The sequence below is a fragment of the Canis lupus genome, chromosome 17 (genome assembly GCF_003254725.2).
Source record: "Canis lupus dingo isolate Sandy chromosome 17, ASM325472v2, whole genome shotgun sequence".
Taxonomy (NCBI): Eukaryota; Metazoa; Chordata; class Mammalia; order Carnivora; family Canidae; genus Canis; species Canis lupus.
In genome coordinates, this window is record NC_064259.1 from 7,011,900 (window position 1) to 7,151,250 (window position 139,351).

Genomic DNA, 139,351 nt, shown 5'->3' on the forward strand with positions numbered 1-139,351 from the left:
AGGTGTGCAGGCCACCTCCCCAGCTCCCCATCCCTAGGTGGTGTCTCGGGGTGACCCTGTTCCCCACGTGGGCACTGTGGGTGGCCCGTGTGACCAGACCTGAGGCTCAGCCATGCAGGGAGGGTGTTGCACATGGACACAGCCCTCCTTGGCCTCCTGGGACCTGAGGCCAGCCAGCTCTCCTGGCTACAGTTCCTCAACTCCCAACAAGTTGGGTGCTCCCATGTCCATGTCCTGCTGGGCCAGACCGGGGAGTGGACATTTTGTCCCCTGGCTGCAGAGGGAGCCCGTGGTGAGTCTGGCGGCCCACACCGATGGCCCAGTTACCAGGTGCCAACACGGAGCACTTCATCTCTGTTTGCATGCTGGCGGTGATAAGAATAAGCAAACATCCTGCAGACCATGCGGGCTGGAGGGCTGTGGCTCCAGAGGGCAAAGGTGCCCCAGCGACCCCTCCTGTTAGGAAGCCAGGGGAGAAGTGTGGGTCGGAGGCAGGAGGGGATGCACGGCTGCCACGAGGCCTCCCTCCACGGTCTCTCACACTGTGCCTGCCGGCCTGGGAGGCCAGACGCTGGCCGGGCCTGTGTGAGGCTTGTGCAGCCTTCCCCGGTGGCTGGCAGCCAGGGGCTGGCCTGTGGGCGTCTGGCCCAGCTGGACGGCGGCTGCCTTTCTCCTGCTGCCCCTGGCGCATAGCCCACGCCTGGCGCGACGCTGAGACCTTTCCCCCACTTCCAGCTAGGGCCTCCAGATGATTCCAGGCCCCTAAAGTTTGCAGGAGTCACATGTCGCTGGCACAGGGCCTCCCAGGCCATTCCCTGCCTCCCCTCTACTTGCTTGGGCCGGAGGATCACGAGCAAGGAGGGGAGAGAACTCTGGCCCCCGAGGAGGCCCATCGCAGGCCTGTGAGGCTGGGGCCCGGGCGGGGGCAGGATGATGGGCCACCCTCTGTGCTCCAGGACCCCCAGCACCGGCTCCAGATCAGCATGGTGCCTGCCCTGTCCATCATCAGGCACCTGTCCAAGCCCCAAATGTCCCTGGTGGGCACTGGTCCTGACCCGCTGTCTCAGCTGCCAACAGCATGGGCCAGTCATCATGGGACCCTCCCTGTGTCCCCAGACTCTGTTGGCTGCTTCTAATTCCCCCGGCCTTGGGCACCACAGACCCAGCTGCTGGTGCTCCTGGCCGTGTCACTGCCCCACGAGGCTCCTGATCCCTCACTCCCCAGACACCATCCTCAAGACAGACAGTGACAACACAGGCTGGGGTGGGGGCTTTTCCAAAGAGCCACGGTGGGGGCAGCAGGGCCCAGGTAGGACTGTGGGTCTTCCCACTCCAGGAGTGAGACTGAGGATGGAGAAACTAAGGCACAGAGGTAAACGGGGGCCAAACTGAGCCCTGGAGACCCCCAGCCCCAACCCCAAGCCCTGCCTGGACCCTGGAACAAACATCTGGGTGGGGGATGCTGGGCTGCATGGAGTCAGGGGCTCCCAGCCTCTTCCCAGAGGGCACAGGGCCAGGCCCCGATCCTGCCTCTATCATCTTGGTTGGAGCTACCCTCCCTGGGTCACGCCTCTCGCCCCAGCTTCCCAGGGAACCCCATTAGATGGAAGCCTGCAGACATCAGAGGCGCCCCCCACCCCCACTCCCTGAAGGAGCCCCCAGCCTGCTGTCTTGTCAGGCCTGGCAACAGAAGCGTCCCCAGCCTCTTGGGGGTTGCAGGTCAAGCCAGTGCTCTGAGTAGTGGGCCTTAGCAAGCAAACCAGGAGGTGGGGTCCCCTTGCCACCCACGGAGGTCCCCTGGGTCTGCGCCCTCCCCAGGCCAGTCTCCGCCAGCTCCCAGCCCTGCAAGCGCCGGTCCCCCTGCACCCGTCCAGCTCCCGGGGGGCTGCTCCCTGCCTTCCTGTCCCCCAGGGGCCCGCTCCCGGGAGCTCACAGGCTGCGGGGTGTGGGTGGCTGCAGCCCTTCTCTAGAGCCTGAGAGGATGTCGTTCCCAGTGAGGAGGGCGCAGAGCTCGGGAGCCTGGGACAGGGAGACGGGAACCCAGTTGTATTTCTAGATGTGTCGCGGGCACCCAGAAACATCCCGGGGGGCCGGCGCCTGGCTGCCGCGGGGCGGGATGCTCGCGGGCCTTCCCCGAGCTTCCGGGCTTGCAGTTTGAGAACCGAGCCGTGATAAAGCCAGCTCGTCGCCTCGTGTGAGGACCGAGACGGTGCGTGTCAGGGGCTGAGCCCCGTGTGGCTGCCGCGTGTGAGCCGGGACGGCAGGGGTACCAGAGCTCGTGGCACACAGGCTCCACCCTCCACTTTCTCTCAAGAAATAGCAGCTCAAAAAGCAAAACAAAAACAGAAAAACCAGGGGAGCCTGGGGGGCTCGGTCAGTTAAGCATCTAAGTCTTGATCTCAGCTCAGGGTTGTGAGTTCGAGCCCCACACTGGGCTCTGAGCTAGGCACGGCGCCTACTTCAAACAAACAACAAAGAACAAAACAGCAACTCTTCCCCTCCCCTGCCAGCATCCCCTTCACTTCCTTCCCTAACCCTAAGCCTAACTGGGTTCAAGTCCTTAGGGGGGTGCAAGGGAGGTGTCTGTCTGGTTGGGGGACACTGTGGTGAGAGCGGGTGTGGGCACACAGCGGGGTAAGGGGGGCACCTCCAGCCTGACAGGTCCGTGGGAGGGAGGGGAGACGGCCTGGTCCGGGGTCGGAGACTGAGCAGTGAGGTGGGACGGCGTGGTGCCAGGTCCCAGCAGAGGAGGAGGTGCTGCCCAGGGTGGGTGCAGCTCCCGAGCAGGGTGAGGGCAGCATCAGGGTGGAGGGTGCGCAGTGGGTCCCCATGGTGGGGGGCTGATGAGAGCTGTCAGAGCCCCGATCGGGCGAGGGGCCCTGGCCCGGGGGCAGCACTGTGGGCCGTGCCAGCTGAGAGGAGGGCACATGGGTGGGCGGATCCGGGGAGGGCCGGCCGGTGAGGGGGATACATAATGGAAGGAAGCCGGCTTTCCCCCTTGGGAGCAGGGTTACAAGCATGGGAGCAGAGGAAATTGGAGCGGACCTACCTTGTTGGTTGGAACTGGAGAAGCTCCCTGTGGGAACTCCAAGTTCTCAGTATTTACAGATAGAGGAATAAATGTTGATAGGCGTGTGTGTGTGTGTGTGTGTGTGTGTGTGTGTGTATGAGGTCAGGCATGCATGTATATGAGTGCAGGCAAACCATGCGTGGATGCCTGCATGCGAGTGCAGGCATATGTGGGTATGTGTGCATGTGTGTGAGTACAGGCTGACATGCATGTGTATGTGTGCATATGTGTATGCATGCATGCATGAGTGCAGGCATATGTGTATGTATGCGTGCATGTGTGTGAGTATAGGCGTATGTAGGTATGTGTGCATGCATGTGAGTACAGGCATGTGTGTATATGTGTGCATGCATGTGCATGCATGTGCGTGCAGGCAGGCTTACATGCATATATGTATGTATGTATGTACATGCATATATGTGTGCATGCATTGTATATGTGTGTGAGTATAGGCATATATGCATGTGTGTATGTGTGCATGCAGGCTTACATGCGTGTATGTGCATGTGTGTGCATTGTTTATGTGTGTGAGTATAGGCATATATATGTGTATGTACGTGTGCATGCAGGCTTACATGTGTGTATGTGTGTATGTGTGTGCGTGCACTGTATATGTGTGTATGTGACTATAGGCATATATGCATGTGTGTGTGTGGAGGCTTACAGGAGTGTGTATGTGTGCATGCATATGTGTGAGTGTGTGTGCGTGCTGCTCTTCTCCGAGGCTCGGTGAGAGGGCCTGGGAGCTGTGCGCCCTGATAACAGCGTGTACACTTGGGGCCCGAACCTGGGCTTCTCAGAGTCGTTCCCACCAAAAGGAGCCAGGGCCCCCGGGGGAAGCGGCCAATCCCAGGGATGAGGCGGGGGGAGCGCATGAGATGAGCCCAGAGCACTTTGTTGGGCAGAAAAAGCAAGAACATGCTCAAAGGAGCCTGGGGACATGGCAAAGGGGCCCAAGTGCCACCTGGAAGGGGTTCCACTGGGCGAATCTAGAACGACTGGAGCTTCAGAATAAGTGACCGTCACAGAACAAAACAATATCACGACCCCACACGACTATAGACTAACACAGGAACACATCAGAATTTTATTAAGAATCAGGTATTTAGGGCAGCCTGGGGGCCTCAGCGGTTGAGCATCCGCCTTTGGCTCAGGGTGTGACCCCGGGGTCCCAGGATCAAGTCCCACATTGGGCTCCCCATAGGGAGCCTGCTTCTCCCTCTCCTGTATCTCTGTGTCTCTCATGAATAAATAAATAAAATATAAAAAGAAAAAAAAAAGAATCAGCTATTTACACACCCTCAAGTACCACCCCTCAGAATATTTCTTAATCACAGACTCAAAGTGTCTGTACAGCGGAGAACCGGGCAGACGTGACCTTAGCCAAGCGATCGGAGCCAACATGATCGTGATGGGAGGAGCCACTCTCGGCTCTGAGCTGCTCGCACGCAGAACGACACGCACCCAGCCCGAGATGTTCCTGCCCCAGACGTCACCCCCGATTCTAGCTTCGAGGAGCCCCCTGGGGGCGCAGGCCGGGCTTCCTCCCTCTCAGGAAGGTTCCGGAGACTTCTCTGGCCTGATAGCTTCGTCAAATATGGTCTGACATCCACTCGGGGATCTCTCCGGTTGGGGTACTCACCAGTGGTAGTACCTCACCAGTGGTAGTAGAGGCCTGCCAGTGTAGACGAAGCCAGGGCTCTGGAGGGGGATTCGCGGGGAGCACCTCCCACAGACGCTGGCCTGAGAGCTGCGGGCGGGCCTGGGCAGAGCTGTGGGGGCTGCGGTGGGGGCCTCATAGGAACAGGGGGCGGGGGGCGCAGTGTTTGACCCCGAGGGGCAGAGGGGATGGGGCAGCGGGGAGGGAAGCGGGTTTGGCTCCAGCATGGTTAGAGAACCCAGCTGAAGGTGATCCTGAAACGGGGTGCTCAGCAAAGGAGCCCCCTTCGACGGCGGTGCTGCGAGAGGCACGGCTCGGGGTCCGTGGGACCTCACGTGGCAGCCAAGGCCTCCCGCAGAGGAGGAGCGGTGGCGACAGGTGCATGAGCATCGTGTGCATCCGTGCATGTATGCGTGTGCATGTGTGCGCGAATGCGTGTGCGTGTGCGTGTGTGTGTGTGTGTGTGGTGGTGGCTGGGTCAGCTGGGCAGATTTGCCAGGGCCCTGGCCACAGCTTTCAGGAAGAGTGGGGCACGGGGACTGCCTGAGGCCACCCCGGAATCCCTGGGAAGTCATACAGGGTCGGCCTGCTTCCTGGGACGCTGTCGCCTGTTCTACTTCTGCCCCAGGGAAGTCTGCCATCAGGAGGGGCCGTGGGCCTGGAGACGGGGTGCGGCCTTCTGAGGGAGGAGAGGAAGGGATGAGGCTACCTTTTCCTGGGCTCGAAGCTGGGCCTTGCCGGGTTTGGGGGGTTCTCCTGGCTTTGCATGGCTCCTGCTTTCAGACGAAAGAAAACTCTTGAAGGCGGAAAGCTGAGGAACCAGAGTGAGAAAATGGGCAGGAGCCATGGCAGGAGCCATGGCCAAGGCCGTGTCCCAGAAGCAGGCCCATGGCTGCCCAGGACATGTCCTCCCCCCACCCTGTCACAGGTGGATGCAGGGCTCCCACCCGGCCCCCTGGGCCCCCCTCCAGGTGTGGAGGCTCGGCTGCAGTCACCGGTGGGGTGGGGAGGATTGGCCCCGTGCTTCTGCAGAAAGAGACAAGCCTGCCCCCGTAAGACTTCCTGACCAGGGTTCCCCCAGAGATAAGAAGGGCAGGGGGCACGTGTGCACATGTCCCCAGTGTCTCAGAAATCCTGGAGAGCTGGGCAGCGTCTAGAGCTTTAGGGGCTACACAGGGAGGGCTGGGGGCCCAGCCACAATCTGGGAAGCCTTCATGGAGGAGGTGACAGTGCTGCTGCTCAGGAAGGCTGGCAGGAGCCTCCTGGGAAGGGTGGGCCCAGATATGATGCGGGGACCAAGTGCGGGCACTCGGGGCTCCTTCAAGGGGCTCCAGGGATCTCCTTCCCCAGAAGGGTGGGCACAAGCTGAGCCCCTCAGTGCCAGGCTGCCCTCCCACTGCCTCTGCCGGCTGACCCGGGCACCCTCCCCAGGCCCTCCCTGGACACCTGCATGCCTCAGCCAGGAAGCAGCTGTGGGTGCAGAGCTGGGTCTGGGCCCCGAATAGTTCCCTCCCAGGGAGGAGGGGGCCGCCGCTGAGGGGCCTTGAGCAAGAAGATTCTAGACCTGAGGACTCTGGCTTCACTGGACGAGGCAGGCAGGAGATGGGGTAGGAGAAGACTGGGAAGGCCACGGTAGAGACCCAGTCCCGGATGGGGTGGGGGGGCAGGAGGGGCAGGAGGGGGCAGCAGGGGGAGCCCTGCGAGCAGAGGTGCAGTGGGGCCCGGACCCAGGCTGGAGGCCGTTTAGCCGCGGAGGGAGAGGCCGCTCAGCCCTGGCCGACCGGCCCCTCTGGAGGAGGGGAGGCAGGGGGCTTGGGCCCACCTCGCGCCGCCCCGCGCCCCGGGATCGCCCGCCGCAGGGCGCCCCCTTCCCCAGAGCGAGGCCAGGTGGCTTCTGGGAGGGCGGCCCCCTTTTCCTGGAAGAGCCACACAGCAGCCCCGCGGCCTTTCCCTTACCTCCGACTGCCCGGGGCCCCGGGGCCTGGCTCTGGGAGGGAAGGCCGGGGACAGGGCCCACCTCCCCCCCGCCGCTGAGCAGAGGGAAGGGGCCAGGGCCCAGGAGCTGGGGTGCCAGCGCCCTCACCCCGGGATTCCTAGCCGCCCCCCACCCCGGGCACTGCACATCCCTGAGACCCGGAGCAGACTGGGCCCGTCCACAGGCTGCGAGAATCGCCTGTGTGTTTGTGCACACGAGTGTGCTGCTCAGCTCCCTTGCTCAACAGCTGTTCATGCAAACGTCCCAGGCCCGGGGCCATGGGAACAGGGTGCAGCAGGGACCACACTGGTGGGACCTGCCCTCCTAGGCCTCTCGGCCGGGGGGGGCGGGGGGACGGTCAGCATCCCGGCCAGAGGGGCCAAGCCTGGGCCGTCCTGGGGACGGCTGAGGGTGTTTGCAGGCGCACCGGTGAGGAGTCACACGGGAGCCACCCTCTGAGCTTGAGGGGACCACTGGGCTCCAGCTCCAGCCGCGGAGCAACGGGTACCAGGCTTAACTGCTTGGTGACCAACTGAAGGACGGGCAGGTTGTGCGCGGGGGCAGCCCAGGGACTTTCTAAACTGCGGGACAGGGAGCTGTTTGCAGCGGCCGCCGATGTCTGCCAACATTCCCATCGGGGCTGATTTCAGGCTGGGATCACTGAACCTGGAATTGAGGAAATGCGGGCAGTGGCAGGTGCGAGCTGCTCCAGCAGGTGACCACCTGCAGAGCCGGGATCAGCAGCTCGGAGGGGGTAGCGGAGCTCCAGGCAGGCGACCTGTATGAGGTAGAAACACTTTTCTCCTCAGGACGCAGAGTTCCGGGCTGGGCCTTATCTTGGGGGTCAGGGTGCAAAGCACTCTGGGGTCTCCTCTTCCTTTCGAGCTGCAGAGGCAGGGCCCGGGGCTTGGGGATGGGAGCTTCTTCCCCACCTCTGGGCCTGTGGGCAATGGCTGCTCAGCGGAGAGAGGGCCTGAGAAGCGATGCTGAGCTCAGCCCCGGGCCAACGGGAAGCTCTTCACCCGAGCCCTGAGCTGTGGGGGAACCTGCGCACATCTCCATGAAGCCCTGGGGACGGGGCAGCCTGCTCTGTGACCCCGGACCTCCCCTACACCCACGCACAGCAGCCCTGGGAAGCTGGAGGATGAAGGCCAGAGCAGGAGGGCAGAACCAGGCCATGGCCTGGGTGAGGCTGGCGGCCCCCGAAAGTCATGGTCCCCAAGGCTGAGGCTCTGGTGCTTGTCTTTCCCGACCTGTCTTCCAGCAGCTCTCTGCCCCGGGGAGTGTGGCCACTTTCACGTGCCAACATGGCCAGACTCTAGCACGTGCATGCACACACACACACATGCACACACATCCCGTTATTCAAGCAGCAGGAAGCTAGAGACTGCTGGGAAGGGACGTCGTCCAGGTGGTCACTGCCAGCTGAGGGAGTGTAAGCAGGCCTCACCCACCCTGCGAAGGCCTGGGTGGCACAAACAAAGTTTCGAAGAAGAAGAAAGAAGAAGAAAGAAGAAAGAAGAAAGAAGAAAGAAGAAAGAAGAAAGAAGAAAGAAGAAGAAACTCCCCCTGTGGACTGTGGCAACAGTCCCGCCCAAGAGGGTCCAGCCTGCTGCTGACCTCGTGGACTCCTCCCAGCAGTGCCCATCAGTTCCTTGTGCTCTCTCTCTCGCTCTCTCTCTCTCACTCTCTCTCTCCATATTAATACTGTATTGAATATGTAAATCTCATCTATAGACTTACCTAAAACAATGTATTGCAAGGAATTGGCTTCTGCATTACACACCCACATATGAGGGTATCTACGTGTATCTACATACACACGAACACGCTGCTTCTGTTTCTCCGGTGGAAACCCTGATACGCTGGGGCTGCCCAGAACCCTTGTGTCGTGAGTGTGGATCTCGGTAGCAAAGAGCCCTAGTTCCAGGCCCTCGGCCGAGGCAGGGGCTTCTTTTCCTGCTCTAGGGTTGAGGTAGGTGGGTACGTCCAGGACTGTGCGGCAGATGCTGCTGTGGAAAAGCCTTATCTCCATGAACACGGGGTGCCCTGAATCCTTTTTATTCCCTCTAGGGTGAGCTTAGGCTTTTGGAACCCGGAGCTGGGAAGAGGGGTGAATGGTGACGGGGAGGCAGAAGGAAGAGAGGGAGAGAGAGGGAGCTGGGAGCCAGATACAAGGACAGGCTGCCCCCCACTCACTTGTGGGAGAGGACTAGAGAGAGGACCTGCGGCCAGGAGCTGCGGACGGCCTTGAGGACCTAGGGCGGCCACCGGCAGGAAGCCTGGCCCTCAGCCACGCGGCCACAAGTGGAAGAGTTGTGCCCACAGCCTGAGGGGGCACAGAAGCAGAGTCTCCCCCAGGCGAGCCTCCAGATGGAGATTCGGCCCAAATGCCACCTTGAGTGTAGATTACTGAAGCCCTAGGCTGAAGACCCAGCTAAGCCACATCCAGATTGCTCTTTTAGTAACTCATGGAAACTGAGACAATAAATGCATATTGCTTTTGTGGGTTTTTTAAAGATTTTATTTATTTATTCATGAGAGACAGAGAGAGAGAGGCAGAGACACAGGCAGAGGGAGAAGCAGGCTCCATGCAGGGAGCCTGACATGAGACTCGATCCTAGGACTCCAGGATCGGGCCCTAGACTGAAGGCAGATGCTCAACCACCCAGGCATCCCATAAATGCATATAGTTTTAAGCACCTACGTTTGTGGTAATTTGTCACACAGCGTAGAGAGCTAAAACACCCCTGTCTTGTCCCTGCGGCAGAGAATTCCTGCAGCTGCCTGCAGAGCGGTTGGCCCCAGTCTCCAGCCCAACCCACTCTCCACGCTGTGGTCAGAAGCATGGTTCCAAAGTGCAAACATGATCACCTTTTCCCCTGGTGGAGATCCATCATGACTGTTTTTGGTCGTCAGAATAAAATGCAAATCCTCTATAGGGCCTGTAAGGCCCCCGATAACCTAATCTTATAAATGGGCCTTTTCACCAACTCCCACCTATCCGTGGTGGGGGGGAGACCAATCCCCCAACTTCTCATGTTCAGATGTTTGTGATCTCCTCACTTTCCTCTGGCTCTCTGTGCCCCGCACCCCAACACACACACGCACACACACACACACACACACCCCTTTCCTCTTCCTCTTTCCCCTTCCTCTTCGAAGCTCGGCTCAGACATGGCCAGGAGGCAGCCTTCTGACCCTGGGATGAGCACCGTCTGCCGCCGGCTCCCATGCCTCACACAATTCCTCTGGCCCCACCCCCAACCCCTGGTCACCTGCATGTCCCCCCACGCTCCCCCAGACTGTGTGTGTACCCTGGGAAGACAGCAGAAGCTTGCTACCTCAGAGGTCTGCTGAAGTGAATAGCATGGATATTCACGGGGGAGCATATTAATGGATAGCATGCCCATCCCTGGGGGCGGGGGTCATTTAACCCGTCCACGCCCTCTAGATGAGGGGTGGGAGGCGTGCACGAATGGGGCGATCTTGGGAGCAAAGTCGATACGGATGCCAGGGCATATGGAGCCCAGACATTTGCTGGAATCCTGAGAGGCTGGAAGCTTCCGTGGACTATTTAAGCTGAGTTTCTGCTGGCCCTTTGCCACCATACTGACAGTGTCCTCTCACAGCTGGAAGGGGAAACTGAGTCAGGGACAGAGACTGGCCAGCCTCCCTGGGACCACTCCCCGCTGGCTGCTGAGGCACTCAGCCTGGGTGTACCCCTCTGCAGAGGAAGTGGTGGCTGGGCACCCCCCCCATGTGTGGGGAGGAGTTTCCCCAGGGTGGGGAGTTTCCTGCTCCCTGACTACTAGACAAAGCCCTCCGTGGGACACTGTGGGACAGGGAGCTTCCAGCACCCCTTCCGACCTGCCTCCACCCAGAAGAATGCCCTGGGCCTGTGACACCCTCGTCCCCTTCCTCCCTTCCCCACCCAGAGCTTTGTGAACTGGAGCCAGGGAGCCGGAGGGTTGGGAACTTGAAAGATCTCCAAGCCCTGGGCTGCAGCACCCGAGCAGCACAGAGTGAGACTGTGTCCAAAGATGCACCAAGGCCCGGCTGCAGGACAGCGTGCTCCCTGAGAGCACCCGGGGACCACCCAGCCGGGGCCGGCCTGCCAGCCTGGGCGTGCAAACTCAGGGAGCTCGTTTTCTGCCCTCGAGCTCCAGAGGTGCCCCCCCTGCCTGTGGGATTGCTCTGCCCCCACCAGGGTTTCTTGGGGTCCCACACTCAGGACAGTCGATGCAGCCCCCCAGAGTGAGATTGCTAGCTGTCGCCTTCTGCCCTCTGCAGAAAATAAAGAGCTCCCTCCACCCAACATCATGCACAAGCCAGTCCTGACATGAGGGGAAGGCTGGGCCCAAGGAAACCAAAAAGATAACCTGCTCCGGGTGGGCACAACTGGATTGCTATAGGTGCCTTGTTTTGTGGAACAAAACCTCTAGTTCTTAAAACAACTCAGCTAGGGAAGTATTCATTTTTTTTACATTTTTTAAAATTTAAAAGCAATTAATTAACATTTACTGGATTATCAGTTTCAGAGGTAGAGTTCGGTGATGCGTCGTCAACTGCGTGGAACACTCGTTGTTCATCACCTCACGTGGGGTCCTTCATGCCCATCACCCAGTGGCCCCATCCCCCTCCAGCACTCTATTCATTTCCTAGGGTTCAGAGTCTCTTGCGGTTTGCCTCCCTCTCTGATTTTGTCTCATTTATTTTTCCCTCCCTTCCCCTATGCTCCTCTGTTTGACCAGGTTTCTTATATTCCACATGCATGAAATCATAAGACAATTGTCTTCCTCTGATTGAACCATTTGCAATGGTGTGGTTGGAGCTAGAGGGTATTATGCGGAGGGAAGTATGATGACTCCCATCTTCAAGTTGGAGGGACAGGATTTGGGCTGTCAAGTGGGCCCCTAAGGGTCCAGAAAACAAAAGGGCGAGGGCGGTCAGTGTTGGCCTGGACAGAAGATGCTCAGGAGGGAAAGAGAACCGCGGTGTGACACCTACCACCCTGGAGACGTGTGTGACTGCAGAAAGCCAAACCCAACCCAATGAAAACGTGGGGGTAGGGGGTGCACGCGGGCTTGTGCATACGTGTGTGTGCATGCACGTGTGCACATGTGTGTGTTTACATATAGAAAAAAGCCTGGCACTGATTAGGGTCCCAGGGAGGTTGCTGGAAAGCGGGGAAGACTTGTGCTGTTTGTCCACAGCGTGAGCGCAGGGAGAGAGAAACTGAGGAAAGGCAGAGAGGGGGAGGGAGAAGAGAAATTGTATTTTTTTATGTGCATTTCTGTGTCTTTCTCTTTTGTATAATGAGGACGATTGCTTTTGCAATAATGATATTCGCATTTATTTGAATTATTACATAAATTACTAAAACAAATCTTCAATTGGACCAGCCACAACCAGACACCATTTAAGGGTCTAACCCAGGAATTCCCAGGCCACAGTGCATGATGGCTTGGTGGGCACGCTCAGTGTGGGCCTGGAGGAAACGGGGGGCCGGGGTGGGAGGCAAAAGGCAGGGCTTGCACCACCCCCAACCTGCTGCATGATTTTGGGGCAATTTCCCCAACTTCCTCGTCCTCTGTAAGATGGGGGTCATTTGCACCTATGAGGCAAAGTCAGCACGTGCCCTGTGGCACCTGTGGGGCTCAGTGGGTGAAGCGTCTGCCTTCGGCTCAGGTCATGATCCTGGAGTCCCAGGATCGAGCCCTGCCTCCGGCTGCCTGCACAACAAGGACCTGCTTCCCCCTCTCCCTCTGTTCCTCCCTGCTTGTGATCGCTCTCCCTCTCTCGTTCACTCTCTCTCTTAAATAATTTTTTTTAAGTGTGCCGACAGTGACAGGTGCACCTCGTGTGACAAATAGTGGGGAATATGATTAACTTTTTGTTTACTGTCTATTAGTATTCGTATCGTTCCTACTCCTCACAGTAGGAGTGACAACGTCGGAGTCTGAAGCTTTATCAGTGTCCACACGTGTTATGCTAAAGGTTCCGGAGGGACGTTTGTCTGCATTACCTTGAGGCCGCGTCCCACCTGGCACTGATGGAGAAGATCTGCTCGGTGTTTCAAGGAGCAAGTAGCTGGTGTTGCCTCTGAGGGTGCCCCGTCCTCGTGGCAGAGGGAACAGAGGTGGTCTGGATTCACATGTGGGAAGTACGCACGAGTCATAGCCGGTCACCTTTGCATCCGTGCAGGTGGCATCACTGGTCCATCTTGAGGAAGGACAGACACCCCCTGGCCACTCAGCAATCTTGCCCTACTAACCCTCTGGGGGACCCCCATGCACTCCCTGAGAGTCAGCCTGGCATCGGGGGACCAGCCCACATGCCTTGGAGGCTGTTTCTACCAGGTGGTGCTGGTGACACAGGAGCAGCCTGCCACTGTCTAGAGCCATCTGCCTCGGGCTCTAAATCCCCCGCCCGTGTCCTCTTCTGCACAGCCTGTGCCCAGCCCTGCTGGGTGCTCCTCCACGACTCATCCCCCGGCCACTGTTCTGAATGGCTGGCCAGGCGCATTGGTGGCCCACCCTGAGGGGCACGCCATCCTAGCCCCTGACCCTAAAGGCCTGGTGAAGACAAGTGTGCCCAGCTGCAAGGTTCTCCCAGCAACCCTACATGGAGAGCACCACGGAATTGGACACTTGGGACACACGAGAGCCCCTCCCAGGCTGAACCGCCTGGCCTCTCTCAGCCTCCTTCCTTCGCTCGCCGTGGAGATGTCCCCACCTGTGACCAGGAGGGGGTGATGAAGGAGAAGTGCTTTGTAAATCTGTGCGTGAGGGACACCATTACAGCCCGAGCGTGCACAGCCCCTAACTCCTGCCTGAGCCCTGGGGTCAGGCCTGGGGATCGGACAAAGCAGAGGTCAGGGGTTCCCACCTGGACAAAGTCAGGCTTCCCGCGGGGACCGCTCAGGTCAGGGACTCCGGCCTCTGGGAAGCTGTCCTCCCACGGGGGCGAGGAGGCTGTGTCACCCGGCTGCGTCACCCGGCACGTCGGGCCTCCTCCTGGGCCCAGGCACCAGGCTCTCCAGGCGCCAGCAGGGCCAGAGGCCTCAGGAAGCCCCGGTAAGGGAGGCCCGACGTGCTGCCGCTGCCCGGGAGCAGGAGAGGGGGAAGGGCCCGGGAGGCTGCCGGCAAGTTAGTGTTTCCTGCTGGGCCTTGAGGTGGCTTCCCAAGCCAGGGAGGCGGGGACCTATGCACGCTGACCGATCCGGCCAGGGGAGCCCCAGGGCCCTTAGCTACTGACAAGGGCCCTGGGCCTCCTCCCTGGACCTTGGCCAGCCCTCGGGGCTGCCATCTCGGCGGGCGCGGGGTGGGGGGCCCTGAGCGTCCGAATGACCGCTGGGCCCTGCTCGCTGGTTGGCGCAGACGCCGGGATGGAGGGACCCAGCTAGGACCCGGTGCGCGGCCGTGGCAGACGCAGAGGGAGCTCAGGCCAGAGGAAGGGACCCGTTGGGCGGGGGGCTGCCAGGGGCAGGGAGGCCGGCTGCTGGCGCTCCCCTGTTCTGGCAAGAACTGCCCAAGGCTCGGGGCCTCAGCGGCCAGCCCACCCCACGGGGCAGCCAGCCCACCCCATGGGGCAGCCAGCCCACCCCACGAGGCAGCCAGCCCACCCCACAAGGCAGCAATCTTCTCAGGCCTGGTGCGCGCCTGCCCGGCCTGGCTCAGGTAGGCCTCCTGCCGGGGAGCTCGCCCCTCGGGGGCCGTCTGGGGGGGAGGTCTGTCGTCCTCCTTCCCCATTCACGTGTAGCGGGAGGAAAGGCCGTCTGTCCGGGAGCTGGCCGCTGAACCATTCCTGGAGGAGAGACCTGCCTAGGTCTGTGGGTCACTGGTTGTAGAGAGGGCCCCGGGGCCTGAGCCCTGTGGGGTTGGAGAGGGTCGGGGTTTGGGAGGCGGGGAGGAGAGACATGGGGGCACTGCCTATGGAGAGCAGCTCCTGGAGGATGGAGGACTCAGGCTTTTCTTTCTTTGAGGGACACCTGGGGGGCTCAACAGTTGAGCGTCTGCCTTTTGCTCGGGTCATGATCCCGGGGTCCTGGGATCGAGTCCCACATCGGGCTCCCCGCAGGGAATCTGCTTCTCCCTATATCTGAGTCTCTGCCTCTCTCTGTGAATAAATAAATAAAATCATAAAAAACAAGAAAAAAAGATTATTTACTTGAAAGAGAGTGTGTGTACGCACAAGCTGGGGGAGGGGCAGAGGGAGACGGAGAGAGAATCTCAAGCAGCCTCTTCCCTGAGCAGGGACCTGATGCAGAGCTCGATCCCAGGACCCTGAGTTCAGCACCTGGGCCCAAATCAAAGTCAGACGCTTAACCGACTGAGCCACCCAGGTGCCCCAAGGACTCGGGCTTTTATGACAGGATCATTCTGCTTTGTGTTAAGCCTTCACTTGTACCCCCTCCTCTTTGTGACCTTTGTGACATGTGTCCATGTGCTTGGCTGTGAAGGATCAGGCTGGTCCAAGAGGACTCTAGGCCCAGGCGATGAGGAAAGAAGGAAGAATCTGCACGAGCAGGGAGGGATGTGGCCCTGGAGGTCCCTGATGGTGCTGAGAAGGATGTGGGTTTCCAACCAGGACAAGGGTTGTACTTGAGCACTTGAAGCTATTCCCTTACGTCTCAGGAGCAGGAGGGCTCAGTGGCCGAGGGACTTGATGGCTGCTGATGGAGCACCTCAAGCATCCGTTCAGTTCCCCCGAGAGCTGGGCTGTCAGCTCTGGCTGGCACAACACATCCCTTCCCTGGAAATCCAAACTCCTCACTGTGGCTTCCCGGAGCCTGCGCCCCTAGCTACCCTGCCTGCCTCCCAGGACCCCCTCGCACACAGACCCAGCCACGCTCATGGCTCCCCTGAGTCTCCATGGCCACTCTGCACACAAGTACCACTCCCCAACCTGCACATGCACACGTGTGCGCACACACACACCCTGCCTGGAAAACCTGCTCCAAGGCATTTTTCACAGTGCATTACTTAACCACATTTTTGGTGATGATTTTAGATTTACTGAAGAGTTGCCAAGATAGTACAGAGAGTCCTGGCACACCCTCCCCCCAACCTAGTGCTAGCATCTTACATGCCAGGGTCAGAACCCAGAAATCAACACTGGGACAACACTACAGACCACACCACAGACCTTATTCGGAGTTCTCACTAGTTCTCCCACCAGTGCCCTCTCACGATTTCCGGATCTTGTCAAGGGACCACAACACAGTCATCCTCATGCTCTCTAGTCTCCTCCCATCTAGGTTGGTTGCTCGGTCTGTCCTTGACCCCTTTGAAGAGTCAGGGCATTCTGTAGAGTGTCCTTTGATTTGGGTTTGTCCGACAATGCTCATGATTCGACCAGGGTTGTGGAATTCAGGAGGAATCACACAGGGTCGAAGTGTCCTCAGGGGTTTATAACATCAACACACCTGAGCCCCGGTGAGGGTAGCCCCTGCCCCCTGGGCTTGGTCATGTCTATCAGCTCTCGCCTCTAGGGAAGTTACCTGTCCCCCACCCCCTTTTTTTTAAAGATTTATTCATGAGAGACACAGAGAGGGAGGCAGAGCACAGGCAGAGGGAGAAGCAGGCTCCTCATGGAAGCCCGATGTGGGACTCAATCCCAGGACCCCAGGATCATGACCCAAGCCAAAGGCAGACTCTCAACCACTGAGAAACCCAGGTTTCCCTTTCTAAATTGTGTTAGAAGCACCAAGTCCAGCCCTCACTCTGGGGAGAAGACTGAAGCTCCACTCCCTGGAGGGGGTTCTCTCTACGTATTACTGGGATTCTTCTGTACCAGACAACTGTCCCTTCCCTCCTGTTTGCTTAATTGCGATGCATTTGAGTTATCTCCTCTTTGGAGAACCTTAGAGCTGAGTAGCTAAACAGCACTGCCCACCATACGTTCCTCTCCTGTTGCACCTATCAGACCACATCGTTACTATTACTTTCCTTGTGAGCCTCTGATCACAGGACAGTTTTGGGGTCATTACTTATTGAGTAATTGGGATGTGGTAGGCATCTCTGCCAAGAATTTATAGGAACATCACCTCATTTAATCCTCATGACATTCTTCTATTTTTTGCTTTTATTTTATTTTTAAAGATTTTATTTATTTATTCATGAGAGACACATAGAGAGAGAGGCAGAGACATAGGCAGAGAGAGAAGCAGGCTCCCTGCGGGGAGCCCAATGTGAAACTCGATCCCAGGACCTCGGGGTCACACCCTGAGCCAAAGGCAGACACTCAACCACTGAGCCACCCAGGCGTCCCATGACATTCCTCTAAGTAGATATTTTTACTATCCCTCTTTGACCGATAAGGAAAAAGGCTCAGAGAAGTTAAGCAACCTGCTCAAGATCACCCAGGTGGTGACTGAACTCCATGGGGGCAGGAACTGTGTCACACGCATCCCTCCCCAGTGGCTAGCAGAGCACCAGGCTTCCTCAGGAACATGCCTGCTCTGCAACACAGCAAACCCCCAGGCCATTGTCTTGATAACTGCCTCCATCAAGTCCCTCCTGCCTTCCTGCCCAGGGCTTCCCAGCGCCCTCCGTGGCCAGCAGTATCAGCAGAGGTGTCACTCCTGCCCCCGGAAGCCCCCCTGGCAGGAGGCAGAGGAAAAGGCAGTGAAGCGGCTCCCAAACCTAGAGCCCTGAGTGCTTGCTGCTCCCAGCTCTGCTGATGCCCTGATGCCAGAGCGGACCGGCCCAGAGAGGGACCCAGGCAAGGTGCCCAGGACAAATCAGGGCGTGAGGCATTTCCTAAGCTCATCTCGGCTAGGCGGGTCGCTAACTTCTTGGTGAAGAGTGAGCCCGGTCAACACCCTCCTGCTCTCCAGTCAGAGTGGCTGGAGCTTCCAGTTCAGGGTAGAGACAAGTAGAAGATGGTGATGATGGTAAATGTGAGTGAAGAGACGCCCCATGGGGACACCGAAGAGGGGGACGGATGGCAGCCTGGGTGGAGGGGGTAGCACAGCTAGCTGGGGCCCCCACCACCAGTCTCTTGGTGGCCGGGCAAGCAGCTGGCAGTGGGGCCAGCCAGCCGGCTCCTGCTTCTGCCACTCTCAGCCCTGGGCCGGGGCATCTTCCGCAAAGAGTTATAATCCAACCCTACGGCAGGTCAGGGCCAGGCCAGCAGGGCCACAGGAACAGGGCAGCCGGCCAGAGGCTCAGCCTGGTGCTCCCCGGAGGGCAGGAGCGGGAAGTGGGACAGACCCTCGCGCCCCGACTTGTCCCGGGCACCTTGCCTGGGCACCTTGCCTGGGTCCCTCTCTGGGCCTCCACTCCGTCATCAGGGCGTCAGCAGAGCTGGGAGCAGCAAGCGCTCAGGGCTCCAGGTTTGGGAGCCGCTTCACTGCCTTTCCCTCTGCCTCCTGCCAGGGGGGCCTCAGGGGGCCGAGTGCCACCTCTGCTGGTGCTGCTGGCCATGGAGAGCTCTGGGAGGCCCTGGGCAGGAAGGCGGGACGAGTTCCCCGGGAGATGCTCCTCACCCGCCGCCCCGCTGGCCCCGCTGCCTGTCCAGGCTGCGGCCAGGCCTGCCCTGGGTGATTGCAGAAGCCGTGCTGGCAGCCTACCCAGCTCCAGGCAGGTGGCCAGGCAGGCGGGCTGGGTGGCCACGGGGATACTTGGATCGTCGCCCTCCCAGGCCAGCGGGTAGTTTGTGCTGTTGTCCAGGGCCACATCGGCCGCCAAAGGCTTTCTGTTGGGCTTTCCCCAGGACAGCAGCCTTGGAGCATCCATCTAGGGGGCCTTACCACCTGGTGGAGGGCACCGAGCTGGTAAGTCAGTCTGGAGGTGTGGGTTCTAGTAGCTTCTCTGTGTACACTTTGGACAAGATGCCTCTGTTTTCTGGGTCTGTTTCTCTTCCCCAAATGAGGCGGTTGGACTGTATCAGTGGTTCTTACAGCAGGGGCCCTAGAAGAGTGGTGTCAACAACATCTGGGAACTTGTTAGAAACACAAATTCTCAGACCCCATCCGAGACCTCCTGAGCCCAGCAGTCTGTGTTCTAACAACACTCCCTCCAGGGAACTCTGGTGCTGCTTCGTGTGAGGACAGCTGGCGTGGATACTCTCAAAGGTCTCTTCCCAAGGCCTTTTCACTCTCTCGGGCACCCATTGTGTGTGCAATGTGGACACGGTGTGTCATCAACACTAAAACGTCCCCTCCGTTCCTCAGATGTCTACCACCCACTGGCTCCTTAGTTCCGATGACAGCTCCTGGGGGAAATCGTGCCGGACTACTCTCCCCAGCTCTGCAGGCGGAGGGAGCCAGGACTCCTCTGCTCCGCCTGCACTCATGCCTCCAGCAGGCGCCTGGTGGATAGTACATTCCCTTGTTTGTGGATCGGTTTCTCTCGCCAAGTGGAGCCTCAAGGGCAAGAGTTGGTCTTCCTCTGTGGTCCTGGAGCACCCAGCACACAGTAGGGGTCTCCTTCCCAAAACAAGAGACTATATCGCGCCTGGGCTCTCAAGGCCCCCCTGCAAAGAAGCCTCCAGGGGACCCATCCTGAGGCTTTCCTTTGGCAAAAGCTGCAGCCTGAGGCCCACATGGCTTTGCTTCTGGAGCCTGGGGACCTGACCCATAGGTACAAACTGGTTCTCCCTCTTGGAAGGTTTGAAGGCATAATATATAGGCTGTGCTCCAGCCTGGAGACACACAGTCACAGGAGGACATGACCAGGCACCACCTACTTCCTCACCCGCTCCCTTGGAGGGGCGAGATCCAGCCATCCCCTTGTGTTTGGTGGGAGCTGCAGCAGCGCCTCCTGTCACCTGGGCCCACTTACAGGGACTCCCCTGTCTTCTTACTGCCTGTTTGCCAGAGAGTCCATAAAAAGAAGCCCTGGACTCAAGTCCAGGAGATGGGCCGTGGCACAAATGGCACCAGCAGCACCAGACAGGCAGGTGGCTCCACCTCTGTAGCTCTTGGTTTCTTCACTGTAAAATGGGGCCAAACCAGAGGATTAAAAGGGAGGAAGAGCTGGCACCTTGCACAATTCTTGACTCATATTTGGTACCTAATTAACATCTGTTGAGCTGAACCTTTTTTATAACTCAAGTGCATCAGACATCATTATTATTTCTCTTCTGAGCAAAGTGGTTCCACATAGACTATACCTCGATTTCCCCATCTGTAAAATGGCCTCAATTTCCCCATCTGTAAAATGAAGGGGTTGCTTAGGATGATGTGTGCCTCAGCTGCCCCTACGAGCCCCTCTGCTGCCCCAGTGCCAGCACCCTGGCAGGGCTAGAGGGACAGGGGCCCTAAGGCATTAGGGGTGACAGACACCCACTGCCAGGTTGGTGGATCGATTACCCAACAGATGGGAGATTGTATGGGTTGGTGATTCATTAATCCATCTTCTCATCAGTCAGCAATGAGGTAAGTCGCTTAGTAAACCAGACCACAGTCAACCAGCTAGTCGGTCTGCAGCACATTCTGGTCCTTGTGTGGCTTCCAGCCAGTGAGCCCAACCCAGGAGGAAGAGAGGAGGATCGGACCCGGGCCCACGGGAGCCAGGTCTCCCCCTCACGTCAGCTCCACCTGCACCTCCACCCTGCCCCCTGCCTGCTTTGCTTTGCTGCTCTGAGTTGCACAGCTGGGCTCTGGCCAAAGCTGAAACCCTCAAAAGCTGGCAAGGCCTGGGACTGCCAGTCAGTGCCCCATGGGAGAGGTGCTGAGGGTCAGGAGGAGGAATGGGTCTGCTGGCCGTGGGTCTTTGCATCTCGGCTGCACCCAGGCAGGGGCCAGAGTGCAGTGGAGTCAGCTCCAACCACCTGTTTGTTCATTTCTTCCTTTCTTTTCAAGATTGTATCCACTTATTTGACAGAGAGAGCAGAGGCAGGGGGAGCTGCAGAGGGAGAGGGAGAGGCAGGCTCCCTACTGAGCAGGGAGCCGGATTCGGGGCTCAATCCCAGCACCCTGCTATCATGACCTGAGCTGAAGGCAAATGCTTAACCGACTGAGCCACCCAGGCGCCCCTCCAACCACCTGTTTCTGATCTCGCTTTGAAATCAGCTCCTCCTGGTTCAACATGGAAAGGAGTCCAGCCAGCTCTTGTAGAATCCTGGCTGTCAGAGATGGAATGGGCCTCTGGAAACATCTAGCCTACAGATTCCCACATTTGGGCATTTCACTGACCATAAAACTTCAGAAAAAATCTGGGGAGCTGCCAATGTTTTGCTTTCACAGGTTAAGGCATTCTGTACCATCTGCTTTCACTACCTCTTCCTAAGACTCAGGACATTCTAACAAGAAAAAAATTAAGAGGATATAATCTCTGTAATAAACGATAGTCCTTAAATTGTACTTTGCTAGGTGAGGAAAAAAATGCAACAAAACCATGGCAATGAACTGGATCATAGTTTGGGACTGATTAGAATCACAGAGCTGAGTCAGATAACTGAGCTCAAAGATGAGGAAGAGGCCCACCCCAGGTGACCCAGCACTTTAATCCCTGGAGCTAGGACAAGAGCCTAATTCTTGGTCCAGGGTCACTCCACCATTATGACTGGGACTTCAGGGTGGCGGGCAATCACTGTCACTGTCTGAGTCTGTTCCAAATCTTTCTCATCCCACCAGGGCCTGCTCCCCAGGGACAGCTCCCACATCACCAGGAAGGCGGGTCACACATAAACACCTTGGCTGGGCCTTCTATCTTCTCCATCCCAGAATCATCCTGGATCTCCAGCCATTTCCTCTCCTTTCCCATGTTCTCCCACAAGGCAAGCCCTTCATCCTGCTCAGGGCCAACTTTCCTGTCGCGTGTCCCCCTGGCCCTCCCCAACACACTTCCCTCACCCCCTCCCCCCGTCCTCCCAACCCCTGTCTGTCTTGCATCATTCACTTTTCTCCACTGGCCCCTTGTCTTCAGCATATAAACATGCTCAAGTTTCTGTACTGTCATTTAAAATTCCTTCCAAAGTCCACGGAAAAAGAAATCAAGATGGCTTCTAAACATATGAAAAACTCAGAAGGAAACTCCCATCAGAGAAATGCAATATGATAGTATGAGCTCTCATTTTTTCCACTTAGCTCAGTAAAGGTCAGAAAATTTGAGAAGGCCCAGGATTAGTGAAGAAATAAGGGACTGGCTTTGCAGTCCATTGTTGGTGGGATAAATTGGCACGAGTTCACGTTTACAGGAAAACATGACCATCTTTCTAAATTTAAAATGCACGTACTCATGTATCCAAAGGGTTACAGCAGCCGTATTCCCAGCAGCCCCAGGTTGGAAACAATCCTGAAGTCCACAGAAGAATGGGCCAATGCATCATGGCACATTCTGCAACAAGAATACAATAATTCCAACTACACACAACTACATACCAGACTCAAAAGAGAACCAAAGCATTCTCTCTGTACAAGTTTCAAAATATGCAAAAGTTTCTGGTGTTAGAAGCCATGATAGGGATTGTCTTAGCTGGGGTCAGGGTGGGGCTTCTAGGATATTCTGTTTCTTGATCCAGGTGCCAGTGACATCAAGTGTGTGCCTTGTGCAAATTCAGTGAGTTGTACCCTTTCATTTCCACATTTTCTTGGATCTGTACTGTATTTCACTGGAGTTTATCTAAAGGAAAAAGGGCAGAGAAGAAATGCTGGGACAATTGACCCAGCCATTCCAATTGTAGGAGGCGATCCTGTAGATGTCCTCGTACATGGGCCAGCTATGCTCGGACATCACGTCCTGGCAGCTGGAATTAACCTGAACACCCTGCTGATTTAACCAGGGGTGCTTAAGTAAGTTAGGATACATTCATATAATGGAACATTATTCAACCCTTACAAGTCATGAGATTTATTTCTTGGAAATGACCAAACAGGGTTCAGAAGAAGCACGAAGACTGTCGTGCAAGGGCATGTTTGCACATGCACAGATTCTGGAAGGTCACAATGGACTATGGTGGCAGTCTGGTCAGTGGCCATTGTGTGTGCCCACATCCAGTCTGTCCACACCCATCTGAGCCTGTAGGGGCTGGTGCCGATGATGGCCTCAGTGATGTCTCCCAGTGAATGAATGACTTGTAGCTGTCTTAGGTTTACAAACATGCCACTATCCCTCTGATGCCACGTGGGACCAGCATCCAGGGCTTGGTGTCACCACAGCCTCGCGTGCATGTATGTGTGTGAAGAAAGGCTTCGTGGAGAAGCAGTATCTGGGTAGAGGTGAGAGAGGAATAAGGAGGGACTGGCATGAGCAAAGACCTGTCTGTCTGTCTGTTGGTCACATGGGCTAGACAAGGGAAGGATAGAGCCTTCTGCTTGAAGAGCCCTGGGCCTGCCTGCTGCCCAAGTTTCCAGATATTCCTGCTGTCTGGGGAGCAAGCGCAGAGCCTGATGTAGAGAAGCTCATGTTCCAGGCTCACAGCGAGCAGCTGCCATCTCTTATTCTACGGAGACACTCCAGCCGCATGACTTGGCCACACTGGCACGGCTGGGGTTTGGATCCAGGTCTGACTTCCAGGCCCTGCACTTGGCATTCTGCTGAGTTGTCTTCCTGCTGTAGGGAAGTTAGGGAGGGCTTCACTGAGGAGTCACAGTCTCACAGTCAAAGGAGAGAAGGGTTGCCATGTGCTGTGCATAAGGCACACCATGTGCAAAGCAGAAGAGGGTGACTTGACCCAACGTGGGGCTGGGGACTGTAGGCACAGAGTTCTGTACTGGAGCAACGGAGGCATGAAAAGGGATTTGGGGAACTAGTCAGCATGATGCAGAAAGCTCTGGCCTGGGGCAGTTATGCAGAGTCATGGACTCTTGCCTAAGAAGTGAGGTTCAGTCTTGGAACTACTTCGCTTCCAGCTGTGAGTTTTCATACCATTCTGGTACCATCTCTACGTTGAGAAGATCATTCTAGCAGTGAGATGAAGGGTGGCGGATGGTCAGCAGTGAGGCCGGAGGCAGGGAGATGTGCTGGGAGGCAGTTGGCAACAACTCAAGTGAGAGAGGATGGTGGCCTGGGCTGGGGCATGAGTGGGTGATAGAAGGCGCTAGTAACGTGAAAGATATTTAGGAAGGAGAAGGACATGAAGGAATTGTCAAAGGGAAGCAAGTGCAGGAAAGGGAAGAGTCCAGGTGACTCTGATCTCTGGGTAAAGTTTCTGGGTATCTGGTGATGCCCTTTCCAGAGGGGAGAAGTCCAGATCTAGATAGACTGTGAGTTCAGTGTCAAGGACATGGAATTAGAGGTGTCTGCAGGATGTCCAAGTTGACTGGGTGGGGCGTGGGCGGGGGTTGGGAGGGAGCCGTGTTTGCCTTTATTCGCTCATTCAACCAATGGCAACTGTGTGCCTGCACTGGGCCAGGCACCAGGGCTTCAGAGTGGCTCAGATAAACTCCCTAGCCTAGGGAGAGTTCCTTCTGGCGGGGAGCTTATTAACAAATAACTAAAATTGAAAAGCGACAGATCATGAAAGGTGCCGGGAAGGGGCGGAAAGAGAAGCGGAGAGGAGTTATTTTACCCCCCACCCTACCCCACCAGAGCAGGCCTGCGGGGAGGGGCAGTGCATAGACCCCTGGGCCTCACCCACTGCTTTACTAGCAGAAAGGGGAAGCCCTGCATGCTCTTGTGGCCTGTCCCTTGGGCCCTGGGCTTCTAGAGCTCAGAGCACAGTCTCCACAGTGCAGGGATGGGATCCTCCGCTTTCCCAGTCATTTGCTTTTAGGGCTGAGGACTCCTCCCCGTGGCCTTTGCCCCTCCGCTGCACCAACCCCGTATCTCAGCTCAGCAACTGTGCGCCCTGTGGGTGGATGAAGTGTTGTCCCACGGGGGTGGGGGTGGGGCTGCAGGTTGTAGGGGTACAAGTAAACACAGCCTGCAAGAACTTAGAGCTGCAGAAGTGGGTAAGCCACACCCAGGCAAGGGCAACTCAAGTACAGGGAGGGAGAAAGATGCCAGTGGGTCTCTCTCTCATTCAAGTCAGAGGACTTCTTGGAGGGGGCGATGCTGACACGGTGTCTGGGAAGAATGGGAGGGTGTCGCCAGGCACCTTTCAGGTCTTGGTTCACCCTCTCCCTGCCTAAGAGAGTGGAAACGAGCCCAGAGCTGCCTGGGAAGGAGCGTCAAAGGCAGACTGGGCTCTGGGCGCCCGCAGAAAGGAGCCGGGGATGCGGGAACGTCACCTGGAGCCAAGCCCGCTTTCGAAACTCCTCCCCATCAGGGATACGCTCCTAGGAGCCAACCAGAGATAAAGGAACGCAAACCACCAAGCAAAACCTGGTGAGATCTCCGCGCGGGAGCGATCCACGTCCGGGGCCCGCACCAGGCCGGCCGCGGGCGGGACCCCCTTAAGCACGCCCCGCGCCCCGCCAGCCTGCCGGCCCCGGGACTTCCCCCGGCCCTGGGCGCCGCCCCGCCGTCCAGCCGGGCTCCCGCCAGCGCCGCCGCCGCCGCGGCGGCCGGGACCTTTCCCCTACTTTCCAGGGCCTCAGGCCCCGCCCCCGACTCCGACCAAAACACGTGCCGCATCCCGCCCTGCCAGATCACGCCGCGGCCAGGCTCCGATCACGCGGCGCCCCGCGGCGCCCATTGGCCGGCGGCGCAAAGGCCGCGCGCGGATTGGCTGGCGGGCGCCCGGCCCCGCCCCCGCGGGGCGCGGTGTATTTTGGTTCCCTTCGCGCCACGCCCCCGCGGCCGCTCCCTCCGCGGCCGCCCCGCCCCTCCCGCACCGCGAGGGCCGCGCCGGGGCAGAGCGGCGCGGGCGGGCGGAGGCTCGCGCCGGCCGCAGCAGCTCCGGGTGGCCGCCGCCCGTGGGGCACGTGCGGCTGCAGCCGCGCGCCGAGCTCCCGCCCCGAGGCTGCTTTGTTGCCTCCGGGCCGCCGGCACCATGCACACCGCGGGCTCCGGGGGCGCGGGCGACGCGCGTGCGGTGAGTGAGCGCCCATCTGGACGAGGGGCGAGGCGGGGACGTGCCGCCCGTGCGGGGCCTGGGCGCGGGAGGGGGCGGGGCGCGGGCCCGGCCGCATCCGCACCCGCGTCCGCACCGGTGGGGGCCCTTGCGGGCTCCGGAGCCGGGAAGGGCAGCGGCCGCGCGGGGACGCGCCGGCTGCCCGGGGGCGTGTGCCCCGCGCCGCCCTGCGCGTAGCTTTGTCTGGCGTTTCCGCAGCGGCCGCCGGCTCCCGGCGCGGGGCTATTTCCAGCCATGACGTCACCGGGCCGTGCGAGGAGGCGGCCGTTGGGCGGGGCGCGGCTGGCGGGAGAGCGACACGCGGGCGGCGGGGGTGCGGCGAGCGGGCGGGAAGGTGGCACGCGGGGGCCGGGGGCGGCGAGCGGGCGGTGGGAAGGGGTAGGGGGCGGGGCAGGGGCGGGGCGGGCGGGAAGGTGGGCAGGGAGAGGGGGCCGGGCAGGGGCGGGGCGGAGCTGAGATGGCCTGTGCAGGGGCCGAAGCTGGCGGGAAGGTGGCACGCGGGGGAGGGGCTGGGCAGGGGCGGGGCGGAGCGGGCGGGAAGGTGGCGCGTGGGGGGGCGGCTGGGCGGGGCGGAGCGGGCGGGAAGGTGGCGCGCGGCGGGTGGCCAGCGGGCGGTGGGAAGGGGTGGGGGCCGGGCCGGGGCGGAGCGGGCGGGAAGGTGGCGCGCCGGGGGGCAGGGGGCGGCGAGGGGGCCGGGCAGGGGCGGGGCGAAGCTGGCGGGAAGGTGGCACGCGGGGGGCGGGGCAGGGGCGGGGCTGAGATGGCCTGCGCAAGGGGAGGAGCCAAACTGGAAAGGTGTTGGGGCGGGCGAAGCTGGAATGCAGAGGGTATTCAGGGACCGGGACGGGGCGAGGCTAGCCAGGTTGGCGGGATGGCACCCTCAAGGAGGGGGCTGAGTGCGCTGAGGTGGGGCTCTCTTCTCACCCAGGCCGCCGGGTGTCGGGCCTGAGGGCTGCAGGGAGTTGGCGGCCTAGACCCAGGACCTTGGTCATGGAGACTCGAGCACCCTGAGGGCCTGAGAGAGGTGTGGGAGCCCTGTGCGCCTCCAGAACAGACCTCGCGCCCCTGGTGGTCCAGCGAGCAGGCAGACGGCAGCCCCATGTCTGTGACCTCAGGCTTCCGAGGCCTGGGGTGCAGACAGAAGCTGGGTCAGAGCTGCACTTGCAAAGGCTGCTACGTTCCGGGCGTGAAGTGGGGGAGACCTGGCGCTTGGGCGAGCCAAGTGGAAACGTGTATCCTCATAGATGTAAAGGGTCTTTGGGAAGAGATCCGTTGCTTCCAGTTGCTTTTCTTCCCCTTCATCCCTCCCCCTGCTAAAAGGACCTGTGTGACCCACAGGAAGGACATCTGTTTCCTGGGCTGTGCTGGTTTTTTAAAATTTTTTAAATTCTTATCTTCTCTATCTTATCTAGCCTTGTGGCAGTAAGGAGTTACTGAGTGTTCCTCACAGTCTGAGGAACAAGGCTCAACCAGCATGAGCTCCCCACTTCCTGGCACCCATGGAGTTGAGCCACTGGAAACTTCTGTGTATGGTGATGCCCTGACTTGAGAAGGCCGTGCTGAGTGCTTCAGAGAGTTGGCAAAAATGCATCTGTAGGGACACTCTTCTGGTGGCTTTGCCAATTCTAAAGAACCATGTGTCCTCTTAGCCAACTGAAGAGTTGGTGTCAGTTTCTCCTCTTGGCTGGACAGTGTCACACTGGCCACTTTGGCTTACACCTGGGGGATTCAAGTCTTACTGATCATTTACCAAAGGAAAACACACAAACTTACCTTTTCTTCAATATCAGGGTTTTCCATGCTTGCCATTCAAGTCCAGTCATCTTCACTTTTCAGAACATTGGTTTAAAAGTGAAATCGTCATCAATGTTCTGTTGGCATGTTTTCCTGGAATACAGATTGTGTTGTGCGTGGAGTATCGTGTGTGTGTTAAAGTGCATAGTGCAGGCGCCTGGTGTGTGTACCCGTTTTTCCCATTGGGGTTACCCTCTCTTTTCCCCTGAACTGAGAAGCCGTTGTGTTGTGTCGCCTTCAGGTGGACATCATGGACATCTGTGAGTCAATCCTGGAGAGGAAGAGGCATGATAGCGAAAGGTCTACATGCAGCATCTTGGAGCAGAATGACATTGAAGCAGTTGAGGCTCTTGTTTGCATGAGCTCCTGGGGTCAAAGATCCCAGAAAGGTGACCTATTAAAGATAAGACCCCTCACACCTGTTTCTGACCCTGGGGATGTCACCACCACTGTGCATGTGGACTCAGCCTCGCCTGAGCTACCAAAGGACTTCGACTCATTATCAACTCTGGTAAGAAGTGGGGAGGAGAACATTTTGTGTAGTGACTGAAGTATATTAAATAAATGTGCTGAAGAACTTATGGGTGGGTTCATCGGGCTGCTGGTAGGCAAGTGTATAACCTCCTCTAGGTGGGTCCTAAGGGCGAAAATTTCTCTTACTTACTGAAAATATGTTCTTTCCATTAATAGATCATAGCTTGCAGCCACAGGGTTAAAATGTTCACAAGACTCCTACAGATTGATGTGAGATGGTAAAATGTACTTGCTTCTCTGGGGAATTGCAAAGAGGGGGCTTAGCTTCCCCCCAGATGACCCATTCTGGGATCAGGATACGTGGGTGGCAGCTAGAAACAGCCTGTGCTTTGGCACCAGCCTTTATTAGCTGGGTTGAAATACTGGCCCCTGCTTCCCTGGAGCAACCCACTTCTACTTGTGTGAGCTGGGTCCAGTCAAGCATGGTTTTTGTTTTCCTAACTTGCTAGAGCTACACAAGGGCTGGTAGAGATGGCTTCTCAGCTTGGAGAAGTTGAGAATGGGCTAACAGAAGTGAAAATTAGAATCTGATTGTCTTAGGCTAGAGGCTTGCACTGGAAGGAGAATGTGGAAAGCAGATGTGGGAAGAGGGATGAGAAGGGACTTGTGGGCAGTGGAGAGAATTGTACAAGCACCTCGCGGAGGTATATGGCTTCAGCTCTTCTACAGGGAGGCTGACAATAAGTGGGAGTTGTTGGGTGCTGCAGGAGACGCTTGGTTCAGGCAGAGCCACTGGTGAGAGCATGACCTTTGGGGGATTATTCTGATAGGTTTGGTTTTTTTTTTTTTTTTTTTTTTTTTTTAAGATTTTATTTATTCATGAGAGAAAGAGACAGAGACATAGGCAGAGAGAGAAGCAGGCTCCCTGCAGGAATCCCAGGACCCTGGGCTCATGACCTGAGCCGAAGGCAGATGTTCAACCACTGAACCACCCAGGTGCCCCATTCTTACTAGTGTCTGGTAGGGATACTAGTAGGGACTGGATATGTGTGTGTTGAATGATTAGCACTGGGATTTAAAATTAAAAAAAAAATGAGAATCAAAAAATATTGTGAAAAGCTCTTATTTTGAATATAAATTTGCTTTCTCATTTGTGGTCCTAATACTTAATTGCTCAGTTTGGTAACTGTGCAAGCCCAGGGGTGGCACTGACATTCTTAAAACTAAGCAAGTGGATTGGTTTGGGAGAGATCAGGAAATGGGGAAAAGCCTGGAATGTAAAGTATCTCACATAGACTTGAAATCCATGGGGTGCTGTTGTGAGCAGGCTGAGAGGAGTCTTTTCTAGATAGTTTTTAAAGGCATTGGGGGCATTGTGATCAAAGTAAGTCCTTTTTAAAATTTAACCAAAACAACCTTTTCACACAGTTTTGTTTTTGTTTGTTTTTTTAAGTGCATGACTCCTCCTCAGAGCCCTGATCTTGTGGAGCCATTGACAGGGACACTTGTTCCTGCCCAAGTAACTGATTCCAAAGCATGCTTGGTCACGGCCGTCCCCCCAGCCTCCGCTGAGGCAGGCCAAGTGCCAAGCAGGAAAGTGGAGAGGGGCCTTCCTGGTTTGAAGCCAGGGCCACAGGAACCAGCCCCTGGCCCTTCCTGCAGGCCCATGGTGACGAGTGTCATCCGCCATACTGGAGGGAGTCCTGCTCTTGGCCACATTCCTGCTGCCCACATTCAAGAATGCCAACTTTCTGTCGACCCAGAAGGAGAAGCACAGTTGTTGGGACATACCACAGCTCTGCTGGACACACAACTCACAGACAATCTGCTGAACACTAACCCGGTGTCGTGTCAGCCTTGCTTGCACAAGTCTGGTGGCCTGCTGCTCGCTGACAGAGGCCAGCAGGCAGGATGGCCTGTCGCAATTCAAACCTGCTCACCAAAGAATTATGAAAGTGACTTGCCAAGGAAAGCCACCCCTCTGATTTCTGTCCCTGTCTCCGGTTCCCCTGTCTTCTGCCAAATGATCCCTGTGACTGGACAGAGTGGCATGTTACCGGCTTTTTTGAAGCCTCCTCCCCAGGTGTCTGCAGGGACCGTCAAACCCATCCTGCCCCATGCTGCTCCAGTGCCCTCGCCTGTGTTCGTGGGACCCCCTGTGCCTCAGGGAGCTGTGATGCTGGTTCTGCCCCAGGTGGCCCTCCCCCAGCCTGCCACCTCTTCATCCAGTGTAGTGGCTGTGGGGAGTCCCAGGTTCTTGCCCCTTGCCCCTGCTCCAGTGTTCATCGCCTCTGGTCAAAACTGTGCCCCTCAGGTAGACTTTTCCCGACGGAGAAATTACATTTGCAACTTCCCAGGCTGCCGGAAAACCTACTTCAAAAGTTCCCACCTCAAGGCCCATCTTCGCACCCACACAGGTGAGTACACGGCAGGTAGGGCATCGGGACACCAGATCCTGTGTTTAAGAAATGCACCCTGAGCCTTCCTTGAGTGGGAGGGAAACACAAGAACCACTGGAAAAGGTGGAGAGCTGGCTGTTTTTCTTTGGCTCTGAAAAGCCTTCATAGTCTTGTAGGGATTGGGGTTCACATTAGTACACCCATCACTTTTTTCTAGAATGTGCCGTGTGCTCATCCCAGTATGTTAAATGTAGTGTAGTTCTAAGCTCGTGGTCCTTTGATACATTTTTAGGATGATGCTCGTGTTATTTTCTCTTTACGTTGCAGTAGACTTCTCAGGCTTTTTGCATCTTAGAAAATGTGCACTTCACATTCTGTAAACATGAGTAACTGTAGGGAAAGGAGGGTGACAGTGGGTTGTAGAATACAGCGTAGGAAGGGCTGGACTGCAGGGAGTTCCTGTCGTCTTCCAAAATACATTTCAGGTTGGGACGCCTCGTGGCTCAGTGGTTGAGAGTCTGCCTTTGGCCCAGGGCATGATCCTAGAGTCCTGGGATGGAGTCCTGCATTGGGCTCCCTGCAGGGAGCCTGCTTCTCCTCTCTCTGCCTGTGCCTTTCTCTCTGTGTCTCGTGAATAAATAAATGAAATCTTTAAAAAAAAATACATTTCAGGTTGATGGTTTCTAGTTAGCACGTGATCGCTCTAATCGTGGCAGCTCCCACTCACCAGATGAAGCAGAGTCTAGTATTTAGGTGTGACAGTCACGGCTGCATCAGAGCAATGGGTGCCCATAAAGGGCTCTATTTTTGAGGGAAGGAATTATTCCTTTTACGAATCTTCCCCCTGCCCCAAACTTATAACAATGAGAGATTTATTTTTATTTAAAAATATGTTTTGAGGGGCACCTGGGTGGTGTAGTCGGTTGGGTGTCCAGCTCTTGGGTCACAATCTCAGGGTCATGGAATTGAACCCTGCATCAGGCTCCATGCCCAGCAGAGTCTGCTTGAGACTCTCTACCCCTCTCCCGTGCACATGCTTTCGCTGCCTTTCTCAAATGGGTCTTAAAAAAAAACAAAAAACTTTTGAAATGTGAGATTCGTTTGACAGGTTTGGGCCCTGACATGTATCTTAGGTGTGGCAAAAAGAAATGGAGAGGATTTCTTGACTTTTGAACACCTCAATACCAGGTTAACAGGACATTGCTTTCTTAGATTTTGAAGAACAGAATTTAGAGTCAAGACGTGCTACTGTTCCACTAGGAGGTCGGCCTGAAGAACGGAATTTAAAACTGACGTGGGTTAACCCCTCCAATAAGGTGCTGAGCATTTACGTTTTCTTTAGTGTCTGTTTTCTTCCCTTTTAGGAGAGAAGCCTTTTAATTGCAACTGGGATGGCTGTGATAAAAAATTTGCTCGTTCCGACGAACTCTCTCGCCACCGAAGAACTCACACTGGGGAGAAGAAGTTTGTGTGTCCGGTGTGTGATCGGCGTTTCATGCGCAGTGACCACTTGACAAAACATGCCCGGCGCCACATGACTACCAAGAAGATCCCGGGCTGGCAGGCAGAGGTTGGCAAGCTGAACAGAATTGCCTCAGCAGAGAAACCTGGGAGCCCCCCAGTAAGCACGCCAGCCTCTGTGTGAAAGGTCAGCCAGGGAATTGCCAATGGGAGTTTCAAAGCATTTTTTCAGGAATGGAACTGATGGTTTTCTCTCAAAAAAAAAAAAAAAAAAAAAATTAGGGGGTAGGAGAAAGTGGGGAGCTGGTTCTGATGAAAGTATGTTAGCTTTTCCTTTTTGGTTGGGACCCTGTTCAGTATCTTTTGTAGTTTCAGAAGTTTTTTTGAGGAAATGGAAGAAAATTTGATCATCTGAATCACCAGCATTCAAACCGACGTTTCGGCAATAAAGTTTACAAAATCTGGATTTTTACAGCCTTTCTATTCATGTTTTGTAAAACTGAGACAGGGTACAAATTTTTATACTGTTTTTTATTAAAGTATTTATATTGTTGGTATTCAAATCACCTAGATAGGTGATCTTATGGTCTTCTTTTCAGATGGTTTTCGTAATAACTCTACTTTTAGTAAATTTGACATGTTTTTCAGCCACCAAAAAAATAAAAAAAAAAAAACAACAACCCACAAGTCTGTAATCAGGCTGTTCAGATCTAAGAATTTTTTAGAACCAGAACTGGTTTGAATAGGGGCTACTTAAATGGGGGAGGGGGAGGGGAAGAATTTGCATTTAGCTTTTTCATAGCATTTTCAAGAAATTCCAAGCAACAATTCCTTTAAGGCTGTAGCCCGAGGAATTAAAATTTTGGTTAAGTAGAACTAGTCATTTACCTATGTCCATGGTGTGACTTGTGAAGAATGTGCCCCAGAGGGTCATTCAGAGTACCTGAGAAATACCTGGTGAACAGTGAGCCGTAGGATCTGAGTGTCTGTGTCTTTGGGGGCCATTGCTCTGCTGAGAGCAACCTACTCAGTTTCCTGTTTGTACCTCAAACACCAAAAAAAAAAAAAGATAATGTAAGCACTCAAATCCAGCCACTTTGTTAATTGTCTGTTGACTTCTTTTGCTGTGGCCTTAACAGTGTTTTGTGGGTAGAGTATCTTAGAGAAGAAAATGTCCTTATTGGTTGGAGGAACTTTCCACTAAAAATACAGTTTGTCTGAGGTGAAGTGTACATGCAGAGAGTCCAGCTCCAATATTCGGATGTCATTTATTTGTTAAGTGTTAAGGACTATAGGAAATGTAAGTAACGCTAAAGGCAGTAATACTACTCAGCTTTTCTTTCATTCATTTTATTTGAAGGAAATTGATTAAACAAAATTACTCGGAATGAGGTGTTTTGCAGTCTGCTTAGAAAATAGACCCATGGTACCACTTTGAATCGTGTGATCTCTGGTCTTAATTCTACAGAGACCGCAGCCCCAGGGTCCAGGAAGCCACTGAGATTGCTTGCGTTGGGCGGCTTTGGGAATCCAGGCAGCACAGCTCATGCAAGGAACGTAGGAATGTTGCACTGCTTTGTGAGCCTGGGAACGGGTTTTTATTGTATATGTATTTAGATTTTGTCTTTGTGTCTTAGTTGTTGACGTTTATTTTTATTAAAATAATGGTGAGGTTGAAATATGGAATAAATACAATTAGGTTTTATGGTAACCATCACCTGGTCAGTCACTGTGTCGCCTGATATCCAGTAAGTTGCACCAGCTCCTAATCGACATACGTGTCTGAGTGCTGGCTCTATGTTTAGATGGCTTTAATATTTTTGGACACTTCGTAGTTGAGTTTCCCCTGCAGGCCATGGGATGATACAGTTGCAAGAGAACAGTGATTAAATGTATATAGCTCACATTCTCCACCGCCCAGTCTTTTCTCCCACTTATACCTGAAATCAGTGTAAGCATTTCTGACTATGTATATGCTGTTGAATGGCATTAAATTTGGATATTTTTCTTAATTATGCAAAATATTGGAGGTCCGACTAATGTTCTGGTGGATAATACAAGGTCTTTGAATACTGGATTACTTGTCACATTAAACTTCATTCTCTGAGCGTGGTGTTTCTAAAGAATAGATGTGTTAAAAATGGTTTTGATTTACACTTCCATTTCCTGATTAGATATAGAAATACCTTCTGTAAACGACTCCCGTTTGTTGATTGAAAGACCGTAAATTGGGAGAGTTTCCATCTGAAAAATACTGTCCTGGGCACCAGAAGCCTGGTGTGATCTCAGCACGGAGGCCCTCCGCCGGCGGCTCTGGGGGTCAGGAGCAGGGCGCGTGCGGCAGCCTCCCCCGGTGCACTTTATTGCCTGATCTTTTTTGACTTTGAGCCTTTTTAGTTAGTTTCAGTAATAAAATTTAAGACGTTTTGGAATTACGTTTTATGTAACAGACTTTGACTTATTATTTAAATATGTGTGATGTAATTTTTTTCTTTGAATCCCATAAACCTTTTTTGATTTGCAAACCGGACTCGTGTCCTATGTTATTCAGCTGCACCGGAATGTACCCAGTCTCTTCTCAGAAAAGAGTTGGGCCCTCCTTAACCCTCCTCTCTGTTTCCTGGGGCTCCCTTTAGATTCCTTGGAGGGTTCTATATGAAAGATATGTGCAAGGAGGCTGCCTCTGTGTGACCCCTCTCACACCGGTCCAGTTGTCACAGGATGGGACTGAGTGTGCTGGGTAACCTGTGACAAGAGCTGGCGTGGGAGGGAGTCTCTCCTCCCACTCCCCACCCCCCATGCCCCACCCCCGGCCCAGGCTCTACAGGTGTCAGAGAACCGTGGTCTTCACTCCCTTTTGGAGGCATGTTCTCTCTTGAGCCTGCTCCAGCTGGGACTTTGCATCCACTGCTCACTCAAGAAGCGGAGACTTCCAGCTCAGGCCTTGTCCGCCAGCAGCTTTGGACAGAGCTGATCGCCCCCTACAGGCCACACTCTCTTGCTTTCCTCGTGCTGCACTGTCCGCTCCTTTGCTGGTCGCCCCCCTTCTCCCTGACTCTTTTCCTACTCACCTCACAACCATGGTGGTCTTTTCTAGTCTTGGGCCTTAGATAGAAAGACCCTCTCGACCGTGGAGACCCCTGTGTATCTGCCCTTTGCGCGTCTCCCGTGAGCACCGAGTACCATACCCAGCTGTCTACTTGATGAGTGTCCTCTCAGCATCGCAAACTTCACCAAGCTCATCTTCTCTCCCATGCTCACTTTCCTCACAGTCAATCCCACTGTCTTTAAAAAGAACAGTGAGTCCATCCAGTGTTTAGGTGTAAAACCTTGGCATCACCTGGACTCCTCCCTCACTTGACGCTCAGTCTGTCGCAGTCCTGTGGACTCCCTGCCTTCCAAAGCTGGCCACCCTGGGGTGTGATTCCCAAGGCCACACTGCTCCTGGTCGTGTGTGCATGTGGCAGGGACGGGGTGGCTTTGCATTCAGCAGTCCCCCTGGAAAAGTCTTTCCAACTCCAAACATCTTTGTTTCTGGGGAACAGCCACAAGTGTGGTACCTTCAAGCTTCATGAATTTGTACTTGCTGTTCTTCCTCTGTTGTCACCAAGGTTCTGCTTCCTTGCTTAACATCCACTGTTCCTGTGCTTTCCACTTGCCTTTTTGTTTAGGGACTTCTATGGAGAGGAACTTGAGACATTTTCCTGAAAGCCAGGCCCTGTCCTGGGAGAAAGCCCAGGTACCGGGACTCCCCACCCTAGAGGGGTGAGACACAGTCCCCTTGAAGGAAGGCTCATTCCCAAAGGCCTCTTATCAGTCCCTAAGAAGCTTGGGTCCCAGTGGGTTCCAGGATTGTCCTGAGCTGGCTCTGTGGCTTCTTCCCAGCGTGTCTTGCTGAGCTCAGAGGACAAATTGGCCAACAAGCAAGATGATAAAGGGGAAACAAGATGCCACAAGCTGAGTACTGAGGAGGTAACACATGTACGATGCAATGACAGTCATATATAGTGACAGTGCTCACATGTCCTCCTCAGCTCTCAGTATGCAGTTCTGATGGCAGCCAGGGAGCCTTCCCAGGCACCCCTTTTCTGGACTCTGGAGCCTACAGGTTCTTTTTTTTTTTTTTTTTTTTTTTAATTTATGATAGTCACACAGAGAGAGAGAGAGGCAGAGACATAGGCAGAGGGAGAAGCAGGCTCCATGCACCGGGAGCCCGACGTGGGATTCGATCCTGGATCTCCAGGATCGCGCCCTGGGCCAAAGGCAGGCGCTAAACTGCTGCGCCACTCAGGGATCCCTACAGGTTCTGTCTTGAAGTCTAAAACTTGTATTTTTTGGAGTTTTATTGCAAACCTAATAAACTCACTGAAATACAGACTCCCATATGACGGGGATCCTATCACATCCACCTACCCACCCATCCATCCACCCATCTACTCCCTGTCCACCCATCCATTTATCCACCATCCAACAACTTTCAATGAACTGTCCTGTTGGAGCAGAAACCCAGAGATGAGTCGTTTTAGTTTCTGCCCCCAAAGAGCTCATCCTGCGGGTAAGATGTGAAAACATATGAACATTTCACAGAATAAAAGAGGATCAAGGGTCAGGGAGCACTGTGCAGTGAGTGGCTGATTGCCTGTACCACTGGAAGGTCTCCTGGAGGAACATGGGAAGTAAAGGTGAAGGGAAGGTCTTCCAGCTTCCAGGCCCTGGACCAGAACAGCAGCTAGCGCAGGACAAAGATGCCAATGTCCAACCCCCTCAGCCCCAAGGCTCTAGGTGCCAGAGGGTGGAGTGTGAGGGCCCTGGTGTAAGTGGAGGGGCCACTGCCGGGGCGGCAGCCTCATGCCTTCCCTAAGGGCCAGGCAGGCATCGCTGAGGGTTCCCCAGGGCAGGTGGGAGTAGGGAAGCAGCCCACATCTGCTGCAGACTCACCTGGGTTCCCATGAGGGATCTGGGGAAGGTGTGGGTCTTTGCCCCTCCTCCCCCTTTCCCGAACCTCCTTTCATGCCAACACTCTACCGCCTCTCCTGAGTAATTAACTGTCCCCAATCTTTCATGGCACCTGTCACTGTACTCACACCTGTTGTTTACCTGTTTGTCCCCTTCTGTAGACTGTGGCTTCCCCGAAGACAGGGCGGGCAGCCCTTCCTCGTGGCTGGTCTTTGTCCCTAAGACCTAGCCTCCTTCGAGGGGCAGGTGACTCCCTCAGCGTGTGCTAAATGGAGAGAAGTTCCAGCTCGAGTCAGGCTGCACTGGTTGAGGAGCTGGAGTGATGAGGCTGGGGCAGGAGTTCAGTCAGGAGGTTCCAGACCTGCAGAGAGAAGAAAAATGCTAAGAAATAGATCGGCTTTGAGCAGCAAAGGCTGTGGGGTCTTGATGGGGAAAGCCAGGAGGTAGCCAGTCCTGTCTACCAGTGTCCAGTCCAAGGGCGTGCGTGCAGACCAGTGGATGGCCCAGGGCAGAGGTGGCATGGGAGAGAACGGCCTTCTTTGCTTTCCTTGTTTTTTTTTTTTTTTTTTTTTTAAAGATTTATTTATTTGTAGGGCGTGTGGATGTAAGGAGACAAAAATCCTGAAGCCGACTCTCCGCTTGGCATGGAGCCCATAGGCGTGGAGCCCAACACGAGGCTTAATCCTGGGACTCCGAGATGGTGACCTGAGCCAGAATCAAGAGTCGGTCACTTAACAGACTGAGTCCTCTCCCACCAGAACCCCCCACCCCCAGGTGCCCCGAGAGGCCTTCTTTCCCGTGAAGGGGTCTGACAGGCCCCGGATTCCCTGCAGGCTGCTTTGGTAGGTAGTGTCGACTTGGCCTGCTGCAGGCCGACTCCTTTGTTGCTGAAAGATACTCTACTTTTCTAAACTTTAATTTCCATACATATGAAATGAGGCCTAAGCTGAAGAGGCCACGCATCTATCTCAGGGTCTGGTGCTTTTATTTTGCATGTGGCAGAAAGCCTTAGGTGGGGCGCCTGGGGGCTCCTCGGGTTAGGCATCTGACTCATGACCTCAGCTCAGGTCTTGATCTCAGGGTGGAGAGTTCAAGTCCCCCATGGGGCTCCATGCTGGGTTTGTTGCCTACTTAAACAAAAAAAAAAGCTTCGTTGTTTCCTACCCAAAAGAGCCAGGGCTCCCTGAAGGGGCACAGAAACGTCAGAACAAGCTTAGAGTATTCTCGTGTTGCCAGCTGCCTTCAAGAGTGTCAGGGACCGTGCTATACAGCAAAGGAGTCATTCCAAGGGACTGCACAGGCCAACTTGTGAACCATGTGAACATTAAAATAATAGAAATACAAATTCTGCTTCTGCCCAAGATGGAGTAACAAGAACCGAATACACCCTCTCAGCGGAAAGAGTAAGGGAGGGGATGCCTGGGTGGTCCAGGTCGTTGAGCATCTGACTCTTGGTTTGGGCTCAGGTGGTGATCTTGGGGTCCTGAGATCGAGCCTGGCATCTGGCTCTGCTCAGTAGAGAGTCTGGTTGAGATTCTCTCTCCCTCCCCCGCTCACCCCACTCGTGCTCGGTCTTTTTCTCTCCCCTCTCTCAAGTAAATAAATAACTCTTAAGAGAAAGAAAGAAGAAAGGAAGGAAGGAGGGAAGAAAGAAAAGGAAAGAAGAATGAAAGAGCGAGTAAGAGAAAACCCACCCAGATAAAATCGCCATCCTAGTGTTTTCAAGGAACTGGACCATAGGCCATGAAAGCCAGTCACCCCTGAGAGGAAACAAGTGGGGTGAACCCTGTGATCGCCCCCAGTTTGCTGCCTTGAGGACGTTTCCAGGGTGCCCTGGAGGGAGGGGAAAGCAGGCAGGACCCAGAGGAGTCCCCAAGTTGAGGAGATTGACACCGAGGGCCCAAGGATTCTAGGGTGGTGAGTGGTGGAAGGACAGAGTGCCGAGGAAGAGGGGGTGATGCAGAGAAGTCTGGAGACCGACCCAGGGTGGCCCTGAGCAACCCGTGGCAACAGCCTGAAACCCAAGGCAACTGTGCCCACGGAGCCCGAGGCCCCAACCCCATGCCCACCTGGCTCAACGTTCAAACCCAGGGATGCACTGTGCGAACCCAGGGAGCTGTGACATGGGTGCCCAGGCAGTTCAGCTGTGGGACACCCCTCCCGAAGCATCACAGAGGGGACATGCCCTTGCCCAAACCACCCTGAGATAGCTCTGCAGTGGCTGCATTTACTCCCAGGGCCCAGAGGCCTGCGGTTGGCCTCGAGGGGCCCCTCGAGCACGGGCTCCCAGCCCAGTGAGACCACGGCGGGGGGGACCTCTGCAACATTAAGAGAGGGAACACCTGGAAAAGGCCCAACTCCTGCTGGCAAGTGGAGGAGGGGCTCGAAGCCGTGGGTCCTTGCTCGTAACCTCCGGGTGTCCCTGAGGAAGAGCTGTGCCTCCGGGCAGACCAAACGCCGAGCCCCAGGCCCAGCCGGCCTCCTGTGGAGCACAGGCCAGCTCCTCCACCCACAGCCCCCGTCGCGACCAGGCCGCCACCTCTTACCCGCACGGGCTGGGCAGTGACAGCTCCCAGCCGTTTGTCGTGCGGGCCTCCCAGGAACTGTGGGCACTAGGAAGGACGGGGCCCTCTGCCGGGGACAAGATGAGCGAGCTACGGTCCCCGGGTCACTTGCTGGAAAGTGGGGCCGAGCGTGGGGTCCGGGCCTCCTCCTCCACGCAGGCCTCTCCTGGCTCACCCCCTCCCGGCTCTCGATGCAGAGAGAAGCAGATCGGCCTCTTCAGGGAGCCTCCTCAGGGAGCCCGGCTACTTCCGACCCCCCTTTCCAAGGGCGAGGGAGCAGCGGGGGCCGCAGGAGCCAGGCCGCAGCGGCTCCCGGTCCCTCCCCTGGGCTTGCACAGTACTCGTCTCGTCTTCAGGCACTTGTACAGACTGTGAACACACTCACACTCTCTCTCACACACACAATGTCTGTAACCTCACGATAGGTGCTACCAAGGTCGTGTTGTTTTTCTTTTTTTCTTTTTTTTTTAAGATTTTATTTATTCATGAAAGACACAGAGAGAGAGAGAGAGAGGCAGAGACCCAGGCAGAGGGAGAAGCAGGCTCCGTGCAGGGAGCCCGACGTGGGACTCGATCCTGAGACCGCGGATCACGCCCTGAGCCAGGGACAGGTGCTTAACCTCTGGGTCACCCAGGCGTCCCTGTTTTTATTTTCCACTCAGATTCTCTCCTGTCGGATTAGTAGGAAACTCGGCCCTTCCCTCTGCAGTTCCTCCCCTTTCCTACAAACTGTCCTAAACCTCTTGGGGCTGAGCTCACCCGAAGTTTCCAGCGGCAGCTCCCCAGGGACAGAGCCAGGCAGTCCTGACCTGCGCTGCCACTGGGATGCTCACTTCCTGTCACCTTCCCTTCCCAGGGTCCACACCTCACAGAAAAAGCAGCTTTGCCTCCCCAGCTCTGGAAACGGATGCTTGCATCACAGAAAACAGCCCTGTCTACCTGTGAAGGTCAGATCTGTCCCCAGGGGGTCCCAATGACACCACACCAAAGGGCTGATTTGGGGTGGCCTCCTTCCTAGAGGAGGGCACCGACCTTCAGAGCCTCAGATGTGGTTTGTCCTCTCCACGGCCCCCCAGAAGGCTTTTCTCCTAATCATGGCCAGAGCGGGAGAGCCTCCAGCACATAGGTTGGGCCTCCACTGGGGCATCAGCCGCGCTCCTCCGAGCCCGTCCCCTCGCAGCAAGTACGTTTACAGGTGTGCCCACCCCGGAGACGGCATGGCCTCGGGGGCGGAGACCAGCTCCTGCTCAGGCGCCACCTGGGCATCCGGCAGAGGACCAGGCTCCCGGCAGCAGGGGCTCAGGAGACGGGGCCGTCGGGGGCACAGAGGGAAGCCTCCGGGGCCTCACCGGGCCTGGCTTGGTGCATGATGGGCGGCCCATGGGAGTGGCTCTGAGTTGGACCATCCAGGGGCACCGGGGGGTTCAGCCTGTTGAGCATCCAACTCTTGATTTCGGCTCGGTCTTGACCTCAGGGTCGTGAGATTGAGCCCCACATCAGGCTCCACGCTCCATGGGGAGTCTGCTAGAGATCCTCTCCCTTCCCCTCGCTCACGTGCTCTTTGTCTCAAATAAATAAAATATTTTTTTAAAAAAAGATTTTGGACCATCAAAGGGGCGTGTCTCAGGAAAGCTCATCTCACAGTGAGGAGGAGGGTGCCCGAGAGGAGTAGCTTGGGAACACACGGACAACGGCAGAGGGAGGTGCCGGCGATGGTGCTCCTCCCCCAAGAGAGTGGCCACGACGTTTCTCAGAGCCAGGAATCAGGTGTGTTTTCTGAATTCCTGGCACTCTGCAGGCTCTCACAGGACTGTGTCCACCACGGAAACCAGGAGATGCACGTGCACTGCTTAGACTGTCCCAGGCACCAATGTGTGTCCTTGTCACTTCAGACTCTGAGGCCTTATTCTTCCTGCCTCTGCTTCAGCCACATTCCTCCCCGCCCATGAGCAGGTCCTGCACTCAGCTCCAGAGCCGAAGGCTGGGCGCGGGAGGCACACCGAGCTGCCCCGGGAAGGGCTGAAGCAGTGCGCGCAAGAGCACTCCCAGGCCTTCCCTGCCGCCCCCTGGGCCGGCACCCCCCTGGCCAGCGTCCCTGGACCCCCCCTTGCCCATGGGCTAGCACCCCTCCAGACTGGCACTCCCTCTGGGCCGGCACCCCCTGGACCTGCACCCCCCTGGGCTAGCACCTCTCCCGAGGCCACTTGGCCACCCTCCACCTCGCAGCTGGAACCCACGGTTTTATTTGGCTGGCCACTGTTCAGAAGACACTTGCCCAAATTCAGGGAAGTTAAAAAAAAAAAAAAAGGCCTGAGAACAACTGCTTTGCTTCGATTGTGCGCATTCACCTTGACATGGACACAGACCATAGTAACCACAGGAGAAATTTATTCTTTTTCTTATCACTTTTACCTCATTAAGAGTTGTATGAGGTTTCCACTGGAAAATTCAGGAAACTGGCTGAACATGTTCCGTTTTAACAGAATAACGATGTAAAACTGTAAACATTTTGCATCATTAAATTGAAGACCTGGTCTGGTGGTGAGAAATAAAATTTTATTGTCTTTTTCAAAGAAATATTTATATTATTAAAATGGTAATGGCTTTCATCTTTGGTCAAAAGAAATGATTTGGGCTTGGGTGGGGAGTAGCTCTCGCTTCGGGGGGGGGGGGGGCGTGGGGGGGGCGGTCCTGGAGCCGCTCCCCGAGGGGCAGTAGTTGGAAGGCTCTGCGCGCCACCCTCTGGCTCGGCAGTAAGAATCTTCCAGCCGTGGAACATCTGATCAAAGACTGTCTTGCCAAGTAATAAAAGTTCATGGAAACACCCGTTTGCCTGTGACGGCAACAGGCCTGTGGGTCTGGGGACAGTGCCAAGGGGCCCTGCGTCTGCATCCGGAAAGCTCTTGCATCTTGCAGACGATGCCAGGGAGGCTGCTGAGTTGGTGGTAAATGTGACAAGCTGAGACCCATTCTGGTTTTGGCCAAAGCTGACGTCGCGCCCACATGCCCCTTTGTTCCGACACCCTCCCCGCTGCTCCCCGAACCGCCTGCCACCAGAGCCTTCTTCCCAGGCCGGCCCCGCCTGGGCCCCTGCAGGAGTCCCATCTTCCAGTCTGGCTGTGGCTCTCCTGGGCCTGCCTGGGACTCACAGGCATCTCTGGCAAATCGGCTTTCTCATCTGTCAGATGGGAATGTTCTGGGGCTTTCCTGGCCTCATGGCCGTGACTTTTGACCTTCTACCCAGTGGGAGGAGAGTAAACTGGTCCCACCGGGCAGTCGGTGGTGTGGTGATAGCAGGTGTTCCTCAAGACCTCCTTCAGGTGGGCGGGGGTGCTCCCCTGCAGCAACAGAGGCAGTTCTGCGCCCTTGGGTGGGGGGTGGGGGGGAGGCAGGGAGCAGAGATCAGGCAAGGGGAAGCCTGGAATTGCCTAACCCCAGATTGTCAGGACCCCATTTCTAGAGAGAGAAACTGAGGCCCACAGGGTGGAAGTGGTTGCAGGATCAGAACTGAGGGCTCCAGCTCCCAGCCGTGCACTCTCCGCCCGCCACACCTGCCGAGGAGGGGAACAGGCCTGTCTTCAGAGAGCCAGGGGGGTTGTGGCTCTGAGCAGCCCCAGCGCTAGGAAGGAAGAGTCACATAAGGTCTAGAGCTTGGACTCAATCCTTCCTCCCCCGAGTGAGGCGGCTGTCCAGGAGCTTGGGTGTCACCGGGAGCTGGTTAGAAATGCAGACTCTCAGGCCCGGACCAGGTGGTTCTAGTGCAGAACCAGGGGGGCTCCCGCCAGCTCAGCAAGCCTGCTGCCCGTGCCAGGAAGTGCCTTGGGAGCCAGTCTGAGCTGTCCCGGGCGGGGCAGAGGGCCAGCAGGGAGGGGAAGCATTGCAGGCTGCGGGACAACCTCGTGGCCGAGCCCTCCCCAGAGACCCAGGGAGGGGTGTGGGAGGGATCACCCGGCCCGCACCCCTGGGGCAGCCCCGTGCCGCCTTCGGGCCGAGCTGCACAGCTGACCCCCTCGCTGCAAGCAGGAAGCCGCATGTTTCGAAGGAGCTCGGCGTAACCGCGTGTCTAAGGGGGCTCAGCTCCAGCCACAGCCTGGGCAGGGCAGGGGCAGGCGGGGGTGCACAGGCCCAGTCCCCAGTCCGGCGGGGGCGGGTGGCCGAGGAGGGCTGTCCCCGCCCTCAGCGACAGTACTCCTGCTCGATGCTGGCCATCAGCTCCTCTTCCGAGTAGTCGTACGAGATGACCGAGGTGCCCGGCTGCCTCTCGGGCCTCCTGGGGCTGCCGCCCGGGGCTCTGTGGGCCAGAAACATGGACAGGGGGGTCAGGAGACAAGATGTCACCTTTAAACGCGTCATCTCTATGAGGGCCCCTCAGGGACTTCTGATCCGTCCTGAAACCAAAACCGAAAGCCTTTGCCCCGGGGATACCTTCTCCATCTTTCACACGAGCAGCCTCTGCCTGTTCCTCTGGCTCGTGGCCTAGGACGGTGTCGCCCAGATGGGACCTTCCCTGCGAGGAAGCCAGCGCCCGGGGCGTTTGAGGGTCGGGCCCTCAGGGTGGAAAGGCCGGAGTTTGAATCCCAGCTCTGCTACTTACTAGCTTTGTGACCTTGGACAAGGCATTTGCATCTCTGAGCATCAGTGTTTTTTTTGTTTTGTTTTGTTTTTTCCTCTAAAACAGAACTGTATGCACGGCGTTCACTCTGGGACATAAATAAGATGATGCAGAGGGGCGCCTGGGTGGCTCAGTGGTTGAGCATCTGCCTCTGGTTCAGAGAGTGATCCCGGGGTCCCTGGATCGAGTCCCCCATTAGGCTCCCTGCAGGGAGGCTGCTTCTCCCTCTGCCTGTGTCTCTGTCTCTCTCTCATGAATAAATAAATAAAATCTTAAAAAAAAAAAAAAAAGCTAATGCACCACATGACACCGAATCTTGTACGCTGCTCAGCCCTTAGCAAATGTGAGCTGCATTGTGAGATATCCGCTTCCTGATTGACTCCCTGCGCCTGCACCCTTGTGGGGTCAGACAGGAGCTCCTGCAGCAGGACGGGCGCGGGCATGGGAGAAGCGACCAGAGTCAGACCCCTGTTCCTGCTGCCCGGGCTCCACAAAGTGCTTCTCCCCAGCCCACACCTGGTGGCCCAACCCCACTCTCTGACTTTCTGGACATCACAGGGACTTTTGGGTGGTGGTCGCTGTACCCCAAAGTTTCCTTTCTTTCAGGCTGCTCTCCTGGCACTGGCCTTGGCCTCCCCAGAACCTTTGATAGGTGGGAGGGTGTGGGCGTGGGGTCAGGCTGCTTCTGAAGGGGATGCGAGGTCTGCAGCCCAGAGCTGCCCGCCGCCAGGTGTGGGACAGTGGCCTCCCACCTGCCAGCCGGAGGCTTGCTGCCGTGCTAGAGAAGGAGCCCATGCTCCTCTGCCAGTCAAACAGGTGGCCTCTTTCCCCACCTGTGAACCCAGGCAGCTGGGCCAGGTGATCCTCAGCAGCAGGTGCAGAAAGGCTTCCCCTCCATGGGCCCTCACTTTCTGTCACCCAGTCCTGGGACCTCAGGTCAGGCCAGCCCTGTCCTCAAGCCAGCCTGACCGGCTCAGCCCTGCTGCTTCCATGTCTCTCCGACCTGGCCCCTCAGGAGAAGGACACAGATGTCATCAAGGATGATCAGGACTCGGGTCAAGGCCCTCATGGCCCAGTTTCACATCAAACGGTCCTTTCAACCAGCATCCATGAGCCACCTACCATGTGCCCGGTGTGGTGAGGGACCAGGGATGAGTCAGATGCCCGTGCTGCCTTCGTGAGGCTGAGCGAGGATAGGAGCCAGACAGGCCGTGTGTACCTGCTGCCTCACAGGTCACAAGTGTGGAGGCTGGGCGCTGACAAAGGAGGGAGCGACACCAGCTTGACCAGGATGGAGGGCAGGGCAAGAGTTTGGGGGAAGATATTTTAACTGGGCTTTGAAGGATTTTTCTCTCCAACATTTTATTACAAAGACTTCGAAGCATACAGAGAGGTTGAAATTGTAGATTCAATGATTAACTCAATACACATTTTTCCCTGTATTTACTTTATCAGACATCTAACTTCATCTGATTTCTGGAGGTATTTCAAAGTAACCTGCAGATGTTAGGACATTTCTCCCAGAAATGCCTGTTCAGCTGGGTTCTGACAGCAGAGCCGGGGGAGGGGAGGAGGCCGGGAAGGAATGGGGGCCGAAGCCACCGAGGTCTGCAGTGGGGGTGGCGGGAGGAGGGCAGGGGGGCTGAGGGAGCCTCCCAGGAAAGCAGGTGAGCGAGGGAGGGAAGGGGGGAAGGGGGAGTCCTGGTGAGGGTGGTGAGGAGGCCTGAAGCACCTCCTGGAGTGCGCAGCTGCAGGGGCCTCTTCATTTAAAAGGCAGAAGAAAGAGCTAATTCATTCCAGGTAGAATTTAACCCTTCTGAATTCCTCAGGTTGATGAAAGCTGAAGAAAGTCACCGCTCCTGCTCTTTAGAATCAGTGGCAGCTGAGTGGTCCTGCGGGGCCTCAGGCAGGCGTGTCCCTGGGTCCCCAGCACAGCTCTGGGTGCAGGCATCTGGCTCAGCCCAGTGCAGTGGCCTGGGCCCTTGGGGTGGCTGCTGCAGTGGGACTCCGCCCTGTCCCGGCACCCGAGACCACCCTGGGGAGGGCACGGCTAGCGGCGATCCAGACGACCCAAGGAGGAGGGTCTGAGGGAGCACCAGGGCTCTCCCCGATGCTGGCGGAGGCTCTGGGCCTGGGATGTCAGGGCTGGGGGTGGGGGGCAGGTAAGGGTTCCCACTGCTTCACCTCTACGCCTCCGAGGGGTCCCAGGATGTTCCCACTTGAAAGTGGGGGCCAGTGGCTGCAGCTTGGCACCTAGGCCCTCTGTCCCTCGGGGAACTTCCCGCCATCCAGGCCCCGCGGGGCCCTGTGCTAACCACCACCTGCCTGCAGATGCCAGCTCCGACCTCCCCTTCCCGATGCCCCTGGTGATTCTTCCTCCTGTCTCCTGGGTGAACTCCCACCTGGCCTTCAGGCCAGTTTAATCATTACCAGCTCCTCCGTGAGCCTTCAGTGTTACACCTGTTCACATCCACGGTCTTAAGGACCAGAGTCACCCACAACCCAGTGACGGGGGCAGGTCACTGTCATCCCTTTAGAGGTAAGGCAACCAGATGGGTAGGGTGGGGCAGAGTGGCCAGGGGCCCAAGGCCATCCCAGCCCAGCCTCGTGCTGGGCCTCTCTTGCCCTGAAATCCTCAGGCGGCCCGGAGCCATGCGGAAGGCCTGGAGCAGACACTGAAGGCCTGGGCTCTGGGCCTGGGTTCCTTCACTAACACTTCCCAGGGGGGTTATTTTATTATTTTATTTTATTTTATTTTATTTTATTTTATTTATTTATTTTATTTATTTTTTTAAAGATTTTATTTATTCACGAATGAGTGACATAGAGAGAGAGAGAGAGAGAGAGAGAGAGAGAGGCAGAGACACAGACAGAGGGAGAAGCAGGCTCCATGCAGGGAGCCGGAGGTGGGACTTGATCCTGGCTCTCCAGGATCACACCCTGGGCTGAAGGCAGGTGCTCAACCGCTGAGCCACCCAGGGATCCCCCACTTCCCAGGGGTTTTAAAAGCATGTTACTGATAAAATTGTAATGGGATTACAGGGGACCACCTGCCCTCCCTGTAGCTGCAAACTCGTGCAGCCTCATCCACAGACGTGCTACTGCACATGATTTCTGAGTGAAGCAGCGAGGACTGGGCACGCCCCGGATGATCTGCATCGGGGCCTCTCTCAGGAGGAAGATCAAGGTGGCTGTGAGGCCATGGAGCTTCTGCACACTCCCATGGCTGGGACCTTCCCTCTCAGGAGGCAGCTGCATCTGGTGGAGGAGCTGGGATTCGCGAGCCACAAGGGCTCCGTGGGCAGCTGGAGCCAACACAAGAAGCTGTGGCTTCTGGCAGAGGAAACGCGCTTGCCCCATCCTGGCACCTACCTGGAGACGCTGCTGCCCTCTGGGTGCTCGCCGGCGCTCTGTTTTGAGGGCACCTGGAGGAGGACAAAAGGAAAAAAGCATCAAAAGGTTGTCAGTGGTGCAGCATCGTCTGCTCTGGCTTTCTGCCGCAGATGATGGCCACCACGTCCGACACACACAAGACTGGATAAAGCAGAGCTGGGAAGGTCCCCGTTGGCTTCCTAGTTCCACCTGCTTTCTTCACCAGTGGGAAGGCTGAGGCTGGGGCAGGGGTGACTTTACAAAGCTCACACGAGGAACTCCCTGCCTTGTGGCCAGCTGGCCAGCTGCACCCCCATCTCTCACCTCCAGGGGTCACATCCGCCTTCCCCTGGGCCCTGCCAAGCTTTCTCTGTCCTGAGACAGGGTTGTTTAGATGGAGCGCACGTCTGTAGTCAAGCCTGGCCCTATGCCCGCACCAGCCCGTCCCAGTGACCACAGCTTCAGAATGAGCCTAGACATCCTCATGCACGTCCTCCCACTTTTTTCAAAAAAAGTCTTGGGATCCCTGGGTGGCGCAGTGGTTTGGCGCCTGCCTTTGGCCCAGGGACGCGATCCTGGAGACCTGGGATCGAATCCCACGTCGGGCTCCCGGTGCATGGAGCCTGCTTCTCCCTCTGCCTATGTCTCTGCCTCTCTCTCTCTCTCTGTGTGACTATCATAAATAAATAAAAATTAAAAAAAAAAAAGTCTTGACTACTCTGCATTTCCCCATATATGTATTGGAATTGGCTTGGCCTCTTCTATGGGAAAAAAACAATCTGGGGGATTTTGTTGGGGTTGGACTAAACCTTAGATCATTTGGGGAGAATTGATATTTTTATAATAATCTGCCTTTTGATTTATAAACAGGGCCTGTTTCTCCATTCATTCATGGCTACTTTAATGTGTTTTTTTAAAGATATTATTTATTTATTCGAGAGAGAGAGAACTAGCAGGGAGAGCAGTAGGCAGAGGGAGAAGCAGGCTCCCTGAGCAGGGAGCCTGATGCAGGGCTTGATCCCAGGACCTGGAGATCATGACCTGAGCTGAAGCGAGACACTTAACTGACTGAACCACACAGGGGTCTCTTTAATGTCTTTTTTAAAAACAGATTTATTTGAGAGAGAGCATGCAAGCAGTGGAAAGGGGGCAGAGGCCAAAGCAGAGGGAAAAGCAGACTCCCCACTGAGCAGGGAAGCACATGCAGGGCTCCATCCCAGGACCCTGGGATCATGACCTGGGGCAAAGGCAGACACTTAACCTACTGAGCCACCCAGGCACCCCAACATCATTATTTTATTTTATTTTATTTATTTGTTTATTTGTTTATTTATTTTTTTATTTATGATAGACACAGAGAGAGAGAGAGAGGCAGAGACACAGGAGGAGAGAGAAGCAGGCTCCATGCAGGGAGCCTGATGTGGGACTCGATCCCAGTACTCCAGAATCAGGCCCTGGGCCTAAGGCAGGCGCTAAACCGCTGAGCCACCCAGGGATCCCCACTTGATTATTTTTTATTATTTGCTGCTCTTTATCCTTGGAAACTTCTTATGAGTTTCTCTGAGGCCTAAGAGGAAGATGGCTTTTTGCCAGATACTCATGAGCATTTCCAGTCTGGATCCATTTGAAATTAAATCTACGCATTCAGGCCAGGCATCGTGACCTTACTTATTCTGCAGACATTGGGGAGTTTTGAAGGTTTCATTTTTTCCTTTTAATAGTGGTGCAATTGTGTTCCCTCATTCCGTGATCCTACACTGCCAAGAGAGGGAACTGGGCTTTTGCCCCCACAGGAAGCTGCTTACGTTCTCTCCAAATTCTCTTGTAAAGCTCCCCTCTGTCCTCTGACTCAGAGATGTAACCACATGGATCAATCATTCGCCAGCCATTTACCCAGCACGCCCAGCGGGCTCTACACTCTTGAGGCGCTGGCAATGTCACCAGAGAAGTAAGTCTTAAACACATAGCCAGATGTGTAAGAGCACAGAGTTGAGAGGGAGGTGGTGTTGCTATAAAATGTGCAACTGGAGATCGTGAGCAGTTAAGAGCCTGGGTTTTGAAAGAGACACAGACCAAACCCTGCCCTACCAGCCATGTAGTTCTGGGCAGTTTTCCTGACCTTTCTAAGCAGTGGTTTCCTGATGTGTAAAGCAAGCTTACTGTGGGATACTTTAAAGCATTCCAAAGTGCCTGGCACTTAGTAAGTTCTCAGTAAACATTAGCTGTTATTATTTCTATTATTATATTATTATTATACAGATCAATGCTCTATACCATGCCGTTCTCTAGCTATTAACCCATTAGCGTTAGTCAGCGCTTCCCAGCAAGAGTATCACTTCTCCCAAATTTACAGCTCTCCAAGCTGGGCACAGGATAAACATGAAGTCTTTCCCAAATTAAGTTGAATGTCAAATTGCTGGGTTGTTATAATCTTGAGTTTAAGGTCTATATAGCAGTTGGCATAGTAGAGTCAAAATAGCATAATTCAAAAAAGGGTTCGAATCCCAGTTTTGCCATTCAATAATGATATGTCTTTGGGGGAATTGTGAGGCCCTCTGAGCATCAGTTTACCCAACTGCATAATGGGGACTTACCCCTCAGGGCTACTGTGAGATGAGAGATTATCCATCCAGCTCATCCTTAGTGTAACACCTATCCTCTAGATGACCACTAAACATCATTTGAAGTATCTGAACCAATGTGTAATCTAGAGTAACCTCTGATAAAGCCCCACTGGAAGATAACTAGAGCGTGTGATGAGGTGAGCCCAGGGAACATCTTGGTCTTCAAGGTATAAGGAGAGGTTCCCATACATGTTCCTCCCTGATAAATTAGTTCTTATGTGTTTCTTTGAAAACGTTAGCAGTGGCAAGTGGAAGCAAGCACACACTGGGTATGGCCTCTGATGTAAGGCCAGGGGATGGGCAGTGGAAGGCCAGCCAGCCTCAACGCACTGCCCTAAAAAGTTGTTCTTGCTGGTGCAACACTGCAAGTGGAGGCCGGCCCCAGAGCAAAGGTGCACTCTTGTTCTGGGGGTGCCCTGAAGAGTCGACTGTGGCTGCTGATCTTGCTTTGGGGGCATCAGTATCATGGCACATTTCTTTGGACGCTCATTTTTGCCTTTGGGGAGTGTAAGGATGAAGAGGAGACGACTCCTGGAGTTACCAAAGAATTTACAGAGGGAGAAGGACAGAGAGTGGGATGGAGCAAAGAAAGAGGATGGGAAGTAAACCTCCCCCCCACACACACTTCCACTGCCTCTGGAAGCCCCCCATCCCACCTCAGAGTAGCTCAGACCATCTGAATGTTGTTTTTTTCCTAAGTAGGCTCCATGCTGGGTGTGGAACCCAGTGTGGGGCTTGATCTCACGATCCTAAGACTGAGAACTGAGCTGAGATCAAGAGTCAGATGCTTAACTGACTGAGCCACCCACGTGCCTGTGAATGTTCTTTTTCATTAAAAACAAAATTCTGTGACAAAATACACATAGCCTAAAATTTGCAATCTTAACCATTTTGAAGTGTATATTTTAGTATCACCTACATTCATATTGTTGTGCAACCAATCTCAAGAGCTCTTTCCATCTTGCAAAACAGAAACGATGTCCCCATTAATCAACTTCCCATCCCCAACTGAGGGGCTGCACCCCTCAGCCCAAGCCAAGTGTCTGGCTGGTTTCAGTTGGCATGTCGTGGGGTTCATCCACGTTGGAGCAGATGCCAGAATTTCCTCCCCTTTGAATGATATCCTGTCATGAGTGTGCACCGCATTTTGTTTCCCCATTAGTCTGTCAGGTTGCTTGCACCTTTTGGCTGTTGTGAATAGCACTCTTGTGAACATGGGTGTCCAGAGATCTCTCTGAGGCCCTGCTTTCAGTTCCCTTGGGTACACATGACAGTCCTCCCTTGCACTGCCACCAGACTGCCTCCCTCCAGCTTTCGTTCGCTGCGCCTGCTTACGCTCCCAGGGGCGCCAGAGAAGAAGGGTCGTACTTTCACCCCGTTGTCTTTGAGCTGCTTTTTATGACGTCATCCTATTTGCACCCTTGTGCCCGCTTGTCAGCTGGAACCAGCTTTTGCTGTCACCTACTTTGGTTTGCCCCTCATCACCAGGCTCCGTGAAGGTTGTTACAAATGCAGTTTCTCCCATTGGGAGGGCAACCGAGAGTCAAACCTTCGCGGGATCAGCCTGTCTCCGCTTCCTGCTGCTTCCCCCCCACCTACGGGGCACCCGGTGGGGCAGCCGGGCCCACGTCACCCGGGTGAACCGCACACCCTACAGTTGGGGTTCGGAAGGAGCGCTGGACTCTTGCTTCTGCAGTTTCCCTGATGGCTCAGCCTTGTCACATCTGCTCCCGTCCCCCTGATGTTTCTGTCTGTGCCCCAGGTTTGAACCCCGGAGTCCTCTCCTTGTCAACTCGGCTCCGCCTTTACCTTGACTTTCTCAGCTGTGGAATGTGCTAGAGGCCCTCCCAGAAGCACAGCAGCCCCTGCCGCGGCTCCAGGCCCAGGGCAGACACAACTCCCCGCCACCCGCCAGCTGGCGGCCTGCCACCTGTGCGCCACACAGACAGGGGACACTGGGGCCGCGGCGCGGGGGGGGGGGGGCCGGCGTGGGAACCGGCGAGCTCGGGGAGCGCGTGAGCGTGTTGGGCGGCGCGGCAGGTGTCACCGGAGCCCACGCGGGCTTTGAGGAACACACCAGAGCTGAAGGGGAAGCAGGAAGGGGGAGGAAGTGAATCAGACAATCTTTACGGTCTCCTCACGCTCTTACAACTGGGGTTTTTTGGGAAAAAGTGAGTATCAATGGTTAATTTCTAGAAAATCCACTGCATTTTTTATTTGCCAAAATGTGTATGTCCTGCTTCTTCTGTCTAGAGAGCCTTCCTCCCCTTTAACTGTTCACGTTGACCAGTTTTATAGACACGTACACACGGATGATGCAGAGAACTGACCCAGAACAAGCCACAGATGTGTAAATACTCGGTTCGCTGGGCGAGCACGTATGTGTGCACCTGTGAAACCATCACCGTGGCCAGCACACCGAACACGTCCCTCAGCGCCGTGGTCCTTCCTCCTTCCCTCGCCGCCCTCCCGACTCCAGGCAACCATGGATCTGCCTGGGGTCACTGCAGGTTTGCGTGCACTCTCCCCTCTGGAAGCCACGACGCGCGAATCCTACAGTGTGTACCCCTTCCCGGGCTTCTTTCACTCAGTGTAACGATTCTGAGATCTGCCCACACTGTGCATCAATAGTTCACTGTGTCCGGGGCATCTGGGTGGCTCAGTGGCTGAGCATCTGCCTTGGGCTCAGGTCGTGATCCCGGGGTCCTGGGACCGAGTCCTGCATCTGGCTCCCGTGGGGAGCCCGCGTCTCCCTCTGCCTATGTCTCGGCCTCTCTCTCTCTCTGTGTTTCTCATGAAATAAATAAATAAAACCTTTTAAAAAATAGTTTACTGTGCCCAATGTGAGACTCGAACTCAGGATCCCAAGATCAAGAGTTGGACACTCCACCGACTGAGTCCGCCAGGCATCCCGGTAGTTTACTCCCTTTTATCGCTGGGTCCTTATTCCACAGCCTTGGAAGATTTCCCCTTCTTCACTGTCAAAGAATTATCCTTCTTTGAAGCCCAGGTTGGTTCGGTTGGTTGGGCGTTTCTGTGTTTCATTATGGACATTTGAACCCCTACAGTGAGAGCAGGGCCGGGACGCCTGGTACCTGGCCCCTCAGCCTCAGCGATGCCCAGCGTTCCGGCCTGCCCGCACCCAGCCCCCCTCCCGCCGCCAGGGGGCGCGCCCGCCCGCACCCAGCTCCCGTCTCCCGCTTCTCGCCGCCAGGGGGCGCGCCCTCCCTCACCCAGCTCCCCTCCCGCCGCCAGGGGGCGTGCCCGCCCACACCCAGCTCCCGCCTCCCGCCGCCAGGGGGCGCGCCCGCCCGCACCCAGCTCCCTCCTCCCCCCTCCCGCCGCCAGGGGGCGCGCCCGCCCTCACCCAGCTCTCTCCTCCCGCCTCCCGCCGCCAGGGGGCGCGCCCGCCCGCACCCAGCTCCCTCCTCCCGCCTCCCGCCGCCAGGGGGCGCGCCCGCCCGCACACGCCCACTGCACCGCCCCGGGGGCCAGGCGGGCTCCGCGGGGACCGCCATCCCCGTTCGTATAATGACAACCGGACTTTTCCCAAAAGAAGCCCGTGGCTCTGAGAGCACCCAGCTCCGCTACGAGGCCATTGCCTTGAGCCAAGCGCTGCCAAAGGGACAGACGGCCGGGCCGACCTGGAGGAGCCGAGGGGTGGGATTCGGGGACGGGACGATGAACCGCGTTTGTGCCGGGCTGTCGCGCCCCGTAACGCACGTCCGCATGCCCCGGCGCGGTGACGAGCACTGGGGACTTGGCCCGACGCCCTGGGTCGCCCCAGCCGCGCCCTGAGCCCCGGCACCGAGGGGGTGACCCGGGTCGAGCCCCAGAGCCTCCGGGAAAGGAGACGTGCGCGTCCCCGGGCCTCGGGCGCCTTCGGACTCACGCCTGGAGGCCACCGGGCCGCGGGCCCCGGGACCAGAGGGGAGCCGGGGCCTGAACCTGCGGCCTTGGGCAGGAGGGCCTTGCTGGCTGCGAGCTGGAGACGCCGTCCTCCCTTGGCTTCCAGACATGCCATCCCTTGGTTTTCTCCCTCCTTTACTGGGGTCCCCGCGGGCCCACCGAGGCCCGGCTCCTCGGTTCCTGTCTGGGCGCACACCCACGGCCCCAGGCCAGCGCCGGGCGCTCGGGGCGTCGGCGGGTGTGGCTGTTGGCGGGGCTCTGCCCGGGCCTCCCCGTCCCGCACTCGCAGCCCCAAACCCACCTCTCCCCTGAGCGCCAGCCTCCTGCAAAGACCCCTTCGCTTGCCTCTCTGTGTCGGTGTCTAACAGACACACTCAAAACCGCATTGCACGTCTCCACATCAGCTAATCAATAGCAAGGACATCCTCCCAGCTGCCCAAGCCGAAAACTCTGGGGTCGTCCTTGAGCCCTTTCCCTCTCACAATCCCCCGCCCCCAGCCAATCCCCTGGGGACCTGGTTGCCCGTGTCCCTGGTCTGCGTCCACAGGCCAGCCCCTGGTCCCGCGGCTCACACCGCCTCCGGCTCAGGGATCCCGGCTGTGGCCCTGCCGCCCCCCGCTGTGTCGCCAGCACGCGGCCCCGAGGGTGAGCCTCAGCACAAATCGGGTGTCCTCTGATCAAAACCCTCCAGTGCTTCCCACCTCCTTCAAAATAAAAGGCAAAGGCCTAACGGTGGCCAGAGGACCACTGTGCTCTGCTCAAACGCCGGCCACCATCCGGGCCACCACCCTGTCTCCCACTACCCTGACCGCGCCCTCTCCACTCCAGCCACCCTGCCCGACCCGCTGCTCTTTGAGCAGACCCTCCAGGTCCTCCCCCCCCCAGGACTGCTGACTGGACGACCCCTCGGCTTGCGACACCGGTTCCCACAGAAGCACCACGGCCCTCGCTTCCTTCACGGCTTCGCCAAGTGCCACCTCCTCGGTGACACTTTCTCTATTAAAAATGACAATCTAGATGCACTCCTATTCTCCCCAGCCCCTGCTGACTTATTTTTTTAAGGTATTTTTTTATTTGAGAGAGAGAGAGAGAGTGGTGAGGGAGGGCCAGTGGGAGACGGAGGGAGACAATCCTGAGCAGACTCCAAGCTGAGCGGGAAGCCCGATAAGGGGCTTGGTCTTACGACCCTGAGATCATGATCTGACTGGAAATCAAGAGTCGGACACGTAACCATCCAGGTGGCCCTGCTTTATTGATCTTTATACTTTAGTTTGTTGGACTTTATACAATCAGAATGGTAGCAGAGGTTTTGTCTACCTGGTTCACTGATGTATAACCAGCACCAAGAACTGTACCTGACGCGTGCGGACGCTCCATACCTGAATGGAGGCACCTGGGTGGCTCAGTAGGTTAAGCTCCTGCCTTTGGCTCAGGTCATGATCCTGGGGTCCTGGGATGAGTCCTGCATCGAGCTCTCTGCTCAGCGGGGAGCCTGCTTCTTATTCTGCCCTTCACCCCACTCATGCTCTCTCTCTCTCAAATAAATAAAGTCTTAAAAAATATATTTTAAAATATACGCTGAATGCATGGATCAATAGACAGTACATTTTCTCAATTAATAGAGCACTAAGTGGTAGAGGTACTGCTACATTTTTTTAAAAAACTATAATTTGATTAAATAACTCAATAAAACCCAAACCCAAACCATTAGCTTTTCTCACATGATTTTCCCATCCTAAATAGTTTTCGGTTTCAATATCCCACTAAAATGCTTTTGACTTTCAAGGTCCACTGACTTTAGAAAAGGAATTCTTCTCCTCACACCTCACACCGCACAGGCACAGGGTTGGGAATTAATCCAGGACAGCAAGAGGACACGGTTTAGAGAACTGAAGTACATGAATTTGATGGATATTTTGCACTTATTAAAATAATTATGAATATCATGCAGCAATATAAAAAGCCATTTATGAGATAGTTTAAGTATAAAAATTCAAAACACAATATTATAATTTCAGTGATAACAACACAATGTCACTAGGGCCACTGAAGTAGCCCCTACATACATGTAGATATACATTTCTCACATACACCTAGATAGGTCGATTGATCGATCGATCATATATAGAGATGTATATGATTGCTTTAAACACCTCTTAAAAGGGGTGCCTGGGTAGCTCAGTCAGTTAAGTGTCTGACTCTTGGTTTCCGCTCAGGTCATGATCTCAGGGTCATGAGATAGAGCCCCGCGTCAGGCTCTGGGCGTGGAGCGAGTTTAAGTTTCTCTCTCTCTGCCCCTTCCCACCCCATCCCCTCCAGCTCTCCCTGTCTTAATAAATAAATAAATAAATAAATAAATAAATAAATAAAAATACTTCTTAAGACTTAATTTGCAAAATTCCAGTTTTAGGATACGGCAATACCTCACTCTGATCCAGCACCCTTAACTGTGTCAGGAAAACAACCAATCATTAAGAAATAAGACAAAAAACGAGCACTCGATCAACTAAAATAATTGCCACAAAGCCCATTGGCTGAAGAGATGATTCTTTGGGCCAGGAAAGAGCATCTCCCAGGCCCGCCCTCGGAGGGCCCTGCTCTTCCTTTAAACACAGAGTTAGCGGGCATGGTTATGTGAGTCTACCCTCCGAGGGCAGCTCGGAGAGGCGTCCACGAGGCCGGGGGACTCAGAGAAGCTTGCTTGGCTGCATTGTAGACCGACAATGGTTAAAACGCGACAGTGGTAAGACCGTGGACCGAGGCAGAGAGCCAGTAGCAAGTGTCTCAGCTGTCAGGGCCACTTTGGTAAGAAGGGTATAGCAGCCTGGCCATCCAGAGGCTGACCTCTGCTCCGCCATACTGTGTGGCTCTAGCGAAGTTCTTGACCTCTCTGTGCCTTAACCTCTCTGTGTTCTGTCCTTCCCATCTGTCAAAATGGGCGATAATAATATTAAAGATGAAAAGAGTTAATGCATGTTTGAGACCCAAGTGCACATTAAATGTTGGATCAATATTGATCCATGTGCATACCAAGTTTTCCCTAGCTCAATGACGTCTTGTTAACTCAGTCTTGTAAGAGGTACAATTGCCGAGACAATCTATCAAAGGACGGAATCTAGCAAAAAGCCTACATCTCACGCTTGAATATACAGGCAGTTAACCTTCCGCGACCTTTACAATCAAGAAATTAGGAGCCCTGACCTTCTCGCTTTGTCTCCCCACACCCGGAAAAAATTGGACTCCAGGAGCTTTTTTACAGACCTAATAATCTAAGATGCTAGGATTCACTCAAGAAACATTTATGGCCCAGAGGATACATACAATCCACATCCGTACGATCAGCCACGGCTGGCCGATTTTCCCTCCTATCTCCATCTCCTCGGCCCTCCGACTGTCCTGCTTCTCCCGGGGCCTGCTCACCCAGACCACCGGGGCAGCCCCCAGCTGGCCACGCTGGCCTCAGGCTTGGCCCCGTCCATCCCCCCACAGCCCCGGGTGTCAGCTTCCTAGAACACAAAGCACCGCTCCCCCTAGCCCTTCAGGGATAGCCACAGCTCTTATGGGGAGGTCCAAACTCCTCAATGTGGGGAACCCCTTGCACGACCTAGGGTGGCATGACGCGTGCCCTCCAGGGCCTCTTCACCCCCCACCCACAGCCTGTGCACTGCAGGCCCCACCCCATCGCCTTTGACACACATGCACACGCACAGGCACCCAGGATTATCTCTGCACAAATGCTCATCTCTGCTCGTTTGCCTGCCTAAGGCCACAGATCCTTCCAGATTTGGTCAAGTGCTGTCCTTCAGGAGTCCACCCTGACTTCTCCAGGGGATCTGTCACTCCCCCTTGGACTCGCTACTCAGGTGCACCTCTCACCGCGCTGTGCTCTGCCTTTTGTCTGTGGGTCTCCCCACCCCCCACCCAAGAGACTGTGGCTTTCTTCTGGGCAAGGATCGGGGGCCATCTGTGCTCGCTTTAGCGCCTAGAGGGGTGCCGGGCACACAGACATAGCGGAAAGAGTGAGTCCGGCAGCCCTGCACCCGGGGAGCCACTGATGCTCAGTATATCAGGGGCAAATCCATTTTTTTCTTTTCTTCTCGTTTTCACTTCTAAAGTTTCCAAGGCGTTTGAAACTTGGACACTAGACGATCGCTTCCAAGCTCAGAATTTCCCCCAAATTTCTCTACTGTTTATCCATTTCTAGTGTTATATAACCGAATGGTGACGTAGTCTCGAAGGAATCCTGCGATCGAATTTAGCCCTGCTTGCTGCCGCTCAGTTCGGGAGGGTAGGGGGGGACAGGAGGGGGGGGCCTATCCCGGGAGGGGATAGTGGCTCTGCAGGATTCTCTGCTCCGTGGCTGCCCCAGAAGACGCTTCCCGCTTCCCGGTCCGAGCAGTTAAGCAAAGCCTGCGGGGCTGCAGGGAAAGAGGTGCCGCCTTTGGCACCGTCCTGAAGCCCAGGAGCCGAGGGTAAAGATCTTGTTCCTGCTGCTCCGCTGAGTGAAGACTGTTGCCAAAGCCGAGGGCTTGTTTTTATTGTTTTTGTAGAACAACGGGGCTGTTATTACAAGTGTTCTGGAAGAGAGGATCCCGAAGCCAAAAACAGATTCCACAGCATCTTAAAAATAGCCGGTAGCATGTGAATGGCCTGACTAGCCAGGCAAGGCTCTGGATGTGTCTGACACGCAGGGCATTTGTGAACCGCTGCGTGGCTACCGGTGCCACCACTTAGCAGCCTCGCTGGAGAGGACGGCCAGCACCCCGACAGCGCCCCGCGGCTGGAGGGGCCGGGCCGGCCTGTGCTTCCAGAGCCGCCGGTTCTAAGGGGAAGGGGAGGCGGAGCTCTGGCCAGAAGGCAGCCCGGGGGACGCGTTTCTGCCAAGGGATGCGCGTCCCTGCTCTTGCAGGCTGCTCCCAGCACCCGCACCCCACACTGGACGCAGGGAGACCCGCACCCAGAAGCCGCAGCCCGGGGGGGGGGGGGAGGAGAGGCCGCGCGGGCCGCAGAGCTCGGAGGCATTCGGAGGCACAGAGGCGGTGGGTGACACTGGGGACAGAGGGGAGCCTGGGGGCGTGGGAGGGGGGAGTGGGGGAGGAGGGAGGGAGGGAGCGCAAGGCTGGGGCTGGGGCTGGGGCTGGGGCCTGGGACCTGGGACCTGGGGCTGGGGCAGGGGCTGGGGCTGGGGTCAGGGAGCAGGGGCTGGGGCAGGGGCTGGGGTCAGGGAGCAGGGGCTGGGGCAGGGGCTGGGGCGGGGGCAGGCGCGGCCCCAACAGCGCCGCGGCTCCCACACTCACCGGGCTCCCGGCGCCGGCTGCGGGTCGGGGCGGCTCCGGGCCCCGCGGGGCCAGCTCCCCCGGGCCCCAGGCCGCCGACTCGGCCAGCAGCTGGTCCAGCAGGCGCAGGGTCTCGTCCCCGCCGTCGGGGGGCGCGGCGGGGCCGGGGCGGGGGCCGGGGCCGGGGCCGGGGCCGGGGCCGGGGCCGGGGTGGGCCGCGCGCTCAGCCGCCTCCGCCTCCCCGGCCTCCTCCCGGGCGGCCGCCGCCGTCGCCGAGGCCAGAGGCCGCGTCCCGCCCTCCGGGGCCGCCCCGCCGGGTCCCGCCCGCCGACTGTCGGGGCCGCGCAGCCGCCTCAGGGCCCGGCCGCTCCGGCTGCTGCCGCTGCCCATGGCGCCCCCGCCGCCCGCCCAGCAGCGGGTCTCGCCGCCCGAGCGCGGCCCCGGGGCGGGAGCGCGGCCGGGGCGGGGACGCGGGAGGGGGCGCGGCCGGGGCGGGGATGGGGGGACGGGATGGGGGGACGGGATCTGGGGGCGGGGGCGCGGTCCTGGCCGGGGATGGGGGGCGGGGGGGGACGGATCTGGGGGCGGGGACGCGGTCGGGGGCGCGGTCCTGGCCGGGGATGGGGGGACGGGATCCGGGGGCGGGAGCTCGGTGAGGGCGGGGACGCGGCCGGGGGCGCGGCCGGGGCGGGGATGGGGGGCGGGGGGGCACGAGGAGGCGGGAGGGGGTGCGGTCCTGCCGAGGATGGGGGCGGGGGGCGACGGGATGGGGGGGACGGGATCTGGGGGCGGGGACGCGGTCGGGGGCGCGGCCGGGGTGGGGTTGCGGCCGGGGCGGGGGAAGAGTAGGGGGGACTCGATCTGGGGGCGGGGACGCGGGAGAGGGCACCGCAAGGGGTTGGGGTACGAGTCGGGGCCTGGGGGCGTGGGAGTGAAGGCGCTAGAGGGATGGGCGGGCGACCAGGGGATGGGGATGCAGATCTGGGTTTGGGGGGGGGAGCGCTAATGAGATGCAGGGGTGCGGCTCCGGGCCTGGAGGGTAAGGGGTAGAGCAGGGATGGGATCTGGGGGCGGAGACACGGAAGGGGGCGCAGCCGGGGTTTTGGGTGCAGACCCTGGAGGGGTAGTGTAGGGCGCAGAGAGCGAGGGCACAGGAGAGAGGGGCCGCCCGGGAAATGGGGTGCAGACCCGGGCTTGGAGGGATGGCTTGGATCCGGCTCGGGGGTGAGGGATCCAGACCCCGGGGCGAGGGCCAGGGCCAGGGGAGGCCGGGAGGCAGGGCACACCCAGGCCTGTGCGCGGTTGTGCTGGGAGCTGGAGCCCGGTGCGGGGCACTGGGGTGGGGGGTCGGGGATACCAGGGTGGAGTGCCCCCTCCTCCTCAGTCTCCTTCCCGCTCTCCTCCTCCCCGCCTAGGGTGGGAACCCCCTCGCAGGTCCACCTGCAAGGCTCTGGCTCCATGACCCTCAGGTCAGCCAGGTCCCCCCTGCCTGGGACTGGAAGCCCGGGGCCCGACAGGCCTTGGGACAAACTCCGCAGGGCTTTTGGTTCATTTATGGAAAACACAGCATGAGGACGTGATGAGAGTAGAGAGGTGACATCACAGCCTTGCCCCACCAGACCTGGGTGGGTGGTGGGCACCGTCGCCTCGCCAAGCCTCCTATTCCTCAGATGGAGCCAGCGCCTGAGGATTGATAATGCGTGGGATTTCTACCCTAGTGGCCTCTAGGCCTCAAATTGCCACCCTCTCCCTCCGCTGGAGGAGGGAAGGGGCCACCCTCCCAGGGGACAGTCCCTCCAGTCTATGGGCTGGCTGGCGAGCAGCAGGCAGGGTGGCCCTCTCGTTGGGTCCATGCTCCTGCCCCATCCGAGACCAGCGCCCCAGCCCTGAGCCTTCTCCAAAACCCTCATAGTAAAAAGCAACCACTGTTAGGAAAGAAAAATTATAAAAGAGGGAATAGAGAATGCATCCCCCCACCCAGGAAAAAAAGCAAAGGAAAGACCGGTAGATACTAATCATAATTCTAGATTTTGGTCATTGGCTAGTAAAGAAAAGAAAAATGGTTATTATTTTAAATGAACTAACCCCAAAATAAGGGCAGAAGGCTCCTAGAAACAGTCTGCTTCAACCCCAGCGATGTTATTGTTGGTCTTGCCTGTATTGTTTAGACTTGATTTCTTCCTCTTTTCCACTTACTTAAAAACCCAACTCTGGTTCCAAAGTAAGACAAATGCCAACATCGTGAGTCTCACTCACCCATCTCGACTTGGCGTCAAGCAGAATCTTGACCGAGTTGCAGAACAGTTGGTGAGGTGAAATGTTGGCTAGCCTTTTCCAACCATGGACTTGAAATGTTACTGTTTTATCGCTCCACGAGTAGGGATTAAAAGCTTTATGCCAGAGAAGATGGAATAAACATGGGACTCAAGTTCATTTTTATTTATGTTATTATCAACAGACCAAGGAAATCTTTCTAACATTCCCCCCACACACACCTTTTTTCTTCTTTTTTTGACATACAGCCTCAACCATCCAGATGTAGGAGATGGGCCAAATACATTATCTGAAGTCATCTGGGTGCTGTAAGTCTACAGATGTGTCTAATTTGGAAGCTATTGATAGAAGTTTTCTGTTTAAAAAACAAATCTCATCTTGAAACTCTTTAAGCCTGGAAAGAGAAACATTCAGTGGGGAAAGACATTTTTCTTGAACTAAGTTCAACTAAGTTTAATCATTTAAAGGAAAACATGTTTTACTTCTGCCCAAGTAGAGTCTAGTCATGTGACTCAGTTTAACTATATTCAGAACTCCCTGTGTTCACCTCCCAGGGCAATTGATGTTTCTGACCGCTCTAGATCCCAATCTTTTTCCCCAGACTTGTCTAGCTTGCTTGGCTCCAATGACAGTAAAGCCAAAGACTGTTCTTGCCACTCTGAGAATCCGTTTAAGAATCCAGCTTTGGAGACCTGGCTTCCAACAAATATGCTAAAAACCCAGATTGATTTTATTAGTAGTTTCCCATAGTAAGCAAACAACCTAAGTTTTCCTACATGACTAATGCCTCCTAAGATCATCTCTAGAAATAAACAAGACTCTCTCTGTCCCAAGGGGTTAACAAAATCCCAGGAATATTGGGACATAGGAAATGAGGCCTAATCCCTCTTACGGAGGCATCTTGGCAACCTTACCTCTCCAGCGAAAGGACTTCTTTATGCAGTGACCCTGGTGGTAGCTGTGAGGGGGATGGAGGATGAGATCCAGCTGGGGAGCCGTCTGCTTAACTCCTGGAAAGTAATAACTTCCTTGCAGTGAGCAAATTAAACTTTGGGAGAGAATTGTAGTTGTTGATACTTTCAGCAGGACATGTGTCCTGAGTGATGTTTTCCTTGGCAACAGGACTAGCCTGACATCTGGAGATGAAGCAGGTACTCTACTTACCACAACCCAAGGACCACCCCCCCTTTTTTTCCACCCCCCTTTTTAAGCCCTACTCGAGTGCCCTACTTCAGGGACTCTACAGATCTACTATCTCTGCTCAGGACCTCTATAATCATCCACCATTCCTGACATCGCCAGGGATTGTGTGAGGCGAGATACACTGTGCAGGTTCTGGTTATTATGAATATACAGAAAGATCATATTTATATTCAGGTGAAAAATGAAACAGCATTTGAAACACAGGCAAGCCATGTTTCTATTTTTAATGCTGAATCAGTAACTTGAGAGAGCCACGATGCTATCAATTATTGCTGATACCTTTGGATGGCAGCGATGTCATAGAATTACTATTGTCTTCTTGCAGAGTGTCCACGCTTTTGCATTTGGTTTCATGGCTTCACCGCTGAGCGGGTGGAGAGAAGTGTAAGGAAGAGTTGATGCTATTCATTAAGGATAACCAATGAATTACAGAACTCTTTTGCAGTATTTAGTTGGAAATAAGAAATCTTTAAATCCTCAGAGTTGGCACATTTTCATCATGAGAAGAGGGTGTCCAGATGAAACAGGAAGAGAAATTGCAGCCCGTGATGTCAGAGGCTGAAGAGGAGATAGGAGTCAGTCTTCCAACAGTGAGGCTCGGGGACTTGGGCAGCACGTATGAATGAAAGTGGGAGCAAGAAGTAGGGGTACAAACCAGAAGATTGATGGAAGGTCTTCATACTGACAGTGCATCATCCTTTACCTCACCCAGCTCACGGGTAAGGAAAAAGGATGGGGTCACTGGTGCAGAGCTCTGCTGCTGTGCAAAAAAGACACTTCCTGGTGAGGTTTTACCTGGAGTGGGGAGCTCTGGTTGTGGGGTGTTCACAAGGGGCAGGAAGCAGGCCATCTGGAGTTGGGCTATGCTAGGTTCAGGTGCCCACACCGGGCCCAGTGAGCTATGGTGCCGTAGCCTGTGTGGCTGGGGCTGTGGACAGGGCGAGCAGCACGACTGTCCAGTACAGCATCCGTGCTTGCTGGTCTCAGGGGACCTGTTCCCTTCTCCCTTGTAGGTCCATTGCACAGACAGCCAGAGCCTGACTCACTGTCCCACACACACAACTTGGAGTTGGAGACCTAGAGGCTGCTCAAAGCTTACTTAGACTCTAGGCTTTGTGAGAGTTCTGTTTCATCCTGTGAAAGTTGTGTAGCAGGAGGGGAGAAGGGAGGAGGGAGAGGGCAGTGGCAGGAGGGGGCAATGAAGCCAGGGCGAACATGGCCTTAACACGTTTTGATTATGGAAGTTAACCTTTGCGATACCACTGGCCAAAGAGCATGCATCATGGCTCCTGAGGGGCTCAGTGGTTGAGCGTCTGCCTTGGGCTCAGGTTGTGATCCCGGGGTCTTGGGATCAAGTCCCACATTGGGCTCCCAGTAGGGAGCCTGTTTCTCTCGGTCTGCATTTCTACCTCTCTCGCTCTCTCTGTCTCTCTCTCTCTGTCTCTCATGAATAAATAAACAAAATATTAAAAAAAAAAAAGACCATGCATCAAACACGAAACATCCAACTTTAAGCCCGAACAACCCCACCGTGAAGGGCAACTGCAACGTGAGACCACCCTGTTCTGGTAGCTTTTGCACAGAACCAGTGCATGGTCCCAGAGAGCTGGGGAGATGCTTACTACATTCCAACTTCTTCTGGAAGACCTGAGAATTCCCCAGTGAATTGATCAGCTAAAGGAACAGAGGACTCCTATTAAAGGTCAGGTTAAATATTAAGTTTGTTGGCCCTTTCGTTCATAGTGTTTTAATTTGTTTAGCGGCCTTGAGTCTCAGCCTGCTCATTCGGATGGATGCCTGGGAATTGTTTGTACAGGTCCTCCTGCCGGGAAGGACCACCTGGCCTGTGGAATGCAATCAACCACCACCCAGGGAGGACACCTGGCACTTTCTGGTCCCTTTAGAGACGTTGGCTCCTTAAAGGAGCCCTTCAGCAACCTCATAAGGTAGATACCATTTTATGGATGGCAAAGCTGAGGCTCAGAGGAGCAGCAGAAGCCAGTAAGTAGCAAAGGTGGGACTCAAACCCAAGCCTGTCTGGTCCTCATGGTCTTTTCATTATGCTAGCTATACCCAAATATTGCACAACTGAGCTCTAAGGAGCTACCAACCTAGTACCCAGGGCTACCCATGTAGGTAAGGTGACTGACCATTTCTCTTTGTTCAGGACTGAGGGTATTCTTGGGTTGTGGGACTTTCACCCAATGAGTCCGTTGCCCCACATGTAGGGTTCTACAGGTGATTTACTGAACAAAAGTGCCTGACCAAGGAGCAAGTAGAGGCTACAATTCAGCCATGCTCTCCCCTCTGCATCGGCCCGCATCCCCACATTGGGCTCCCTGCATGTAGCCTGCTTCTCCCTCTGCCTCTCTCTGTGTGTCTCTCATGAATAAATAAATAAAATCTTAAAAAATATATAAATAAATATAAATATTTGCTGCCAAAAGCCTGTTCTGCTGGGGGTTGCTTCTTGCCGTGGCATAACCTAGCCCCACAGCACCCCATGGTGAAAAAATGGACATTGACTCTGTGAGCTGTGCATAGGCCTCTGGAGAGGAGTAGAGTAGGATTGGTAGTTTCCGAAGACCACCCTAGTCTATCTCATTGAGATTGTTAAGCATAAATAGGTTTTGTAAGAGGGTTTGTCTTAAATACATTCTTCGAAACGAAGTTCTTTAAACTTTGACCATAATCTTCTTCTGATAAAAGTTACTTTAATAGTACTTGTGATGGTCAATTTTAGGCGTCAACTTCACTGAGCTAGGGGACACACAGATAGCTGGTAGAACAGTATTTCTGGGAGCGTCTGGGAGAGTGTTTCCAGAAGACATTAGCATTGGGACCCCCATGTTCTCCCGCCCTTGGACATCGGTGCTCCTCGTTCTGAGGCCTTCGGGCGCAGAGTGAGTTATGCAACCAGCTTTCCGGGGGCTCCAGTTTGCAGATGGAAGATTGTGGGACTTCTGAGCCCCTATGACCGTGTGAGCCAGTCCCCATAGTAAGCCTCCTCTTACATATACCGCATTCTGCATATCCTACTGGTTCTGCTCTCTATAGAACCCTGGCTAATACACCAAGCCTCGTAAAATCCCTGAGAAATAAAGAAAGCAAATTTTATTTCCCTACATTGATCAAAAGTTAGCACTTCTGGTTGGGGCAGCACGGGGCTTTCTCTGCATAGTTCGGTGCTGTCCCAACACTGCCATAGATCAGCACGGCCAGCAGCCTCCCTTCTGGGCTCAGCAGACCTCGGATCTTGAAGACAGTGGGGCAGATGGTAAGGAAAGGGTCCGTGAGAGCAGGAGCGGGACTCTACCCAGGACAAGAGGCCAGCCATCCTTCTGGATCAGTAACCACCATTCAGACTTGAGAGGTTTAGTTGTTTTCACTTACTGGATTCTCTGTATTAAAACTGCACCTGGGTGGCTCAGGGGTTGAGCATCTGCCTTTGGCTCAGGTTATGATCCCGGGATCCTGGGATCAAGTCTTCCATCGGGCTCCCCACAGGGAACCTGCTTCTCCCTCTGCCTCTCTCTGTGTCTCTCATGAATAAATAAATAAAATCTTAAAAAAACAACTGCACCCCATAATAACCTTACACCTTGGTCGACATGGCTTCTGCTCATCTGTGCTTGATGTGTTTAAGAGAAGAGACAGGTAGACCTGATGATGGGCTATTTTGTTCAGGGATCGGCAACCTACAGCCAGCAAGCCCAAAACAGCGTCCACCTGTTTTTGTAAATAAAATTTTATTGGACACAGCCATGCCCTCATTTGTTCATGTGCAGCCCTCCTCTGGTTTTACATCATTCTGAAGGTTGAGTAGTTGCCTCAGAGGCCCTTTGTCCTGCAAAGCCTAAAATATTTACCATCTGGCCCTTCCCAGAAATTGTGCCAATTCCCAGGTTAGTTGAAAGGCCTCTGAGTTTCACCCAGTCGTTCCAGATGATATAGCTTATTCCTGCGAGCAAAGGAAGTTAATATTAACCACCTAAGATTTTTAGTGACTTATTTCTGCCTTTGTACCTTACAGCACATTCTCACCCAAGGCCTTGGGTGAGCTTGTTGAACTATGAAATACAAAGTAAAAGATTCTTGTAGACAAATCACCCTTCTCAACTATTTAAAAAAAGAGGTTATTTATTTACTTGACAGAGAGTGAGAGAGCACAAGCGGGGGAGTGAGAGAGGGAGAGGGAGAAGCAGACTCCCCGCTGAGCAGGGACCCCCCAACCTGGGGCTTGATCCCGGGACCTGGGATCATGACCTGAACCAAAGGCAGACACTCAACCTACTGAGCCACTCAGGCACCCCAGCCTTCTCAATTTTTAAATTCCTTCTTTTGTATGAGCCAGAAACTAGATCTGCAAGCCATCCTTATATTTCTACTTCTACGGTTTTTTTCTTACAGGTGAAATGTTGAAAGCAATTCCATTCCCCTCATTTTTTTCTCTTATTCACACACAAAGGGGAAAATCTATTTCCAGTTTTTGTAAGCATCAACACTAGGGATGTATTAAGAGTTATTTGAATCCATTTCAAGTTATTTGAATACATATCCAATTACGCTTTGATTCCTTAAACTAAAAGCAAACTTATACCAAAATGAAACCATCAGAAAAGAAACTCAATCTGTTTGAATGAGTATATACCCCACATATATTCGAGTAATTCTACATAAAATGATAAATCTGGGGGATAAACAAACAAATGATCCATAATCTCAACCCTCAGGGAATTGGGAGACCAGTGGGAGAGACAATAGTGTTAAAAAATTAAAATAAAGGGAGACCTGGGAAATAACAAATACAAAATATAGAGGAAGGAGGATTAACATGAGTTAATAACGCTAAGAGTGGTCGAGAAGGCATCACAAGGAAAACACCAAAGCTGGGTTTTAAAAGAGGAGCAGAAGTTGCATCTTGGAAAGCAGAGTTCTGAAGGCATGGGATGTTGGGAAGCTTGGTGTGAGGGCAGAGAGATGAGAGCTGGCACCTCCTTCCAAATGCCCTCAGAGAGCCCAGGACACTTGCCCACAGTCACACAGCTCATCAGTGCCAGAGCCTTGGGCGGTCCCACTGCAGAGCCCATGCTCCCCTAACACCCACGTGTCCTGGCCCCTGGCTGTGCCCTCCACCACCAGTGAGCCACCCCAACTAGCAGACCAGCCGACAGTAGCACAACTGGCTTTGGTGGCACTTATGTGGCACGTGCCCCTGTCCTCTGAGGAGCCTCTCTTGCAGACTGAGGCCGTACCAGCATCTTCCACCCCTTAGAAAGATCCCAGTCCATCTTCAGTGTGCATCACCAGGCCCTCACGTGCCCAGCTCTGGTGGCCAACTGCAGAAGAGAGTTATCTGAATGTGTCTGGAGCCTTGACCGTCCTGGCGACATGCATCTCTGCGTCTCTTCACTGTCCAGATAAGATCAGAGCACCAGCTATTCTCAAAGCAAACTTTGGTTGCTGTGGTAACTGGGCCATCAGATGCTTCCTGACTTAAATAGTGCCAGCAACTGCGCCCTGGTCTTATCTCTACAACCCAGCGCTGGGGTGAGTCAGCCGGGTGCCTCTGGTTGCAGAACTCTGGGTGGGGGTGCCCCGCGGGGGTGAGGTGGGGCGGGGTAGGGGAGTCTCTCCCTACTAGCTGCGTGTTCTCCAGCCTCAGGAACACTTTGATCTTGGTGGAGTCCAGCAGAGCTTTTCTTTAGCCATCTGTGTTTGTTGGGGAATCTGGCATCACAAGGGGGCTTTTTGCTGCCTTCTAGACCCAGCTCTGATTTTGATTTGTTGTTGTTTGGTGTGTTTTTTTTTTTTTTTTAAAGCAATCTCTATACCCAACATGCGCCCCGAACTCACAACTCCAAGATCAAGAGCCATACACCCCCTCCACCAACTGAGCCAGCCAGGTGCCCCCCGAGCTGTGTTGATCAGATGTGGCCAGGGTGTCCAAGGATTGGCAGTCCCCAAGGCCAAGAGCTGCAGCGAGCTGGGGACCAGGGCGGTGGGCCAGGCCAGGGAAAGAGTCCTGTGTTGGCTGCTCCCCTTGTGGTGCTGGCTGCCTGGGCCCGTGGCCGGAGCTCCAGGTGCCACTCGCCCCAGACCGGTGCCCAGACCTGGTGCCCAACAGGAAAGAAGAGAGGTGCCAGGCGGTTAACAAGAAGACGGAGAAACTGTCTCAGGTTAGACAGTGAGGAGAGGTGGCAGAGATCCTGTGTCACAAAAAATGACGGTAAGGGAATATTCAGGGCATGGAATCAAGTCTGCAGGACCCTTGATAGTATTGTCCACAGTCAGGGTCTTGGTTTCGCAATCCTACAGTGGTCATGCCACACGTTGACGCTAAGGGAAGCCGGGTGCCCCATGCAAACACTGTACTATCTAGGCAAGCCTTCCATAGGTCTAAAATTATTTCAAAATAAAATGTTTAAACACCGTGTGTTTTTCTTCGTTAGCATAAAAGGAGATACTTCCTTTCCGATCCTGGGACCTCATAAACTAATTTCGCCAGACTGCCTTGATTCTTTGTCTCCCATAGGGTGACACAAACATGTCACTCAGGCCAGGAAGCTGCGGGGAAACAGAGCGAAGAGCAGCTGGCCTCTTCTTAACACTACAGCCTTTACCTAGATTCTTTACTGTTCGGGTTACTCAGGCCAAAAACCTTTGGGTCATCCCTGACTCCTCCTCTCTGTCACAACACACCTTCAAACATCAGCAGTTCCCTTGGTTCGGCCTTCCAGTTACAGATCCAGAATCTGGTCATTTCTGACCACCTCCATGACCCCCTCTCATTCCTCTGCCAGCCTCCCTGCTGTCCTTGCCCATCCCCAATCATGCCAGACACATGCCCACCCCAGGGCCTTTGCACTGACTATATCGGTGTCACTCATTCAGAAAGCTGCACCACTCACATCCATCCACATGGACGGATCCCTCTTTCTTCCATTTCATCATTGTAGGGAGGCCTATTTTAAATCAACCCTCCACCCTACATTTCAGACCCTCTTTATTTTGCTCTATTTTCTCTCCATAGCTCTTTCTCCTTCTAATATACAATTTAATATACTTATTAGTTTATTGTTGGCTTCTGTTTTCCTCCTGCTAGAATGTAAACTCCTGGGGGCAGGAATTTTTTCTGTATTATTCCCTACCATTTGCTCCCAGCACCTAGAATAGTACCTGGACGTCAGTGACCACTTGTTGAGTCAATGATTAGTGGGCCAGAAGGATATAGGATGGCCTTTTCCTCTCCAGAGACAAAGAGGAGCACAGAACTATTCTTTCATAGGTTTTTGTTCTCCTAGAGCAGAAATATGTCTGGCTACATGCATGCTGCCCAGCCAATGTCAAAACAGAAATGGGGTCTGTTCTCAAATGCTAGCTTTATGGGGCAGTAATGCTTGCAAACGAAGACTCTCAGGTATGAGTTTGGTCTCCACCATCTGTGTAGCTCCAGATAGATTAGTTAATCTCACTGCACTTCAGATTCCTCATCCATCACATGGGGATTCATAATTCCTGCACCGTCGTGTTGTTGTGAGAAGTGAATGCAATTAAGGGTGGTCATGCATCTCAAGCCATTGGCACACAATAATGTCTAGCACATAAGAAGCACTCGAAAGAATGTGAGCTAAAAATGCATTTGTAAAAGGTGACTGTTGACAATTCGAAATGCATTTTTCCCCAGAAAATTAATGAAAAAAATTAACTATTCCCTAGAGCTCCTGAGAAAATTTGTTAACAGAACTGAGAACATATAACCGGCTCCAACCTGATACCAGTTCAGTGGACATTTCTGGAGGACCAGCCACATGCCGGCCACTGTCCCTGTGACAGGTAGGACTGACTTCTCAGGGACCTTCTGGCTCTGGAACCATCAGGTGGGGTAGAAATCAGTTGTCAGCAGCTCAAAGGACACTTAAATGCCATCTCTCCTAATAGGCAAGCTGAGGCCTGGAGAGGATATAAATAACTTGCCAAGAGTCACACAGCTGCTCCTGTCCAAAATCCCTGCTCCGTTTGAGTTCAGCAGGACTGTATCGATCACCAATGGTTGGAATAAAAATGTCTCCTTTGCAATAAAAATGTGTCCCAGCGTCTCCTATATAACAAACACTGTGTCATTGCTCTCAGGCGAACGTGAAGTCCTGAGCTCCCTCCTGCAGCGTCTCCTTTATGTCATTTTTTTAAGATAATCATTTTTATTTTTTTTACATTTTTAAAATTTAAATTCAATTTGCCAACATATAGAGTATAACACCCAGTGCTCATCCCATCAAGTGCCCTCCTCAGTGCCAGGCACCCAGTTACCACCCCCACACCCACCTCCCCTTCCACGACCCTTGTTTGTTTTACATGGTCTTGCCTCCCAGCTCCCAGGCAGGCTTGCCTCCCAGCTCCTGGGCAGCCCCAGAGGTCTCCAGGGGTTTTGTGGCCAGCCTAGACGCCCAGAGCCGGTGACCGACGCGGCGCCGAGCGCGCCCCCTGCCGACCGTCCGCGGTGCCCCTCTTCCCGGACTGTCTTGGGTCTTCAATCCGCTGATGTGGCCTCCGGGGAGGAGATGAGGAGGCACCATTTCCCAGAACCTTTGTCAAGGAGTATGTCTTAGGGATAAGTTTTCAGAGGAGGAAACAGAGCCCCATGGCTTTGTGGGGGAGGGGGGGGGTGGTCTCTGTGCAGCCTGCTGGGACAGCCGCTGTCCTTGGTGCTTCTGAAAATCAGTCCCTGGCCACGTCCAAGAACCAAGCTGGACAGAGCCCAGTGCAGGGGGACAGGAGGACAAGAGACGGTTTCCTAGACATGATGCCTGAGCTGGGTGCTCCAGAAAGGGTAGGAGTGTGTGTGTGTGTGTGTGTGTGTACATGTCTTCAAGGGAATATTGTCTAAATTCCAGACATGTCTTTTGTTGTTAGGGCCTAAAGTAATTGCCAGTCTCTATGAGGAAGTAAGTAAAAAGTTCAGATTTTAAAGAACTAAATATCGGGAGGATTTTTTTTTTTTAATTAAGTAACAGTAAGTAATGTTTAGACCTTTTCTGCACCGTTTCTTTAGCTCTCCTTGAATTGTTAACACAGAACTGGAGGGTCTCACACACACACACCCTCTGGTCTTAGAAGGGGCAGGAGGGCAGGAAAGGGGGGCTGCATGTAAGAAGATGCTTGGGAATTAACAGGGGGTGAGTGCATGAGCACGGCCAAATGATGGTACCAGAGATGGGGTGGAGGTAGAGGGTGACCAGCCACACTGACAGCACCGCTGGGTGCTGGGGGTTGGGACAGGCAGGGTGGGACAGCTACTCTGGGCTTTTCAGGCCCCTAAATCAATAAACACCCTTTTTGCTCCAAGTGTCTTATCACTTGGAACCAGTAGAGTTCTATGTCCCCTTCTCATTTCACTCTGCTCGGCTCTGCACTGAGTCCACTTTCCATTCTGTGCTTCTGAATCTCAGACTTAATTCTCCTAAGCTCCAAACGCAGCATGACATCAGAGCTTCTCTTTCCACCCATGGCCAGCAAATGGCCTGAAATTGGGCTTCTTTGGCCCAGGGCTTGAGTTGGTTGCCCATGCCTAATGGGTTGAGAGCCAAGAAATTGCCAGGGTCATGTCTTCCCCCCTATACCTTTGGAGACCAGAAAGACAAGTGGGGAGCTGACCCATGGGCTTTGAGGGCCTTGCAAGGACTTGGATGTCTACTTGCCCAAGATGAGACCAGTGAAGTCAGAGTGATCGGGCCCATGCTGGGTGTGCAATGCAGGCATCTTGGCCCTCTACTTCCTGGAACACTTTCTTGACACTTTGGGTTATGTTAACCCACCCAAAGTGTGATTCTGCAGGTTTTGAACCTGCCCATCTAGCAGTACCAGTCTCTAACCTCTGTAATCTCCCCACACTGCTGTCCTCAGCCATGGGCCAAGCCCAGATAAGCTTCCCTGGGCCTGCCCATCAGGCACCAGCAGAGAAAGAATAGTGACACCTCTCCTGGGTCTCATCAGGCAATGCAGTGGGGCTTTTGGATGGAGAGGGGGAAGACCTGGAACACCCTAGAACAAAACTCCTAATCCTCATAATAGCTACCATTTACTGAGGATTACCAAATGCCAGGTACTGCACTAGATGCCATAAATTCTTTCACTGAAGCCTCTCGCAACCTACTGAAATATCAGTGTCCCCGTTTTATAGATGAGGGAGGTAAGGCTCGATGAAGAGGTAGCTTGCTCGGTTACACAGCCAGGATGTGGCAGGAGACTAGGTCTGTGTGACTCAAAGCCCAGGTGCTGAAGTTACGGCTCCTGTATTTTCACATCCCACCTCAAATGGATCGCTGGTCTCTTGTCAAACAATGTCAACCTTTTCACCATATAGGGTTATGTGATGGGCAACAGATAACAGAATCAATTTTGTTCCAAATTCTATACTGTCAACCTATTAAAATAATCCTATAGGGGCACCTGAGAGGATCAGCCAGTTAAACATCTGCCTTTGGTTCAGGTCATGATCCTGGTCCTGGGATAAGTCCCATGTTGGGTTCCCTGCTCAATGAGGAGCCTGCTTCTCTCCCTCCCACTGCCTGCCACTCCCTCTGCTTGTGTTCTCTCTCTCTTTCTCTGTCAAATAAATAAATAAAATCTTAAAAAAAATGCTCCTATAAAAGTTAATGCTGGAAATGTAAACCCAAACCACAATGGTTATTGTTTTAAAAAACCATAAAATCACAAGTGTTGGTGAGGATGTGGAGAAAAGGGAACCCTTATACACTCTTGGTGGGATGTAAGGTGATGTAGTCGCTATGGAAAACACCATGGCAGTCCCTCAAAAAATTTAAAATTACATTATTCTTTGTATTTTTTTAATTTTTAAAAAATGTGGAAGAAAGGAAAAAGTACATGCCTGCTTTTCTGACCAGAATGCAATAAAAAGAGAGTGGAAATGAAAAGATGTTTAAAATTGAAATTGAGTTGTATGGATAATTAACATTTTTTACTTTCTGAGCCACTCTGATCAGGGTGGAAATCAAAATAAAAAATTCAGACTACTTAGGAAAAGAATGTAAAAATGAGACCAAACCCACTAAAACCTGTGGAATTTAGCCAAAATATATTCAAAAGAACATATAAGGGCATTAATGATTTCATACAAAACAAAAAGTTGTTAAACACAACGTGGGATCCCGGATTGGATGCTAGAACAGAGACAACGAGAAATCTGGTAGAATCAGAATAAAATCTGTGGTTAATAATTTTGCATCATTGTTAGTTTTTTTTTCACTTTTAACAAATGTTAGATGTCATTATTCGGGGAGGCTAAATGAAGGGTACATGGGAACTTTCTATAACATCTTTGCAATTTTTCTGTAAATCTAAAATTATTTCAAAAGAAAAAGTTCAAAAAAAAAAAAAAAGAAAAAGTTCAAAGCAGCTTGTAGCTACATGGGTGTCAAGAGGAAAGGCACAGAGCATCCAATTGGTGGCAAGGCTCCTGGCTAAGCAGTGTGGACCTGAACCCTGCACTGGGGCTGGCTTTGGCCTCTTGATGCCAGTCCTCTGGTCATGATAGCAGCTCCCTTGAGGTGGGCAGTTCTACAGCATCTGGGAATTGCTCCTGAAAGCTCCATCCAGAGCCCACCCCTCTAGCACTTTCTATAATTTTGTGAGCATTAACTCCCCCTAGTCAACCCTTTTATGCTTAAATTGGCTATAGAAGTTTCTGCTTTTCTCAAATGACCCTTAACTGAAATGCAGATAGAAATACTGAATATGTATACTCTGTAGAAGGAAGTGAAAAAGTTTATCAAAAATTTACTTCCTTCTGCACAGAAAAAGGTGCCAATCCTTGATAGTTTTTACAGGCAAATTCTATCAAATTTACAAGAGAGAGATCATTTAAACTATATTAGAGCAAAGAAAAATGTGTAAAGATTCTGAATTTTATTCTAATGAAACTACTTGTATTCCAAACTACATGAGGCTAAAGAACATAATTTAAATATTAGCATTTCTTTTTTGTGACTGATGCAAAATCTCAATAATCCTATCGGTTCCAGGAGAGTAGTAAAAGAATAGAAGACCATGACAGACAAAGACTAACTTTGTGGTTAATAGCACAGATTCAAGAACAAGACTGTAAGGCTCAAATCTAGTTTCACCTGTTTGATTTTGGGTAAGATACCTAACTCCTCTGTCTCATTTTTTAAATATGTACACTACTATACACCTATCTCATGCAGTTGTCAGGAGTTAAAAGAAGTAAATACAAAAAGTGCTTAGGACAACCCCAGTATATAGTAAATTCTGCATATTAGTTGGCTGTTATTATTAACGTCATTCCAGGATGCAATGTAGCAAATTACATTTAAACAGACTTAAGGAGAAGAATCACACAGTTTTCTTGGTAGATGCCAAAAGAGTTTTTGATTAAATTCAACACTTCTCATAAAAGCTCTCTGTGATCTAGGAGTACTGTGACACTTATTGAATGTAATAAAGAATATGTATCAAACATTGACAACAGATGCTTCTGGATAAAGAAGATGAAGTGAAGCCAGATCATAGATTGTCTTTCTCGTTATTCATTCATTCAATGAATATTTATCAAGAACATACTGGGGGGCAGCCCATGTGGCTCAGCGGCTTAGCGCTGCCTTCAGCCCAGGGTGTGATCCTGGAGACCGGGGATCGAGTCCCACGTCAGGCTCCCTGAATGGAGACTGCTTCTCCCTCTGCCTGTGTCTCTGCCTCTCTCTTTCTCTGTGTCTCTCATGAATAAATAAATAAAATCTTAAAAAAAAAAAAAAAAAAGGGATCCCTGGGTGGCGCAGTGGTTTAGCGCCTGCCTTTGGCCCAGGGCGTGATCCTGGAGACCCGGGATCGAGTCCCATGTTGGGCTCCCGGTTCATGGAGCCTGCTTCTCCCTCTACCTGTGTCTCTACCTCTCTCTCTCTCTCTCTCTCTCTCTCTGTGTGACTATCATAAATAAATAAAAATTAAAAAAAAAAAAAAGAACATACTGCATACTGGGATCCCAAGCAGGAAATGCAGAAGAAAAACAGTTTTTTTGGGTCCTACTCTCATAAGGTTATTTTCTAAACAAGAAAAAATTCAAGTGATTAACAAGTGCTATGCATAACATTACAATCGGGGGGGGGGGGGGGGGTGTGCCAGAGTGACCAAGCCAGTGACAGTATGCTGAGACCAGAATGAGATGAGTGGGCTGTGAAAGAGACCAGGAGAAAGGGCATCTCAGACCCTGAGAACAGCTACCCTGAGGGCTCTGTGTGGGCTCAACTTGGAATGGCCACCAAACACAAAGAAGTAACAAGCACTAAGCTATAAAGCTAACAAGCACTACTGAGAATTAAATCCAAGGAGAAATGTGCAGAACCTACAAGAAAAATATGATAAGATTCACTGGTAGTTGTTAAACAAAACCTTACTGAAGAAGTATATCAGGTTCATGAATGGGTGGACACATTGCTTAAGATAATATTTTCCCCCAAACGATCTACACACTCAGTGTGATTATAATTTAAAAATTCTAGTTGTTGTTTCTAGTCTGTTTTAATTTGGAACTTGACAAATGGGTTGTTAAGATTCATCTGACAAGTAACTGTGTAAGAATAGTCCAGAAATACTTGAATAAAAGACTAATAGAGGCATCTGGCTGGCTCAGGCCACAGATCATGTGGCTCTAGATCTCAGGGTCTTGAATTCAAGCCCCATGTTGGGTGTGGAGCCTAAAAAAGAAGAAGAAGGAGGAGGAGGAAGAGGAGGAGGAGAATGAGAGAGTCACGCCCCAGCAGACATAAAAAGTAAATTACATAACTACAAAAATTAAAAGAATATGGTAATTGATCAATGACACATAATTGGGCATTCAGAAATCATACATATGGAAATTTAGTACTGTATTTTATAGGATAGAGATACATTTAACATTAGTATAGAAAAAGGGGCGGCCGGCTGGCTCAGTTGGTAGAGCATGCATCTCTTGGTCTCCAGGTGTTGAGTTCAAGCTCTACTTTGAGCTAAGTATAACTTACTTAAAAAACAAAACAAAACAAACATAAAATACCTATCAACTAAAATTAGTATAGAAAGGATAAGTAGATTACACAATATGGATATTGGAACAATAACCAATTGATTTTAAAAAGTAGAACTCAGGGCCACCTGGCTAGCTCATTTGGTGGAGCACAAGGCTCTGGATCTCAGGTGGTGTGTGCAAGCCCCACACTGGGTGTCAGGTTTACTTAAAAATAAAATATTAAAAAGAAAAGTAGAGCTCAGCTATTAAAAAGTAGAGTAGACCTCAACCTTATTCAGCAGACCAGAGAGTCAAGGGTACAAAGTAAGTCATCAATGTCTGCACGAGAATGTATTTTTGTGTGGTGTTTTAGCAGGACAGCAAAACCAGAAACCAGAAGAGGAAAAATTTAACAGCTTAACCGCATGAACACTTATGAACTTCTGAATGGTAAAAGACACCATAAGTGATATTAAAAGATAAATGAAAAAGCCACAGACCAGGAGGAAATGTTTGCAAACCACCTGCCTGACAAAGGACTTGTGTCCAAAATATAATAAAGAATTCTCTAAACTCAACAGTAAGCAAACAACCAAAAATGTCACCGGACATTGCCAAATGTCCCTGGGGGCTCAAAATCACGCCCAGCTGAGAACTACTGAAGTAGAAAATGAGTAAAAGACCCAAACAGACACTTCGATGGAGAGGATGTGTGAATTCAAAGTAAGTGCACTGGAAAAGTTCATTACCATGAACGAGGAAGGAAATCCCTAAAGCTCCATCGACACATCACTATTCACTTGCTAGAATGGTCACATAGAAACTACCGGCAATATCAAGTGCTTGTGAGGATGTGAAGTGACTGGAACTAGCGTTCATCACTAGTGAACAGGTAAATGGTACAACCACTCCACAAAACAGCTTGGCAGCTTCTTGTAAAGTTAAACAGACACTTAGTATCTGAGCCAGCAATTATACCCCTGAATGTTTATCCTAAAGAAATGAAAGCTTATATTCACATAAAAATCTATACATGAGTATTCACAACAGCTTTATTTGTAATAGCCAATACCTGGGGGAAAAATCCAGATGTCCTCCACCAGGGGAGCGGTTATACACATGGTGGCACATCCGTACCATGGGATACCAACTCAGAAATGAAAAGGAACAGACTACTCATGCACTGAGCAACATGGATCCACCTCAAGCTCCTTATGCTGAGTGCAAAAAGCCCTGCACATTGCATGGTTCCATGTATATAATATTCTCTAAGTGACAAATTATGGTGATGGAGACAGACTGCTGATTGCCAGCAGTTGAAGAGGGGGGTGATCTGGACTATTAAGGAGTAACACAGGGACTTTCTTTGTGGTGATGGACAGTTCTGCATCCTGATTTGGTGATGGTTACTCAAATCTACACACGTGACCAATTTCCAAGAACCATCTACACACAAACACTCTCAGAAACGCATGTAGAAACTGCTGAAATCCAAATAATCTTCAAAATGTGGGAATCCCTGGGTGGCTAATCGGTTAAGTGCCTGCCTTCAGCCCAGGGCGTGATCCTAGAGACCCGGGATCAAGTCCCACATCAGGTTCCCTGCATGGAGCCTGCTTCTCCCTCTGCCTGTGTCTCTGCCTCTGTGTGTGTGTGTGTCTCTCATGAATAAATAAATAAAATCTTTTTAAAAAAATCTTCAAAATGTGCTTAATGGAGTTGCGCCAATGGCAATTTCCTGATTTTGACAATTCACTGCGGTTATGTAAGATTTTGAGGGAGTCAGCGTGAAGGGCATGCCAGGACTCTGTACTGCTTTTGCAACTTCTTAGGTGTCTTAAACTATTTCGAAATTAGAAAGTTATCCTTTTTAAAAAGACATACACAAAAAATTAGTAAAATATAACTGCTGTATATGTAATGGAAAAAGAGGTACCATCCAAAATAAATAGAGATCCTATAAATCAATAAGAAAATGGTGAATAACCCAATCAATGTAGTGACAGGTATCAGGTAATTCTGAGGAGAAACATAAATGGACATTAGGCAAATATCCATGTGTCCATATTCAATCTCATTAATAATCAATCAGGGGTGCCTGGGTAGCTCAGTGGGTTAAGCATTCTGCCTTCCACTCAGGTCATGATCCTGGGGCCCGGGGATCAAGTCCCATGTTGGGCTCCCTGCTCAGTGGGGAGTCTCCTTCTCCCTCTGCCCCTCACCCTGCTCTCTCTCTCTCTCTCTCTCTAATAAATAAATAAAATCTCGGGGGCGGGGGGGGGGAAGACAAAGGCGCCTGGGTGGCTCAGTGGTAAGTGTTTGCTTTGGCTCAGATCATGATCTCAGGGTCCTGGGATGAAGCCTCTCATTGCCGCTCTCTGCTCAGTGGGGAGCCTGCTTCTCCCTCTCCCTCTGCCTGCCACTCCCCCTGCTTGTGCCTACCCGTGCGCTCTGTCAGGTAAATAAATAAAACCTTTAAAAAAGAAAAGAAAAGAAAAGAAAAGAAAAGAAAAGAAAAGAAAAGAAAAGAAAAAAAAAGACAATAAGCAAATATTAGTTTCCATCTATACAAGACTGGCCAGGCTATAGACAAGGGGCATCCCACTTACTGTTGGTAGGCATAAACTGGCCAACATTCTTTTTTTTTTTTTTTTTAAGATTGTATTTATTTATTCATGAGAGACACAGAAAGGCAGGAACATAGGCAGAGGGAGAAGCAGGCTCCCCTGGGAAGCCTGATATGGACTCGATCCCAGGACCCCCAGGATCACGACCTGAGCAGAAGGCAGATGCTCAACCATAGAGCCACCCACGTGCCCACTGGCCAACATTCTAGCAAGCAGCTTGATGGCACCAACTCAAATGCTAAATGTTTACAGCATTTGACCAAATAATTCTACACCCAAGAAATACAAAGACCTACACTGCAGCACTGTTTTTAATAGTGGAAAATTAGAGATGACTGACATGTTCGTTACAGGCAGTTGGTTAGACAAAATAGAATAAACGCCATGGATATTTATTTGGGGCTTTTGATGTTCCAGGCACTTTCTTAAGTGCTTTACATGTGTCGACTCAATTAATCCTCATAATAATCCTATGAAATAGGTTCTAGGTCCTGTTAGGCTCATTTCACAACTGGGGAAACATATTCATTATCAAGTGGGAAAGCTGGGATTCGCATCCAGGCAGCCTGGGTCCAGAAACTGTACCCTTAGCCAAATACCACATTTCCAAGTGCTAATGTGGACGGATGTGCAGGTGTTATTAGAGTGAGAAAATCAGTATGTATAACAGGATCCCAGACAACAGTGTGTTTATATAAAGAAACTTCTGACTTTATCTTTGGGGCTAGCTATTATGGGAAACATTTACTCTTTTGTTTATACATTTTTATACTATTTGAATTCTTACAATACAAAATGTATCACTTTTATGATTGGAGAGATTATAAGGATATTTAAAGGTAACAGACCCTAAACATATAAGAGAGAGAGGAGCAAGGAGAGAGAGGAGGAGAGAGAGGAGAGAGAGGAGAGGAGAGAGAGGAGAGAGGGAGAGAGGGAGAGAGAGACACCTGATAGGAATTTAACAGCTGCGGGCACTTGCTCCACTCCCCATCCCCGTTGCTATGGGAGTGTCTCCCTCTGGCTGAGGTCCTGCCCCAGAAGGTAAAGGTAGAAGAATGTCCTGGAGCTATAGTAGGTACTGACTCCTGGTAGGTGGTGGGCCACCCTCTCCAGGCCTCTTCAGGGCTGGCTTCTCCCTGAGCAGCTGACACCGCCCCAGGGAACAGGAGATCACAGGCCAAAGTAAAACTACTTCAAAAGAAAAACAACAAACTGGATTCCAAATACCATCAAAAACTGGAGATTAGAAGGGACACACCAAGAATTTAGAATAAACATAACATAAAGAGACTCTTAACTCTGGGAAACAAACTGAGGGTCGCTGGAGGGGAGGGTTTGGGGGGGACAGGGTAATTGGGTGACTGGCATTAAGGAGGACATGTGACGTGATGAGCACTGGGTGTTATATAAGATGATGAATCACTGACTTGTGCTCTGAAACTAATAATACACGATATGTTAATTAATTGAATTTAAGTAAATTTTTAAAAATTCTAAAAAAAAAAAAGAAACTTAATCTCATAAGAACTTCTTTTATCTTAAAGCCTTTTGAGATAAATCCAGTTGTCATTTCTTTTTTTCTTTTTTGGGTAAGGAATTATTTATTAATTTATTATTTAATTATTATTATTATGTTTTAAATATGAGCTTAGATTTTACATATGACTTTACAAAGTAACTATGTAAATCTATTAGTGCTGTTAAAATTGGTGCTTTCTATTTAAAAAAATAAAAGTATTTCCCTTTCCAAATAAATAAATAAAGTCTGTGGATGTGAGGTTCTAAAAGTCATGCCAGTCAAGCTTTAAAAATGCTAGTATTTGCAACGTGGTGGGAATTACATCCCCTGCAATTATTTATTTATTTATTTATTTATTTATTTATTTATTCATGAGAGAGAGAGAGAGAGAGAGGCAGAGATACAGGCAGAGGGAGAAGCAAGGCTCCATGCAGGGAACCCGACATGGGACTTGATCCCGGGTCTCCAGGGTCACACCCTGGGCTGAAGGTGGTGCCAAACCGCTGAGCCACCAGGGCTGACCCCCTGCAACTATTTAAATGTAGGATGAAAAAATTCAAATGTCAATTCAGTGTATGCAAAGAGGCACATCACTTTTCTATACCGTTTTAGGGGTTACTGAAGTAAAAAGCAGACACCGACCCCAGCCCTGCGTTGTGCTGGCTGCCTGATTCTGGCCTCTTGAAGGCCCAAGCTCTGAGTGTGCACATCCTGGGTTTAGAGCTCTGCTAAGGCTGTGAGGCAAGAACTGTCTACACTCTGGCTAGAAAGCAATTTCTTGATTGGAATCCAAGCTTAAAAATGCATCTGCCCCTCTTTGGGAGAAACAAAAATAGGGTCACTTTGTGGCTAACACCCACATCCAAAAGCTTCACCCATTTGGGGGCATGGGCCAGGGAATGGGAGAGCTTCCTGCTTAACCATTTCCTGCCCAGGACTGAGTGAGCTGCGTGGAAACTAACTACAAAGTTTTAACCTAAAGAGACTGGAGCAAAGCAGGGAGCTGCTCCCTGGGCTTAAGAGGCTACCATGCACATGGCCCTGATTTATGTCTGAGTGAAGTAATAGTTCATTTTTTTGTGTTAAAGACCAAAATTTAGCTGAGCAAATTTCAAAGATCTAATCGGACTTTTTTTTTAGTTTTTAAAAAAGATTTTATTCATTTGATGGAGCTAGAGAGTGCACAAGCAGGGTTGGGAGAAGCAGAGGGAAAGGGAGAAGCAGAGTCCTTGCTGAGCAGGGAGCCCAATGAGGGGCTTGATCCCAGGATGCTGGGATCATGACCTGAGTCGAAGGCAGATGCTTAACCGCTTAACCGACTGGGCCACCCAGGTGCCCCAGCTTTATTTGTTTATTTTTAAATATTTAATTAGGGGCTCAGGTCATGATCCCGGGGTCCTGGGATGGAGTCCCATATGGGCTCCCTGTAGGGAGCCTGCTTCTCCCTCTGCCTATGGCTCTGCCTTTCTCTATGTGTCTCTCATGCATAAATAAATAAAATCTTGGAAAATTTTTTAATTAAATTATTTAGGGAAAGAGTGCGTGCATACAAGCGACAGTAAGAGGCAGAGGGAGAGGTTAGAGAGAGAATCTCAAGCAGACTGCTCATTAAGCATGGAGCTACTTGCGGGGCTTGATCCCACCACCCTGAGATCACAACCAGAGCTGAAATCAAGAGTCCCTCATTTAATCGACTGCGCCACTCCGGAGCCCCAGATTGGCCTTATTAATTGATTCATGAAATCAGGCGGCATCCCATCTAGCAAGCAGAGGGGAGTATCATGGAGCTGCAGAAAAGGAAGTGTTTTTAAAGGAAGGACTTGAGGAAAAGAAAATTAGTAGCAAAGAATCCTAAGTTTCAGGTGAGGTGTCCTCCTACTGGTAACTTACTGAAAGATTCTGTCTGTAACTTCTGTAACTTTCCAAGTGCTTACTAGTGTCAGGGTTCCAGGTGTCCTGATTAAAGGTTACATTCCGGTGTTGGGGGGGGGGGGGATGTTGCAACTGCAGTTAGGTATTAAATCTTGGTTTGCTGACCAGGGGATCTTAATAGGAGTGGATCCATTTGGGGGCCTGTGTTTTCCTTTGTAACAGCTCCCAATACCAAAACAGAGTGTGTTTGTTTATTTTTTATTTATTTGGGAGAGAGAACGAGAGAGAGAGAGAGAGAGAGAGAGAGAGAGAGAGAGATCATGAGCAGGAGGGAGGAGCAGAGAAAGAAGCAGACACCCCACTGAGCAGGGAGCCCGATACAGGACTTGATCCCAGGATGCTGGGATTATGACCTGAGCCCAAGGCAGACACTTAAGCGACTGAGCCACCCAGGTGTCCCCAAAACAGAGTTTAAAGAGCTAACATTGAATCTAAGAAGAGACGCTCTTTTTCTCAAATGCTAGTACCCTTAGAGCAATGAAAAAATTTCTCCTGCTCACTAAATAAGCGAGAGTCTGGGCTTTTGCCCCAAGCTGCTCTCCAGGGTTCTACATCTCTGCCGTGTTCTGGGCGGAGGCTATGTGTGCCGCAGTCTGGTGCAAGGCCATGTTTGACCCAGGGTGGCAAGGACAATGTGTTGGAAATTCTCAGGAGCCGCTAACTGGTGAAGTTGGGATTCTCCATCCAGGTTCACAACTTCTCTTCCACGATGCCTCGTCTTCCCTATTCATGTAATCCAACCAATGTCTGCTCACCGGGGCTGCCTCTTTCCTCCCCTCCACCGTGCCCTACCTGTCTGCTTAGGGGGCCGATCCAAACAGGGTGCACAGTGCCAGGGAGGAAAACGAGGCAGCTCTGCAGCACACTGTTGGCACACGGTGTGGAGAAAGCAGTCAAGGTGGCAGCCCAGGCCAGGCACACACTTGAGCATGGATGTTACCAAACCTGGGGGCGGGGGGTGTCCTCAGATCAGCCTCACGTGTCTGTCAGGGGGCCTGATGCTTCACGGGAGTAGGAATCAGGCCAGAGGGGGGATGTGTGGGGCTTTGTGGATGGAGACACGCAGGGCTGGCCCCTCTTGCTCATGACTCACTCCTTCATTTCCTTGGGGGAAGGCTGGCCCCCCATTGTGATGGCCAGAGGTGCAGCATGGACCTCTGGTTTGAGTGGGAGCCCCCACTTCTGCTTTGCTTGCCTGCCTAGAGACTACTGTGCTGGTGGGGGGGAGGAGACAGAAGAAAGATGGGACAGAGGGGCTGAAATAATGACCAGGGCTGTGGGTCACTGGGGACCTGCAAATGAAGTAGGAAAGACACATTGGAATAGCTTCAGTTTTGTCTTTCAGGAGACTAGGAGAGGTCAGCAAGGCTTGCTAAATGGGGAGGACTGGACTTTCATAAACACCTTTAAGGCGCTTTAAATATCCTGCTCCCTTTAATCCTCAGGAGAACCCCATGTAGTAGGAATTATCATGCCCATTTTATCAGTAAAGCAACCAACTCGGAAATATCAAGAGGTTTGTCCCAGGTCATCTAATAAATAAGAAGCGAGCCTGGAATTCAGACTTGATTCCAGGGCTGGTCCCCGTCATTCCATCACACTGACTGAGTCTGGAAGCAGCTGAACTTCTAGGAAGTTTGTCTTCAGGGCTTTGGAGGATTGATTTGCCTGGGCTTTGCTTCTCCTCCTTCTGAAGTTATCATTTAGCTCAAATGCATGAGATGGTGAGTATGGCCTCCTGGGTTCTTCTCTGAGGACTTCACCCTCCCTTCCCTCCCCTCCCAGCCCTCCCCCCCACCCCATGGGGATTTGTTCCTACTTGCAAACCCGTTTGCATAGGTTGCTCTAAGTCTACCAGTTCAGAATGACATTTACAGCTGCTGTCCCCTCTCCGCCCAAACATACATGTATGTGACCACAGTACCTAGAAAGAACTCACTATTGTGGCCCCTTATCCAGGGAAGGAGGCGATTAAGAAAAAATTATCAGTAATAAGCCAACAGGAAGCTGATCTTGATTGTGAGGAAATAAACTTATCCTGGGCCTACAACATTGTGCCCTTCCATCCTTATTTTTTTCTTTCTTTTTGAAATTTTAGTTATTTATTCATGAGAGATGGGGGTTGGGGGGCAGAGACAGAGGGAGAAGCAGGCTTTCTGCTAAGCAGGGAGCCCAGATGCAGGGGTTCTATCCCAGAACCTGAGATCATGATGACCTGAGCCAAAGGCAGATGCTTCACGGACTGAGCCAGCCAGGCGCCCTTTATTTTTCTTTCTTTTTTCAAGTCAACCTTGGAATCCTCTTTCAGACATAGCCTGGAGAGGGGCTTGGCCTGGCAGGAAGGTGAGAGTAGTGAGTTTGAGGATTGGTAGGGAAAGCCCTGGTGATCAGGCCCAGAAAGAGGGAGGGAAAGAGGGCCCTGGGGCAAACTGCAGGGAGCAGGAGGGTAGCATTTTCATGAGAGATGAGTGGAGGGGAGGTCCTCAGTTGGGTTTTCTGTGGTTGACGGAGGAGGACCGGAGGGCAGAAAAAGGCTGACCCAACTCTACTCTTGGCTCACCGCCCCACTCTTGCAGTCCCACAGCTAGCAAGTCACACTTGGGATGGAGTATTCTGTTTTCCAGCTTCCCTCCAAGGCAGTTTCCTCAACAGGATTCTGAGCATCCTGAAGATGTGAAAGGCGAATGTCAAGTTCAGAGGGAGGAAGGGGCTGCTCTGGAGCCACACAGGGAGCAGTTCACAGTTTTTGAGAATGGCTGACTTTGCTGCCTCGTGGTTGGGAAACAAAAGAACTCCCCGGACAGAAGGGACAGGTGGGTTGTAGGAAGGAAATTTCATAAACAGAATTCGGCATATCTTATGATCTTATTCAGCCTTAAATATGAATCTTATTCTTATTAAATCTTATTTTTATCATTATTCTTATTATTCTTCTTAAATATGAATCTTATTCAGCCTTAAAAATGAACGATATCCTGACCCAGGTCACAACATGGATGAACCTGGAGGATGTTATGCTGAGTGAAATAAGCCAGTCACAAAAGGAGAAATATTTTAAGATTCCGCTTACCTAAGGCACTTAGTCAAGTTCAGGAAGGCAAAGACGGATGCTGGTTATGATAGCCTGGTGGGCGGGGAGGATGGACAGCTAGTGTTTAATGGGGACAGAGTTTCGGTTTGGGACGAAGAGGTTCTAGAGATGCAGGGTGGTGATTGAAGGTTGCACAATAGTGTAGTGAATTTCATGGCATTGATTTGCTCCTTGAAAATGGCTCAAATGGTAAATCATAGCTTATGTATATTTTACTACAATAAAAAAAAGCTAAATCTAATAAAGCCTTTAGATAGAACTCCCCATTATATATATAAATATATTTATTTTTTATATTAAAAATATTAAAAAATATATATATACACACACATACACACACACACACACACAAATACAGGGGTTAGCAAAACAAGTTAAATGACACTATGGAGACCCAATGAGGCCAGTGTAGAATGTGGGACAATCTACAAGAAAACTGGCCTGAACTTTAAAAAGTCAATGTCACGGGGAAAAAAAAAAATAGGAGAGTTGTTCTGAATAAAAGAGAACAAAAAGACACAATAACCAAATGTACTGTGTGCACTTAAAATGGACAAACTGAAAAAACATATTTGAAATACCTGGGAACACTTGATTATGGGCTAGATATTAGATAGTATTAAGGAATTAATGTTAGTTTTCTTAGGTGTGAACATGTTACTGTGGTTATGTTTAGAGAATGTCTTTAGTTTCAGGAGATACCTGCTGAGATATATTGAAAAGTCTGGGGGTGACATGGCATGGCATCTGCACCTCACTTTCAAATGATCTAGAAAAAAACAAAAGCCTCACATACCCAGTGAAGGGGAGAAAGCAAATATGGCAAAGGGGAAATGATTGTTGAATCCTACACTGGTGGTGGGTGAACGCTGGAGAATTCTTTCCATTTTTGTGTCTGTTGAAATATTCCTAATAAAAAGTTGAGGGAGAGAATGGCTAAAATGAACAACTCCGGAAATAACTGATGTTGGTGAAGATGTGGAGGAAGGGGAGCCCTCTTACACTGTTAGTAGGAGTGCAAACTCATGCAGCCACTCTGGAAAACAGTATGGAAGTTCCTCAAAAAGTTAAAAATAGAATTATCCTATGACCCAGCAATTGCACTACCAGGTATTCATCCAAAAGATAAGTGACTAAAAGTGGTACATTCACCCCAATGTTTAGAGCAATGTCCACAATAGCCAATCTATGGAAAGAGCCCAGATGTCCATTGACATGTGAATGGATAGAGAAGATGTGGTAGGGGCACCTGCATGGCTCAGTCAGTTAAGTGTCTGCCTACGGCTCAGGTCCTGATCTGGGGTCCTGGGATTGAGCCCCAGGTCAGGCACCCTGCGTGGGGGAGGGGAGTCTGCTTCTCTCTCTCCCTCTAACCCCCTCCCCATACACACACATCTGCTAGTGCTCTTGCTCTCTCAAATGAATAAATAAAAATCTTAAAAAAGAAAAAGATGTGGTGGTATATACCTACGATGGAATATTACTCAGCCATGAAAAAGAATGAAACGTTGCCATTCACAGTGATGTGGATGGAGCTAGAGGGTATCATGCCAAGCAATACTGGTCAGTTAGAAAAAGGCAAATACCATGATTTCACTCATATGTGGTATTTCAGAAACAAAACAGATGAACATAGGGGAAGGGAAGGAAAAAGTAAGAGGATAATTGAGAGGGAGGTAAACCATAAGAGACTCTTAACTCCAGGAAATAAACAGAGTGGCTGGGGTGGAGGTGAGTAGGAGGACGGGGTTAGGGGTGATGGGCTTTCAGGAGGGCAGGAGTGAGTGCTGGGTGTTCTGTGCAACTGATGAACACTCAATCCTACCTCTAAAATGAAATAAGAAGTTGGGGCAGAAAAATTCTAGCTGTGCGGTTGGAGCTGTGTGACCTTGGGCAGTCTCCTTGCCTCCTTGGCCTTCCTTTCTTCACCTGAAAAGGCCTGAAAGCCCCCCACACGGTTGTCTGGGTTACAAGCCCGAAGCACCTGGCTCAGGTGCCCAGGGGCTGCGGGGTGGCTGTCGCCAGGAGGGTTAACAGGCGGTCCCTGGCAGGTGTCTGGGGGAGTGAGCAGTGGCTTTGAGAAAGCCGCTTGAGCTCCCGGCCCGGGCCTCTGCCTGTGGGGGGTGGATGGGGAAGTGACCCCTTAGGGGCCACCTCGCCCTGCCCGCTGGAGGGAGGAGGATGGGTAAAGGCGCAACCGCGAGGGGCGGGGCGGCGGGAGCGCGGGCCCGGAAGTGGGGGGGGCGGGGCTGGGCGCCGAGGCCCCGCCCTCTGGAGGCTGGGGGCGGAGCCTCTCCCTCCCGCCGGCCAATCGTGGAGCAGATGTCAAAACGGGCGCCCAGAGGAAACGAAAAGGAACCGCAGACGCGCGGTGCCTGGTGCTGGCGCGTGGCGGCCGCGGCGCGCATCCCGTCGCGGCGCCCGGGTCCCCCGGTCTGGCCGTGCGCCCCCGTCTCTCTCCGGGCCGCAGGGCAGAGAGGAGGCACCGGGGGCCCGAAGCCCACCTCCGAGCGGGGCCACGTAGCTTTCGGCGCCCGCTTCCTCTTGGAAAGTCCGAGCAGCCGGAGCGCGGAGGAGGGAGCACGGGACGTGCCCCCGTGACTCACCGTCGGGAGGGCTGAAGGGGAGAATGGCGGCGACCTTTCTTTCTGCCTCGTGCTACCTACTTCTGGTCTTTCCCAGTTTTCTACAGTGCACCCGTGTTGTTTGGGGAGTCAGGAAAAAGTGAAGCTAAGAACGAAGTCAAATTCTGGCTGGCTCACAGAGTGATACTTTCATGGGTTCCTGTACATACAGAGTATATAACAGGAGCTAAGCAAAAAGCACATGGTGCCCGAGACAGCAACCGAAAGGAGCACTTCGGTTATGGATGATGCGAAATCGGAATGTGAGTTGGGTAGTGGAGGATACCAGGGCATCCTTGATACATTTATTAGATGTGATAATGGCTTTATCAGCCATAAAATCATCTCTAACAATACCCATTTTTCTGGAGCTGGATGCTGAAGGAAGGTGGCATTGACAATGCCTGCGAGTTGCTTTAAAACTAAGGATGCTAGACCAAAGTTTTAGTTACTGCTTTGTCTAAGGGCTAGGATCGTCACTGATCTTTCTCTGAGGCTTGAGAATACATTAAACACAGTATGTACGTGGTACTAAGAAATGGAAGAAACAGACCCAAGTGAGGAGGGGGATCTTCCCTACCTCTGACCTCTTTATAATATCTAGAAAAGACCCTGTAAAAAGTCCAGTGTTTCTCTTAGTGACAGCCCTAAGAGTGTTTGCAGATTTTGGAACTTTTCACAGGGGAATCATTTATTTCTTGGTTATTAACATTTCTTTCTCTTCACTTCTGGCATTTTGCCACTTGCACGGCAAATGTCTGGCAAATCTGAAAAACCAAATACAAAGTAAAACAAAAACTGTTAATGAATTCGTGTCTGCCTCATGACAATGCAGGTTTTCAATCTCTTCAGACTACTTGATGCCCAATAAGCAGTAGATGAATTCCCAGTTCTTCAAGCTTTCAAGATGTTTTTGCTCAGCTTCTGATTTTTAAAAATGCTGACACAGGGGAAGGTGGTCTGACACCAGGCACAAGTTCAGGGGCAAACTGTACCAAAGGCCCTCTCTGGCATTTAGTTAACTCGGCTTTACAAAGGACTGTGCATTTTTACCAGAATTATCGCACTGATCTCATTTTATTAATGATCCCACAGGTTAGGTCGGGCGACAAGTCCCATTTTACCAAGGAGGGCAAGGAATGTTTTACAACCAGGTGAGGGACACAGCAACTGCACTGCGGGACTCCGTGGCCAGCGACCCTAACCGTTAGGCAGCACGGTTGTCGCCGACCCTCCGGCCGCCAGGTCAGCCGGAACTCGAGGACCCCTAACCCCCCACCCAGAGCCACGTACCTAAACGGTCGCAACCCCGCGCTCGTCTCTCGCAGCCAGGGGCGTTTCCAGGCATTTGCACCAACCTCATTTGCAAAACCACTCGCCTCAACCCGCGAAAACGGTTCAGGGGTGGGGGAATGGTCTCCCGCCCGCTCCCGGGCGGCCTCCAATCGCGTTGCTTCATTCAATCCCGAGCGGTTCCCGGGTAGGCGAGTCCCGCGCGCGCCACGGCCACCGAATCGCGCGGGGGCTGCACCCTTCGCCCGGGCGGGGGCCCGCAGGGGCCGGGCGGCGGCGCCCCTCGCGCGGTGGGCGGGCCCGGGGGTCCCGGGGGTCCCGGGGGTCCCCGAGGGGTCGCGCAGGGTCCGGGGCGGCCGGCGGCGGGGGCTCCCGCGCGGCTCTCGAATCGCGGACGTCCGGCGGCGCATCCAATGGGAAGGCGGCGCCTGGCCACGCCCACCGCGCGCGCCCCTCGGCGGTGGGCTTTTAAAGGCCGGCCCGGCGGCGCGGGGGCTCCCCGGACCTGCGCCGCCGCCGCCGCCGAGCCCGCCTGCCGCCGCCATGCTCTCCGTCCGCGTCCCGCTCGCCACCATCGCGGACCCCCAGCAGCAGCAGCAGCAGCTCCAGCTCTCGCCCCTCAAGGGGCTCAGCCTGGCGGACAAGGAGAACACGGTGAGCGCGCGCGCGGGCCCGGGGGCGGGGACCTGAGGGCCGGGGCTGCCCCTCACCGCGCGTCTCCCCGCAGCCCCCGGCCCTCAGCGGCACCCGCGTGCTGGCCAGCAAGACCGCCCGGAGGATCTTCCAGGAGCCCGCCGAGCCGGTGAGTGGCGGGGCGGCCGGCGGGGAAGCGGCCTTTGCGGGCGGGGCGCTGCCGGCAGGGGGCGCCCGCCGCCTGTTGGCGCCAAAGCCTCATTGTCTCCCCTGCGTTTCTAACCCAGCCACTCCCCGGCCCGCGCTCCTTTCCCGCCAAGGCATTCCCTCCCGCTCCTGTCTGCCCTTCCTCACACTTGCGCACACTCCCCCCTTTCCCCTCTTGCACCCCGGTTGTGTTCTCTGTACCATGCCGTGTGTGACAGCCGACACTTGACACGCCGAACCACACGGGATTGCCGGTAACTGAACGCGCTGAGCCGCAAAAAGTGGCGATTTCATGTGGTTCGCCCTACCAGAGACATTTCATTACTTTCTCACCCCCACAGAAAACTAAGGTACTTGCCCCCAGCGCGGAGGAGGAACCACTGCTGAGAGAAAACCCCCGTCGCTTTGTCATCTTCCCTATCGAGTACCATGATATTTGGCAGATGTATAAGAAAGCGGAGGCTTCCTTTTGGACAGCCGAAGAGGTAACCCGAGGCAGGAGCTGGGGCCCTACAAGGTTAAGTGTAGTAAGCGTTGCCCCCAGAGGAAGCCCCCTGCAGGAGTGGATGCAACTTGCTTGAAATATACTTAACTCTTCCTCTTGCCCCTCTTGGGGATGGTTGCCCACTGAGGATGTGAGACGTTCTAAGTGGCAAAGGGAGCTGAGCATGGGAGGGATGTTCCCGATCAAGTGGTGTCAGGACACTTAACAGAAGAAGGTCTAAGGGTTAGGTATGTGTGTGTACGGCCCCACATGCTTACCGTCCCTTGTGAACCTCTTAAACCTCAGGTGGATCTTTCCAAGGACATTCAGCACTGGGAATCCCTGAAGCCTGAGGAGAGATATTTTATATCCCATGTTCTGGCTTTCTTTGCAGCGAGCGATGGCATAGTAAATGAAAACTTGGTGAGTTTCCAAAAAAACATCTGCTTTCGTTCGCTTCCAGATTAAAGAAACGGGCCAAGTCATTCCAGAAAAAAACTAATCCTCTTTCCTCATCTTTTTAAGTTCTGTATTTGTAAGCTGGTAGTTCTATTACATGGTGTTTCCTGTTTTATAATCTACTTTGCAGTTGTTTCTTCTTTAGGGTTAGTCATTGTCCCCCCTCCGGGCTCAAGAAGCTTAAAGACAATGTCAAGTGGTAGGAATAGGTTTACTCCTTATGACTATGACATTGTTTCTTTTTTGTGGCTTTGCTTTTTTAAAAAAATTTGATTCCATATATGTCTTATTGTGAGTGGTTCCTTCCTGCAGTGGACTAGGAAGAAATGAAGAATGTTTGCATAATCCCTATAAAATAGACCTTATCTGTTTCCTGATCTGTAAATTGAGGTAAAATTTTGGCATAAAATGTCCAGCTTTACCCCAGAATAGTGAAAACGTATTGTTTCTAAAAATAGAAACAAACCTTATAATACTGCAAAGGGAGTGTGATGTATCCAGGATCCTGAGTGGATGTTCCTGGAGCTGAATTGTGATGTGTTTTACCACTAGGTGGAGCGGTTTAGCCAAGAAGTTCAGATTACGGAAGCCCGCTGTTTCTATGGCTTCCAAATTGCCATGGAAAACATCCACTCTGAGATGTATAGTCTCCTCATTGACACTTATATTAAAGATTCCAAAGAAAGGTGAGTATTTGGGTGGTCTGCCAACGTGTTCAGGATTCACTAATTGTTAAAATATTTCAACTTTTCGCGGTTACATAGGGGTAGAAGGATTCCAAGTGACTAGGCAGGCAGACAAGGCAGTTTCTACTGCCCCTCGTCCTGTGTGCTCTGAGGAAGAGGCCTAAACTCACTTTATTAGCCAGTCACTTAAAAACAAGTCATGAGGGACACCTGGATGGGTCAGTTGTTGAGCGTCTGCCATCAGCTCAGGACATGATCTGAGGTTTCCGGGATCGGGTCCTGTATTGGGCTCCCTGCATGGAGCCTGTTTCTCCCTCTGCCTGTGTTCTGCTGCATCTCTCTCTGTGTCTCCCATGAATAAATAAATAAAATCTTTTTTTTTTTTTTTAATAAAATCTTAAAAAAAAAAAGTCATGAGGTTACTCCATTTTTAGAGATGGGAGTATACTGTTGGTCATTGAATCCAGTGTCTTTCTTCCAAAACAAAACACATCCATAGAGGCTGTATGATGAAGGAAATCCTAGGTCTGACAGTTTTTACTCATGTGCAAATCTGTTAACCTCAAACGAGAAGCTGGGGCAAAGTGGAGGGGAATAGAGGACACATCCAAATAGAACGTTACTTTTCCTCTTAAAGACCTTGTAATGTGGTACAGAAAATAAGTTTAAGAGAGAGATTCTAGAGTGAAGCAAAGGCAGCAGTTTACTGATAGATGAGTTTAGGCACAGGACTGTGTGAGGAGATGGGTTTGCATTATGGGATCACAGAGGAGAAATCAAGGTAGCTTGAGGCCAGTTTTACATTTTCCAGATTGGAGAGGAGGAGAAAGTTAGAAATGGCCGTGTGAGTGGTCTAGATACCAAGGTCAACTTCAGGATGAGAGTCCTGCGTGGTACAGAAGTGATAGAGCTGTAAAGTAGGCTCTTGTGGCTTATCTGGAATAATGTGAAGGGGAAAAATGAGTGGTGGCTTGGAAGGGCTGGCAGGCTTCGGGAGACAAGTTTATAGACCGAAATGAGGAAGGATAAACGTAGGCCTGACTGAGATAAATAAACAGAATGGGCAGTAGGATCAGGAGGGTCTGGTGGTTCAAAAGCTAGGGAGAGGCAGACCCTGGTCTCAGGATGTCGACATGGAAAGAGAATGAAGAGAGCAATGTGGTTGCTCTAATGACCTTGGGTTCAGAAGACAAGGTCACCTGATAAAGGGACAGGCTGGGGAATCTAGACTCCCAAGCTGGGCACAGAAGGCGGAAGAGGATAATAAGGAAGAACTAGGCAAGTCGGGGGGACAGTTGATTTACTTTCCTGATCTGGGATCATCAGTGTAAGTATAGACTTATAAGTAGGAAGCAAGCTCAGATTATTCGGTTTATTGGCTTTAATTATTTTATTATATCCATATGGCATTTGGGGCCTATATAATTAGCCCGATATGATTAGTGAAGATGGTGCTACCTAGGAAGATAATGGTCAGCGTAGCTTAAATAGTCTTAGCAGTTAAGATTTTATGGCTTCTCAAGTTTAAAGATAGGGCCTGTGAACTTTGTCATGACCTGGACTTGATATAATAAAAGCCGATAAATGTTCTTGGTGTAATGGACTAAGACTTTTAAGGTTAGTAGATCTCAGGGCTCCTTGTGAAGTAAAGAATACCTATTTTGGTATTAACAGGAGCCAAATGAATGTTGGGATTTTAAAAAGAACACTTGGTGGGGGGTGGGAAGCAAAAAAGGTAATGAGAAAACATTTCAGTTTTGAGTCTCAATTTCGCCTTGGTCCCAGTGTTCTCTACATGTTTGTGGTAGGAAGTCTTTGTTGTAATTGCTGATATTCTGGGTGTCTCCTAGGGAATTTCTCTTCAACGCCATTGAGACGATGCCTTGTGTAAAGAAGAAGGCAGATTGGGCCTTGCGTTGGATTGGGGACAAAGAAGCTACCTATGGTAAGGCCACTTGGCCCCACGGATGCCTGAGTTTCATCCTCTAAGTGACATCATGGTTTGTTGGCCCTTCCTGTGCACATGTACGGTTGCTCACCGGAACCATGTCGGTGTTAACTCTTCACAGGAGAACGGGTTGTGGCCTTTGCTGCCGTGGAAGGAATCTTCTTTTCGGGTTCTTTTGCGTCAATATTCTGGCTCAAGAAACGGGGCCTGATGCCTGGCCTCACGTTTTCCAATGAACTTATTAGCAGAGATGAGGTGAGTCTAATTCAGGCTAATGTGCACCCCAAACATCTACAACTCTTTGGTTCACTGAAGGGAACTCGATAAAATGTTGCCTCATGTCCACATTGAACATGAATTCAGCCATATCTGGGCTTGGTAGAACATGAAATATATTGAAAGTACTTGTATTCTCAATACTCGTCCAGTCTCCTGTATGAGCCTACTGTGCTCCAAAGTTGGTCGATAAGCATCCTAAAGGAAGTGAGAATCCTTCTGGTCCAGTGTCCTGTCTTTGACTGCACTTGGATTAAGCTGGAGGGAAAGGCGAAGATGTCTAGATGCTCTCATTTGATTCTAGTTGGCAAAGCCAGAGCCACAGACCCTGTCATGCTTGGAGCCCAGTGACCAATAAGTTGATCTTGCTTTGTAAGTTCTTCCTTCTGATCTAGGAACATCAGGGTTACTTGGCACTAAGACTTGTAGACTCCATTCACTGGCAGTTGCATCACTGATTTCCTGACCATTAGGTTGTAAATCTCAAAACCAGCCAAGTCAATCTCAAAGCAGCCTAGTCACTGCTGGGAATAGTGGCAAAATGAGAGCTCACGGATGTAGAAAAAAATGCTTTGAGCTGAAGTCCTACCCTGTCCTGTGCTCCTGTATGGGGCAGCAGGGAACAGACTTGGCCTGCTGTCATTGCCCTGGGTAGCAGTGTTGAGGGCCTTGGGATAAGGCTGAACCTGCCGTGACCTACACAGAGCAGATGGCAGTTGAAATCCTTTTCCCTTTGACAGTTTTAAGTGCTTTTAGTATGTTCGCATGAGACATATGAGGAGAATGCAGAAAAGGGTAAAGCCATTTCCTGTTTCACGTTAACGATAGACGTCTGGTTTTATAGTGATCTTAAACCTTTTCTTCTAGGGTTTACACTGTGACTTTGCCTGCCTGATGTTCAAACACCTGGTCCACAAACCTTCAGAGCAGAGGGTGAAGGAAATAATTATCAATGCCGTTAGGATAGAACAGGTGGGTGATACAGGAGGGTCTCTTGTGCTCACCAGAAGAGGTCTTTATGCTTCTGTTCTATTGAGAAGCTGCGTTTCGATCCCTAGGAGTTCCTCACGGAGGCTTTGCCAGTGAAGCTCATTGGGATGAATTGCACGTTAATGAAGCAGTATATTGAATTCGTGGCAGACCGACTTATGCTGGAGCTCGGTTTTAGCAAGGTACAGTATTGTTTATAGCCTTCTGGTTCTCCTGAAACTGCTGTTCTGTATTTAAATTTTCCTGTGAACCTTTTCAGGTTTTCAGAGTAGAAAATCCATTTGACTTTATGGAGAATATTTCACTGGAAGGGAAGACTAACTTCTTTGAGAAGAGAGTAGGCGAGTATCAGAGGATGGGAGTGATGTCAAGTCCAACAGAGAATTCGTTTACCTTGGATGCTGACTTCTAAGTGAATGAAGATGTGCTCTTTGCTGATTTTTTTTTTTCCCTTTCTCATCCAAAAAAAAAAAAATCAGCTACTTGAAGTGTATCAAACCAGCTACACCATGAATCATCCATAACGTTCATTAATAGTATTGTTAAAACTGTGTAGCTACCTCATAAGCAAGCCTGTTGATCAGTTAATGCTAGTCGTCTCACCCAGAAAGAAGCATAGACAAAAAGCTACTCGGATTCTTAATGAAAGATATTGGCCGTGTTTGGCTTTTGCGGGCAGGCTGGCTGTCCACTGACTTCACAGTGGCTCTTGGTGGCAGTCAGGTCTCAAAAGTGTGGGGACTCAAGTGAGTCTGATCTAGCACGATTAATTAGTTAGTCTAAGGCCCTCGGGCGGTGTCAGCCTCTGTGCTTCAAAGCAGATTTTTAAGTTTACGTACCGATTTTTATATAAAACTGGCACTTTACACACAAATAAACATAGTTTGTACTGTTGAAATAAAGGCTTGATTTAACTTAATCTGGTTTCTAGCCCAAATGCAGAGCATTCTATTGACCACTAATGGGAGCCAGTTTGCAATTTACTAGGTAACCAAAAAGTCCATCAAACCTGTGTGAATCAAGCATGTTATTTCTGTTTATTTTCTATAATGAATTGATGTTCTCTTTAATCAACTTTAAAGTCAATCCTTCATATACCTAGGTATTAGCCACTTGGTGCCATGAAGAAACGCAGGTTGTGTTTTATATTTTGGAGGCCAGGTCAAGTATTGTGGATAAGAGGGGAAAGGAGGTTCCAATTAAATCATTAGAGCTTGAAGTGTGATGTAGGCTGACTGCTGGTCGCCTGGGGGTGTGCGAGGATCAGCATCCTTTTATTTCTCAAACCACATTTTCCCCCACCTTGAGTTCTTATAGAAAGAAGATCCTTAGATCCTTAGCTGTAGGGTCTGAGATAATATTGTAAATTGATTTTGAAATCAATCCTTGCACGAATTGACCCGCTTAGGATCTTGCTCCAATTAAGTGGCACAACCAGAACTGAAATTGGCTCCCCGGAAAGTTGAGCATTTTCTCTGATTTGGTCTAATTTGTAAGTAGGTAATGTTGACCTAATCCATTTGTGTCTACTACATGTTTTTTCAATTAGATATTTCTTCTGTTTTTTTGTTCTTTTATATCTGGTTCATATTTTGAAATAATTGCTCAGTTAGTGCAGTTCATGATTGGAGCAGATAGTCTTCAGGGCACTTACTTCCAGCTTTTGCCTCAATCTGAGCATTACCTTGTTGGATTCCTGACCTGCAGTAGAAAACTAGAGTTGCATGAGCTATATTAATACAGGTTCTGTTCACACAGTAATTTTAGAAAGAAGTATAAAATAATATACTTAATAGGATTAGTTTGAATCAACCTGTCTTTGTGTTACCCCTGCTTTCTCCCTCCCCATCAAAAAAAAAAAAAAGAAAAAAAAACAAAAAACCCAGCCAGGAGGTTACGAGAAGGTGGTGGATGATACGCACTGATCCTTTGGCCACATTTGTTAACCTGTCTTTTTGTGTTGGGTGATCACTGACCTGTTTTTTTGTCAGTTTTCTTCATTTATTGTATAAATTGTCAAATAGTCAATTTAAAAATTTCTGTAACGGTGGCTGTCTTTTAAATTATTGTTACCTGAAGTGAATCTAGATAATGTGGTTCTTACCCTTGTGCAACACAAAGGTGAATAAACGTTTTTGCCTCGCGTGTCGGGTGCAGACGGAAGTCGGAAGCAGATTTTCAGATCCTGCCTCCCTTTGGTGCGTAACGTGAGGATTAATTTTTGCCAACTCCGATTCCGTTTCCTAAGCCGTTTAGAGGGAAGCAGGTTTTAGTCAAGCGTTTCAAAGTCTCAAAATTGAATACTGCACTGGGATTAAATGAGCTGTTCTTATGTCCGTTCCTTGATAAATTAATTCGCATTTCAGTTTAGGAAGAAAAATACTTTTCCTGAAGATTTGAGTTTATTTGCTTTTCATCCATTTTGAGGAGGGGACTTCTGATCCCTGTTCTGGCATAAGGTCTATAGGAGAAGGGGTGCCTGAGAGGTGATGGTCAAAAGCATTCCCTATGCTGCCCACGGAGTCTGTAAGTCAGGATAGAGGGGGCTTAAATTCCCAACATCCGTGGGTGAGCTGCTGCTCGGCCTCAGTTTTCCTATCTTGTTACATGATGTGGGTGGGTCTTCCTCGCTTTGCTCTTCCTCACCAAATTGAGCTGCGTGGACTTCTTGGTGGGCTGGGATTAGTCCCTCTGTCTATGAATGGCTTTTCCTGGCCTACCTTCCTAAAGCCTTTCTGAACTCATGACCTTGTCTATCCTGCCACTTGAAATCTGCAGGTATGTGTGTGACCACAGCTGCCCCATCAGGCACTGTTCTGAAGCATAGGAGAGGTGGCAGGGAACCTAGCCAGCCCTCTGCAGCTTAGGTTCCCAAGGAGGAAGCTGAGGTGTGAGTGACTCGGTTAGACCATGAGCCAGGGCAGGGAAGGCATAGCCGAGAACTTGAGGTGGATGGGAGCATTAGGAGAAGCTTGTGTTGGGGGGTGATCTTGTTTCTCTGTGGAGGAGGAGGAGGGAGGTGGGGACTGGTCCTCCAGATTCTCTTCCTGGTCTTCCTGCCAAGGCTCCTGTAGAAGGCACATTCAGGTCCTTACCTGTGTCTTAGCATAAAGGCTCCTAGGATTGGGCCCTGGTGAATGAGAAATTAATTTGAGCTGAGTATTTTGGGGTGGGTGAGGTCTTGGGAGCAGGTGTGTTCTGTGTCTTGGACGAACCTGAGATTGTTGCCTTCATACCCCAAGGGCACTCTAATGTCATTGGATGTGTAAGATCAGGGTGGTGGCAGGCCCAATGGGGTGTTCTGGGCAGCCATGCTCTCAGGATCAACTTAAAACAGCTTCCCTGTGGGCCACCTGTGCCAGCTGCCCACTCTAGAACACACTTCTCATACTTCACCTAGAGGACCTGCATCAGTTAAGTGGTTAGGCCACGGAGTCAGAATTGTCTGCTCGCCGTGGCCTGTGATCTGAGCTGATGACCGGCTTCTTGTGGAGCTGGAACTGGATGGGTATTAAGGCCATCTGGCTAGGTTGCTGACTGGCTGTTTATGTGTGCCATTGAGGATGAAGAGCTCTGCCACCATTGGCCTGGAGATCCTAATAGTGGTTTAATTCTGCATAGCAATATGGTTGCAGCTCCCCGGGGAACTGCTTTGGCTTTTGAGAGAGTAGGATTGTATGGCTTGGCCTGTTGGACCCAGAGAAGGCTGATAGCATACCCCACACCCCATCATCTCTCTCCCCCCGACTCTGCTTCTGTAGAGGAGGCTACCTCCCTGGTGTACTCTGGGCACTTGAGAGTGTGATCCGTGATGGCCCTTGTTCCCTGCAGGGGATCCTCACATCAGGATGTTTTCTGATGAGTGGCTAAACCCACTGTGGATGTAAGGTTCAGGGACCACAGACCCCTTGGCCTGCCTCTAAGTACTGGTGGTTCCAGCAAGAGAGCAAACTGAGGTGACCTGGACACCCACCCCCAGTTTTAAAAACTTGGCCAGTCATCATAAAAGTTAAGTGGGTAATGATTTCCTAAGAAAGGGCAATTTTCTGATGCCGGGAACAGACCGGGACTGGGAAAACAGGCTCATTGCAGCTCTGGGAGGGTAGTTCTTCCTCCCTTAGAGAAATTGGGGGGTGAGGGACCAAACACCTATTGGATCTGGAGGGGAGAGATTGACCTCTATTAGTGGAGGAGCTAGAGCCAGAACCTGCTATCAAGCCAGGACCCCTAGTGAAGTGGGGCTAGGAGATAATCCCATGGGGTAGGGGTAGGGGGGATAAACGTATTCGTTTTCCTGGACTCCAAAGTCACAACCCCAGGCCTGTACCACTCACAAGTTTGTGGTCTAGAAACATATGTCAGCCCAACCTGGGTGCATGTGATTCTCACAGATGGTGTTCATCCTTGCCAATTTTAAAACACAGGAGGAAACCACATGATTGTAGGAACCACAGGTATGAAAATCCAGAAACTGGCACCTGGGTGGCTCAGTTGGTTAAGGGTCCAACTCCTGATTTTGGCTCAGGTCATGATCTCCGGGGTCCTGAGAGCGAGCCCCTGGTTGGGCTCTGTGCTCAATGGAGAGTGCTTGAGAGTCTCTCCCTCTGGCCCTCCTACCCACACCCTCTTTCTAAAAATAAATATTTTTAAAAATCCAGAAACTTAAAATTAAGATGATACATGATGATATAATGGGTTCAGGGGGGAAAAATGAAAACCCAAAGAACAATATTCTAAAGAAATGGGATGATTTTTTAAAAACTTGCTACAGTTTTTGGAATATAGCAAAATTACTGGAATTAAAGGTCTTGGAGTTTAAAAAAAGAAAGATGCTTAGTAAGAGGAGACACAGCTGAGGGTGTATTGATGGGAAGGGACCTGAGGGATTACTGAGAAGTAGATGGGAGGGAGATGTGGATGATGGAAGGGGGGGGCGCATGTTATTTTTAAACAAAGTGTTCCTGAGGGACTGGATAGCTAATATTTAAAGAGATGATGACTGATGATTTTCTAGAAGTGACTCAATCAAAAAGTGCAAGGAATCCCAATGAAAATAAATCCAGGGCAGCCTGGGTGGCTCAGCGGTTTAGCGCTGCCTTCAGGTGTGATCCTGGAGACCCAGGATCATCGAGTCCCATGTCGGGTTCCCTGCGTGGAACCTGCTTCTCCCCAAAAAAAAAAGAACCTGCTTCTCCCTCTGCCTGTGTCTCTGCCCCTCTGTGTCTCTCATGAATAAATAAAGTCTTAAAAATATCCATATCTAGGCCCATTTATAGTGAATCTGCAGAGTATATGGACAAATGTCATTAAAGTTTACAGGAATGGTAGATCTATAAAGGAGTAATTATTAAGCAAAATTTTCAACAGCACTGCAGTTGAAGCCAAAAGGTTATGGGACCAAATCTTTAAGTGCTGAGAAAATAAACTTATTTGAAAGTAAGAGAGACTTCAGACAAAGTTCATTCATACCCCTTCTTCAAAAGAATGACTAAAGAATACACTTTACAGAGAAAATTGAACCAAAAGAAAGGATGGCAGTGAGTGAAGAAAGGTCAGCGGGTAGTGAATCTAAGTACTGATAAAATCAAGTGGACCCAGAACACTAGACGATATAGCAGGTCCCTGTGCTGTAAATAAGAGCAGGCCAGGGATCCCTGGGTGGCGCAGCGGTTTGGTGCCTGCCTTTGGCCCGGGGCACGATCCTGGAGACCCGGGATTGAATCCCACGTCGGGCTCCCGGTGCATGGAGCCTGCTTCTCCCTCTGCCTGTGTCTCTGCCTCTCTCTCTCTCTGTGACTATCATAAATAAATAAAAAATTAAAAAAAAAAAAAAAAGAGCAGGCCAGCAGGCTCAACACCAGATAACGTGAAGTCTACAGTTCTTTTTTTTTTTTTTTAAAGAATTTTATTTTTTTTATTTATTTATGATAGTCACAGAGAGAGAGAGAGAGAGAGAGGGGCGCAGAGACATAGGCAGAGGGAGAAGCAGGCTCCATGCACCAGGAGCCTGATGTGGGATTCGATCCCGGGTCTCCAGGATCGCGCCCTGGGCCAAAGGCAGGCTGCCAAACCGCTGTGCCACCCAGGGATCCCCGAGTCTACAGTTCTTACAAGAACACACCAGAGCGTGTCACTTTCAAAGCGGTGGCAGAGTGAAAAGGTGATCGGTCTAATAGAAAAAAAAAAGGCAAGAGAAGTCAATGGAAAGCTTGGTAGATCAATAAGACCAATTCATGTGAGTAGACCAGTTAAAATCACAGAAACTCAAGATTTGATGAAAAGAACTCTAGCTAGAAGCTGTTTCTGAACGTTACGTAATGCAAAGGGGTGGGAAGGATGAGGGAAAGCCCTGGGCTACCCTGTGTCATAAGAAAAAAAGGACTTTAAGGCAGAAAGGCTTACTGGAGAAAGTCTGATGCGGGGACTCCATCCCAGGACCCCGGGGTCATGCCCTGAGCCCAAGGCAGACACTCAACTGCTGCTGAGCCACCCAGGTGTCCCAAATCTAATCCTCTTTAGTAACTTTTTTTTTTAACTTCTCTAGTTGCATTGTCCCTGTGTTTGCTTTTATGCCAATTTTAGAGAGTCCTCTGAGTTTAGATGCAGTTGGTTGGAAGTTCAGACCTGGAGTCCAGCCTTTACAGACTGTCTTCCTTTGCATTCCTTCCAGACATGAGAAGGTGCCTAGTCCTGTGTCTGGGCAGGAGCACCGGGGTGGGGTTCTGGGGCCCAGTGTGGGTTGGGCAGATGTAACCTACTGGCTGTTCATGAACGGTGCAACCGATACCATTTGGGCAACAGTAACATAGGGCAAGGAGTTGGGGCCTGGATAGTGGTGGGTGGCATGGCTTGCAGAGAGGGTGCATCAGGCCCTCCCAGTTTGGGTGGGCTGAGCCTTGTGGGGTGTAGCCTGACCTGAATGTTTATAGGATCAGGGCCAAGGTTGCATGTGACCCAAAGAAGGCCTTTGTTGTTGTTGTTGTTGTTTTTAGATTTATTTTAGAGCAAGAGTGTGTGAGTGAGAAGAGGGGCAGGAGAGAATCTTCAAGTACACACCCTGCTGAGCCCAGGGCTCAGTCTCACGACCCTGAGATCATGACTTGAGCTGAAACCAAGAGTTGGACCGATGAACCACCCAGGCACCCCAGAAGGCCTTTCATTCCTCACTCTGAATCGGGTGGAGGTGGTGGGAGGAGAGCTGTTGTGTCTCCTGGTGTTGGCTAGATGCTTTCGGACTGAGTAGGGCCTTGGAAAGTCTGGTTTTTCCCTCAGGCCACTGACTGACCTGCCCAGGATCAAGAGCTCCCTGGCCATAGCCCCTGCTGTTCCAGACTCCATGTGATGAGGGCTCTGTTCTTACCCACCAGAGGCTTAGGACTTGCGTTAAGTTTGGGGAGGAGAGGGAGACTGTTTTTACCCTTGGCTTTGGCATTTTGGGTGCTGAGGGGATGGGGCTGCTGTGGCCACCTGGCAGCCAGAAAGGCAGGCCTGTTGAGAGAGGAAACCATACTCAGGAAAGGGGAGCTGGTCTGCGGATCTTCAGAGAAGACGAGGTCTTCGTGACCTTGCTCATTTTCTGAATCCAGCCATGCCTGAATTCCACTCCCCGGACTTTTCACTTAAGTAAGCCAATAAAGTCCTGATAGAATCAGGATGTTTGTGCCGCATGCAGCCAAGTTCTACCCAAACAGAAGCCACAGCTCTGAATTCATGGGATCCACAACCACCCCTCGTGGGTGTGGGGGGGTGGGGTGGAGAGGGGGACATGGATGACAAGGCCCATTTTACAACCGTGTTCAGGAGGCTCAGGGAGGTCATGGGCCTTGCTGAGGACCACAGGTAGAAACATGGCAGCCAACCAGGACTGGAACTTGGGTGTCCTGCCCCCAGCCCTAGGCCTCCACTCCGGACCTGAGGAAGTGGCTTCTACTCAGCAAGGACCGTGTCCTCGCTCCCCTTGTTCTGCGCTGCCTCAACCAGTGTCACGGGGTCCAGGGGGCCTATCTGGGCGGGAGTTTTGCCTGTCATCACAGGCACAGGCTTTGGACCCAGAGAGCCACTCCCAACCTCTGCTCGAGACTCCCAAACGAGGTCGTGCGCCTGTAGAGTCTGCAATGCCCTACGAAGGCTGCCTGTGGAGGGTGACACATCACACAGCTAATTGGAACCTCCGGCTCAGTAACTGAACTTGAAGGTGGAAAACAGGAAGGTTCCAGCTGTTTCCAGAAGGCTTGGGAACTAGCTACCTGTGTGTGGCTTGCAATGTGCCTCTCCTCCACCTGGGGGGGCAGCCTCTCCTGCAGAGGCCAAGGACGGGCACCATCAACGTTTGCCGTGGAAGGTGTGCAAACAGGTGCCTGCCTGGGGCTGCCCCGGCCTCCCTTGGGCCCATCTGAGTTTCAGTTGCTGAGCTAGCTTCACGCTACAGGGGGCCTGTTTGTTGGTGCAAGGACAGCAGCAAAAAAGCCTGGCTTTAGAAATTGTCACTCTGAGGGGCGCTGGCTGACTTAGTTGATAGAGCCTGTGACTCATGATCTCAGGGTTGTGGGTTTGAGCCCCACGTTGGGTGTAGATTCCTTTAAAAAATAAAATCTTAAAAAAAAAATTACATTGTGAGAGTCAGGTGACTAATGCCTAGCAAATATTTTCTTTTCTTTTTTTTTTTTTTATTTATGAGTCATAGAGAGAGAGAGAGAGAGAGAGAGGCAGAGACATAGGCAGAGGGAGAAGCAGGCTCCATGCACCGGGAGCCTGACGTGGGATTCGATCCCGGGTCTCCAGGATCACGCCCTGGGCCAAAGGGAGGCGCTAAACCGCTGCGCCACCCAGGGATCCCCTAGCAAATATTTTCAAGCAGCTTTGTTGAGATATAATTACAGGCCATCCAATTCACCCATTCAAAGTGCAAATTTCACTGGCTTTTATATATTCAGAGTTGTGTAACCACCATCACAGTTGACTTTAGAACATTTTCCTATCTTCGGAAAGAGACCCTGCACCCATTGGCAGCCCCTCCCCACTCCCCCTTCCCCTCCCAGCCCCTGGCAAACCCCTGCCCAGAAGATCTGTCTCCGTAGGTTTGATTTGGCATGTTTCTGAAATGCTCAATAAATGCAAGTTACGAATGGAAGAGGTGCTGGATTTTATTTCTGAGAGATGATTTAGAATGTTAGAGCCAACAAAGAGGTGATGTGTCTACTTTGCAGGGAGAGACTTGATTAATGTTTCAGAAAGCTCTTCTTTTCTCTTGCATATTAGACAAAAAATTTGCATTAAAAAAAGACTCATGACATTGCCTGGAAGTGGTCTGTGGCAGCAGAGCTGGAGAGCCTGTGAGCCGGCTGGTTGAGCTTCGTTTCTTCATCCCTGGATCATCAAACGTTAACATAGCGTCTTTCCTCCCTCTGTGCCTGGCTCTGTGCTGTGGTGGGGGTGGGGGGGTAGGGACTTGGAGGGGGGGGACAGACCAAAGGGTGGGGCCCCCAAAACTAGGCCCAGGGCCCAATCTGGTCCACTGCCTGTTTTTGTACAGATTCTGAGCTAAGAATTTATAAGGTTTGTCAAAAGAATACTTTGTATTCTTAAATGACACAGTCCACATTTCAGCACTCACGGATGGCTCCCCAGGGGCAGAGGCACACTCACGTGTGTACCGTCCACTAGCTGCTTTCACGCTGCCACGGCAGAGTGGACCGGCCATATTTAGGTAGAGCTAAAATATTTTTTGTTTGGACCTTTCCAGAAGGCATTTGGTGACTTCTCAGTGGGACGTGACCTTGCTCTTGAGGGTCCACAGTCAAGTTGGGAAAAGGGAAAGTGGGAGATGGTCAGTGATAAAACCGGGGAGCACGAGCAGTAGGGCAAATTACTAAATTTTTAGGAATTTTGTGAGTGTGTTAGCTTGCTGGGACTGCCATAAGGAAATATGGACTGGGCGGCTTGAACAACAGAAATTTATTTCTTTACACTTTTGGAGGCTGGAAATCCAAGACCAAGTTGTCGGCAGGGTTGGTTTCTCCCTGAGGCCTCACTCCTTGGCTCGCAGACGGGCCGTATCCTCTGTGTCCTCACACGGTCGCTCCTCCATCTTTCCATACTAATCTCATCCTACAAGGACACTAGTCAGACTGGATCAGGACCCACCCTTATGATTTTATTTAACTTTAATTTAATTACCCCTTTTAAACACCTTATCTCCAAAACCAGTCACACTGAGGCATTGGGGGTTGGGACTTTAGCACATGACTCTTAGGGAGACACAATTCAGCTTGTAACACTGAGCTAGTTGTTAGATACAGTCATTAGAAAGTAAGTTATGCAAGCTCAAAGTTAGATAAATTATATTAAAGGAAAAATAGCGGAAATACTCAAACCCTGTCTTACCACTTGTTACTGTCATCTGTGCTCCTGAGGCTGTCTTGCACCTGTTGCGTCTCTACCATAGAAATAACTGTATAACGGTGTATTGCTGAGCATTTGGTAGCCCAGAATTGGCTTTGGTGTGAGTGTTTACACCATGGGAATTAGTAAATGCTACAATTCAGGATCCCTTTCTGGAGAGCTGGCAGGTGAAACATTTACTACACAGCACTGCTGCGGGGCCCTAAGGGCTGAGGTGGTCAGCCTGGGTGCCATGCAGTACAGAGGAGGATCCAGGCTTTGGGGAGGCAGGAAGGTTTTCATAGACGAGAGGATGCCAAGGGGTACCATGGAGGGGGAGGAGGGGTGACCTGGGTTTGCAAAGCCCTGAGGCAAGAGAGAGCACCCTGTATCTGGGGATGGCGGCCTATGGTCCCAGTAGAGCAGAGTCCCCTGATGGGAATCCAAGACACTGGTGATGGGTGCTTGAGCAGGACCTTGGGGAGCCACTGAAAGGCTAGGAGCTGGGCGCAGCGGGGAGGGACAGGTGAGGAGTAGACTAGTAGCTGTCAGTGGGTTTGCATTTGTGCCTGTGCACAGAGTGTGCAAGCAAGGCCCCGTGACTTGCTCTCTCTGTGCCCTCTGCAGGTGGAAGGCTCTCCACCGGTGATGCTCGCTGAATGGCTGCATCCTCCCATTCATTTTGAAATCTTTAAAAGGGGACTCGGCTTTCGTCTCCAGTTAGAGTTCGAGCTGGAAATAATCTGAACGCTGAGCAGAAGGAGAACAGGTGAACGAGTTAGGGAGTATCTCTACCGGGGAGTGCGAAACCGGTCACTATGGGCGGTAAATAAATGAAGGCCATGCAGCCACACGGAGAGCAGCTCACAGAAGAGGGGTGGATGAAAATAGCAGCACATAAATTATACGTGTACCGTGGTTACGATGGCATAAAAATCTGGGTACATACGGGTAAAGACAGGAGGTATCGCAAATGGAGAAAGGAAAACAGGGAGGTGGGAGTGACAGCAGTTTTTCTCTCTGTTCTGTTTTCCTGTTTTAATTTTCCTGTAATAAATATTGAAGAGCGGTTGTGGCAACTAAGGCGGTACGTCCCCAGGGCAGATGGCTGGTGCCCGCCCCCCACCACCACCCCAGAGCCTGGAGGGCTGGGCCCGCCCCAGAGCTGTCACTGGAAGTGCCCTGCAGTGTGCGGGCTGAATCACGCAGACGTCATGGCCACTCGCAGGGCCTGCTGGTGACTCACGCGTGCGCCCACTTCTCTGCGGTTGCCTCTGGTTGGAGCTCAGGGAACTCGGAGCCAGTTCTCGGGGGCCAGCTCTGAAGCCCCCCCTTCAAGTCAGAAAGCCTTGGGCCCTGGAGCCCAGCGCACCCAGCTACGTCCCCGCCCTGCTGCTCAGGAGACTTTCTCAAGGGCCCAGGGCTGAAGTCTGCGGGTGGCAGAGCCAGGACCTCCGGCGGAGAGTTAGGCTGTGCTGGGATGACGTCCCTTCTGTTGAGGTGGCCGCCCCGGGGAGGCTGTCAACCCGGGGGCAGGACCATCTCCTCCTTTTGCATCCTGGTTCCTGCCACAGAGGCCTCAGCTCTCAGCATAGGTGGTAGCTGCTTGTGTCTGGGAGCCTGGTGTCCGAGGCCTGGTCTTGGAGTCGAGAGAGCAGGCGATGAAGGGTCCTGTGTCCCAAGGTCCCAGAGATTGGGTGAAAAGAAGGGAGGGATTGGGTCTAGGGAGGAGGGAGGGGGTTGAGAGCAGGTCCCGACCTGTTCTTGTTGGGAAGGAAAGAGGGGAGGGGTGGGTGAGAGGACTGCTGTTCCAGGGCCAGAAAGTAGCGCACACAAGACACAAAACAATTGGGAGGAGGGGTGAGGCATGGGGTGGAGAGGCCGTTAACTCACCTGTGTTGACTGAGAGCCCTACTATGTGTCTGCTCTGCTCAGATGCCAGGGAGACAACGAAACACAAAGCAGGTGAAGCGCAGGCCCTTGTGGAGATTGTGCAGCCCCGGGGACCTAGGGAAACCAGCCAACTAACTGATGTGCGGTAAGTCGGGGGAAGGAAATGGAAGTAGGGAGGAGGCAGCGACAGGCAAAGGGGTCATGCTCTTTCATGTGGGTAGTGGAGGAAGAGCTCCGAGGAACTGGAGGAGGAAGTGGGGGACAAACCGCATGGTTAGCAGAGGAAAGCTTGTTTTTTGGCATTGGCATTGCTAGTGCAAAAGCCCTGCGGCAGGGATGCTTTTGTTTTTTGTGTGGCCAGAGCAGAGATGGGGGTGGGGGTGGCAGTGTGTGTGTGTACAGTGGGTCTGGTGGGGCCTTGTAGGCCTCGGTAAAGAGTTTGGATTTCATTCTGAGTGGAATGAGAAGCGTGGGAGGTTTGGGATCAGTCTTAACCTTTTCAAAGCACACTCTTGTTTCCATAGGTCGAGTGTCAGTGGGCGTGCCCCAGGGGAAGCAGGAGCCTTGCTCCGAGCCTGTCGCAGCTGTCCAGGTCAGAGGTGCTGGAGACTTGCAGGGGTGGTGAGGGGCGGTAGTGGAGGTGGCAGGCAGGCCGAGTTCTGGGTTGGAAAGACAGCCAGAGGGATCAGATCAGGGGTTGCCTGCGTGTAACAGGAGTCAGAGGCTCCAGGGTCCTGGAAGGGTGAACTCAGTTTGGGGCCAAGCGGTTTTATCTGGAGGAGAGGACGCAGGCGATGGGCGGGTAGGGTCGGCATTCACACCAGTCAGCCAGTACTGCCACAACCAGGCAGGGGTGCAGGGCACAGGGTGCTGGGCGCTTGGACCCCACATCTGGGCTTCTCTATCCCTCCTGTGATACATCCTTGGAGGGGACGGACACCCTTTCCCATCCTGTTCCGTCTCTGCAGCTACTACCACCTACCCACGTCCCCTCATGCTTTAGCTCTGCTTCCTCCCCGTCTCACCACTACCCTGCGTTCTGGTCCCAAGAGGCTGAGACCTTTGCTATGAGGCACTGTCGTGGGCTCTTCTAAGGCCTTTTCATATACTGACTCATTCACTCCTCACAAAGTCCCTTCACGATTGAGGGACCAAAGGCACAGAGAGGCTGAGTGCTTGCTCAGGGTCACACAGCCAGTTAAGGGGAGGAACTGGTACTTGAGCCTGGCAGCAGGGCAGGCTGGTTCCAGAGTCGCTCTGAACCTTTATGTCCATCGTGCCGCCCCCTTGTGGCCGTGGCCACCCTGCAGCTCCCCGCCCCCACCCCCCCCACCCCCCGCCCCGTCCCCATGATCCTGTACCTACCCCTCCAATGGCCCCTTTTCAGTCTTCGCCTTCTGCTGTACGTACTCCGCCCTCCTCTGCACCTGCAGGGTTTTCTCCTGGGGCCTCTTCACCCGTCTGTGGAGCTCAACGTGGGTTTTGAGTTCCAGACCGAACATTCAACCGACATCTCCGCTTGGGCGCCCTGCCGACACTGCCCCAAATGCACCCCAAATATGCTGGCCGTCTGTCTGGCAAATGGCACTCTGGCCCCTAGGAGCTGGGGAGCAGATCCAGGTGTGGGCTGTGCTATTTCCTGTATGGTCAGGAGGGGGAGCCTCGCACCCTCCCTTCTGCACCCCCCCTCCCCCGCCCAGTACCACCTGCTGATCCACTCCCAGTTGCCCTCTAGTGCAACGACTGGAGCACTGGAGATCCCCAAGGCCACCTCGCCTGGGGTACGGCCACACTCCAGTCAGGCAGTCAGGCTGCCTGCTCCCGCTCTGTCTTCCCCTGGTCTGTTATCCACACAGCGCCTAGAATGATCTTGCAGAGAGCATATTGGGTGCTAAAGCCCTCAGGGCGCCCCTGCTCCTCAAGGTGAAGGCCTCATCCTGCACTAGCCCAGGTGCCTCGCTGGCTTCACCTTGCCAGCCGTGCCCGGACCCTCCCTGAGCCTCGGGGCCCCAGATACACTGCTTCTGCGACTCCCGCCCCCTGCCTGGACCTGGCTACCTGTCCAAGTTCTGCGCCATCTGGGCTCAGCCTGGGCACCTCCCCAGATGTGCCCCCATGGCCCGCGGTGTACCTGCCCTGAGAGTCTGCTGTGTAGAATGCACCTGTCTGCCACTTTGCTGACCCTCCTCCCACCCTGCAGGTTGTGAGTCCCCCGAGGCCAGGGACGGGGTCTACTGTCCCCACAGTATCTTCAGACAGCCTCCGACACGGGCACAGCACTCTGGATTCTCTCAAATAAATGTTTACTGAGTGAATGAGTGAATGTGGGAGCCAGTGGGTAACTGACCTGGGGGAGGCTGCTGTCCCCGCCACGGCAGCAGGAGGGTCACAGCAGTGGGGACTGAAAGAGGTAATGTGGGTGCCTGGGTGGCCCGGTCAGTGGAGCATCTGCCTTTGGCTCAGGTCATGATCCTGGGGGTCCTGGGATCGAGCCCCACGTCAGGCTCTGTGCTCAGCGGAAGTCTGCTTGTCCCTCTCCCTCTGCCCCTCCTCCCGCTTGTGCGCTCCTTTCTCTCTCTCTCTCTCTCTCTCTCTCTCTCAAATACATAAAATCTTACAAAACAAAACAAAACAAAACCAGAGAGCGAAATGATGCTTTGGAGCCTCTGGCCCCTGAGGGGATAGTTGGTACGTGGGGCTCACCGCCAGCTCCTCATCCTCTCCCCTGTCCATCTGGCTAACCTGCGAGTGGCCGCGGTGCTAACTGACCATTCTGTCTGTCCTGCCGCTGCCACCCCGTCACAGGGCCTTCTGGAGACAGTCCCGTACTCCAGATGCTCAGGCCTTCCGGGCCCGGAGCCCGACCCAAAGGTGGAATCCTTGGAGCATACTTGTCCCTGGCTCGGGCCGGGCTGTGCTCCCTTCTGAGGACTCAGAGAAGCCAGAGTTGGCAGCCGGCGCCCCAGGCACCTCATTGGGTGCTCCCCAGGTCAGAGGCAAGGTCTTGCATCTACTCGCTAATGCACGATTTATTTCTTTTGCAAGTTTCTCTGGGACCTGTGCTTGTCCAGATGTTTGCATGATGTGGCGGGAAATGAGGTTTATGGAGCTGCTGGCAGAGTACCATTTGGTATCCCTGCGGTTCTAGAGATTTGGGGGGCCTTGGAGCTCGGGCTCCAGCTGCATGCGGCTGCCTGCGTCCTTGCAGCATTTAGCTTCTGAGCCCGGCAGCTTCCTCGGCCCCAAACACGTGAGCGACCTCATGACTCTGCCCCTCCAGTGATCCCCGACAAACTGTTCAGCGCGTAGGTGGAATTCCTATTTTTAATAGCCAAGTTGTTGAGAAATTGTGGGGCTTCTACTTCCTTTGGAACAGAAGGCTTCCAGAAATATTTATACCTTTGCTTCTATAGAATCTAGGAAATCATCCCAGCCCAGAGGAGGTCAGCAGGTGGTGTGGGATCACCTAGGAGATGGCCCAGTGACATCACCATGCTCACCCAGTTGGGCTGGCCAGTCCTCTCAGTCGGCTGGCCCTGCTCTCTATTGGGGAGGGGGAGTTGGTAAGGGTTGGTGGGACCAGGTCTTGGGGGCTGCCAGTGTCACGCTGAGGGATCTGAACCCTGTCCCTGAGCCCTCAGTGAGTTTTAGTGGAGGACTAACAGATCGGATGTGCATTTCCGAGAGGTCAGAGGCAGTGGATTAGAGCTGCGTCCTGTCAAGGCTTTCATTTTGCAAGAGACCTGTGTACAGTGCCAGGACGCAATCCCTCTAACCCTGTGCAGTGCATTCCAGCATTTTCTGTTCTGTTCTGTTTCATTTGTTTCTCTAAAAATGCTGTTTGCAACCCTCTGCACTGATTTCCCATCTCCCTGAATGTTTTTTGATCTGAAGTTGGAAAAGCAGCACTGGATTGGAGAGAGGAAGCCCGGGCAGAGGCTGCTGTCACTGTCCAGGTGGGATGGGAGTGCCAGGCCTGGGGCAGATGGGGGTGGGGTGGGGCGGGGGGGCTTCCATCGGGGCAGGCCTTGGGCCCCCAGGGCTATGCGCTGCACCTTGGATCTGCGGGCTCCGTGTACCCCCTTCAGGAGACTTGGGGCGGCCCCTGAAGCCACAAGGGGGGCCCGTGATTGTGTCGAGGTGGGGATCCAGAAGCTGTGCCTTCATAACTCAGACATGCTGCGTGGTGTCTGAAAGTCATTTCATTAAATGTCACGTGGAATCAAAATAGAAATCACATCTTTGGGACAAAGCCCATTGAGCCAGGAGCCAGGCATGCTGAATTGGACCCAGAATAGTCTCATGGAAGCTGGGACTGTGGATCCAGGCAGCCCTGTCTCCAAGGCCAGCCTCTCCCCGCCTGGCTCACACTAGAACCTCCAGATGTGACAGGTGGTTCTAGAGCTATTGGCTCGGAGGAATCAGCGTGGCTTGGGGGTGGGCGGTGGTGACAGCGCCCGTTTGTCACTCTCCTAGGTAGCCGTGCTGAGCTGAAGAGCCACGTACGTCATCCCTGATCCCCGTTTACCTTCCAGGAGGTACCCTTACTATATTTGAGGAGGCTCAGGGGGATCAAGGTATTGGTCTGAGGTCACAGAGCTGATGACAGGCAGAGATGGGGTTTGAACTCCAGACCAGCTTCCACAACATTTTCCCTCCTGCATCCTGGGCTCCTCTGCCTCGTTGCTCCTGGTTCTTGCAACTAGCTGACCAAGGTTGAGAGAGATTCCCAGATTAAATCTGGGTACCCGGGGGAGGGGCTTGGGCCTTGGCAGGTTTGAGGCCCCCTGGCAATCCTAGCATCCCGCTAACTGGGGACCACTGCTCTGGGAAGGGATGGGAGTGGCCTTCGTGTCTGCCTTCCATCCCAGCCTTCTCTGGGTGGTCTGTTCATTCAGCCAGTGCATGAGAAGCACTTTCCTCTGAAGGCCTGACAGCCTACACCTGGCAGCCCTGAGCACATCCCGCCCCGCCCCACCTCCATGTGAGGCTCATCCCCACAGCCCTGCCCTAAGGTGTGTGCTCCTCCCCCTGCACCCTGCCCCTAGGTGTGTGCTCAGCCCCCTATCCCTGCCCCCAGGTGTGTGCTCACACCCCCACCATGCCCCCAGGTGTGTGCTCACACCCCCACCCTGCCCCCAGGTGTGTGCTCACACCCCCCACCCTGCCCCCAGGTGTGTACTCATCACCCTCCTCCAGGCCTCCACCTCCCCAAGTGAGCCAGGCTTGGAAGGCAGGAGAGCTGGGGTGAAGTAGGGTGGAGCAGGCCCTGAGGGGTACCTGGTGAGCCCAGAAGGGGATGGAGGAGGACTGGTGGGGAGGGCACCCACTCTGAGCCTGGGCGGAGGGAGGGGTGTACTAGAAGAGTGAGGAGATGCCCAGGGGCTGGTTTTCAGATCCCTTACTTTGACCTTTATGCATGTTCTGTCCATTTCTTAGGTTGTTTTTTTCTTTTTTCTGACTTCCTGCTTTGGAACATAAGTGATTTCCTCTTTTGGGGGGTTCTGTTTAATTAATTAATTAATTTTTAAAGATCTTATTTATTTATTCATGAGAGACACAGAGAGGAGAGAGAGAGAGAGAGAGAGAGAGAGAGAGGCAGCGACACAGGCAGAGGGAGAAGCAGGCTCCGCACAGGGAGCCCGATGTGGGACTCGATCCGGGACTCCAGGATCACACCCTGAGCCGAAGGCAGGTGCTAAACCGCTGAGCCACCCAGGCATCCCTGGGTTCTGTTTATTTTAATGTCAGTTTTTAAGACTCTGGATTTTCCCTGATTTGTGTAGCTGAGTCCTGTAGAATCTCACATGTGGTGTGATTATTTCTAGACCTTCTGCAGAAGTTTGGGTTTGAGCCATTTCTTCGACTCGTAAGTTGAAGACTTTTTCTGCCTCAAGATGGTAGACGTCCCCCCCTAGATTTTGTCATTTCTTTTTCATATAATTACACCGTGATTATAATTATAGAATGTTTTACGTCGTTGCTGCCTTTTGGATTTTATTGGGATTTTCTCCTTGTTACTCCAGAGTGATTTCTTTTTCCTTTTTCCCAGTTTTATTATGGTATAAATGACATACAATAATCTGTGCACGTTTAACCTGTGCTGTTTAATAAGCTTTATGTGCCCATAAAACCATCACAACAATCAAGCTAATGAACGTCTACATCACTCCAGGTTTGCTCTCACCCCTTTGTGATTTCTCCCTTGGGCTCCTCCTTTCCCTAACCCTGTTCCCAGGCCACTCCTGAACTGCTTTCTGCTTATAGATTAGTTTGCATTTTCTAGAATTTTATCTAAATGGAGTCCTCTAGCATATCTTTTCTTTTGTCTGGCTTCTTTCACTTCGAATTATTTTGAAATCCATCCTGTTGTGTGTAACCAGGGTCCATCCCTGTTCATTGCTGTGTAGTGTTCCATATTGTGGATGTGCCGTGTTTACTTATCCATCCAGCTATTAGTGGACATTCAAGTTTTTCCACTTTTGGTTCTTATGAATAAAGCTGCTATGAACATTCATATGGAAGTCTTTTAGGGACGTAGGGTTTCATTCCTCTCCGATTAATACCGACAAGCAGAGGGGCTGGTGAGAGAGAGAGTGTGTGTGTGTCTGTTTCACTTTTTTTTTGTTTGTTTGTTTCACTTTTTAAGAAATTCCCAAACTATTTTCTAGGTGATGGTCCATTTTACACATTCATGAGCACATGAGAGCAACAGGAGAGTTCTAGATGCTTCACATCCTCATGTGCCCTGTCTTTTAAGTTTTAACCATCCTAGCAGGTGTCCAGTCCTGGAGTTTTAATTTACATTTCACTGATTGGTGACATTGAGCCTTTTTGCATGTGTTTATTTTTCATATGTGTATCTTCTTTGGTTGACTGTCTATTCAAATCCTTTGTCTTGGGGCGCCTAGGAGGCTCAGCTGGGGAAGTATCCAACTCTTTTTTTTTTTTTTTTTAATGAAAAAAAATGTATTCATTCGAGAGAGAGAACATGAGTAGGGGAAGGGGCAGAGGGAGAGGGGGAAGCAGGCTCCCCGCTGAGCAGGGAGCCCAACTCGGGGCTTGATCCCAGGACCCTGAGATCATGACCTGAGCTGAAGGCAGACACTTCACCAACTGAGCCCCTAGGCACCCATGCATGCGACTCTTGATTTCAGCTCAGGTCATGATCTCAGGGTCAGGAGTTAAAAAAAATAAAATAAAAAAAAAACACACACAACAAATACTTTGTCTTATTAGGTTGTGAGGATTATTTATATTTTCTGGATACAAGTCCTTTGTTAGATTTGAAAATATGATTTGTAAATGTTTTCTCCAGTCTATGCCTTTCCTCCTCATTTTCTCCAGGGAAAATCTTAAAAACAAAGATTTTTCATTTCAGTGAAGTCCAATGTACTGGTTTTTTTTTTTTTTTCCTTTTATAATTCGTGTTTTTGTGTGCCCTGTCTAGGAGATCCTTCCCAACTATAAGATCAGGAGGGTTTCTCCTATGTTTTCTTCTAGAAGCTCTGTAGTTTTAGCTCTTACATTTAGGTTCATGATCCATTTTTTAGTTAATTTTCGTGTACAGTGTGAGGCAAGAGTCATGGTTTATCTTCTGCATGTGGCTGTCTTTGCATTGGCTTCAGGAAGGAGAAGTGGGAGTTTCCAGCTCCTGTGCTGTGTTCAAGCTATAAGGCCCCATCCGATGGGCTTTCTTTCTTTTTTTTTTTTTTTAAAGATTTTATTTATTTATTCATGCACACACACACACACACACACACACACACACACACACACACAGATTGGCAAAGACACAGGCAGAGAAGCAGGCTGTATGCAGGGAGCCCGATGTGGGACTCCATCCCTGGTCTCCAGGATCACGCCCTGGGCCGAAGATGGCGCTAAACTGCTGAGCCACCCAGGCTGCCCCGATGGGCTTTCTTTAAAATGTCAAGCTTATAGTCTCTGATGGGGTGGAGACTTGTGAAAATGGCAAAATAAATTAGAGAGAAATAAATAAGCTAAATATTTTGCGTATCTGCGTGTCATGTGTTAAATTGCAGCCTCCTGTGAGACCTCCTGTGCCAGGATTTCTCGTGTCTGTGGTCTGCAGACAAAAGGTACCGGTTCCTCTGTCCATCCAGCTGGTCAGCCCTGCAGGGCAGCCCACTCCATGGAGTGCAGAGGACACAGGCTAGACTCAACCCGAACCGTGTGTCCCCAGCTCCAGCCTTTACTGCCAGGCTGTTGTTTCCTTACTGGAAACTGAGGGTGAGGCCCAGTAGCTGCCACTGAGCCCTGAGCCATTGGTCCTGGCTGGGGTGACGCTTGCCCTCTTCTTTCCCATCCTCTCTAGCATATAGGATTTCCCCAAAGACACTGCAAAGAGCTCTCCCAGAGCCAGAATCCCCCAGCTGCAGGAGTGGTGGTGCCGAGCCAGGATTATGTGACCACCATCGTGCCCCCAGCGAGGTATAATTATGTTACCAGGCTCTTGAAACATAGGCTCTGCTTTAAAGATAAGGAAGCTGAGCCCAGAGAGGTTGTTCAACTTGTTCAAAGTCACACAGGCGATCTCCTACACTCAGTCACCTGACTCCAAAGCCCACCGCCCCTCCACTGCTCTCCAAGGACTTGGCAGTTGTGGCCAGAGCCTGCCTGGATCTATGGGTAGACCCTGACGGCACCCCAAGGAGCCCCTCTAGATTTTGGAAATATAACTACTCTCAAAGCTAAATTTCAAGTCAGTTTATAATGGAACAGAGACCTGCACAGTCTTCTTAAAGAGAGAACAGCTTCCAGGCCTATAAGCCCTAACGGGAGAGGAGTGACTGCTGTGAGCCAGGAAAAGGTAGTCCAGCAAGGTCCAAGGTGGCAGGAGCCAGCCGCGTTTGCTCTGGGAGTAGGCATACATGAGTCCTCAAGCCCCCAGGGTCTGTTTGCTGCCCAGGGAAGCGCTTACCTTCAGGAAGAGAGAATGGAGGTGCAGGAGCCAGGCCAGCTCACTCATCCATTCCTCCAGTAATGATTCAGGGAGCTCTCACTACGAGAAAGGGACTGCTGTGGATTCTAGAATTCCATAAAAAGCAAAATTGAAATGAGGGGAGTTTATGAGCTCAATCTGTTGTCTGTGTTGGGATTTTTCCCCAAAGCCCCAACGGGAGGGGTTGCAGTAGGAGTCAAGAGGATTGACTGCAGTGATGGGAGGTGGGGTCTGAGCTTCAGCAGCTGGGGGCCAGGACAGTCTCACCACTGCAGGGATCAGGCGAGGGGAGCCACTCCGAGAGGCCTCAGAGGCGAGGGTACAGTGCCTGGTGCCTCGGGATGCCAAAGCCCTGTGATCCTGTCAGAGAGAGGGTGGTGGAGGAAGGCAAGACTGCATCTCTGCAGGGGTGGGGGTGGGAGAAAATAGCCCAGTCCTTGTCACAGCTCAGTTGCTCATTGTCCATGAAAACCATGGCTTCTAGGGCACCTGGGTGAGTCTCAGGCGGTTACACGTCTGCCTTCAGCTCAGGTCATGATCCTGGGGTCCTGGGATTGAGCCTCACATCAGGCTCCCTGCTCCGCGAGGAGTCTGCTTCTCCCTCTCCCTCTGCCACTCTCCCTGCTTATTCTCTCTCTCTCTCAAATAAATAAATAAAATCTTTAAAACAAAACCAGAAAACATGGCTCCTGGTTTTATACATCAGGCATGTGAGCTTGGCTAATGTGAGTCTTCCCTGTAAGTCAATCTGTGCTCTAGTTCTGGCACAGTAGTGAGGTTTCTGAGTTGGGTCAGGGGAGGGGTAAACACTGTCTCAGGAGGCTCCTGGCAGACAACAAGCCAGTTTCACCCATCAGCAGTGTAGTTGTTTGTGTTTAGTTCAAGCACAAAGATTGCGAAGCCCCAGTTACGAAAAGCCAGATGAATGCCATTAACCCAGGCTTTTCATTAGCCTTGCAGCCTGGGCTAGGGCGGGGGTCATGGTATGAGCTGGGGAGAGCTCTGCATTAGCTAAGCTGTCCCTCCTGGGTACCAAAAAAACTCCTGCCAGGGGCTGGGTCATTACTTCCTGTAGATCTGTGCAGCTTTTCTGCCACTCTGAGTGCAGCCATACTGTGCGCAGGGCATTGTCTTGAGCCCTGCGAGGGGCAGAGAAGGAGTCCCACCCAGTTCTTGCCCTGAGGCCCTGGGCATCTAGAGAGGGTTGGGGGTGGGGGGCCAGAGAACTGGCTCTGCATGTGGGAGTTGGGGAGGTTGGCCGTGTTTTTTCTCATGGTGGAGGGTGGTCACTGCAGGCCAGAGTTCCATAAATTCTGTAAATTTGACATTCATTCTGCTATGAAATGTGGTTCTGAATTCCATTGTTTTGGGGAGTTTTGACAGAATGCGCAAGGAGCTAGCTGAAATTGAAACAAAATTGTCATCAGCAAGCTAATGACTATGACAATACAAATAATTTAACAACCACATTAATGCAATATTAGCTCTCATCATTATACTAATAATCTGCTCACAGCAATACACAAACAGTAATTGGTTGGGGAGGAATGGTTCATTGCGCGGGAGAACAAAGCTTGCGGGAGCTCTCAGAATTTTCTTCTGTGATCTGAGAGATGAGACAGGAGCTCAGATTTCTGGAGTGTCCACAGGGTGCCAGGGTGCAGGGGTAACAGAGGACAATCCCCTCTCAGGGAGGTGCCCAGGTTCACAGGGCAAGGACAGCTTTAAGTGACTGTAAAGGGAAGTGGCTTTAAAAGGAAGAGGGCCATAGGGAAGGCTTCCTGGAGGCGGCAGCATTGAGCTGAGCCTGGAAAGCTGGATTCATCAGGTCCTGTCCTCTTTCTTCACCTCTTCCCTTCTTGGCAACCGGCTACAGTCTGCTTTTGTCCCTTCTTCACCTCCAGAATGCTCTAACCAAGTGAGCTTCGTGTTGCCAGACCCAAAGGCGGGTCCTCAGTCCTCTTCTCTGGTCCCGGCAGCATCTGCTTCTGTGGCTTCTGGTTCCCACCGGCATCACCCGGCCTGCTCCGTTCCTGCTTGGTTCTCTGTCTTCTCTGCCAGGTCCTCTTCTCTGTCCATCCTGACCGTGTCCTGGACCACTGTCTGCAGGATGCTTCCCCCACCCTCCTGGGATGCCTAGTAGACTTTTTTTAACCAGATTTCATAAAACAAAAATGCACATGCTTTAAGAGCACAGCGTGATGCCTGTCCACAAAGTGAATGCACTTGGGGCCTCAGTTCCCAGATCAGGAAGGAAACCGTTGGAGCCCTAGGAAGCCCCTCCTGCCCCTCCAGACCTCACCCAGAGCTGGCTATGTCCCTGCTCTGTCCCCCAGGTGCTCTTGCCTGGGTCGGTACCGGCAACAAATGGAATCCTGGGAAATCTGGCTCCTTGGGCTCTGCGTCCTGCGTGGGGACTCATCCGTGTTGCCGTACAGCTACAACCTGTCCTCTCTGCTGTTGTAGAGAGTATTCCGTTGTACAAATATGCCACAATTTAATCATTTGACTCTGGCCTGCCATTCATGCTGTTTTCATTTGGAGAATTATGAATAATTCTGGAAGAGGGGGCTGATGGTTCACCTCTGCTCCCGACCCTGCAGACCACCTTGCCCTGTGGGAACTGAGCTTGACGCGGGTGACACTGTTTCAAGGGAATTGCAAAGTCATGGCCTAACAGTGTTGCTGTGGGGTTCTCAGGTGCCATAGCCGGCCTTTTGATTTTAAATAAAAGAGCACAGAAGTTAATGCAGGAATAAATGAGTGAATTTTTTTTTTTTTCATTTGAGAGAGTGAGTGAGAGGGAGAGAGTGCACAAGCTGGGGGGAGGGAAAGGTAGAAGCAGACTCCTCATGGAGCAGGGACCCTAATGCGGGGCTGGATCCCAGGACCCTGGGATCATGACCCGAGCTGAAGGCGGATGCTTCACCGACTGAGCCACCCAGGCCCCCCATGAATGCATTTTTGTAAAGAACATTATTGCATGTCACCTTCTGTCAAATACCAAGCTAGTCATTTTCATAAATATTAGCATATCTAATTCTTGCCACAATCTTTGAGAATGGGGATGATTATCTTGATTTTATGAAGAGATTCAGTGGGTGATGCACATAAGGCAGTCAGCAGAGTCTGTCAGAGAAAAGGGCTCCATAGACTTTTGTCCATCATCTTTATGGTTTGAGGTGACATAGCTTGTAAGGGGCCAGGCCAGGATTTGAACCTGTGAACCTTGCATCATCGCACTGCACAATTCCCACCACCTGCACTGCCTGCCTTTGTGGGGCAGTGGGGGGTGGGGTGGGGATGTGGGAGAGTGAAGGGGTCCCAGCTGTGTCTTTCCAACCCCAGCACATCTTCCTCTCTTTGGGGGGTGGGCTGTGTGGGGGCTTATCCCCCAGCCCGGCTCTGTCCTTTCCCTGCCAGTAACCCCAGACTGTGATGAGAGCCATGGGCTTAGACTCAGCTTGGGGATCTGGTGCCCTCCCTCCCTGACCTTCTTCAGCCAGAGGATGAGATTAGCATACAATTGCAGTGGTCTCTGCTCACTAATTTCATTTTCTGTGTCTGGAGTAATAGGGCCTCTTGAAGTCATTATGCTAATTTAAATTCAAATAATAAGCAGCTTAGCGTCTGACTCTGGAGTTAGGACTGAGGCTCTGCTCTGAGCCAGTCCTGGCTGCTCCCGGCAGAGGAAGGCTCGGTGCTTCCGAGGAGTGGCCTCCTCCGCCAGGAGCCTGGGGTCAGTCAGCTGGTCAGTTGGCTGTGACCAAGCTGAAGCCACACCAGCCCAACCTGGGCAGGCCCAGGAGAGCTCCTTCCAGCACCTGCACCCCTGAAGAACCAGCTAGTAGTTAGAACAGTGAACCATTAGGAGCTGTGCCCTGGGACCTGGTGGGGACATTAGCCCTTTGGACAGGATGGTTTCTTGGCTTCTTCTGTGAATTCGTCATTCACGTCACTCTCTTCGGCCGAGGGATAGATGTTGGTTTTGAATGGGAGCCAAATCTGGCCCTAATTTTTATATACGTCTAATTGTGAGAGGTGAGTTGGGGATGGTGACATTCTCAGAGGGGTCTGTGACCCCGAATAGGACAAGAACCAGGTCTCTAGTGAGTGGAGACATGCTTGGTTCAGCTTGAGTGGTTGAAGGGCTGTGACCAGTGGTTCCCACATGCTCTGGTGCCCAGGGGTCCAGGCAGGCCACTTCAGCACTGCACTACCTATTGATTCCTGCCCTTCAGTATGGGGGTACACGCTGGAATCCTTGTTTCCTCCAAGGACCGGTTCTTGGCTGGCAGTGTTGGCCTAGTGTCTGCCCCTGTGTCTAGCCCTCGGGAGCTGGGGCCTACCCCTAGGCCTCTCCTCCCACTCAGTTCCACACACTGCCCCAGCCTCCCTCTGCTGAAGATGTGAAGCTCAGATTCAGGACTTTCCATGAGGATCCCTTAGACAGGCAGGGCTCTAGTGATGTTCTCCAAGGCAGAATTTTATTTTATTATTTTATTATTTTTAAGTATTCAATTATTTTTTGAGAGAGAGGGAGCACTGCGGGTGAGGGGTGTTGGGGGCGTGCAGAGGCAGAAGCAGACGCCCCACTGAGCCTGACACGGGGCTTGATTCCAGGACCCTGAGATCATGACCAGAGCTGAAGGCAGACGCTTCACCAAGGTGCCTCCAGGTGCCTCCAGGGCAGGATTTTAATAGTGCAACCAAACCCCCCCCCCAAAAAAAACAAAAAAAACCCAGTTCCAGAGGATCGAGGTTTAGGAATCACTGGTTGAAACAATTCAATAGGCTTCCTTCCTGCAGGACTGCTCAGAGCCTTGATGGACCACTTTCTTGGTATAGAATGGGGGCATTTCCCAAACACAAGTGGGCATGACCTGCCTGCACGTATGCCACGTGGCAGCCTGGACCTGCACCTTCTGGGCCCTGGGAGGTGGGCAACATGGTCTCTGTTTTACAGATGAGGGACTGAGAAACCAAGAGGGTGGGGACTTGTCTGGGTGCACGGAGCTCAGAGAGGAGCCAGGTTACAGTGGGGGCTCCCTCCCTTGGAGAGATGTCTCACGAGCCGCAAGGCCCTACCAAGTTGTTGCTCAGTGGAATGGTGTGGAGCTGTCCTTTCCGAGTCCTGGGCTCTGAGTCAGTTAGGAGGCCGTCTTGTTAGGATTGCAGATACAGTGTTTTGGGGGGTAGGGGTCACTGATCTCAATCGAGAGCTCTGGCCCAGGAAGTGGGGGGTGTATGATGAGTGTCAGCTCTGACATTTATCGGCCGTGTGAGTGGGACCAGTACTTTCTGGGCTTCGATTTCTCCAGGTGGAGATAAAGGACCCCTCTCTGTCCCCAGGAAAGCTCCTGGCAACAGCTTCCTTGGCCCGCCGACAATTCGATGCCTGCCCCACTTCAGCAGGGAAAACCTATTTTCTTTGTTTGGCTGGAAGCCGACTTTTTTTCTGGCAAAAAAGGCTGCGCATCTTAAACCAGCCAAGTGGCCAGCATGAGACGAGGGCACCCGCAGGGAGACGGGTTCAAGTTGGGGTCCTGTCTGAACTTGCTGTGTGACCTGGGCTCCAGCTCTGGAAGGAGGGGATCGGACTTGCTAGTCTGCAGGGGCCGCCGCCTCGCTGATTCGACCCGGGCCTCTGGCCGTGGTTGCAGCTGGCCAGGCCTGCCCAGGGAGCGGGCCTCCGGAGAAGGCCACCCCACTCCGCGTCCCCGGAGACAGGTGCGCTCGGCTGGCTGCTCCCCACAGCAGCCGCCAGCGGGGGCGAGAGGTGGGGTCTTGGTGGGGGCGGCCAGCGGGACGGGCTCTCCGGCACGCAGGGCCCTGGGGTCCGGTGCTCATCAGCTAAGCAGGTAATTATGTGTGTGCTTTGTTCCCGGCACAAAGAAGCTCTCAGAGAACTTCCGAGAGGCTCCGCTTCCTCGCTGATTTGATTTTTTTTCAGAGCTGGAGTGTGAAAGCCAGGCTGAACCTGCCTAATTGTGCCTGCGAAGGCTATTCAGAGAGACCGTTCTTGGAAGGAAATCAGGACAATTAGCTCTTGGCTGCGGGTAGAGGGGGAAGCGAGCTAATCATGGTGAATGTCAGCCTGTTCCCGGGGGAACCAAAGGGCACGGAGTTGGGAGAAGAAATAGCAGAACGAGGCCCATGTGCCAGTCCTGCCTCCCGGGGCTGGCTTAGCCTCCACCGGGAGGGAGCAGAGGCCCGGCCTAGACGGGGAGAGCCCTGAGCGCCCGCCTCGGGATGCTGGGGCCTGCTGTGTGACCTTGGGCGAGTCTCTTAGAGCCCCCTTCCCCAACCCCCAGTCCGGGTCTCAGTTTCCCCAAGTCTGCAAAACGAGTGCTGTGCAAAATGAGCAGATGGAGCCCGTTTATCACCGGGACGACAGGTGGGCGCCGTGGGCAGACGGTGCCACCGGGCCTGAAGAGAGAGCCCCAGCGGTCAAGTGCAGACCCTGGTCCTCTGGCCACTTCTCACCACCACGGCCTCCCCGTCCTCCCTGACTTCTGCTTGGGCTAGAGGGCAATTTCTAATTCAAATGCAAGCGCTTCATCCGGCTTCCAAGTCAGGTGGAAGTCCAAGTCTTAGTGCGGCCTCTTCTTAGCTCTGTGACATCAGGGATGCTCCTTAGCCTGGGTCACAGTTTCCTAACTAATACATTATGGTACCCAGTGTGGTCTGACCCCCAGGAGGTGATACATGCCTGTCGTCATTGCTCTGCATCGAAAACATGGGTCCACGTAAGTTCATTTTCCCCTTAGCCAGAGAGAGAGACTGTTTGCACAGAAGTGTTTCTAAATGGAGTATGTGCTCTTTTTCGGCGTTTTTTGAATGGAGCCCGGGGAGCATACTCCACTGTGTTGGGTTTTTTTCACCCTTAAAGAGAGGCGCAGCGTTATCAGAGTCTGCGTCTATGTCGGTGCCTGGCTCCACCGCACGCCAAGGCTGTGTGACAATCCCTCTGATCCCTCGTTGCCTTGTCCCAGTAATGATTATCTCTCCTCCATCCATGTGTTGGGGGATGATACTTCTTAATAGACTTAGAACAGGAACTAGCACTTAGTAAGCGCCTGACAAACTTTGCATCATCATCATCATTATTGGATCACTTGGGGTCGCGCTATAAAAGCCACATGTGCCAGGTGACAAATGTGTTCCCACGTGGCTGGAATGAGAGCATCAGAACTTGGGTTCAGCCAGGGCCTCCAGGTCTATGCTTGGACGATGTCGACCATCACGTATTTTGGAAACCGCTCCCAGGGAGAAGAGACTCAGGGTGGCTTCTAAATTTGGGGACTTTAGAAGACAGGTGTGGGAGTGGCCAGAGATGAGCGGGTTCTGCATGCGCCGAGCCAGGTCCCCTGGTCCTGGTGGCCCACGTGGGATGTGAGGCTCCTCTGCCGGCCTTAGCCCTTTCAGCCAGACAGATGGGGACAGGTTGCCACGGGCTGCCCCGGCCACAAGTGGAGGCATCCTCATTTTATTCCATTATCCTTCGGCTGCTCCTCAAATAAAAGGCTTTGTGCCCTGCCCACTCAGAGAACAGTCCACTTTACCCGTTAGCTCTCTCAATCTCCACACTTTAGAGGGGTCGTTTTGGAGGTAGTCATGCTCGTTTCCTGGCAAGGCCCTCTCGGGACCCCGTGGGATGACGTCTCTGGCTGGGAGCAGGCTGGGACCAAATGTGGGACCTCCCAATGGGTGGCCCTGTGGCTCATGGTTATTATGACTGGTGTCCTCTCCTGGGCGATCAAGGTGGTGACGGAGCTGAAAACATGACCTGTGAGGATAGGTGGCCAGACCAGGAGAATCCTTCCCTGGAAGAGACGTGCAAAAGCTGCATCTGACTTATTTGAATAAGTGTGTGGTTGGAGGCCGTGTGGACTGCTCACCACATACCACACGCACACGTCGTCTCATGCCCACATTGCTGGGGGTGGCAGAGGTGTGGCTTGGGCTCTGTGTAGACACATACTTCCCGAAGTCAGCGGTGCTGGAAGGTGGAAGGGCAGTGAGCAGCCCAGGTCTGCAGCTGCCAGGGGTTCGCTGGGTTGTCAGGGGGTCTGGGGGCCCTTCCACCCCAGGTTCACTGAGTGGTGGGGCTGGCACGGCAGATGGAGCCCTGCTCAGGGAGCTCTCTGCAGCCCCAGCAGCTCCCCTCTGCGGCCCACCTGCCAGCGACACACAATTCCATCTTAATGCCTTTTCAATAAAGCCTTAAAGATGACAAGCCCCATTTCCTGAGCAGAGCAGAACAGTTATTTTACACTTCATCTAATTGATTAAAATTACTCCTCTAAATTAACCAGGCCTTGCAGAGCAGAGGGGGGTGAGTGAGACCCAGAGTCAGGACAGCTTGCCCTGGGTGTGGGGAGCAGGGGGGAAGGAGGGGGAAATGCTGCAGGAGCCAGGCAGCGGGGACTGGTCAGGGCCCTGCCGTGAGGGCAATGGCCTGTCTCCTGGGCCCTGCTCTCCCTACTCCACCCCGACCCCCGGTGCAACTGTCCCTGTGCCACCCTCTGGATACCCTGCAGACCTGCGTCAGCCGGCAGGATCCTGACAGGCTGTGGGCCCTCCCCTGATGTCAGGCTATACTCACCAGGGCCTCCCTCGGGGTTAGGGCAGGCCAGGGGCTTGGCAGCTGCTCACTGTGGCAAGTGGGCGAGGTGACTGGCATCCAGGTCTTGTCTGATCCTCCAAGATGCCCCAGGAGGTGGGTGATTGTGATCCCACTTTACAGCCTTAGAGACTGAGGCCAGCTTCCAGGCACGGGGTACTGGGGGTACCCCTGCGTGCTCTGCCCTACAGCAGCCCCAGGGGACTAGGAGCCATGCGCACTCTTGCATGTCATCTGCCAAACCCTGTGGTTCTCCCAGCATCTCACAATGTGAACTGGCTTGCTTATAGGGGTGCTGGTTTGCTCACAGCCCCTCCGGGGGAAGCCTTCACCCCCTGTGGGGGCTGGGGCGTGGGGCAGGCACAGCTTCTTACCCAGGAAGGAATTGGGACACCCCTCACTTGGCTGGGCTGATGCTGGCATGGCAGCAGATCCCTCAAGAGCAAGAATGGGAGCTGGGGCCTTTGCACGGATGTAGAGTTCTGTTTGATGCCTGGGTACAGACACCTGTCGGTCACAGCTGGTTTCAAGACGGGGTCACGCACCGTCTCCCGGCACTCTGGCCTTGCACTGCCCTCCCCTGGAGCACCTCCCTGCTGTGAACCCTGTTACAGGGGCCGCTGTACGGCACCATCTCACTGCACCGTGCTTGCCTTGGTTTCCCTGGGTCTGGCTCCACCTGCCCCATAATGAGGGCTCAGTAAATGTTTGTGCGATAGCTGCCCGCCTCTGGCCCCGCTGGCTGGGCTGCAGGGGCCTGATAAACATCTCCTCCCTGCCCAGGCCCACCTGTAAATGCCCACAGTGCCCTTGACTACACCCTACGAGCTGGTGGCAGGGGCAGGGTCTGGAACCCCCTAGAGGGCATTGTGTGGGTCTTCCTTAGGGGATCTGGTGCATTGGGGCACGAAGGCATTGTCCTGCCTTGCTGGTCTGCACCGTCGGGCTGTGCTGAGCTGGCTGGGTGCTGGCAAAGGACACAGCAGTGGTGAAGATCCCCTGGCTTTCCTGTCTCCTGGCTCTACCCGCCTCTGCTCTCTGTCCTGGGCCAGGATGAGGCGGAGGGACAAAACGGAAGCCGAGAGCCTGGGTAGGAGGCCCAGGGAGCCTAATAGGGTGAGGCTGGTCCTCCTGGGGGATGTCCTGCAGCCAGGTCCTCCCAGGTCCCCAGACCTCAGTGGGTCAGGCCGGGCTGTGAGTTACGTGGGGGGTGGCAGGGACTGGCCAGGATGAGGGAAGGCGGGAGCGGTGGGGTCTGGGCCAGCGCCCCCGTGCCCCGCAGGCAGTGGGCTCCAACCGTGTGTTCCCGACTCGAGCTCCTCATGGCAAGTGTTTGCGGCCTGCCCTTTCCTATTTTCCAAGTTGAAGATGATCATGGCTCTTCTGGCTTCTCTTCCCTGGAAAGGCCACGGCGGCCCACTGCCTCTGGGCATTTCATAAGCCCTCGTCTGCTTGCCCGGAGGAATTATCTCCAGGGCTGTCTTGGAGCTGCATCTCAAGGCAACACATCCAACTGTTGGGAGGAAAGCCACTTCCTCCACGAATTCGGGTCCAGTGGTTGGAGCCTGCGAACATAACTGTGACTAGATGGGATAACAGGAGGAAAGACTAGGTGTGCTCACGTGCCCGGGAGCACACAGCGGAAGAGGCTCCACACCCAGAGGCAGGGGTTACATACATAACAGGGGAAGAGACGGGACAGAGAGAACCTCCCCCCCTCTTTTTAAGGAAAGACCAATGAGTGTTTAGGGGAACAGAAAGGGAACTAAGGCAGTCCTGATGATGCTTGCTTCCGCAGCTGGTCTTCTCCGGCTTCGTCCTCCCCCAGGGAGGGATTTATGGCTTGCCCATGAGCCTCCACGGCCTTGGCTGACATCAGTTTATAGAGACTGGGTGGCCCATTCTGTGACCCTCATCCAAGGTGAGAGGGACCAGGGGAGGAGCCCCAGCCCACCCTTCAGGCTGCCTACCCTGTTCTCCTGTGTTCTTGGGTCTCTTGTACTCAGGGACACAAGGAGCTCCACCCTGGCTTCTCCACCCCTAAGGCCAGCGGCAGGGAGCGCCCTGAGGCCCAGGCTCAGACCCTCCGGAGGAAGGGGTGCTACTGCCTTTCTCTGCAGGCTTCCGTGCTCGAAGAAGTGCTTAGGAACCCCCAGTCTCCGCAGCCCTGAGTTCCTGCACCTGATAGAAGCCCTTGTCACGTTTTCCACTCCTAGAATGACCCATTTGCAATTTTCCCAATTAACTGTCGCATTTCCTCCTTGGCTGGAACCTGGGATTTGTTTTTGAGGCTGAGCAGGTGGCTGGAGCTATAGAACATAAATATATCATGCTTGGGGAGTTGGCTTGGTTTTCATGGAAACAGATGTCTTCCCTCCTGAGAAGGGGTCTCTTGGCCAGGTTGCTGCATAATCCCTTCCCTGGCTTTGATCTCAGCGGTGGGGGAGCCAGCAACCCCCCAGCCCAGCCCAGCCCAGCCCAGAGTCAGGGAAGGACGTTCAGTAGAAGTCATGGGTCCTGAAGTGGGGGAGCTGGATAGGCCAAGTTGTCAGTCTTGTTTTCCTGTCTGAGGTGTGTGTTTGTGTGTGTGTGTGTGTGAGAGAGAGAGAGAGAGAGAGAGAAACAGACAGACAGAGGGAGAGAAAGAGAGAGAGAGAGAGAGAGGCAGAATGATGCTAAGGAGATGATGTCTGGCTGGCTGATTAGCTCAGCTACCCTTGGTGGCTGCAGTCAATTTGGGCCTGTAGTGGGGGCAGACACAGGCTCTGGCTGTGAGGTGGGTCACTTAAGGCCTGGGTCTCTCTCTCCCCTCCCTGCTCCTTCCCTCCAAGCCGGCCTTTCTGCTCGAAGGAGCCGTGAGGCTCCCATGTGCCTTGTAGCAGCAGAGAGGGCAGGAGGCCTGGGCCCCCCTCCCTCCCAGCCACAGCCCCTTGAAAACACAGGCGATGAACGCTTGATTAGAAATCAGATGCCAGACAGAAGGCCATTTTAGAAAACTAGCACAGAGTGAGAGGCCAGGAGAGGCGGCATCCCGTAGAGCCCCTGTTAGGCTGGGGGCTGGCGCCTCAGGGCTGCAGGCTGCTTTGAGATGTGGGGCCCAGGCCTCATCAGAAGAGAGGTCACCTAGAGCACCCTCTGCCCCGAGCAGACACCTGTGGAGCCTCTCTTTACAGGTACGGGGCCTGCACAGACCCCAGGTGGCAAGTAGGCACAGACCCCAGGCGGGGCATCGGCACAGACCCCAGATTGGGGTCGGCCTAGGCCCCAGGCGGGGAGTCGGCACAGACCTCAGGCAGCAGGTCTGCACAGACCCCAGGCGGCGGGTTGGCACAAACCCTGGGCGGGGCATTGGCACAGACCCCACGCGGGGCGTTGGCACAGACCCCAGACTGGGGTCGGCATAGGCCCCAGGCAGGGGGTTGGCACAGACCCTGGGCGGGGGGTCAGCACAGACCCCAGGAAGCGAGTCGGCAATAGGGCTCTACCTGCCACTGACCGCCAACCACTGCAGCTCTCTTGGAGCTGACCCAGCTTCCTCAAGGGTGACCCTGGTCCCATCTGCCCCCAGGGCTGCTGGAGGGATTGAATGAGACAATACACACTAGAGCTTTGGAGAGAGGGAAAAAAAAATAAAGACCCGCTATCGATCTTCATGCAATAATAGGGAAGAGGGCACCAAAGGGAGAGAGGACCGCTGGCATGGGTGACTGAGTGGAGGAGCCGGGCTGTGTCAGCTTGTCTGTGTTTCCCCGCAGCTGTCAGGCCTCCTGTGTCCAGCTCCCAGTCCAGCCCCTGGCCTCTCTTGCCCCCTGGCGTTCCTGCAGTTACTCAGAAGAACGGCCTGTCGGGGAAATGCACTGGGGTAAGCAGGATGTGAGGCGCTGGCCGGCCCCAAGGCTACAGTGTCCTATGAACTGGGCAGGGCCTGAGGGAAGGCATGACTCAGGAGCCATGGAGGAGCTGTCCTGGGTGTGGGGTCAGGTCTCTAGGTGATGTCCCAGCTCCCTGCACCACGCAGTCTTTGCCTGGGGCTCACTGCAGGGCCACCAGGCCGCAGAGACTGGAATAGTCACGGCCACTTCCCCAGAGCCAACATCACTCAAGTAGGTTTTTCTCATTAAAAATTATTGAGTGTCGCTGTGTTGTCAGGCACTGTCTGGACACAGGGTCTTAGTGGCAAAGGAAACAGAGATCCTGGCCTTGTGGGGTCAGGGGAGGGAGAGCACAGGAAGCTGAGAGCGCTAACCTAACCCGGCTGGAATCTGGAAGGATCTAGGAGAAGGCTCGGCTCCAGCGATGTCTAATATCTTGGGAAGAGATCCTGATGGGGGACACTGGGGTCCAGCAGCCTCCATCAGCCACGATCAAAAATAAGAGGCAGCACAGCTCCTTTTGGGGATTAAAGTGTGCTGTTGCATGAATATACTGGGGGTGGGGGGTCACGGTCCCCAGGAGACCCTGGACAAGTTACAGCATCTCAGCTCTAAATGGGGGTGCTGATCCCTCCCTCACGCTGTCCTAGAGAGGGCCCGCTCTGCACTGACACGCGTGCCTCTGGGTCAGCACCATCTTCCTGTCACTTCTGCTGGCGGAACCAGGGCAGGTGGGCGACAGCAGAGCGGAATGAGGCTCTCCCTCTCTACTTGTCAGTGATTTATGGGCATCCAGCTCAACTCAGAGCTCAGGGAAGACACAGTGAGTGCCCTTTTGTTTTTAGTTCAATTTTGTGAGCAGAATGCTCCTGGGGCCGATAGATTTTTTCCCCCAGTAATGAAATTGTAAAAAAGAATTGAGTTATGCCTCTCCAGCTTTAAAGGACAATCGGTGCCCTTTTTCCAACCTTCCCTGCGATGCCAGCAGACGCTCGGTTCCTCCGCTTCCCTCAGGTCCCTTGTCCCTCTTTCTCCTGACCTGTGGGCACAGCCTCCAGACCATGATCCTGCAAAGGTGGGGCGGGAGGGATGTGGGCTGTTGCCTTCTTTTCTGCACTCAGGAATGGAGACGTACTTCGTGAAATAAGCTGTGCAGGACCTCATTCCAACACTAAGAATTTCCACATGGTGACAGTGGAACCAAGCATCGGGCCTGGGGCGTGGCCAGGGTGGCTGCCCATTCAGCCACCTGGATCTTAGGAGGGCCCTTGGGTGGGAGGTGCTCAGGAAACAACTGTTGGCCGGAGATCCCCTTCTGCTTTCTCCCCCACTCCTCCTCTGCTCCCCAGCAGCACTCTGGCTGCCTGCATTTAAATGCAGCTCTGTTCAGTCTGGAGGCTTGGTTGCCTCATTTGCAAAAGAGGACAGTGGTAGCAACAGCCCCTCCGCCCCCAGGGACCTGGCGGTGTGGGTCTGGGGCCACACCCTGGAAGTCCTGGCTGTGGTCCTCTTTCTTTCTCTCTTTTTATTTTTAAAAATATTTTATTTATTTATTCATGAGAGACACAGAGAGAGGCAGAGACACAGGCAGAGGGAGAAGCAGGCTCCCTGCAGGGAGCCCAATGCAGGACTATCCCAGGACCCCAGGATAAAGCCCTGAGCCGAAGGCAGATAGATGCTCAACCACTGAGCCAACCAGGTGCCTCTCTTTCTCTTCTCTCTTCCCTGCTTCTTTTAACTCCTTCTTTTCTTTTTTCCCTCTTCCTAAGGTCCCTTTTCTCCTCCACCACATCCCTGATGCGCATGGTAGTGGCTAATGCTGCCGAGAACCCCACACTTGGGGTCCTTGGGGTCTGCAGGCCTTCCGGGAGCAGGCTGGGCACCATGCTCCCCCACCCCCCGGGCCCTGGCGTGATGCAAGAGGGGCCCGGCTGCCACTCTCCACTCTGAAGCCCCCACCGGCCCCCTCCCCCAACAAGCCCCCCCCCCCCCCCCCCAGGGAGCAACCCTTCCCACAGCCCGGGGTCCTCTGAGCACCTCCCCAGGATCCACTGTCCTGCTGCAGATAGACACAGAGAGCCAGGAGAGGAGTGATGGGGGGGGTCCCTCCAGGTGCCCCCCCGTTCTGTTTGTTTATCTAGGCATCTAGGCATGCATGTTTTTTCTGTTTAAAAAGTATATTGAGGTGTGACACGCGGCAGAGTGCGCAGGTCTGAAGTGTGTGGTTTGTCACACGTACATACACCTGTTGTATTCCCACCCTGATCAGGATGCAGAACATTCAGTGCCTGGAGGCCCGTGTGGCCCCCTTCGAAGGCAATCCCTCCATTCCTTCCGGTAACTGCTATTTTGACCCGTCGCTATGGAATAGTTTTCCCTGTTTTTGAACTTCGCATAAATGAACCATGCAGTCTGTCATTGTGTCTGGTCTCTTTGCTCATCATCCTATCGGTGAGACTCATCAATGTGTGGCACTAGATTGTGCTTTTTAACTGCCCCATTAAGGATTCCATGGGATGAACATAACACAATCTGTTGTTCTGCTATCGATGAGCACCTGGGTTGTGTCTGACTGTTGGCTATTATGAATAAAGCTGCAGTTATCCTTGTACACATCTTCTGGATGGCCACATGCCCACATTTCTCCCAGGGATATATTTAGAAGCGGGATTGCGAGGCCATGGGGTGGGCCATGGTTTCACTGTAGTAGATGGGTGTACATTCTGAGGTCTCAAAGTCCTACTGATCGTAATACACGTTGGGTTTTGTGGTTTGCCTTCCGCACTGAGCATTATATCAGAACCTTTTTTTTAAGTCGTATCTTTTATTTCTAGATAATTATAGACCCACATGCAGGTGTAAGAAATAAGCCAGAGAGAGAGCCAGTGTACCTTTTACCAGGTTTTCTCCTAACATCTTGGCAAATAGTAGTATAATAAGACCATCGGTACATGGACACCCATACGATACCATCTCACTCAGATTCCCCCAGTTTTATTTGTACTCATCTGTGTGTGTCTGGGCACTCTGATCACCTGTGCAAGTGTGTGATCCACCAGCACAGCAGATACTGGGTCCCGCTGGCTGTTCTCTGTGACCGCACACCCGTCCCCGCTCCACTAGCCTGTCTTCCATCTTTAAACTTATTGTTGTGGCAAAAGTGTTATGTAAGTGGACTCAAATAGTATGAAACCTTTTGGGATTGGCTCTTTGAACTCAGCACAGTTCTTGATGAGTCCAGGTTGTTGGGTGGATCAATGGTTTGCTTCTTTGCTACTGATAGGCGTTCCTTGGCATGGACCGCCGCCGTACTTAACTTACTACGCACCCTTTTGAGGACGTTTGGTCACTTCCAGGTGTTGCCCATTGTAAGTACAGCTGCTGTGAACATTGGCGTACAGATTTTTGTGTGATCATAAATTTACACCAGAGAGTATCTGCTGGGTCCCATGGCAATTGCCTCGTGACTATTTTTAGAGAAGCCCAAGTTCGTAGGTTATGGTATAGGGAACATATTCCAATGCAAACTCTTTCTGTGACCTTGAAGTCTTCATTATGGCCTCTGAGGAGGATTACAACCTCCCTCTGTCTAACCAGGTCTAGAGACATTTCCTCAGGGGAGGAAGGCGCCTCACCCCGATCAGCCCCCTCTCTGATTGTGTCCCCACTGAAACCGTCCTGTGGGGTAGCAGAGCCCGCAGGCTTGGGCAGAGGATATGCTGGGTCAAATCCCCTTCTCCCCAGAGGCAGGACCCCATAGGTTTACAGGCTAAGGCTTCCAGCCCCAGATACAAGTTCTCTTTACTTGGGAAAACATAGGTGTTTATCACCTGTTGGATAGACTGGCCTTTGGGAAAGTGCACAGAGCCCCACAGGACTCCTTTCTTCTGGGACAAGCTGACCTGGACTGTTGAAAACTTGCTCCCTGGCTTCCAGCTGAAAATAATATCTCAGCTAGCCCGGAGAGATGATGGCAATTAAATCATTCTGTTAACTACAGAGGGGCAGGCTGGGCAAGGCCATGGTGCCCTGAACATCCCGGACAGAGATCGTTAACCAAATGGTTGAGGAAACATTCCGCGTTATCCATTATTCACCCTGCTGCATAATGCAGGAGCCCGAGTGGGAGCCCGCGGCCAGGCCCCGGTGTTTCTCCACGCGGGCCTCAAATGTCAGCCCGCTGCTGGGCGCCAGCCTAGAAGGGAGTCACCCCTTCTCCCCTCAAGCCACGTTTACGGGGAAGGGATGGGCCTCAGGGCTCCAGGCTCACCAGCCTCCCAGCCTGGGTTGTCTTGCTCTTCCCGGGAGTTCCTATCCTCCTCAGCTTAGCCTGGAAGTCGCCCCTCCCTGATTCCTCCCAGGAGGGAATTGGTCCTCCCTCCCTGGCCCTCCCCTCCCCCAGCCCTTCCTCCCCCTGACTCTCTCCCTGACCTCCCCTCCTCCAGCCCTCCCTCCCCAAATCCTCCCTCTTGTAGTCCTCCCTCCTGTAGTCCTCCCTCCCCCAGTCCTCCCTCCCCCCGTCCTCCCTCCCCCAATCCTCCCTCCCCCAGTCCTCCCTCCCCCCGGCCCTCCTTCCCCCAATCCTCCCTCCCCCAATCCTCCCTCCCCTAGTCCTCCCTCCCCCGGCCCTCCCTCCCCTAGTCCTCCCTCCCCCAGCCCTCCCTCCCCTAGTCCTCCCTCCCCTAATCCTCCCTCCCCCAGCCCTCCCTTCGCTAGTCCTCCCTCCCCCAGTCCTCCCTCCCCCGGGCCCCTGCAGCCCTCTGGGGCTCTGAAGGAACGTTTACAACCATCACCACCGCGACAATAGCTACTACCTGCCGGACACTTAGCACACGTAGGGCAGACGTTGTATTTCCTGATTTTGAGAAGGAGAAGCCGACTGGAGAGGTAGCTTCAGTCCCCCCAGGACGCACCCTGGTGAGAGGCCCAGCTGTTGGAACTTTCCTTCTGCCCATTTTCCAGAAGTTTCACGGTTTGCTCCGTCTTCGCCAGAAACCAACGTCCCGTTCTGTGGCTCCTGTTTGTTTCTTCGCGCATCGATTCGCCTTCCTATTTTTGCTCCTTCCTTCTCCTTTCTTCGGATGCAGCTTGCTGTTTCTTTTGTAACTTCTCCAGATGGATCGGACTCTGTTGCTTTTTTTAATTGTAATTTTTTGTATTTGAGTAGAGCGGACCACGACGTCGTGTTGCTTCAGGCGTGTGCGACACAGCGATTGGAAAACGACATCCGTCTCTCGGTGGCCAGGCCACCCTCCGTCCCCGCGGGCGTGTGGCCTCCCGGTCCCTCCTCTCTGCACCGAGACCACCGATTTCCCAGAGAGCAGCGCCAAACTTGCACCCCACGCGGTGTGCTCTGCAGGACGGTGTCACTCCTCGCAAGCTGCTCCCTATCGTCCAGTGTGACCTCAAGCTGGAGTTGCATTCGCACTTGCCGGGCGACGGTGCTGGCCTTGTTATGACTGGGGGAGGGGACACCAAACAACCCATTTCACATCTGTCCCTCCCTTGGGCTCATGATTTGGGTCTTCCCCAGCCCCAGCAGGGCAGCTCCTGGGTGCAGGGCAGCTCCTGGGCGCCTGGCCCACCCCTATAGGCTTGGCCAAGTGAGAGGCCACCCCGAGGTCCCGACCACAGCGGGGTGAGGGCCGTGGTACGCATACAGCCTCCCTAAGGTGGATGCTTTAGCCATTATAAGGCGTTGCTAACTGGAGAAGCTCGAGCAGCCCACCACCCAGGCCTTCCCGTTTTCCAGAGAAGAGGAAGGGGTGATGAGGAACAAGTGGAGGGGAGTGTCTGAATGACCTGGTCCTTACCTCACGAGGCAAGGCTGCATTTCACATAACCCCTCAAACGCAGGCTCTTTCCTTTGTTTTGTTTTTGTTTTTTTTTTTCTCCTTGAAATTATTTATTATTATTATTTTTTATTGGAGTTCAATTTGCCAACATATAGCATGTCACCCAGTGCTCATCCCATCAAGTGCCCCCCTCAGTGCCCGTCACCCAGTCACCCCATCCCCTGCCCACTTCCCTACCACTACCCCTTGCTCGATTCCCAGAGTTAGAAGTCTCTCATCCCTGATATTTTCACTCATTTTCTCTCCTTTCCCCTTTATTCCCTTTCACTATTTTTTATATTCCCCAAATGAATGAGACCATATAATGTTTGTCCTTCTCTGATTGACTTATTTCACTCAGCATAATACCCTCCAGGTCCCTCCACCTCGAAGCAAATGGTGGGTATTTGTCATTTCTAATGGCTGAGTAATATTCCACTGTACACATAGACCACATCTTCTTTATCCATCATCTTTTGATGGACACCGAGGCTCCTTCCACAGTTTGGCTATTGTGGACATTGCTGCTATAAACATCGGGGTGCAGGTGTCCCAGTGTTTCATTGCATCTGTATCTTTGGGGTAAATCCCCAGCAGTGCAATTGCTGGGTCGTAGGGCAGCTCTATCTTTAACTCTTTGAGGAACCTCCACACACTTTTCCAGCATTGCTGCACCAGGTCACATTCCCACCAACAGTGCAGGAGGGTTCCCCTTTCTCCACATCCTCTCCAACATTTGTTGTTTCCTGTCTTGTTAAGTTTCCCCATTCTCACAGGTGTGAGGTGGTATCTCATTATGGTCTTGATTTGTATTTCCCTGATGGCAAGTGATGCAGAGCATTTTCTCATGTGCATGTTGGCCATGTCTATGTCTTCCTCTGTGAGATTTCTGTTCATGTCTTTTGCCCATTTCATGATTGGATTGTCTGTTTCTTGGGTGTTGAGTTTAATAAGATCTTTATAGATCTTGGATACTAGCTTTTTATCTGATATGTCATTTGAAAATATCTTCTCCCATTCTATAGCCTGTCTTTTAGTTTCGTTGACTGTTTCTTCTGCTGTGCCGAAGCTTTTTATCTTGATGAAGTCCCAATAGTTCATTTTTGCTTTTGTTTCCCTTGTGGATGTATCTTGCAAGAAGTTGCTGTGGCCAAGTTCAAGAAGGGTGTTGCCTGTGTTCTCCTCTAGGATTTTGGTGGATTCTTGTCTCGCATTTAGATCTTTCATCCATTTTGAGTTTATCTTTGTGTATGGTGTAAGAGAGTGGTCTAGTTTCATTCTTCTGCATGTGGATGTCCAATTTTCCCAGCACCATTTATTGAAGAGACTGTCTTTTTTCCAGTGGATAGTCTTTCCTGCTTTGCCTAATATTAGTTGACCACAGAGTTGAGGGCCCACTTCTGGATTCTCTATTCTGTTCCATTGATCTCTGTGTCTGTTTTTGTGCCAGTACCACACTGTCTTGATGATCACAGCTTTGTAGTACAACCTGAAATCAAACACAGGCTCTTTTCAAACCTAGGAGGTTCCCACCACCTTATCACGCCGCAATGGCCGGACCCTGAGGCTGGCAGGTCCTGGCAGGTGCTGGCGGGACAGATGTGGCCTCAGATCATGGCCTCTGGAAGGCTAGTGGGGTGGAGGCAGCATCCACCGAGGCCGACCCCTGTCCCTCCCTGGTTAAGTCACTTTGCTTGTTCCACCTGCAGAGCATGACTCTGTCTCACTGGCTGATGGACTCACAGAAGCCGGATTCTTCGTGTTGGCTCTGCTGCCCTTTCTGAGTCAAGAGAGGCAAAGCCTGGCGATACCAGGATTGCAGATGCTCTTGCGGTTGGGTCTGTGCACTGATCTGCACAGGCCTGGTGTTTTGGTGTTTTAATAACGGGGCTTGCAGTTCCTAAACAGCCTCTACTCCCCTCATGTCCCCAAACTGGGTAATCACAACAACACTTAAACTTGCTTCCCTTCCAATATTCCTCTTTGCTAAGAATTTATGCCTGGGAGTAGATGACCAGCCTGCTCTGGTTGCCGGGCACCACCCTGGCTTTAGCGCTGAAAGTCCAGTGTTGTGGGAACTGCTGACTGGGCACACTGGGACAGCTGCTCATCTCATCTGGGAGGCCCCCATCTGGGGATGTTCGGCTGTTCCTGTGCTTGGCAGCAGATGGGGGGATGCAGGGACCCAGACAGGAGGACCAGATTGAAAGGCTTAATCCTGTGGCACCAGCCTGGCTCGGGGGCTGAGGCCTCCAGGCAGCCCCCTCCCCAACTCCCATCTCTCTCTCTCTGGCCTCCTGCAGTGAGCTGGGGGGCTACACGAGGACACCCAATCCCTGTCTGTCTCCCAGAACAGACCCCAGCCCTGTCTCGCCATCATCCCTACAAGAAGCTTGGCACTGAGCAGCCTCACATCCTGGGGCTGGGAGAGGCTTGGTCGCCATCTCATCCTCCCACTTCTTTTACAGATGGGAAAACTGAGCCAGGAAAGGAGACTTTACCAAATAATAATAATGGCAACTCAGCTTTGCTCCTGTAGCCTTTGTGGGTATCTGGCAAGCACGGTCTCCGGAGGGGAGCCGCGTGTTAGCCCTGTCTCTACCATGAGAACCAGCGTGGAAGTGGCCAGCGTGCCCAGAGTGGGCTAGAAGGCCTCCTGGACAAATGGCCAAATTGTCAAACTTTTAACATGGATAGCAAATTGTGCAGGAGGGGGTGGATTTAGAGGGTTTCTGTGATGTTTTATTTGACTAATAATTATTTTTCCTTTGTACCGGTATTTTAACAAATGTTTTGGAGGAGAGACAGAGGAGAATCAATATGCAGCTGCAAACCTTGGCTGGTGCTGACGTCCAGACGTGAGAGACAGACAGAGAGAGAGAGAGAGAGAGGAGCCAAGGGAGTGAGACAGGGGTGCGGAAGGCTGAGGGCGTTCATTCATTCATCTACTATTCTTACAAAGAAAACCGTATTCAAAAAACTCTTAAGTACAAAATTCTGGAATGTATTGACTACATGCTTTTAAAAAGCTTTTTTGTGTGTGTGATGGGAAATTTAAAACATACACAAATAGAACATAATGAGCCCAACGCACCACATGCTTTTCCACAGTGATCAATGCATAACCAGTCCTGTCTCATCTCTGCCCCCGTGCCTCCTCTCCTCTCCTCTCCCAAACGTGGGTTGTTAAGGCCGTTCAGGTCGTCTGTAAAGAGGACTGGATTCTCACGTATATTAAATACAGTCTTGAAAATACCCTTGAATATATTTTCATCCGGGGATGAAGAATTCCTGCAAATACACATTTTTCACGTCCCTGAGTCTCCCCTTTCCTGCTTTTCAGCCCCCGTCCCGGTCCTCCGCTGTCCCCCTCACCTGCAGACCCCACCCTGGCCGTGGGTCTCACCTTCTGGGGGCAGGCAGTGCTGAGCTGCCTTCCCCCTCCGACCCCCCTCGCTCAGAGCTTCCTCCAGCTGGAGCAGTGGGGAGCTGGCCAGAGCAAGTTCAACGTACCTGGGGTGTTGTTACAGAAGAGTTAGCCTACGCTCTGCAGACATCTTCGAAATCTTTAGAAAGTTCCACCTGTGGTGAGTCACGATAGGGCTGTGGGTCATTAGGATCAATGACTGTGTTGACTGAATTGCCTTTGATGTATTGGCTCAGAGCTGTGTGATCCAGGACGGGTCATTTCACCACCTGCCCCAGAGCATCAGTTTCCTCTTCTGTAAAGTGGGGACATGGGACCATAACCGTGGTTTCCAAGCTGGTTTTGGAAGCAGAGTCCTTTCTTCCCCCCAAGCAGAGCCTCAGTGAACTCCAACAGTCCAAAGTGAGAGCAGGGTTCACAGGCACAGGGCTGCAATCAGGCAGCCTAGACCCTACCCCTTCCCCTCTGTGTCTCAGTTGCTCATCTGCCAAGTGGGTGTGATAGTTGAGAGCTTTCCTGGGATCAGGTGCTCTGTGGGGCTTGGCCTGGGCCTGGCACACTGTCTGAGCTTAGTGAATATGGGCCCTCACTCTGACTTCCTGTGCCCTATGAGACAGGATGGGGTCAGGGGTCTGGCTGGGCCTTGGCCACTGCTCCTCTCCTTACGTGGGCCAGCCCCCACCCTCCACAGGGGCGCAGGGACACCAGCCTCCCATGCTGTGTGTTCTCAGGCCCCAGGGAGGTTGCACTTCGAACCACCAAGTCAGGCAGGGCCAGGACAAGGACCCCAGCACTCTGGTGCCCATGACTGTGCCCCAGCCCCTCTCCTGCTCAGAGGCGGAGCTCTGAGGAGGTCAATGCGTGCTGGGTGGCAGGGCCCCTGCCAAGGTCCCCGGGCAGCCAGACTGTGGGGGGATCTTTCCCCAGCCCCTTGGTGCCCCTGAGCCCCATTCCCTGAAGGGCCCCGGACCAGGAGTGACCCAGAGGCTCAGATCATCATTCCCCTTGCTTCCACTGCTGCCAAGCACTG

At 52.7% G+C, this 139,351-nt stretch overlaps 4 protein-coding genes and 1 long non-coding RNA gene across 20 annotated transcripts; 3 read left to right on the plus strand and 2 right to left on the minus strand.

Annotated features, from left to right (window-relative positions):
- The first annotated feature begins 22,722 nt into the window (after nt 1–22,722).
- Nucleotides 22,723–37,308, plus strand: KLF11 (KLF transcription factor 11). Of its 11 annotated transcripts, none has more exons than XM_049095325.1 (5): nt 26,434–26,638; nt 27,027–27,146; nt 27,650–27,919; nt 29,336–30,299; nt 31,646–34,267. In XM_049095325.1, exons 2-5 carry the CDS (start codon nt 27,114–27,116, stop codon nt 31,924–31,926), a joined length of 1,548 nt encoding a protein of 515 aa, XP_048951282.1. In that variant the 5' UTR covers nt 26,434–26,638; nt 27,027–27,113; the 3' UTR covers nt 31,927–34,267. The 11 variants fall into 11 exon arrangements, with proteins under 11 accessions (XP_025310469.1, XP_025310463.1, XP_025310468.1 ...); XM_049095324.1 differs by lacking the exons at nt 26,434–26,638; nt 27,027–27,146 and adding exons at nt 26,647–26,860; nt 37,292–37,308 and having other exon boundaries at nt 31,646–31,929; XM_025454684.3 differs by lacking the exons at nt 26,434–26,638; nt 27,027–27,146 and adding an exon at nt 22,723–22,876.
- A 4,322-nt stretch (nt 37,309–41,630) lies between these two features.
- On the minus strand, nt 41,631–59,483 carry CYS1 (cystin 1). Its single transcript, XM_025454677.3, has 3 exons — nt 59,077–59,483; nt 47,247–47,299; nt 41,631–43,553 (listed from the first exon to the last, which is right to left on the minus strand). The coding sequence occupies exons 1-3, from the start codon at nt 59,443–59,445 to the stop codon at nt 43,439–43,441; spliced, it is 537 nt and encodes a 178-aa protein (XP_025310462.3). The 5' UTR covers nt 59,446–59,483; the 3' UTR covers nt 41,631–43,438.
- Nucleotides 57,867–70,617, plus strand: LOC112664846 (uncharacterized). The gene is made up of 4 exons (XR_007402860.1): nt 57,867–58,818; nt 61,578–68,082; nt 70,252–70,368; nt 70,474–70,617. It is a non-coding gene; the product is annotated as an uncharacterized LOC112664846 (long non-coding RNA).
- On the minus strand, nt 61,474–90,221 carry LOC112664849 (collagen alpha-1(I) chain-like). 6 transcript variants are annotated; one of them, XR_003140041.3, is made up of 4 exons: nt 87,550–87,916; nt 85,704–85,757; nt 85,194–85,298; nt 84,694–84,965 (listed from the first exon to the last, which is right to left on the minus strand). XR_003140041.3 is itself a non-coding variant. In XM_049095328.1 (3 exons), the coding sequence occupies exons 1-2, from the start codon at nt 90,214–90,216 to the stop codon at nt 85,226–85,228; spliced, it is 648 nt and encodes a 215-aa protein (XP_048951285.1). In that variant the 5' UTR covers nt 90,217–90,221; the 3' UTR covers nt 84,719–84,965; nt 85,194–85,225. The 6 variants fall into 6 exon arrangements, 2 of the variants coding, with proteins under 2 accessions (XP_048951285.1, XP_048951284.1); XR_007402858.1 differs by lacking the exons at nt 84,694–84,965; nt 85,194–85,298; nt 85,704–85,757; nt 87,550–87,916 and adding exons at nt 61,474–61,723; nt 62,244–62,339; nt 89,642–90,221; XR_007402859.1 differs by lacking the exons at nt 84,694–84,965; nt 85,194–85,298; nt 85,704–85,757; nt 87,550–87,916 and adding exons at nt 61,474–61,723; nt 62,244–62,339; nt 62,812–62,946.
- RRM2 (ribonucleotide reductase regulatory subunit M2) lies at nt 90,160–97,487 on the plus strand. Its single transcript, XM_025454676.3, has 10 exons — nt 90,160–90,295; nt 90,369–90,443; nt 90,823–90,966; nt 91,272–91,388; nt 91,977–92,110; nt 93,961–94,055; nt 94,180–94,313; nt 95,202–95,306; nt 95,393–95,506; nt 95,584–97,487. The coding sequence occupies exons 1-10, from the start codon at nt 90,185–90,187 to the stop codon at nt 95,734–95,736; spliced, it is 1,182 nt and encodes a 393-aa protein (XP_025310461.2). The 5' UTR covers nt 90,160–90,184; the 3' UTR covers nt 95,737–97,487.
- The last annotated feature ends 41,864 nt before the right edge of the window (nt 97,488–139,351 follow it).

Coding starts and splice junctions, on each gene's coding strand:
- KLF11 (XM_049095324.1), top strand. CDS start 26,714: ATGTCTGTGACCTCAGGCTTCCGAGGCCTGGGGTGCAGACAGAAGCTG. Junction 27,920..29,335: donor TCGACTCATTATCAACTCTG/GTAAGAAGTGGG, acceptor TGTTTTTTTAAG/TGCATGACTCCTCCTCAGAG. Junction 30,300..31,645: donor CCATCTTCGCACCCACACAG/GTGAGTACACGG, acceptor CTTCCCTTTTAG/GAGAGAAGCCTTTTAATTGC.
- LOC112664849 (XM_049095327.1), bottom strand. CDS start 90,216: ATGGTGGCGAGCGGGACGCGGACGGAGAGCATGGCGGCGGCAGGCGGG. Junction 89,116..89,641: donor GCGGGGTTGCGACCGTTTAG/GTACGTGGCTCT, acceptor TTGGTTTTTCAG/ATTTGCCAGACATTTGCCGT.
- RRM2 (XM_025454676.3), top strand. CDS start 90,185: ATGCTCTCCGTCCGCGTCCCGCTCGCCACCATCGCGGACCCCCAGCAG. Junction 90,296..90,368: donor TGGCGGACAAGGAGAACACG/GTGAGCGCGCGC, acceptor GTCTCCCCGCAG/CCCCCGGCCCTCAGCGGCAC. Junction 92,111..93,960: donor ATTAAAGATTCCAAAGAAAG/GTGAGTATTTGG, acceptor GGTGTCTCCTAG/GGAATTTCTCTTCAACGCCA.
- CYS1 (XM_025454677.3), bottom strand. CDS start 59,445: ATGGGCAGCGGCAGCAGCCGGAGCGGCCGGGCCCTGAGGCGGCTGCGC. Junction 47,300..59,076: donor CAGCCGGCGCCGGGAGCCCG/GTGAGTGTGGGA, acceptor GTCCTCCTCCAG/GTGCCCTCAAAACAGAGCGC. Junction 43,554..47,246: donor GAGGGCAGCAGCGTCTCCAG/GTAGGTGCCAGG, acceptor TCTGGCCCACAG/AGCCCCGGGCGGCAGCCCCA.